At 43.8% G+C, this 129,245-nt stretch overlaps 1 protein-coding gene across 1 annotated transcript; it reads right to left on the bottom strand.

Annotated features, from left to right (window-relative positions):
- Positions 1-15,731: 15,731 nt before the first annotated feature.
- ABCA12 (ATP binding cassette subfamily A member 12) lies at positions 15,732-105,809 on the bottom strand. The gene is made up of 54 exons (XM_057412228.1): positions 105,741-105,809; positions 101,670-101,763; positions 85,948-86,095; positions 81,733-81,821; positions 80,228-80,337; positions 79,338-79,523; positions 78,377-78,555; positions 75,259-75,371; positions 74,126-74,216; positions 69,843-73,997; positions 69,098-69,213; positions 68,253-68,359; positions 66,589-66,842; positions 66,365-66,477; positions 65,793-65,917; positions 64,809-64,982; positions 63,746-63,910; positions 62,597-62,798; positions 61,884-62,023; positions 61,195-61,314; positions 59,935-60,025; positions 58,434-58,613; positions 56,676-56,991; positions 53,931-54,045; positions 52,249-52,578; positions 51,304-51,373; positions 51,069-51,203; positions 50,219-50,374; positions 49,226-49,403; positions 46,909-47,127; positions 46,078-46,274; positions 45,538-45,698; positions 43,736-43,960; positions 42,475-42,613; positions 40,872-41,124; positions 39,570-39,656; positions 38,393-38,486; positions 36,737-36,864; positions 35,764-35,851; positions 34,758-34,863; positions 31,620-31,674; positions 30,989-31,166; positions 29,010-29,125; positions 28,250-28,409; positions 26,469-26,737; positions 25,389-25,599; positions 20,834-20,943; positions 20,097-20,241; positions 19,817-19,951; positions 19,023-19,126; positions 18,686-18,778; positions 18,134-18,239; positions 17,321-17,458; positions 15,732-16,144 (listed from the first exon to the last, which is right to left on the bottom strand). Exons 1-54 carry the CDS (start codon positions 105,807-105,809, stop codon positions 16,025-16,027), a joined length of 11,958 nt encoding a protein of 3,985 aa, XP_057268211.1. The 3' UTR covers positions 15,732-16,024.
- Between the last annotated feature and the right edge of the window lie 23,436 nt (positions 105,810-129,245).

The following is a 129,245-nucleotide window of genomic DNA, read 5'->3' as shown; positions in this document are numbered from 1 at the left end:
TGTCCCAGAAAGGGCAGGTGGGCCCAGTGTTACGGTGCTGAGGGTCTTCTGTCCTCAGCCAGGCTGCCTGCCCCACACCAGTGCTGGTCCGCCCTAACTTTAAACACCTAATTTTCTTCCTTTCACCCATTTACCACCTTCAGCCTGGCAGAGGTTCTTCACCCATCACCATTCCTTTGAGTTTTGAGAGTGTTTCTTCCCTCAGCCAATTAGCACCTCAGGGTTCAGCCCAATCTCCAGCTCTTTACAGGTTGCTGTTTCTGAGGTGGTAACTCCACAGACACAGCCCTGCCATCCCTGCACAGTGTAATTACTGAAGTACATAAAGCAGTTATAGCAGGGATTTATCACTTTCAGGTAGAAGTACTCCTAGCCAAATAAAAGATAGAGCAGGAATGCCAAGAGCGATTTATAACAGGCTTACTGACATTTCATGTCAAGAAGTGAATAAACATCAAGCCATAAATCTCAGAGTAAACATGATTAAAGCGAGCGAGTTATTCTTTGAGGGAACTTCATCATAAAAGGACGTGGCAGTGTGGAGCTGCAGTTTGGTTGGCAGCAGTAGCAGAAAGCAGCCATCAGAGCAAGTCCCAGCCTCCCATCTGAAATGTTTTCTCATCCCGCCTATCCATCCGTTTGCTTCCTGTTGGTGGGTGGTTTCATCTTGCCCCTGCTCACGAGGCAAAGTGAAAGCAGCAAGATGCTGCCATGGCATCCTGAACAAGAGGGATTAATTCGACCACTGGTGACAACAGGGACATTTTCCACAGCTCTTACCTCATCTACAGAGAAGGACTTCTACTTAGATGGTGTTAAATAGGGGCTGAAAACATTTATTAACAAGTTATCCATGTCTTCCAAGGAGATTCTTCAGTTTTCAGGTTTCACACTCTTCTGCTTTGACAGTTGTTTCCCCAGATAGCCCTCAACACTGGACATGGTTTAAATTGGGATTTTTTCTTTTCTTTATGGAAAGTTAAATACTTTGCTACTAGTATTAGCCGGAGGTGCAAGGAGGTCAGCACTGCACAGGATGGGGAATTGTGCTCTGTTGATGTAGGAAAATTTGCTACTGTCACCTGGGGCAAGCCATCATGTCACAGGGTAAAACACTATCATGTAACTTGGATGGTGGCATATTCAGCCTTTGTTAAGTCAATGCTGTCATATCTCTTAACCTGCTTGACCTCAGCAAATGCCATCTTGGCATTCTCTGCATTCTTCATCACTCCAATGCTTATCTATGATAAACTGTGGAGCTGTGTGAAGGGTCAACCAACAGCCTGTCCTTTGCAGGTGACACTGTGCTTGCAGAATCAGAGGACAAGAATTTCCTTGCAGAATCTCCCTCCAGAGCCTGGAGGAAGAGGCATGGATATAGACATCCCCATCCACGCACATCTCATTTTCATCGGCGTGGAGAGGAGGGCTGTTTGTTGTCATCGACAGCACAGTAGCAGCATCTGTGCTCTCGGATCCAGCTGTGAAAAGTACAGTCGTATCTCTGTAATAGCCTGTTGTTTTCTAGCGCTCAGGAAACCCCCTGCTGTGTTAATATCACTAAGCAGTGTCCCCTTTGCTAACGGCCTGTTGTACCCAGTGGTGGGGATCAGCAGGCCTTCTCCCATGAAGGGAAGCAGCTCTGAGGAAAGAAACAACAGCCACGGAGGCGAGCACGGAAGTAAAACAAAACCAAATGCAAACTGCACCTTGTTAAGAGACATGTAGGTGTTGGATGCTCCCAGGCAGCAGGCGAACATCCTCCTTGCTTATCTTAGCGGAGGAAGCAGGCAGAGAGAGGTGCCCTAGGCCCTGTCCTGCCCCAAGGGCAGCTTGTCCCCACGCCCAGCAAGGTGGGGGCTGGACACATTCCACAGTGCCTTTTCCCATCATGTGTGAAAGCATCAAAAACATCTGGATGCAGGAGAGGGATGACAGCAAGGGACACAGCTGGACAGGGCACCATTGCTCCTTTTCTTGGGTTGCAGCAGATGGAGCTGGGATAAGGACAGGACCTGTTCCCTCACACTGCCAAAACAAGGATAAACTCACTAATAAGTTAAACACTAATTTTACCCTTAAAAAAGAACAGTTGCCAGATGCAACCTTCACATCCTACTCCCTCTTACTTAGCCATTGTGTAATCATCCTGTGCTCCAAAGAAGCAGCGCCTGGCGCACCAAAGATGGCAAAGGCCTTGCTGCCAAGATGAAACTTTAACACAATTTGAAGCGTTCAGCTCAGGTTACAAACAACACTTGATCCATAGATCTCTTGAGTCAACCTGGCATTTATGTTCACAAAATATGAGATGCCAATATATACTGTATAGGACAATAAAACAGATAAGTACCTCATCTTCCATCCCTCCCGCTGTAATATGTTTAGTGTCCCTCTCAATAAATCCATGTGTGTGCACGTAGTCTCCATTGTGCTGAGACATTACTTGCAAATTTACAAACATTTACAACTAAGTTAAACTGAGGCAAAGCACCACCCTGTGCTGGCAGCATCTAATACTTGTGTTCTAGAAAGATGTAAATGTCACAAGTGATTCATTCTCCCTAGTTTCATAAAGATTAAGGAATTGGCGTTCTTGGAAATCTAAGAAACGTCTTCCTTTGCAGTGAATTACTGCAACCAATTGGACAGTCAGAAGCAAAAAAAAAAAAAATGCAGAGAACAGAGGGAAGTGAGAAATACATCTCTAAATGTGGTCTCTGCAGTATTTAAAGTACAAGTAAAGCCATTCCAGGCAGTATAAGGCCCACACAGTTTAAAATAAATTTGTTGTCTGACAGAAAGCCAGTAAAGTGTTTGCAGCAGTGCTGTGATAGAGTGCGACAGTCGTATTTGGGACGTGCATAAGGCAGGCACTCCACACCCCACCGAGGCAGCGATCATCTTCCCCATGCTAAACTGATAATGTGGTTTTCAAACAATGCGGGGCTTCAGAGCTGAGCCCGTGCTGACAGATGGGGCTCAGCTTCTCAGCTGACGAGGGAGGTAGAAATTCTGTGTCTACCTCATGCTTCATTTCAAAGCATTGCCCATCTGGTAAAGACCCTTTTATGTAAATACACCGGTACCTGATACTTTATTCATAGGCAAAGCTCCCCAGCTGTTCTTCAATAAATTCACAATCGTTACGTGATTCACTGTGCAGAGGGATGGAGTGTGCAGGGGGAAGCAGTTCCCTCAGTTCTCACAAGTCAATTGTTTTCCTGTGGGTTAAAAGAGCCAAAGCATCTGTGAAGAGGGGGTCCCTGTCTTTTCATCCACCTGAATATGGAGCACCTTCCAAAACTACTGCCCCCTGCCGGGAAAGGGTGTCCTGCTCCAATGCGTGAAGCGCCCACAACAAGCAACAGGATGGATCTGCTTCTGTAGAAGAAAGAAAAAAAATGGGAGAAGGAGCAGCCTCACGCTTTGAATTCCCTCCTTGCCCAAATGTCTCAAACAAAGCCTTTAACAGGCTTACTTTGCTCCTTGCCCTCCCTTCTGGGTCTAGTTTTGCTGTGTGCCCAAAGCCCTGCAAGCTCACCATGGCCTTCAGAGGCATTGTGGGCTTTGGTGCTGACTTGAAAGACACGGGGCTGCTCTAATTATTTGGTGCAGTAGTTGGTTAGGGCCATTAGACTAGCAAGCTTTAAGATTTCAAATATTGAGGGATTTGAGCCCCAGTGGAAATAATAACAATTTTAAAAGTCTATTACACTTTCAGACTAAGCAGCAGAGTCAGCATTACATTACACGGCATTAAATTATTAGTCGAGTCTCGATAACAGGAACATCTGCTGGTGTTAGACATGGCATTTTTAATTAAAGGCAGCAGCAGAGAAGCCTGTGGTTCATCAGTTCTGCTTTCACCGTGTGAATTTCTAAATCCACGGGGCACATGTACAAAAGATTTGGTCAGAGCACAGGCTCTGGACCTGGCACTGAAGAAACACGAGCTGAAAAGCAGCCAAGGTGACAGATAATTCACACCTGCATCTGCTGGGCCCGTCACTCCCCAGGAGAATGAATCCCTGGCTGGGTCAAAAGAGCGGGGGATTTTACAAAATTGAGATTATCCTTCTGGTTTTTTTCAGAACAGGGAGAAGAGGGGTTTCTGACAGAAAGGCAAGTAGCAGAAGAGCAAAGTGGGAGGAAGTGTGGGGACCATGTGCACACTTGTGCTTCAGCTGCTGATACTCCCCAGCTCCCCAGAATGTGAGGTGCACAAATTGATGGCACAGACCCTCCATATCAAGCAGTGCCCCCCAGGATTTTTACCTTCCAAAGGAACAAAGGTTTGAACAGGGAATAATTTGCATTCCCCACCAGCTGTGCACCCAGACCCCTGGCTCTAAGCAGATCAAGCAGGACCAAGAATCACCATCAGACCCAGGCCAGGGATTTGAGCATGGCTGGAAGATGCTCAAAGATGCCCCTGGCAGTATGGATACGTCCAAGAAATACCTGTGTGTATAGAGCCAAAAAATAAAAAGCCTTCTTGCCCTCTTTGCCTACCACCACCTCAGGGCAGTCCCCCCACCCTGGGTCACTGCCAGGCAGTCTCCTTTGATGGGGCCCAGCATTTCTGTAACAAAAGCCAAAATTTAGATGTTTTTGCAAAATGCCAGGTCTTAACTTGGTGGGTGGGCAGAGATGAGGAGCAGAGAAAAGCTCTTGTCTCAGAGTATGGATGGCAGAACCGTCAGGCCCCATGGATGCACGTGGCTGCTTTCCCATCGGCGCAGAGCAGCCCAGGATTTCCCTTGACAAGCCCCACAGATGGTGTTTGTTTGCTCAGCCACGATCAAAAAGGAAAATATTTGGTACAATCTGCTAGCAGGCAGAGGCAGACATATGCTCGGTGTGATGCAAGCTCGGATGCTCAGGGAAATGCAGGCAAAGCTTTGCAGCAGCTTTTACATGTTGGATTGCCCTTGAGTTGAGTGGGATACATGTCCGAGGAAACCTTTGAAGAACCTGGGTGCAGGTTTATACAGTGGCTGCTGTTGCTTGAACACTCTTGCTATTTGAGCCACTCTAATTAGTCTTGCTATACTATCCTTATTGTACTACTAGAGTTATTACATCTAACCCAACTTCAATTAATGTGAGCCTCAGCTCTGCCTCAGTACTAGTAGAAATTCAGTGTCTGCTCTTCTGGCATGCACAAAACACAGGTTAAAAATTACACAGGCAAATAAAAGCAATTGCATGAGTCCTGGGTTCAGTAGTAGCAGTCAATTTTTCTCCTTTTTGGTAGCTGGTGCAGCGTTGTGTTTTGACTTTCAGCCTGGGAACAGAGCTGATAACACTGATGGTTTTAGTTGTTGCTCAGTAATGTTTACCCTGACCAAGGACTTTGTGAGCCTCATGCTCTGCCAGGGAGGAGGGGAAGCCGGGAGGAAGCAGAGACAGGACACCTGACCCAAACTGATCAAAGAGGTATTCCATACCACGGCACGTCATGGCTGGGCTGTAACTGGGAGTTACCTGGAAGGACACGGGGTCTTCTGGGTTGGACTCGTTTCTTGGCAGGTGGTACTGTATTCTCTTCCCTTGTTATTTTCTCTTACCATTGTTGTCGTTGGTGGTAGCGGTGGTGATTTGTGTTGTACATTGGTTGCTGGACTGTTCTTGTCTCAACCCGTAGGAGTTGCATTCTTTCGATTCTCCTCCCCATCCCTCTGGGAGTGGGGAAGGGAGGGGGGGGAAGGAAAGAAAGAGGGAGGAAAAGGGGGGGAGTAAGTGAACGAGCTGTCTGGTTGGGTTTAAACCACGACAGGATGCTTGGAGGCAGTGGAGTCAAGGTGCAGGTGCAGTATTGCTTTTGTTCAGTGACTTACAAGCCTGATTTTAAATGTACTGTTGCAGCATCAAACCTGTGGGAAATCTTTGAGCCATCCCAAAACATAAATTCCTTTTTATTTCCCTTTTAGTTAATTTTTTAAATCCCCAAATCCTAATTGTTCTGGTTTCTGTTTTCTAAATATCAGGGCCTGTTTCTTAATCTTAATCTTAACCTCCAGCTAAGGCACCACTGGTGACACTAAAGGTTGTGGTGTGGTTTCCTGACTGTGCCGAGGGGATAATGGGGGCAGTGGACCAGAGCTCAACAGCAGCAATGGCACTGTGACACACATGCTACAATGGGTCTGTGAAGGAGTTCAAAATCTCTGTGTCCATCTCATTCTAAGGGAAGATGCCAAGGGCAGCACATGCTCCACTATATACATTGCTTTTTTGGGGTGTTGAAGAATTCAAGTCATTTTGGGGAGGTTTGAGTAGACTCCTCAGCTACACACAAGTTCTCAAGAGCAGGGCAGATGCTGTGTCCAGACACCAAGATGGGGATCCCTGTGGGGTAAAGCTCCGTCCCCACTGAATTCAGAAATGCTCTCTGGGGAGGGATGGGACCACCTTTCCAGCCCTGGCAGGAGCTCTACACCTAAAACGCTGTATACAGTCAGACTGATGCCTCTGCTGGCCTTGCTGTGGTGTATGAGTGGTGTAACCCCATTTTAGCTTGAATAAAGTCAAACCAGGAAAAAAAAGGAATATTTACATATATGTGTGTGTATATATATATATATATATATCAGCAAGAAGTATATCTGGCCTTTCTGGAGAATATGAAATGTGTGGGTTATGGACCCTTAAGGTAAATCAAATTGCTCCTTCCCTATGATGTGCTGTGGCTTGGCCTGGACCATTGCACACACTCACATGCTGAGCTCCCAGAGGATTTTCCTGACTTGCTTCTGAGCAGGAGGAAACTAAGGAACAAAAAACCCACCACATCTTTATGTGTTTACAACTAAGGATATATGCATTTTAAATATGTAAGTATATTCTTTGTTCTATTCTAATCCATACTAAATCCAAATTAACACGGTAGCAGTTCCTGATGATTTATGTTGTTATAATAACTAACAGCAACTGCGTGCGACTTAGCTGATGATTAATGATCCTTATTTACAGTGTTTTGAGCTCAGGTCTGCAGTGTACACTTGCAAACATCAAAGGAGAGTTCAACTTTCCTTTTCTCGTGTATTTTGAGGCCAATGTCGTAAATCCTGTACAAGCAGCCTTGACGGCTGCATTTTAATCCACAAATAGGATGGCTATAAACTGCCAGGAGAAATGCTAGTGTGACCCTAGAGCTGCAGAGGCTGGTTCCCCTTGGTCTGCAGGGCAGATCTGGCTTCACAGCCTCCACAGGGAAGAGTGCCAGAACTATGATGGCAGCCGACACCATGGCACCCTCCCCTCTGAGTTGTCAGGGTCTGCCACTCTGATGGACCATGCCATAAGCACCAACCCCTGGTTATGTGCTTTGTTTTTCCTATAATCTCCTCTCAGTTCACTTCTGAGGCAAGTGAGATAGTTTGTGAGCACCATCGCAGAAAACCTCCCATCCAGAGCCAGTGCACATCCCCTGCACTTAACACTGCTCCATCCTGCTGTCAGGACCTCCTCTCGTCCTGGCCTTGAACCATTCAAGCCCAAAAGGTCCCCTTTTCCTGATCCACCCTGCAAACAGGCCCTTGGGGACAGGAAAGTGCTCCTGTTTTCATGAAATCAGTGCTGAGCACCTTCGAATGTCATAGCCTGGGTAGGTGGAAAAACAGCTTCCCATCTTTTAAGATGATTTCAGGGAATTGTATAACCCCATAGGCTGGCCTCCCGTCTTACATGAGTCAAGCCATCTCACCCCATAATTTCTGCTTGAACCAGAGCTCAAAAATGGGAGTGGAAGGGAGATAAAACACAGCAGCTTTGATTTGTCAGGATGAGACTGATGAGTAACACAGAAACTTAGCAGTCCTGGGATGACACCTATCTCTGTCATTTAACTAAGCGTGAGAAGTGGTAGTGTATTGTTCAATAGGGCACTATATTAGTGTTATATACAAGCTGAGTTCAGGCACTGAAATCACCCCATTATTCATTGTGGAAACCTAACCTCTATAACATCAAGACTCTCCCAGGGAGCTGTGCAGGTTTTTTGCTCTCACAGGGCAGGGCTGAAGCCCCACTAACAGTCACCCAGTAACTTCACATGGGATTATGTTGGTACATGGGATTTCTGTAACAGTGCAAAATATGAACCCTGTCTGAAACTGCATCCTTGGGCTCTGCTGCCTCCATTGTCAGTGGATGCAGGATGGTAGGGACTAAGGACCTTTGAAGGTGTGAGTGCTTTTTCTTTGGGTTTAGGTTTTTGCTGTTGTCATTGCTGGTTTTTAAGGTGCTTTTCCCAATTTAAAACTGAGTGATGAGAGAACAGTTCCCAAGCATCCTCCCCAGGCACAGGCTTCTAGCTTAGGTGCATGTACACTGTCTAGTGTTCAGCTCCCAACCTCCCAGTGAAGGTCCCCATTGCTGCAACTCCCTAGTATTCCCTAATCCTGCCCAATTTCCCAAATCCCAGTTTATAACCCAACCCCGAGGAGCAGGAAGCTCCATTTAACCCAGCAACCCTCAGGCAGACACCCACGGTGGTTTATAACGAACATAAGCTTTGCCTTTGCTGCCATCCACCAATGTATGGCAAAAGCTGTTTTAGAGGGTTAAAATAAAGCTGCTGGCTGAGTCTATGATGAGGATGGTCAAGTGCTGAAGGTGCAGAAAGCAGTTTAAAGGAAGGGCCTCGCTGCCTACAGTCGGAAGCCCGTAGGGCCACTCTGACATGAGTAACCCTCACTGCATCAGCCCATGAACAAGATGCTCCCTTTGCAGTGCTGCATTTCTCAGAGAAGCTTTCATAATTTCTAGGGAGGCTCTGAAGGCTAATAACAAAATGAATAAAGAAGTCAGCCTGAGCAATTGCTCTCTTCCTTTTCTACAGCAAGCCTCGAGCTGCCCTTGTCTGGTTGATCAGGTGCAGCTCTGATTTCCCGGGTTCCTGAAGCAGAACGGATCTGGCAGCATCGCAGCTTGCTTTGTGGTGATGGATGGGAGTGATTATAATTGTTAATCTGATTAAGCCTATGGTCTCAACTTTTGCTTATCTTACTGACATTCAAAGTACTTAAAGAAACACTTCAGGAGGTGCATATGAAGATGCACCAAGCACGTGCTTCTGTGCACCTGTTATTATTGATCATGGGGCTTGATCTGCTGCAAGCTGATGGGATTTTGCATTAAAATTGGATCCCTGGGTTATCAACACACACCAGCCCTCAGGCTTGGTGGTACAGTAGGCAAAGAGTCTCTCTCCTTCAGCTTTGTTTTCTTTCTTTGACAGGATTTTAAAAAGGAATTTGGGGGAAGCAAGGTCCCACAGCCTGCTGCAGTCCAGAGCAGCCTGACTATGGGCTTCAGCTGGGAATTTGACTAAGGCTGCGAGCCAAGGACTGCACTTCTGACTTGCACCAGCATCATCTGGCTGCTTTGAGGATGTTATTATGCTCAAGATTAAAGACGGAAGGGTATTTTGACCTCACATAACTCCCCAAGATGGTTGAAGAGCACCTAGAAGTATGCCGGTGTTTCCAGCATTTCTTAATGTCTGCATTGTTGTTTTTTTTTAATTATTTTCTTAATCAAGTCAACTCCAGCGTTTTAGCTTCCAGAGTTCCTGGGACTAGGGTATGCTCAGTCACTGCCAGAGGGAAACCTTACATACAAAATTTATAAAATCTCTTACCTTTCAGAAGCCCCTAGATCTTAATTGCTTTCCAGCAATTATTTGTTAGATAGAAGTGCTCTTACAAAGCTGAAAGTGGCTACCATGTTTCTCCTCTGCCTTACTCCTAGAGCTGGCTGAAGATAAGTAAGAGGCAGCCCTTTGGGTTACGTTACCTAACTCAGGCAAGGGCCCCAGCTCAACCTGGGAGCTTCTCCAGGCTCCTGCAGCAGCCACCCAGCAAAGAAATGATCCTCGAGAAGGTGATTCAGGGCACCCCAGGAGCTCTTCCCCCACTAGAGGAGCAGACCACCACTTGGTGATACAAGCACCCTCTGGAGCCCTCATGGATATGGGTCAGCAGACAAGCTCTGTGCTGATGCTCCTCTCAGCATGTGTCTGTTTGAAAGTGCACTGGTGTAATTAAAGGTACTCTACTAATTGGATGTGCAAACCTAGGGGAACTCCTTTAATTGCATTTCAGTCTGGTTGGCATCATTTTAACTTAAATTCAATGCTGTCTTGCATGGGAATAACCCAGCTGGGTCTGGTTATGGAGAGGCATATCATCCTCCTTCCTCCTCCCCATTACATTCTGGATGTGCTTCAATTTGTTTGGCTCTGGCTGTGAAACAGCCACCGCATGTTAAAGCAAAGGCTGTGTAAAACCCCTTCAGCTAGTAACTAGGACATAGTAGAGGACTGAGAGTTCACCTTGACCTGCTAATGGAGGTAAAAACCTCAATTATTACCCTTGGATTACATTATATTGGATTATTACACTTGGATTATATCTCATATGTGTTACTATGCCCTGAAGTTACATTCTTTTGTTTCTTTCTTTGGGGTCAGTGAAGATCTGAGCTCTCTGTAAGCGATGCTTCATTTCTACTCAACATGCTTGTCTGTAGTGAAAGACCCACTGCTTAAAATTCAAGAACCTCCATTAAATTGGAGGCTGGGGTAGATCATGTTGCTTTGGGCCTCCCATCACAGGGCAGTTAGAATTGTTCTCCCTGGCAATGGCCTATTTCCAAAAGTCTCTTCTAGCCCCCATTAGCAAAGTAGGGGGCTGTACCTCCAGGAACCCAGCACATTGTGAAGGTGCCTGGCTTTAAGCTTTGCTCCGTAGGTTGCAAGCACAAACTGGACGTTTTCTTCACCCTGGGCTAAATATGGCCACTGTGACTCTGCCCTTGTGCCAACTTTCAAGTGCTGAATGATTGTACCCTGACATAGGTCAGGCCCCATATTAATGCCCCTTGGGGTGGCCTTGTGTCCCTACACTGCTCTGAGCACAGGCTGCACCCTAGTGCTGCAGAGCCCATCTCATTTACCAGCATTGTGTATGCAAGTAGCGTGAGGAGCAGAGCCAACAGTAAGTCAGCGCTGGCTGTGTCCCTTACTAATGTTGTTCTTACTATTTCCGTGCCATCTTCCTCATTTCCACCCTCTCCCTGAACAACTAAATTAATTAGAGTGTTGTGTTTTTTTTTTTTTTTTACATTTAAATACTGTCATGGAATAATAATTCTGATGAATTTTTTTTTTTGTCATTCCCCACTGCTTCTCTTCTCTGTTGTGCTCGCTGTTAATACACTGTTGATATTTTGTTATAGCTATGCAAGATCACAGCTGTTGTCTGCAAAAAAAAGAGTAAAATCATGCTATGTGCTGTTGCCATCCAACAACCATTTTTCTTCTTCCACCAGCTCACAAAAAAATCCTTCCCTTATTAAGAGCAGGAGTACACATTTTTCTTGGCTTGTAAAAAGCTTCAGTGAAGCTGCAGCAATGTAAGGAAGCCAAAGCCCTTATGACAGGCTGGGGCCTTATCCTGAGCCTGTTACAAGGTCACATCCTTCAAATTTCTGGATCCCAGGAGTGACCCCAGACAAGCAGCAGGTCTGTGGGCATCACCTGCTCCTTTGCTTTACTGCCTACTGGGTTATGTTTACCTGGACATGTTCATTTGACCTGGCACCATGTTTTCTGATCCGACCCAGTAACCAAACCACTCCTGTGGCTCTTACAAATAAAACCAAAAACAATCTGGTTAGACCTTGGATTTGTATTTGTGACAGTGGTCAGGGCTGAGAGAAAACACTGCTTAACACTAGACAGCTTTCCTGCCCCTGCCAGACCTTTTCTCACCCTGCGAAGCCAGCCCACAGTGGCCATTTGCATCAAGACCGGAGCTCAGCAAGGATCAGGCTGGAGAAGCACCATGCTTCCATCAGCAGCATAAAGTGATAAATGAAGGAGAGCCAGGATGGAGATTTGAATCATCGCCTCCAAGTCTACAGCTCCAAGTACAGAACAGATTTGAATCAGTCTCAAATCCACATAACCAATTCTGAAGTTCCTCCTTGACTCCCTAGCCCCAGACTTGTTTAGCAATTCTGTATACCTTGTGTCTGTGATATTTTAGAGTTGTTTTCAATGAAACTCAGCTGAGGCCCACACAGTTCCAATTAACAGATAGGGGCAGCATGATCATGCTGGCAGGGCTGTCCCTGGCACTGCTGCTTCCTGCTGCCTCCAACAAGGGTTATTAGGGTGGCTGTAGCATGACTGCATGAAAGAAGTGAGATGAAAAGCTTGTTTCCGCCCACCCCAGACTTCAGTATTCATCTCTCACTCCTGGAGAGGTGATGTGCAGTGGTATGCAAAGCACTTCTCCAGGCCTTCCAGGGGCACCAGGGTCAGTGTTTGCAATGATCTTCCCTCACTGCTCACACCAAAGAAAGGACCGGGCTTGTTGGCTGCCTGTTGTGGGAAACCAGAGTCATGGAAAGCAACAATTTCAGAGGGGATTCAGAGAGGGCTGACAATGGGGGGCACCTGCTATTACACCTGAACATCAGCAGGGTGAAGATCACCGCAAGCACCGTATGCAAATGAGTGCCTCCATCCTTTCCCTGGTGTGTACAACCTGCTCATTATTTTTGAGACAGACCAGTTCTTTCTGAGTCAGGGCTATGAATATTTGGCCACCTCTGGAACCAGAATGAATCCTTCTATGAGAGACAAAGGGGTGAGGAATATGTGCTCACAGTCCAGAAACCAACCATGTCCTGGGCTGCATCCCCAGCAGTGTAAACAGCAGGTTGAGGGAGGGGATTCTCCCCACCTGCAGTGCTCTGGGGAGACCCCTGTGTAGTCCTGTGTCCAGCTCTGGGGCAACAGCACAAGAGGGACATGGAGCTGTTGGAGCAAGTCCAGAGGACGCCATGGAGATGCTGCAAGGGCTGGATCAGCTCTGTTCTAGAGACAGGCTGAGAGAGCTGGGCTGGTTCAGCCTGCAGAAGAGAAGGCTCCAGGGAGACCTTAGAGCAGCTCCAGTGCCTAAAGGGGCTACAAGAAACCTGGAGAGGGGATTTGGACAGGGGACTGTAGGGACAGGGCAAGGGGAATGGCTTTAACCTGCCAGAACAGAGGAGATTGAGATGAGCAATTAAGCAGAAGCTCTTCCTTGTGAGGGTGCTGAGGTGCTGGCACAGGGTGCCCAGAGAAGCTGTGGCTGCCCCATCCCTGGCAGTGTTCAAGGCCAGGTTGGACACAGGGGCTTGGAGCAACCTGCTCTAGTGGAAGGTGTCCCTGCCCATGGCAGGGGTTGGAACTGGATGAGCTTTAAGGTCCCTTCCATCCCAAACCAGTCTGTGATTCTATGAACCCTGGAGCTGCTGTTCAGAGGCAGGACACTATTACTTCCACATTTTTTTGCCCTGGTGTTGAGCCTGTGGTGTGTCCTACTTCCAAAAGGGACAGGTTGAATCTGAGGCTCTGCAGGGAGTATGGATATTTGTAACATGGCACAAAAGGTAATTCAGCCCCTGGTGATGTTATATACAACATCCTTGCCAGATGCTTCAACCCCCTAAACAGTTGTAACTGCTTCTCCACAGGTTTCAGTTAAATTCCCTTAAGTCTGTAAAGTTTGACTTATTTGGACCAATACCTACAGACCTAATTGCAACAGCAGATGTTTTATTTTTACCTGCAAGTGAAAATGGGGAGCGTATATCATGGCCATGACACATTTTGCATGGAGCAGATGTTTCTATTAATGCCAGAATTGGGTGGAAACTCAAATGATGCTTTTTGCCTTTTTTTTTCCTCCTCCCAAACTCTATTTTACTCAATTAAACTGCAACTCACTGAAGTATTCCAATGAATCACTTCCTGGGTTTTTCTTTTTTGTTTGATTAGTAGGCTCTAAAGGGACAAAAGAATAGCTTTGTATCAGTCTCCCTCAATTAAATGGAAAGTACATCTGGACAGAGTCTGAAGATCCATCTTCCGCTGGCAGTTGCAAAGCCATCGACATAATAAAATAATACTCTGATTGGTATTACAAGGCTGCATTTAAATCATTGGCATTCATGCTCCGAGTCCTTTGCAGGGAGCACAAGCCCTCCATTAGAGAAAAGCGTAATTTTATACTCTGATCTCTATAAGATATGCAATGAAAATGAGAAAAAAAAAAAAAAAAGCTTTTGCAGAGCTGGAGACATAATAATAGAAGCTACAATGAATGTCTGGGCAGCTTTTTCAGTTACTTATAAACTGCAGGTGTCAAATGTGCTCTGGAAAGAAGATGAATTCCAGTTTTAATTACAGTCAGCAGGTTGAGGCATAATTCAAGGCTTGATAATACTTCCAATCCATAACAAAACTCCTCCTGCCTCCAGTAAGAAGCTTACACCAAGATCACGGAGAAGGCGCGACCTCCTTCCAGGAGCTAAACTCTGAACTTCAGTATCCTGTTGTAAAATCCCAGACACCCTCCATATTTAAAGTACCTCTTCCTTGTGTGACTCTCTCAGCAAGCCTCAGCATCAAATGAGAACTGAGCTAGTAAAACTGCTCCAAGGGTCAGGGTGAGAAAAATGTGTCATTGCAGCTCTCATCTAAAGTTTCCTTTAGCTTAAATTAGCTTCGGGGAAAGGAAAAAAAGGGGGAAAAAAGTAAGGAAGAATAAAGAAACCCTGTGGCTGGAGCTGTGTGTGAGAGCACCAAGCCGAGTGCCACATGGGCCTTTCCTGGGTCTTACAAGGCAGGTACGACCTGGCTTTAGCATCAATCTCTTTTTACCAGCAGCAGTAAGTTTATTGAGCTCAAAGAGTTTAAGTTCATTATGTGCTTGAATAGCCCCACATACATCAGTGCCTGACCCAAAACAGTCTGTGAGGCCTTATGCTGATAGATATAAGGAGTAATATTAAACTATTCTACCTATTAATGACTCTGAGGGAAAAAAGCAGGATGTGCATGCTGGTTCGCTGAACTCGGCTGCTGCTCAAAGATAGGCAGAGGTCTCATTTGTAGCCTTCAAAGGCAGAGCCTTTAAAGCAGAACCTGATTATCCCTTGTTATGTTGGAAAACCCAGCTCTAGAGTTGCAGGGGCAGCCACCGCTCAGGTGGTGAGGAGGAAGGTCACTGGAAAAAAGTCAGAGAGGCAGAGCCGCCTGGGAGATGGAGCTTTTCTGAGCAAGGGAGATGCCTGTTGCTTTTACTCTGCTCAGGGAAACACAGTCTTATGAAGAAAACTTCTTCATATGAGAGGATTCAGTGAACGTATTCACTCCTTGTGCCATTCTTCTGCTGTAATGGAGAAGCCATGGACACCAGCCAAAAGGAAAAAGGTGCTGGTTGGTGGCATGATCTGCCATTGGGTACCAAGAGCAAGGAACTGCCTGGGACTGCAGCACTTGCTTGAGGAGTTAACACAGAGCTGGAATAAACTACAGGACCAAAATAAAACCACTGGAAGTGCTGACTTTTAAAATAACTCTATTTGTATTGACATAACCCACACATACAGATAAGCTTTACGTCATTACCAAAGATGGCCCCCACCAACTGCACATGCAACTCAATACATAACACCTATGTCCTCACAACACCCCTGTGAGGTGGGGCAAGGCCGTGAACCCTGTTTCACCAGTGGGGAACCTGTCAAAACTTACCCACTTGCTCATGGTCACCAAGGAAGTATGTTGCTGAGCAACAAGTGGATTGTGGGCTTTCAGACATGGGGGCTGCTCTACTGTCAAACACCCCACAGTGCTGACAGCTTCCCTGCTCCATGCCATGAGCAGCAGGTGATGTCAACTAACTCCTCACAGGCATTGCAGTGATCATAAAACAGGAACTGGGAGAAGGGAGAAAGAACCAGTGGAAAGACCAATCTGATTTGTAACCAAATGCCAGTCTTAAATGCCTACCATGTTCCTAGTAACAAAATAAGTGCATATCAAAAAGAAGTAGTACTTTAAGAAAATGGGACTTTTTAACCCCACCATCCCAGAATCATAGAGAACAGGGCTGGAAGAACCACAAGTCAGGTCTTTTCCCCAGCTTCTATGATACCCTGTGGTTGGGTCCCTTCAGTAGATGGAGCTTATGGTGCTATTTTGGCTACTTGTGTCAGAGCTGCCCACTCTCACATCAGGACCTGCATCCACACTGTCAGGATCCGCTTGATCTTTAGCAAAGTTGATGAAAACCTACAAGTTTAAAGGAAAACATTCAGTATGTGACACCACAAAGAACTTATAGTAGGGATGAATATAAATTGGACTGTGAGCCAAGGGAGAGCATGGCCAGGAATGGATTCACACTGGATTTGAGGATTGCAAATGTTAGGCTTTTATGGGCTAATGTAAAGAAATGGCTGCATGCTCCTGTAGTGCCAAACAGACACCTGGGATGTGAAGGGAGACATTCCTGCACAAAAACTCTGTCCTGAAGCTCATGTTTCACCAGTACGAGTGAGGTAATACCTGTGAGGTGGCTCCTTTTGATCACAGTGTAATACAGCTACATTATTACTTTATAAAAGCATGTGTCTCTATATAATTGACATCCATGCAAGCACAACTGCATATGATATAGAAAGGTATGTATAATCACAACTAGCAGTCTTTGTTTGAACAGTATCTAATGAATACATAAAACACTCGCACTAGAACACTACCTGCCATCACATTTGCATATACCAGACTGTCCTCCCACAGAACATGACTGGGGCTTCCTGTGCTGTGCCTGCCTGTTTCTCATAGCCACTGCCCCTTACTAAAACAATACTGAGGATCTCTGTTTAACCATTTGTAGGATTATAGGGCTGCAGTTTTGCTCCTCTCTCTGGGACAGACCTAAAATATCAGGTGCTGATACTCAACAGGATGATTTATTCTGGATAGTCCTTACAGCATCCGTTGTTTCCTGCAAGATTTTTAGGCTAGTGGGAATGTTTTTGCAAGAGAAATTGGAAGGAACTTAACCACAAAGCTGTTTGGAGTAATGCTAAATGAACTTACAACCCAAATACAAGAAAGAGTGAAATCAAGCAAATTTCCAGGGCCGATGGAAAGCCTAGCACTGGACTCAGGAGTGGTCCCTAATCCTGCCTTTCATCCACACCCACAAGGATGTTGAAACCAGTAGTGACAGAGGGAAGAACAGATCCTGTATGCTGCAGGCAGCTTTTTATGTGTGTATTCGTAGTGCCAGCACAGGTATCTGGAGACAGTAGTACTGATTAAATATCCTCAGGAGCAATATAGATGGAAATCCCTTTCAAAATATAGTCTATTGTGTGCAGCAGTCCATTATGTGTAACCATCAGTCTGCTCCCCTGTTAACAGTTTTAAATGGATGGCCACACATCTTTAATTCCTTACCTCTTCTAATGTTGTTTGACTCACTGAGAAGTGCCTGATATTGAAGGCCTCTTTGCTGGCTTCCAGGAGATCAAATATATTAGCTACCCCTCCTGCAGAGACTGGAACGTGATACTCCACCATGTTGAAATGCCGATCCTGTGGGAACAGGAGCGGTCGGGTCAAGTTAAGAGGTTGCACCCAAACAGATCTGATGGCTGGCTGGCTGATACAAGCAAAGAGGAGCTAACCATGGGAGAATGAAGGGGCAGAGGGTGTGTTCTCTCCTTCTGGCTCCCAAAGTTGAAGAATATTGTTGTCCAGTATTGACCAGTGTTTCTTCATTGGGAGTTTTTGTGTTGTTTGTGGCTGGAAGATGATAACTAAGCCCCAGCGCTGGAAGCCTGAGGGTAGCCATAGCATTTTCCAGCTAGAAGTCTGGGTTACGGACAACGGATGGGACTTGTGACTTGGTTACTCTGGTTTCACAGTTACCCAATTACTGGCAGCACTCAACAATCTCATTATCCACTGAATATGAAGTGGGTCTCCATGCAGACCAGGCTTCAGTGAGACCATTCCTGAGGCAGAGCTGCTTTATAGGATCACTGCAGCTGTATGGCTCAAGTTATTTAAGCCACCAAGGAACTTGGGTGCTCCAGCCCCTGAACAATGCTTCTGATAGCACTGGCAAGTGTGTGTATATGAGTATCTTACTCTTGAGAGCATGAATCTATGTGCACAGTATGTTACAAGATTACTATCTTGCAAGGTGCTCTTGGTTAATTTTAAGGGATGGAGAGGACCTCTCCTAAGAGCATTTGTCCTGTTTACCTTCAGGCAGGTATTTGGAAAGTGCGACTTCATGAACTCTGTCAACATCTCAGTGCAAACTGTGTTGCTGTTTAAGTGCATCTTCACAGTGAATCCTCTTCCAAACCTAGGGGAAAGAGAAAATCACAATTAACACAGTAGAAAAGAGAAACAGAAAATCCTTTGAGAGTGCTACACAGCCTCCTTAGGGGAATCAAATGCAGGCCGAGTGCAGCTTGAATGGGGCCAGGGTTGTTAACCTGGAGAGAAACATAGTAAGAAGCTGAGCTATTGTGATAACTAATAAAATTGAAGCTCAACCTTAACATGTATTTTACATTTTCAGGAGTGAACAGATTACTTTGGGGAGCACATGTCTGGGAAGAAAAGCTGTGAGTTAGTAGAAAGTGCATTAGTTAACACAGAATTTCTATGGTGTAGAAAGAAACTTTAACCAGAAAATTATGTTCTTTTGATGCCCTGTTAACAGAAGGCTCATGTTCTGAGCCTCAAAGCTGGCAGTCAGTAACTATTTGCTGTTCAGTGCAAGTGAAATAGGTGCATTTTGCTGACCTGCTCTTGATATGCTGCAGAGAGCCAATGCACTGAAAACTGCCATTCACCATAATAGCCAGCCTGGTACAGAGGGCTTCACATTCTTCCATGCTGGAAAAACAACCAAGAAATTCTAATCAGTCATTGAGAAGGTATAAAAACCAGTTATTTTAGTGACCAGAGAACATTACCCACTAAAGTGTTGTGGGTCTCTGTGGGCACCCACATTCAGCCACATCAAACCCCCAAACCTGTAAGATCTTGGTGCCCTGAAATCAGTGGGGAGCATGAAGGAGGGGTCTCTCCATACCTTCTGCAGACACTGAAACTGGAGGCAGAGCCAAACCAGCCCTACCTGTGGGATGTGAGTATCACAGAGCATTTGTTCTGCACTTCCTCACTGATGATTTTCCAAAGGTGGCGTTTAGCATTTGGATCCATTCCGGAGCTTGGTTCATCCTATTGGGAAAGACAGGGCTGAATATAAATTTGCACTCAAAATCTGATCTTCCTAACACTTGTGGTCTTCTGAGATTCATCATTAGGATTATGTTTGCTAGTACACTGGTACAGATCTGGGAGAAGGATTACCTTCAATTGCATTATGCATTTGACTGCGTCATAGAATCATAGAATGGTTTGGGTTGGAAGGGACCTTAAAGCTTATGAAGCTCCAACCCCCTGCCACAGGCAGGGACACCTTCCACTAGAGCAGGTTGCTCCAAGCCCCTGTGTCCAACCTGGCCTTGAACACTGCCAGGGATGGGGCAGCCACAGCTTCTTTGGGCACCCCGTGTCAGCACCTCAGCACCCTCACAGGGAAGAGCTTCTGCCTAAGAGCTCATCTGAATCTCCCCTGTTCTGGCAGGTTAAAGCCATTCCCCTTGTCCTGTCCCTACAGTCCCCTGTCCAAATCCCCTCTCCAGGTTTCTTGTAGCCCCTTTAGGCACTGGAGCTGCTCTAAGGTCTCCCTGGCGCCTTCTCTTCTGCAGGCTGAATCAGCCCAGCTCTCTCAGCCTGTCTGTAGAGCAGAGCTGAGCCAGCCCTTGCAGCATCTGTGCCCACGGAGGTTTTGCTAGACTGTCAAAGACTAGCCCTGCCAGCCCAAAAATCTGCTCATCCTTCCTTCAACAAGACCCAATTTCTCACCAGCAGCAAAATTGATGGATTCCCAATGAGAGCCAGAGCAGTTGACAATTTTCTGTTGGTGCCATAACTGCACATAGAGGTGACTCTGTCTTTGTAGGGCATCAGATTCAGCCGGTGGAGAAGCTGGAGTACAACCTATGGGAGCAAGAGTACTGCTTTCACACCAGTGTCCAGGCATAAATTACCACATTCATATCTGTTTACTGAAAGACTAATTAAATCAATGTAAAAGTTCTCAATAACTGGAAAATGCTTTAAGTCAATCCCCAGTGTTACTCACTCCTTTGATATCTCTCTCTGGGATGCCATGGAGCCTAGCATAGTAATACATGTGTTCTTCCACAGTCAGCAAGTCATCCAAGGCATCTTCTTGAGGACAGTAGCCAAAGAGTGACCAGTGTGCCTCACTAATGTCATTCAAGGACCTGTGTAAGAAAATAGGCAAGTCATTTTAAACACACTGAATGCACTCTAGAATCAGACAGGAGAGAGAAAACCTGTTTATTCTGCTTCCTAATCCCTTCCCTAACCCTTGAAGGAAAATGCTATGAATTTGCAGACCTTCAACTTTTAGGCCCTCACTTCCACAAAGGAAGAATTAGGCTTGTGATGTCTGTTAGACATGATTTCTAGTACGTAGCTCTCCAGTTACCAGCACTTCAGATGGCACAGCTACCACCAATTCTACTCCTGTTGAAGAGCATTTTGAGATGAAGTCCTACTGGTCTCCAGATACTAGCTCAGAAGTGGGATCACACTCAGCTGAGGATCTGAGTCGGATCCCATTTGCAATGGAATGAAGTGGAAGAAACACCACTGAGAACAGCAGAGGTACAACAGCCAAATGCAGACCCCGAGGGAAGCAACCACACCATCTTCAAAGAATGAAATTCCCTGCATTATTTATTTGTGCTCTGTTTTGAACGTTTTGTTTCAGACTTCTACATTTCTTTTCTTTCGCCATCCAGCCTTAAAAACTGGATCACACGCCTTCCCCAGAAACCACATCCTCCGTACCCAGAATGATCCTGGACCCGCAACCTTCCACTGGATGCTCCAATATCACCTGTCAGCATCTTAAAGATGGTTGTCTTGCCAGCTCCATTCACACCAAGCAAGCCAAAGCACTGGGATAAGGGAGAGAAAAGTAGAAATGAAACCACACTGTATTTATAATGCAGAAATACTGCTCTGAGATGAGTGCTCAGTGCATATTGTCTCTTCTTTACCCTGGACCCTGGAGCAAGATGAACTGCAGGAGAGGTAGAGGTACCCAGAGCGCATGAATGTTATAATGGAGATTGGTTGTGGTGCAGTATACTGCAGCTTACATTAGGACCGATTGTTTAATATGGTGAAGAATCACAGATGTATCTCTAAGAGAGTCATTCCTTTCACTGCAAGATACATTTCTGCAGCGAGCTCATCCAACAGGCCAATCCTCATCATCTCATTTGTGCAAAGCCTTCCATTGACAGGAACAGAGCTATTCATAGGAATGAGGTGAGTGAGGTTTGTGCTGACATTCATAAAACCTTAATGCAACACAAGATTTTTATCAAATAATCTCCCTAATGCACTACATTAATAAGATTAAGAACTAGCTTCCTGTAGTGCAGTTCAGTTTCTCATGTGAAAATCTATGTTTTATTGCTAAGGTTGGAGATATACAGTTGTGTGCTGCATAAGCAATCACCATTGTGCTGATAATTACTGTTATTTTCATGTCATTAGTACAGACCAGATGATAGGGTGAAATTGGTGTGCTCAGCTCGCTCCCTGGAATGTCTGTACACCAATGCGCGCAGCATGGGAAATAAGCAGGAGGAGTTGGAAACCTATGTTAAGTCAGGAGACTATGATCTGGTGGCAATTACAGAGACGTGGTGGGACAGCTCACATGACTGGAATATAGTCATGGAGGGCTATGTCCTTTTCAGAAAAGACAGGCCAGCCAGGTGGGGTGGTGGGGTTGCTCTTTATGTACGGGAGCAACTATAATGCACCGAGTTCTGTCCGGGGACAGATGACGAGCGAGTTGAGAGTCTGTGGGTGAGAATTAAGGGGCAGGCTGGCAGGGGGGACACTGTTGTAGGTGTCTGTTACAGACCACCAGATCGGGGTGAGGAAGTTGACGAGGCCTTCTACAGGCAGCTGAGAGCGGCCTCACAGTCACAGGCCGTGGTCGTCGTGGGGGATTTTAACTTCCCTGATGTTTGCTGGAAGGACCACTCAGCAACCCAGCCACGGTCCAGGAGGTTCCTCCAGTGTATGGATGATAACTTCCTCCTGCAAATGGTGGATGAGCCGACCAGGAGAGGAGCGCTGCTGGATCTCATCCTCACTAACAAGGAGGGTCTGGTTGAAGCAGTAAGGGTTGAGGGCTGCCTTGGTTGCAGAGACCACAAGATGGTGGAGTTCAGGATCTTGTGTGGTAGAACCAGTAGAATAGCAAGTAGAATTGCAACCCTGGACTTTAGCAGGGCAAACTTTGGCTTTTTCAAGCAATTGCTAGGGGAAATCCCATGGGCAAGGCTGTTTGAAGGTAAAGGGGCCCAAGATAGTTGGTTGACATTCAAGGATTGCTTTTTCCGTGCTCAAGATCGGAGCATCCCGACATGTAGGAAGTCAAGGAAGAGGGCCAAGAGACCTGCGTGGCTAAATAGGGAATGGCTGGGTATGCTCAAGTGGAAGAGGAGAGTTTACAGGTCATGGAAGGAGGGGCTGGCCACTTGGGAGGAATATAAGGCTGCTACTAGAGAATGTAGGAAGACAGCTAGGAGGACTAAGGCCTCCTTAGAATTAAACCTGGCGAGAAGGGTCAAGGACAGCAAAAAGAGCTTTTTCAAATACATGGCAGACAAAACTAACACCAGAGGCAATGTAGGCCCACTGATGAACGGGATGGGTGCCCTGGTGACAGAAGATACAGAGATGGCAGAGTTACTGGATGCCTTCTTTGTCTCTGTCTACTGTGCTGCAGGCAGTCCTGAAGAGCCCTGTACCCCTGAGACCTTAGATGAAGTCAGGTCGACGGAGCGGTTTGCCTTAGTCGATGAGGAATGGGTTAGAGATCAGTTGAGCAATCTGGACATCCATAAATCCATGGGTCCAGATGGGATGCACCCGCGGGTGCTGAGGGAACTGGCGGAAGTCATTGCTAGACCACTCTCCATCATCTTTACCAAGTCTTGGGAAACGGGAGAGGTGCCCGAGGACTGGAGGAAAGCAAATGTCACTCCAGTCTTCAAAAAGGGCAAGAAGGAGGACCTGGGTAACTATAGACCGGTCAGCCTCACCTCCATCCCTGGGAAAGTGATGGAACACCTTATCCTTGGTGCCATCTTAAGGCATATCAAGGATAAGAGGGTTATGAGGGGCAGTCAACATGGCTTCACCAAAGGGAAATCATGCTTGACCAATCTCTTAGCCTTTTATGAGGAAATAACACAGTGGATGGATGATGGCAGAGCGGTGGATGTGGTCTACCTTGACTTCAGCAAAGCATTTGACACAGTCTCCCAACAGCATCCTCACAGCTAAATTGAGGAAGTGTGGACTGGATGATCAGGTAGTGAGGTGGACTGCGAACTGGCTGAAGGAGAGAAGCCAGAGAGTTGTAGTCTGTGGGGCTGAGTCTAGTTGGAGGCCTGTAACTAGTGGAGTGCCTCAAGGGTCAGTACTGGGACCAGTATTATTTCATATATTCATCAACAATTTAGATGAGGGAATTGAGTGTACTATCAGCAAGTTTTCTGATGACACTAAGCTGGGAGGAGTGGCTGACACGCCAGAAGGCTGTGCTGCCATCCAGCGAGACCTGGACAGGCTGGAGAGTTGGGCAGGGAATAACTTGATGAAATATAACAAGGGAAAGTGTAGAGTCCTGCATCTGGGCAGGAACAACCCCAGGTTCCAGTATAGGTTGGGGAACGACCTGTTAGAGAGCAGTGTAGGGGAGAGGGACCTGGGGGTCCTAGTGGACGACAGGATGACCATGAGCCAACACTGTGCCCTTGTGGCTAAGAAGGCCAATGGCATCCTGGGGTGTATTAGAAGGGGGTGGTTAGTAGGTCGAGAGAGGTCCTCCTTCCCCTCTACTCTGCCCTGGTGAGATCCCATCTGGAATATTGTGTCCAGTTCTGGGCCCCTCAGTTCAAGAAGGACAGGGACCTGCTGGAGAGAGTCCAGCGCAGGGCAATGAAGGTGATGAAGGGAGTGGAGCATCTCCCTTATGAGGAAAGACTGAGGGAGCTGGGTCTCTATAGTTTAGAGAAGAGGAGACTGAGGGGTGACCTTATAAGTGTCTATAAATATATAAAGGGGGAGTGTCACGAGGATGGAGCCAGGCTCTACTCAGTGGCAAACAATGATAGGACAAGGGGTAATGGGTACAAACTGGAACACAAGAGGTTCCACTTAAACTTGAGAAGAAACTTCTTCTCAGTGAGGGTGACGGAACACTGGAACAGGCTGCCCAGGGAGGTTGTGGAGTCTCCTTCCCTGGAGACGTTCAAAACCTGCCTGGACACATTCCTGTGTAACATTATCTAGGTGTTCCTGCTCTGGCAGAGGGATTGGACTAGATGATCTTTAGAGGTCCCTTCCAATCTCTAACATACTGTGATACTGTGATATGAAAACCCTCATGTGCTGGGCTCACTGCAGATGCACAGCATCTATCCAAGGCTCTTCCCCACCTTGGGGTCCATGCAGGGACAGTATCTGTGCACAGTCTGCAGTGCAGGGCCGCAGCCTCTGATTGACACATGGGGATTGGCACCCTAAACCCCACCAGCATCAGGGTGACTTTTGCAAGAAAGAAAAAATCCTCTGCCAGAAAGATGAGCACCACAGTCTCTACGGCTGTCCTCCTGCCCAGCATCCTGTGTCCTTTCATCTCAGTGGGATCCATATAATTAAATGAAATCAGGTACCAAGGATTAATTCCAAGCTTCCCAACAACAGCCTGAGGTAGAATCTGGTCTCCACTTTCCTCTGGATCTCAAAAGTGCTCTGTGTGCTTCCTTCTTTTCTCATGAGTCGGAACTGCACTGACATGGCCAAAGAATGTTTTTTCCTTAAAGTCCTGATTCATGGAAATGGGTGTTCAGCTGAAGTGATTTGTCTTTCCCTGATGGGAAAATACAAGCAGATAACCCTGACTCACTGTCTCACATGCAGTTTAGATGAATAATTGCACCTGGACAAATTCTGCTGCCTTCATTTACTATATGCTAATTCCCAGTGACGCCCCAGGCTGTGTTAGGTGCTGTGCAAACAGCAAGCAGACACTTTCCTCTGAATACAGCTCTATCACTATCCCACCCATTTTTTTGTCTTTCTAGGGCCTTCATACTGTTACCCGTGTCCCAAAGTCACCAGGACCCTTTCAGCACTACAGTAACCCCAAGAATCCATGAAGAAGGAAGAGGTCAGAGCAGAACAAACCATTATAGTTGTGCTGGGACAGCAGCAAGGACAAGGTCAGAAGATGACTATGGGACTGTGGATGTGTTCCAGTTTCCCTCCCCAGGGTGGAAGATGCAAGCAGCCTTTTCCCCTTGCTTACCTCCCCAGCAGGAATGCCAAGGCTGATGTTTTTCACAGCCGTGATGCGCTTGTGAGGAAGGTGGTAGATCTTTGTGAGGTTCTGGAGCTGCACCACATCAAAGTCAGCTTTGCCAGACTCCACCCGGTTCCTCTCTGCCTGGACATCCCCGTCCTCTTCCGCTGCAGGTGGCAGAAGTGATGCTTTGCCATGTACTCTGTCAAACAGGAACCTATGGGAAGGGAAGAGATGGGACCTTACCCTCTGCAAGCAGACAGCAGTGGGCCTATGTGCCTGGGATAGATACTAAGGTCCTGTGAGATCCTAGAGCATGTAAAAAAATACTCAGACATGCAGGCAGTTTCTATTCTCTCTTGGTATGTGCTCCATCGAGGGGATTAAAACCACCAGAATTCATTTTCATCCCGCTTTTTTTCTCTTTCTCAGCAAATACTCTGGATGGAGCAGGCCCTGCCTCATGGACACACTCAATGCAGGTGACAAGACTGTTTTCACTCCTGCCTGTGTGCACCCAAGCCAGAGGGGACAGGGAGGTTCTAACAGAGCTGGTTGTCAATGGACTGACTGCTCCTACACAACTCCAGGTCTGAATCTGCTCCCACAAGTGCAGCTTGGCTTTCCTAAGGGAAACCAAATGCAGGAGGTGGTCTCAGTCCTCTTGAGGCTTTTGGGAATCTTGCAAAGGAATTCCCACAAAGCCACTTAGAACAGGCTAAGCCTCAACATTCAGGACTGTGGGTAGAAAGTGCCTAATGTTGAGCCAAGCCAGGGACATACCAAATGTTTGCCTCTCTTCCCCATCAGAACATCTGCCCACCAAAGCCAGAGCCCTGAAGCAAGGGCTGTAGTCTAAGCCAGGAAGGACTACCAAGAGACTCCAGTAACCTACACCTCTATTAGTTAATACACTAATTACTGTAGGTGATGGGACTGCTGCCAGAGAAAACTTGCTCCATGTTTGCAAAATGTCTTGGAAATTTATGGGCTTTGTAATTGACAATGATGGTGTGAGAGCCCAGAATTAAACCACTGAGCGCTGGCTTGGTCTGTTTTCATTTCAAGACTCCAGATGTTACTTACTCTAGTATGTTGTTCCAGAGCCTCTGAATCATCCTGTCATGGACTGTAAGACGAATGGCAAAAAACACAGTGCCCTGGATAAACATGGCAAACAGCTTGGATGTGGTCTTGTCCAGCTCAAAGGTTTTGTCAGGGTAGTCTACTCCATAGGCTTTTAAGAAGCCTAGCAGTGCCTGATCCTGTGACAGTTCAATCAAGCCATAGCCGAAACAAAATTGTGGGAACAGCAGGAACGCATGCCTCAAGTTTTCAGCAAGATCATGCAAGCCCTGAAAACAACAACAAAAAGCCGCACAGTCAGTCACTGCTTTTATTCTTGGAATAAATTCATAGGTTTTACCGTGGGATTGAAGTGTAACAATTACACTGGGATTTGCTTGTGTCTCAGAGCAGAGATAAATTGAGAGCAAAGAGCTCTGGAGACAGCTCGTTTCACAGGCACAAGGTCAGAAAAGTCAACAGGCAGCCCTGAGGTTGTGATCACCCATAGTAAACAGCAGCCAGTTCCCTGCAGACTCCCTCACTGCTGCTCCAGCTGCTCACCCTATGCATGCAGCAGCCCCATATCCACCCATTAACCAGAGATGAATCCTGCCACTGAGCTGCCCTGTGCCTCCAAAAACTAAACAGCTGCCGTAGCAGCCTACTCCCCTGGAGCACTGTCCTAGCTGCTTCCCTTGGACAAGCATCTCCATAAAACACAAGATCTGTGATTTGTCTTTCATAGACATAGAAGGGCTTTTCTAGCTGATTAATGGCAAAACAGCCCAGTGCACAGCCTCACACTTATGAACCCTCGTACACAGAGATTTGGTGTGTTTCTAGCAGAAGAAAGCATTAGCTCGCACAGCAAAGAGAAGAGGCAGTAAATTAGCATGGAAAGAAACTGACTCCCTGCCACTGAGGCACAGAGGGCTAAAAGATGAGCAGAATTGCACATGCCTGAAATCCAGAAGGTTGCTGAAGAAGCACTGTCCAGCTAGAGAGGAAAATCAACTCAGCTATTGTTTTATGAGGTGACTGCCCTTCATAAAAAAAAACTCTAAATGTAAGGTGTACATTGTATCACAGTGATTCCCAGGGGTATCTCAGTTTAAAAGAAGGCTTTACTTGAGGGAATCATCACTGCCTCAGAGTCATTTGTCATCCTTGCAGGGAGAAGATGATTGCATTACAGATCTAGATGACAGCTAGTGGTGGGCTTAATGCAGCATGTCAGACTCAGGGCCATGACATCTAGTTGTTACTCTCCACAGTTAGTGCTGCAAGAAGATCTTCCCTGTGAGGGTGCTGAGGTGCTGGCACAGGGTGCCCAGAGAAGCTGTGGCTGCCCCATCCCTGGCAGCATTCCAGGCCAGGTTGGACACAGGGGCTTGGAGCAACCTGCTCTAGTGGAAGGCGTCCCTGCCCATGGCAGGGGGTTGGAACTGGATGAGCTTTAAGGTCACTTCCAACCCAAAGTGTTCTCTGGTTATCAAACATTTACATGCACCTCCTGCTTTCCTCTGCACAGGCAGTTTTCTGCCTCTTTTTCTGTATTCTTCCCTCTGTCACCATCGTCTCCTTTGCAAGGAGTGCAGATTTATACACAAACAAGATTCATATTTGAGACATGTCCTGTCTTTAGGGAGCCCCATTAAGTCCTGCGACTAGTATCCTCTCTTTGGTCTACCTCAGATATCTGGAAACCAACTAGATACTACACACATGATCAAAGCCACCAAACTCAACAAGAGCCTCCTGTTGCTTTACCAAGGGTTGAGTATTAGTATGGCTCCTACCTGGTCCGTGGCCTTTTCCTGGGAGATCAGAAATACAACTGAGTGAGTGATAATGGTGTTGATGCCAAAGAACAAGTTGACGCAGACATAAACGATAAAGGCCATGCCCGTTTCTTTGAAAAACCCAGCCAGCAGGTACATCCATGAGAACGTTGAGTATCTATAAATTGCCAACAGTGCAGAGAATACTACAGTAATCGAAAGAAAACAACTAAATACATCAGACAGTGTACTAGTTCTGTTCTAGCACATGACTAACCTACATAACTTACAAAAGGAACTTAAAGAAGGGCAAATGGCTTTGTATCTGTTAGAATATGGAGAAGCTTATGATAGATACTTTGAACATGGAGCCCTGACTGAAAGCAGACTGGGCCTAGAGGACTCAAAGCCAGGGAGACAGCTTTGCCAGGTTTCCGCAAATTGTGGTGCTGATTTGATTTTCTCCCTCTGATTTTGAAATGCTTCTATTATCTTGAACTTTTCAAGAGTTCAGTAAGCATCTGCTTACAGCTTGGCCTGTCACTGTGACCCTGTATATTTACATACCTTCCCCTAGAGTTTGCTTTGAATAAAGCAGGCATGACAATAGTAGTTTAGCTCACTGCTCCTGAAAGGAGCAGCTAGTCACCATGTGTAAAGTGCACACTGAAGAAAAAAGCCCACATATTCCTCCCTTGGATCTAAAATTGCAGCAGCCTGCAATACCCAGTTCCTCACTCTGTGCAATGATATCAAAGTAACTAAGCTCCACACTCACCCAAACAGTAAGAGCAGCAGAAATACTGCCAGTAAGTTACTGTTGTTGCAGAAAGCTGGTATCTGGAAGGATGAAATAACTCCGATTGAGAGTCCAATAGGGATCATAAAAAGTACCTGCAAAATGATATTAAAAGGATGTTATCAGGATGACAGTTTTTAAACATTTTCTTAGAACTATGCAGAAGCAACAGTGCCAGGTCTGAACCTGCTCCCACAAGCGTGGCTTGTCTTTTCTGAGGGGGAAACCAAATGCAGGTGGGGTTTCAGTCCTCCTGAAGCTTTTGGGAGTCTTGCAAATGAATTCTCACAAAACTAGTTTGCACAGGCTGAGATTTAACAGTCAGGGCTGTGGGCAGAAAGTGCCTAAACAAAGGTTGCAAATGAAGAATACCCCTTTGGGGTTTCTGTTAGCCTTGCAGTCAGACCTCTTCACTGTGCCATTTAAATCTAGTCTTTCTAATGTTGAGTCAAGCCAGGGACCCACCAAACGTCTGCCTTGAGAGATTCCCCTGTTCCCCAGCCTTGGGATTTAACAGAATTTACTGGCAGGGATTCACCGCAAAATATCAAGCTGCCAAGAGCACTGGATTAGTTTCAGGCCACTGAATACTGATTGTGGTTGGGGCTCTGGGGATTCTTCCACAGGCTGATCTACAAATATGCAGTGCTGAGCACACACAGGCCTGCCTCATCCTCGTCCTTGCTCTGCAAAGCCAGGCTGCAGCCACACTGTCTTCAGACCCTTTTCAAGCCCTCTGTGCAAGGCAGGAGATATTTGTGCTGTTGCCTTATCAAAGCAGCTCCTATAAGCAGGCAGTTTAGGCTACTTAGTGGTGAGCACTGTATCTGCCTGCATTGTTAGTGTGCATCGGTATTACCATACACCTAGATGCTTAAGCTGTGCTCTGCAGAAAGATTCAAGGCTCATATTCCCCGAGGGATTTCAGCCCTTAGCCCTCACTGCATCAAAGGGGGCTGGTCACCCAAATGCCCCTGAAAATTTCATATTTTTAGGAACTGATGATATCACCAGGATTTTAGGCACTTGCAGAACTGCATCAATAGAAATGTGTCAGATATGTAGAGCTGATCACCATTACAGCATACCTGGCAATGCCAGAGCTCATGAGCAGAGATAGTCTATACTTGCAGATCCTTATGTGAGGCTTTAACATTGTGCACCGAAGGTAATTCATAAGACACAAAGCACTATAGTCTACAGACTATGCATATTTACCCTCTTAGCCCAGTGATGCTTTCCAGCAGTGCTATTAATGCTCTTTATCATAAAGAAACTTAACTTCAGGGAGAACAAGGGCATGCCTATGGATGTAATGCAGCACAGTGCTGGAAAGCTCAACTGTCTGTAGAAACAAGGTGGTAAATCTATGCAGCACAGTGCAGCACCATAGAAAGGAATTTGCTCAGGTCTTCAAAAGCATATAGCTGCATTGGTAGCTTTCCTTGACTTTAAACCCTTTAAATACATAATATTAAAGAGAGCATTCAACCCAGCAATGGATTTTTGCCCAACAGGAGAGTGTCAGCTGTGAAATGTCACACCCTGTACTCCCAGGGTTTCCAGAATGGCTGTAGCCTCAAGCCCCAAAGCCTTACTGGGATGTGTAAAGTCTGCATGACAACTAATCCAGCCCCGCCAGCTAACTGAAAAGCAGCTCGCTGCTTGCATGTTAAAATTGAAATCAAGCTCTGGCCTGTGGTGTGTTGCTCTCATATAAATGTGCTGAGTGTTTTGCATACACTCCAGAGAGAAGGAATGCCTTCACTTAGCAAAATCCAGTGTTGCGGTTCACATTTAATAGTCTTCAGTGCCTTGGAGAACAATTACTACATAACACTCTCGGTAGTAATAATATTAAGAAGTCTAGGCAACTAACTTTAAATAAAGCACTTTTTTTTCTTTTTCCCTGCTAAGTAATGCTACTCTTGGTGCATTTAGGAATGTGAATTATTTACCAGATCATAAACGAAGTTAGTCACCCAATAGCTTGTCATCCCAATGCCTGAAATATGCTGCAATTGTTTGGCTTTGGTTTGATGTTCTTTTACCATGTAGAGCACAAAGCTTGCCGTTGTGATAGAGTAACCAACCAAAACAGACATTGAAACTATGATGTCAAGTAAGCTGTTGAGCCTGAGGAGAAAGAGGAGAAAGATGTGAGTCCAAGTGGCAGATTTCTGTCATTGCAGAGGCATTGTTTAAAGCTCAGAAGCAAAGCTGATGTTAATTATGCCCAGCAAAAAGGACTGACAGCACTGAGTCAAAACAGTGTTCCAGAGCCTTGAGTGGAAAGGCCAAAAGGAAAATTATGTAATTATTAATATTGTGCCAAAGCACAAAAATGTGCGATGCCGTTATCCGTGACCTCCACATCCATGTGGGATCCTGCAGAGAAACCCTAGCAGGAATCAGCAGCTCTGATGGCAAACAGGATGATATTCATGCATAGAGGGAATGAAGACAAGGACGACAGCAGTTTCACCATTTAGAAAAAGATATTCAGTAGTTTAAGCTGGTTTTTAGTTTCTAAGAAGCTGGTTTGCTCCTTTAGAAGCTAAATAATTCAGGCCACATAAACCTTCTTACATTACTTGTTCTTGACTCTGTCCTCCAGGATATGGGTGAGCTGATAAGAAAATACCTACAAAAACAAAAAGAAAAGAAATCGAAGATGTGGGTACTTAAAGTTTCCTTCACCAGTTCCTGATAATATGGTAACACCTAAAACTGTGTAGAGAAGAAAAGCAGATCAAAAGTTGGGTTTTGCTCTGTCGTCTTGGTGTGATCTTGGGCAAAATTTTCAGCATAGTTCTTTTTTTCCTATGACTTCACTGCAGATCTAAAATTCAAGCCCTACGTCCTGTTTCTGCATCTATCTGGCTGATAGCTTCAGTAGAGCACTCCCACACCTGAAATCAGGCACTTGCTTGTAGGTCTGTGTATTTTAGGTTCGATTCTTCAACACTGACACATCCAAAACTGAGGAATATGTTTCATTTTAAAGTTGCTCTTTGGTGATCTCACTTCATTTGTTCTTTTATCATCAGAAAGAAATCATTCCTGTTGCCTTCCTCCACATCTACTACCTTCCTGTGACATACGTCTTTCTCAATACAGGCATCTGTTGAGATGTCCAAAGGAACTAGCAAAAAACTAGTTACTACATTTGGAAGCCCCATGTGATGTTTTCCAAAAGGATCCCTTAAAAATGGGTTTGTGCTATAGAAACAAAACATGGAACGTGGCGGGCTCTAAAGGGCCAGTTCCATCCTCCAGTGAAGATTTCTGCCTCGGTCTCTAGCACTTGAGAAAGGGTTTAGGCTAAGATGTTTATGTGCCTAAAACACAAGGTTCTCTATCCATATTTAGGCACCTAAGGAAACGCCGCAGTTCTCAGGGAGCGTGGGATGACCTCTAGCTGCTATTAAATCCAGAGGGATGTGCTTGAACATGCCATCTCTAAAACTTAAGATCCTACGGTCGTGTGCCTGACTTTCCACAGTTATATAGGGAAGAAATCCTCTGGAATATTTTCCCTAAGAATGAGCACTCTGACGTGGGGACCAAAAAGGAGGAGACTGAGGGTTTTGCTGCACAAATGGCATACTGAGGAAATGGATTTGAAGGGGAAGGTTTCACAGGAAATACATCTTGGAGGGGAAAAAAAACCCCAAACCTCAGTCTTGTCATCAGTGAGAGAAATGGAATTAAAATCTTGGGCTGCTGATAAAGCCACTCAAACAGCCAGGAAATGTTTCCCTTCTCTAAAAGAGAGAGAGAGAGAGAAAGACAAATACCATCTGTCTAATCTGTTAATACTTCACTATAAAGCCATTTTCCTTTACTGAAGCTTAGGCCAGAAGTCAAAATTTCCATTTCAATGCTTTCTCTTCTTTGTTGGTTGGGATTGAGAGAAGAGAAAGCACGATATACAAAAGTCAAAAGCTATTATGACTTGCTTAGTGACACGGTAAAAAGCTTTTTCTATTTTATCTTTTTAAATCTATGCAGTCTAAGTCAAACCTCTAAAGTGGGACTGGCACCTCTTTCAAACTGCTGAAATGACAACGTATTTTTATCTGGCCATTTCAATGGTTCTTAAACCGTCATTTATTTGTCACAACAACAAATAGATTTAGCTATCAGGAACACACCGCACAGAACGTCTGTTCAATTGTATTTCAGACTGGATTTACTCTACCCCAGGGGAGCTATCCTCATCCATGCATTTTATTTTTCCCATTCGATGGCTTCAATCATTAGTGGGAAGTGGGGAATTATCTGTCTGGTCATTTACTACTAAGCATTTCTTTTCAACAACACATAGGCAGTAGGACAGATGGAATAAAAACTGTTGCTATTCTTTCCCACTGAAAATTGTTATTTTGCTGATATAAAACTTTCCCTGTGAAAACTTGGACTGTTCATACAAACTTCTTGCCTTTCCTCTCACTACAGCATGTGTTGGGAATACAGAGACACAGCAAGAAGTTTCACTGCTTAGTAATTCAGGTGCTCTTGGATGTTCCTGCAGCTGGAAGTGCCTGGCTCAGGTCTTCTCACTCTGCACCTGGGCAGGGGCTGCAGCTTTGTGATATGCCCTTGCAGTGCACAGCAAAGAGCTCAAATCTTCTGACCCAGAGGGCATGATACAAATCAAAAAGGCATGAGCTAGTGGGCATTTTAGGATGGTGGCGAGGACAAGGCACTGGTTTCACTTGTTGTCAGCTGAGCTTGTTGCGAGGGGCGTTTGAGTGCATTAATATGTGGAGGTGGAAAGAGACATGCTGTTTTGACTTGTAATCAGCATTCTGCTGTTTCTTTAATTCATGGTATGACACTCAGCTTCAGACCAAGATGCCTTTTTCATTATAGTTCAATTCAGACACACCAGTGAGAAACAGTCTTATGAGCAAAGAGACACCATCACCTATTTCACTGTCACCTGGAACAGCAGGCCTCTGAGGTGAGGGGTGCTAGGCATGACCAGGACATGGCTGGGAGGGCACCATTTGTCAAAGAAAACTTTGCTGCTCTTGTCGGATCCCATAAATATCTGTATAAGGTTTCTCAAATTGGCATCAACATAAATCTTTCTCTTCTGCCTTCACCCCCCCATCTCTAGAGACAGGCATACATACATAGACTTATGTGCCCATGCTGCACCCTTAACATAGGCTAAACTCTTAAGTGGAAAGACAGGGTGTCCTGGTTTATCAGCAGGAATTTGGGTTGCTGCATTACATTACTGAGGAGAAGATAAGGAAACTGATAACCCCAAACACAAACATACACATGCCCACACATCCTGAGCTGCTCTCAGCAGAAGGGTGACATATTAAAATTCACTAACCTAAACCACCCCCAGAGATGACCTAAAGTAGCCTTTCCATGCATAACTAATGGCACCTTCCAAGAGACAAGCTATTTCAGTACCATGATGAGAGGCAATAAATCAAATAGCAACCACTGGCATTTTCTGGATGAAGGAAGTGTTTTACATAGGAGCTGGGGTCCTTCCCTGTCCAGCTCCCCTGAGCCTTTGACAAAGACAAATGAGATATGTGATTTATTCATTTTTTGAATTCTGTTTTTAAAGGAATTGCATAATTGGGAATAAAAAAATGGCCTCATAGTCAAGGAAAGTGCTGTCATCAATTTCAAAGAACCATGATATTCCCCCCAGAGGGGAGAAATTATCTGCTCATGTAAAGGGACACTTACCATATCTGGAAGTCTCATTTTTTGGCAAGTTAGCTCGAAGAATGAAGTTGTTCAAACTGTTGAGATAGGCTGGAAGGCTGTGATAGCCTTCGGGGTTGTACCACACCTGCACACATTGAGAAATTGAAACAATTTGGAAGATAAATTGTTACTGATAACCTTTTTGGGTTGTTCTGCTTACACTAATGAATCATTGCATGGTTGTTATCTAAAGTCATAAGCTCTACAGGTTAAAGTCCAATGATTAAACCACATCAAGTACTGAATGAGTATGAAAGCACATTTCACTTTCAGCACAAGCAGTCCCGCCAGCTTCATTTGCCTTCTGGGAGAGCAGAAAGAAGCACTAGCTGGATATTTGACATAAAGAGTACAGAAAATTGGCTTCTGCGCAGATCTGATGAAGATCAGCAGTGGGGACTTCCCTAAGAAATCTAAGCAAATGTCCGACATCCCTTGAAAGCCAGTGGGGAAAAGGTTGCCAGTCATCACCTTCTCATTCAGCAAGCCTTCTGATAACTTTTCTTACCTACTCTGCGACAAACCCTGAGGACTGAGGGGAAAATTCAGGATACAGGACATGCACTTTGGGGGGATTTACTGTCACCCACTTCAGGCACACCCAGGTTGGAGGTGTAAATTACCTGCCAAAGGACAGAGCCATTAAGGCTATTAAGGTTAGCGGCTTAAACATAGCTGACAGCATCCACCTTTGGATATCCCCAGGTCCTGCATGCTCAGCGATCTCATTCTGCTTGCCCTAGCAGAGCAAGGACTGGAGTCTGCCCTGCTTCCAACGCTATCAAGATTTCCAGGTATTAAATATGACATGTGATAAGCAAATATATAAGCTATAGCTTTCAGATCTAAGATGAAGCTGTAAGATATTGCAGAGGTGAAAACACCTGCTTATGAGCTCTATCTTCTGAAACATCCCTTAACCTGACATCACTTCTCCTGGGTCTCACACATCCCAAGCTAGGATGAGCAGATAGAAGTTAGTTACCTTAGTCAGTGTTCTGTTGGGAGGCACTGGCCTGATATCAAACTGGAGATCCGTTGTCAAAGGCAGTCCGAAGCTCCAGCCACCATACCTGAGTGAAAACCAGAAGGAAATGCGTTGCTACCCTCATTCAAAAGCTTTAATCCCTTTGGTTGGTGCATGCTAGCATGCCGCTGTCACCCCAGTTAATTCAAGCTTAACTGAAAAGAACTTAACCCAGTATGTAGTGTGTGGCCAAGCCAACACTGCTGCAACAGCCCTTTTTCTGGGAGGGGGGAAAAGGGAAAGAGAAACTCAACAGCACTATCACAAAATTATGCTGAAAGCCTCCATTTGAGAAACATTTTGGAGTTGTGTGGCCTCTTAACCCTAACTCATTGGAATAAGATGACAGCTGCCAGAAGACAAGCAGCTCAGTTTACATCAATGGCAGATGAACATATTCCTTGACAACCTTAACAACAGGCTATTTTTGCCCCAAGACATGCTGTGCAGCTGTGTTGCAGAGTCCAGACACACTAATAGCTCCCACAGCCCCATGGTGCAAGAAAATATTCAGCCTCTAATTTCACTGGAACGGATGCACTTGTTTAAGTGAAACACACACTGGGACTCTTCAGAGAATCAAACTTAGAGGAATGTCTCTCCCCAGGGTTTACTTCAAGACAGGCTGTGTCAGATTTTCCTTTTTAAGCATTTCTGAGTCAGACAAAGCCTTGTCTGCAGATTCAGCCATCAACATACCAGGTGATTGACACATTATCTCTAGGCTATCTCTTCTGTGATCGAGCAGACCACTTGCTTGAACCTTTTTAACTCCACGATTGCAGGACATTTTACCTCCTTTCACCAGATTCACAGAAACCATCAGCAGAGAGGCCCTTCTAAACCCCTACTGCACTGTCACCTCTTCAAGCACAGTGGATATGATACAAATGAGGCTGCTCCCAGTGCAGTTCAGAGATCTATGCTGTACCGTTTCTGTAGGAAGTCTTTGGTGGTTGCCAAAATGTAGGTCTCCACATTGTGTCCTGTGAGGTTATAAAGTGTCCGTGTGGAGAAGGTCCTTCTGTGAGGGGGAGTGTAGTTTGTTTGTGGACATGTCTGAGTGGAGACAAACGAACACAACAATTAATATCTGTTTTAACTGAAAACTAGTATACCAGGACAACATTGAGAGCAGGCAATGACAACACTGCAACCGATTCTTACAGAAGCTGATGAGTCACAAATCAGCGTGTAAAGACACACAGCATACAACCCTGCGCGCTGTCCTGAACATATTTAGTGCAGTGCTTAAAAATAACCTTTCCTTAAGTCTACGCTTCAGTTCTACTGACATCAGAGAAACCTTGAGATGTGCTTCATGCTATGTAGGAAGATTTTGCTGAATTAAGGCTGATCTTACTTAGCAGAGCATCAGTGACTGCACAGATAACTGCAGAGGGCAAAACAACTCACAGAGCAGGAAACTGTGGTGGCCTCAAACTCTCGTCTTGCATTTCACAGCAGTTACATTCCACATTTTTGCTTTACCGCCAGTCATTGGGAATGTTTTCCCAAGCTTCAGAGAAGCTTTGATTAGCCCTGAATATATAATTTAATAAGCTGAGGGTCAGCCACATCAACTGCTTCCTAAGGTTGAAGTGTCCTACCAGACAGCATTCTGGCTGCTTCTTTCAGCTCATCCATAACAAAAACCCTGGCCTTCCCCATTGTGTTTCTGTTCATAACTTTGCATCAGAACACAAAAAAATAGCTTCCTTCATGCTGAGGGACTCCTACACTGGCACAGCCTGCTAGAGGTGAGAATCAGCTTTGAACATTATCCTGACTTCCTGGACTAATGGTGCCAATACTTTTAATGATGTGAAAGTAAGTGTATGTCCTGAAAACCACATAAAATAGATGCATTTTAAGGAATGACAAGGAACATTCAGGTAAGTACATGCTTTATCTTACAAATGGCACCATGCTGCACTGTAAGTCTGATTTCTTACTGGAAAAAAAACCTGAAAATAGAGCACTGGAGGGAGGAGAGCTCAGCTTCAAACTGGACTGCAAAAGTGCAACATCCTTGGGGCAGAATCTGCCTTTTCCCCACATGCATGTGAAGATACTAAGCCCAGCAGTGCTCATATCTGGTTCTGTGTGTACCACCATAACACCAATATTAATCATCACTATTTATAATACGGAAAAGAGTAAAAGGTGATGGATCTAGACTTTGCATAAAGTTAAATTCTGAAGATCAAACGGCAGTAATAGCTGTGCTTTCATATAATGACAGTACTTGTATAAGATGAAATTTTCCCCTTGAATACATGTTCACCTCTGCTAAATGGGACAATCATACAACATTCAAAAGCATTAAACCTTTTCCCACCATGGGGAGCAAGACAGCTATATTGGCATGCAAATCTCTTGAAGATGCTCTTTCCTGTCCTGTCCCCAAACCAGTGCACACACTGGTTATCCGATGTACAAAATCAACAGGCCAAAAAAGATACAGGAGGAATTTGAACACCAAGTTCTCCTTAGTGTCATGCCTGCCTACAAAACCACTCCCAACTTATAAAGGCCTCACAAGTATACCCCCAAAACTCCTCAGTGTTGGGTTTATTGAAATTACCTGGGTGCCATCTGTGCAGTTGCAGGCAGAATACTCAGTTCTCTGGTCTCCACTGCTAATCCATGGGCCAAGCATGTCCTCCTTTAAACACTGCCTGAAAATGAACATATTTCCCTCTGAGATTCTCTATGCTCAGGTCTGCAAATTATGCTAATTGCTATCATGTTTAATGACAGCAAGGATGGCATTGAGTAGCTTCAGCAGAGAAGCAGACCTTCTTGTCAGCTCTGGGTGCTTCAGGGAACACCCATCCTCCTGCTGCCTTCAGTGCCCCTCAACAGAGAGACCTCACTACTGCTCTCCATGCCTGGATTTGTTCAGCTGATCAGAAGGAATCCAGACAGTATCTCATTTCCACAGTAGACAGTGTGAGGAGTTAGCATAGGCCACAATTATTTTACAGTGCAGAAATAAGGGATGTTGTTAGTGCAATAACGAGAGTCCTGCAATGGACTGTATTGACTAGGCAGTCATTGTAAACACTCAATATAAATATTTGCCTGCAGGTACATGGCACACATGAGCATGCAAGTCTGCCCAGGATTTTACTACCAGTTCCTTGAAAATTTATCTGCAGGCAAAACAGCCCTCATGGCACAGCTTTTAGACACAGATTACAAAAGCTACACAGAGAACTTTCTGGGTGTGCTCAGTGTTATAATTGGGATTACTGGGGAGGTAAGGACTACTTCCCAGATGCTGTTTCCTTACTGCTCCTAGTAATGAGTTCACTTGTGGTGGTGAACACTTCTTGACATAAGCAAAGAACACCAGCATCGCAGTCCTGGGACAGTGTTGGAAGTCCCAGTTTCAGCCTGAAAGCACAGCATAGTTTTCCTAGTTCTGTGCTGGCAGATGCAAGCCTTCGCTCCAAGCTGCATGGGAGACATGCAGGCTCTAAGCAGGGCTGAGGTCTGCTTCACAGCAATTGTGACTGCACAGCTTCCTGCTCAGAACTGACTTGCATCCCCGACAGCTCAAGTCTGCGAACAGCACAAGCTCGCTCCTGCTTGCAAAAGTCCAGTTAGGCATCTCCTAATGAGCTGAAAGAGTCTGCAATTCAATGTGAAGAGAGGCAGGAGATAGTTTTTTCTTTTCTCTGCATATGGCTAATAGTGTTATGTCAATTCTCTTGCAGATTCAAAACTCAAATGCAAGAAACCCAAGAACTACTTACGAATTGCTTTCATTCATGCATGTGTTATCCGTCCCAGGCAAAGCAAGCATGGAAGCAACTAAAGCGTCTGTGGTTTCATTAAAATTCCTAAGATTTAACAAAGATAAAAGAAAACAGCAAAATGTTCAAGCTACTTCCACTAGCACTGAGCAGAGAAAAACTGTCTGAATGAAAAAGGATTTAAGATGTTAAATAAATGATTACTTGTGGTGCCAGCTCTGCAAATCACTTAAGTACATGCAGTACATGAGGACTGTCACACAAGTTTAAAAAGACTACTCATTGCTTAGAGCCGCACAACTACTCTAATTATTTGCTGCCTCTAGGTTTAAGCAAGATATTGATGAACTTTTGGACAATCAAAATTCTGTTTCCAGGGGAAGAGCATCTATTGCAATTTTAAGTCACTGTCTCCAGTCTTGTCTCAATCAGCTCTTTCATCTGTGATGTCTATTTAGGATTTGGTCATTCAAGAAGATGCTTCTTGCTTTTGACCCAGCTCCATCAGCAGAAGCAGAGAACATGAGGAATAGAGGACTCAGATGTGCAGTTCTGGCTCATTCCCCCATCTAGAAGGACTAGAGTAGAACAGCATGAGCAGTTCTGGGAAAGAACACCTAAGAGCAGACATGACTGCTTTAGAGCTACGTTTTCTGTTTCTGACTTAAAGCTGGGAACTACTGGTGAAAGATAGCAGTTCACACCATGAAATCAGAATGAAACAAATTAAAATCATTTGGGATATGACATTTTTAAGCACAATGAAATAATTCAGTGGTGGCATCTTAATTGCACTGAAAAAGTGAATGTCCTTTAAATTGACTGTGTGCCTTAGACTACGGGGTCTGGACAGGAAAGCACGTTCTGTACCCACAGAGAGGAAGGCAATGCAGACAGTTCACAAGGTGGACACAATTTCATCCCAGAGTTGTAATACTGAAGGCAACTGATATGGAGACCTCTATTTCACATTGAGGGAAGAGTATATATATTAAGAAATCCCCATGGGACAGTATGGCTGTAACAAGGACAGAAGACTCCAGTGGGAAACACAAAGAAAGTTCCTCACATATTTCACAGTTAATTCCAAATAAGTTGTTTTTCTAAAGCTTTCTGATTGCTGAGCCAAGCTATCTCCTGCAGAGATCCCTTAGGAACAGGATTTCTGCATGTGCCTGCGTAACGTAATTACGCAGACCCATAGCTACATGTCATCTGGGTAACTGTTCTACTGGGTGCACTTATAAATAATCCTGATGGTGAAACTTGCTTTTTATAAGGATCACAAACACCACCACTCACCCAAAGAAGTCTGCCTGGTCGGATGTGCCATACAGAGAAGGGGAAAGCATCAGTTCGGGATATTCAGTCTCCTTAGTTCTCAGTGTCCCAAGCCCCATTGCAGCCATCACAAAGAGGACTGGGAGGATGACCTGAGCAATGAAGCCTTTGACATCCCGCCGGGTATGGTGGAATCTCTTAATGAACAATGCTGATGTCTTCTTAAGCAGCAATGGCAAACCCTGCAAGCTTTTGGATCTAATCAGGAGCTGATCTGGGTAGGAAAGAAGAAAGTCTTGTGTCATGGATCAGTATTTGTGAAATGCAGGGAGTTGATGGTTATAATACCCTGGGAGTACATTCAGCTTCCTGCACTCCATTACAGAGAGCAAATCAAAACTACTAAGTTGGAACATGCACAATGGTCAGGCTTGGGACAGGACTTAGATTTTGGCTCGAGTTCACGTAACATCATTGCTTTTGTTTTATTTCAAATGCGTACATGTAGTGACTTCATACTGAGTTCATACTGCAAGAGGAACACTGGTGTCCAGATGCAATGAGTTGTTTACATCCTGCCTACCCAGCTGCAACTTACAGGAAAAACATATTATTCTCCTATATTTGCAAACTGAAAATTGTCATCATTTAGAAAGAAGGTCCTTAGACAACTCAGTAAGAGAATTAATTATAAAATACGAAAGCAAGGCACATAAACCAGTTGATCTTTTGCATGGAAGGGCTGTGGCATACAAAAAGCAAAGCCTAATCCTGTGCAACCTATATTTCTTAATGAAATATTAACCTATACAATACAACACAAAGCATTTCCTTTTCAGTGCTCTTATTAGGGGTGACACAAAATACTTCTCTAGGCATATGAGTTACTGTTTACAGTAACATATACAGGGCAGGCCAGCTTTAAGAAGTGAGTGCAAAAATACCCCTGCATTGCCCCTTGGATGCCTTCCTAATTGTATATTTGTATATACAAAAAATGTTCCAGCTCTGAGAAAGCCTTTCAGACAGGTATTTTCATATTTGGGGGCTGTACAAGCTTCTGCAGCTCTCAACCCCTTAGAGATATTGGTCTCATTCTCTTCTGATCATGAATTTATCCCACTGCCTAGCCCTTTGAGCTGTTTTACCACACTGCAATGGCTGGGACACAGCAAAAAGTGGCAAAGGTGGACCCAGCTCAGAGCTGTGCTGCTTTTGCAACAGGCTAGGGGGGTTACAGAGAGTTTCTCTCCAACTCCACTAGTTAGTAGAAATAATCCTTCACATCAATTACAGCAATTACTTTCCGAGGTATACGTTTGCTCTTTCACCCACACACTGTATTTGATTAGATTAAAACCTGGCTCAATTTAAAGGAAGGTGGATGCAAACAAACCCCCTCTGTAATTTATTCTGTGATTCAGACTATTCTGAATGAGTGGATCTAAACAACTGTTAAGTGCTGTACTTCTAATGATTTATTTGTTCTGTGATTCCTTGGTTGGGGGAAATGTGGTTTATGTGGTTTTCAACAAAGAAAGAATGTGGGGAGCTCAAATCAGTCCATCTGTCATTGTTTGCATCTGCAACGAATCTGGAATAAAACCCGGACATAATTTAGTACCATCTCTTTCTGTGAAGATATCTGTGCTCATCGACATCTCATCACTGCCAATCTGACCACTGACTCCAGGCAGCTGTTGGGGCAGTGCAGCATCTTCTTTCTGGTCCTTCACTAGCTCTTTTGTCAGATTGAGAAACACCTATGGAGCAAGAAAATATGAAGGAAAATTGGTCCAAATGACTCCATTTACCAAAATAATAATCAGAATCCACTCTTCCACTTTGTAGCTGCAGTTGGTGCAGCAATTGTGAATTACACTCCTTTTTCTGTTCCCTTTGTGCTCTGTGAGGGAAATTCACTTTTTTTCAGTATAAAATCATTGTTGTGCAACTCCTTGTCACCTGCTGCAGCAGTGGAAACAAAACTTAGCAGCTGCCCTGGACTTACCTTGTCCTAGTACCACCTACTACATGACTACTCAGCAGGCATAAATGAAGCTGCACTTTAGCTCAAGGCCTACATAACTCTGCACCCTCCACATTCACACAGTGAGCAGCACACAGACTGCTCTCCCTGCGTGGCACCAGTGAGGAAACAAGGAGGGCTGTTTCCTGGGGTATTTTCCCCTCTAGCCTCTGACAGTGCCATCTTCCTCCATGCTGGGAATTTGCACAGTTCTGCTGTCCATGCTGCACATGCTGTATAACTCATTCTTGATGCCTTCAGAAAACACCTTAAAAGCAAGAAATGTAACAATGTCCCACCTTCCTTTCTGCAAGACAAAGGTCATCACTGCTATCATTTACTCTCTGTTTCTGATGCAACTAAATGTTTGTGTTTATTTGACCAGAGATTTCCCATGAGCAGAAAGGTGCCTGTGGTACTCCAAGATGCCTAAGGTGATTCATTTCTCCAATACAGCATCCATGCTGAAGTTTATTATTTAGATGAACTCCCTCCCTACTGACTGCATCTGTAGCAAACCCAGATTCACAGAGACAAAGAGATTAGTTCAAACAGAAACACATCACTGTCCTCTCTCCTTAGTTTAACTCCAGTATCTCATTTCCTAGGTAAAATGCTCGAAAAACTGTTAGCAAGTTGAGACAGTGGTACACTTTGTGCATCATTATACGTATAGATTTGTGAATACATCTACACACATATTTCTAAGTGTAACAGTGAACAACCAAACCACTTCTTCCCCTGCTGGCAACTCTCACATCCAAAACATGCCACCATCTAGCCCAGCAAGCAGAGCTACACAGGGCTGTGAAGTTAATTGCCATAACATTTCATTAAATCAAGCAGATCCTCATACCTCTTCTACTGTTGTGTTTGAAATCCCATAGCAGCCAAGGTGAAGATCACTCAGGCTGGTATCAAGAGCTCTGAGAAGTGCCTGGTAGGCCCCTGAGACTGTGGACTTGACGGGGGGAAGCACATACACGAGCTCTCCACCAATATCTTCCTTGAGATAAGCCTCTGGGAGGTGGGACTGGATCAAGGAGGTCACTGCTGTGGTGTCACACTCCTCTACCATGTTCTGAAAAGCAAGGAAAATACTGTGTTCACTGAGAGAGCTGTGAGGTCAAGCTTCCTACTGCAGGATTTAGCCCAAATGCTGTCCCAGAGCATAATCCACAGTGGTCTCAGTCCAGGTATGCAACATTTCAAGGTAAATATTAAAGGTAAATTAAAGTGGTTTTCTAGCCCTTGAAGAGGGAGGTGTGGCTCTGTGCCTGCCTTGGTCCAGAACAAACCTTGCTGGGCTCCCTCTGTCTATGGGGATACTAGGATTGGGTTGAATCAACCACTTTGCACCAGCTAGAGCATTTGTTGTACAGCAGAGAAGAAGCTGATACCTGAACTTGGCTGCCAGCACAAATACAGTCTTTTCCCATGAAAAATGGGGCTTTCACACAGATCTTTTTTCATTTTCTCTATCTATACTGCCAGCAATTTGGAAGGGGGGCTATCTCTTATGGTATCTGCACATTATTCTGTGTGCTGGGACTACCAACAGCACTGTAATAAATGCTGTATCAAGAGCAGATTTTCCCCTCCTTGCAAGCAGAACATTTTTCCTCAGGCTAGATGCTATAGATGGGCTCTTCCCATCTGCTTTCTTTCTTTGAACTTCAGAATTCATGCTCTGCACCCAGCCTTGCTTTTAACCCTCAGGAACTTCTTTTTCAACAAAGCAGAGCACTGACATTCCCGTTTTCCAAGGGCCACAGGGGCTGGTCCAGTGGTCCTGCTGGAGACTCTCCCTCTGCTTTGAGGAAAGTGTGGGGACACATGTTCTCTCCTGGAGAAGCAGCATGCTTACATCCAGATCCTCAATAGTTCTTTGGTACCCTACTGTCCTTGGACCTGTCACTCAGCTCCTGTCAATATGTGCCTGCATCCCTGAACAAGCCTTGATGGCTCCCCTCAGAGACAATGCTTCTGAGAACCCTAGCTCAGCTCCATGTAGGCTTGCAAACAGGAGCGGCTCTGCCTTTGCCCCTAGCAGTGTGTGCTGCAATGACCATGCTCATGCAACACAAAAGGGAACTAAGGCCCAGTGGGGAAAGGAGGGTAAAGAGGACTGCATTGTGCATGTGTAATACAGGAGACTCAAGTTCAGACCTCTGCCTTACCTATCAGAACTGCAAGGCTTTGTGTAGAGGGGCTGCACATTGCTGTGTTTTGGGGAACTCTCCATATAGGCTGTTTTTCTGAAGGGAAGTGTGCAAATTCTAGCAAGGGACAAACAGAGCGAGCTGGAGTAGAGTGCACTGTAACCCAAGTACCAGTGTTTGAAGCATATAGAAAATGATCTTACTGGCAGCCCATGGATACAGTACAGTGTATTTTTGAATCTGTGTGGCCAAAACAAAGGGCTTCAGACATTCCACTTTTACCCAGGCATAAAACAATTACATAAAGAAGTTATTCCACAAAAGGGAAATTATACTGGAACAACCATTCCACTGCAGACATCTAACACGGAGATGAACCTTTTGCAGCATGTTTCAATTCTGTGAGACACTATGACATGTTTCCTTCTTTCTTGTCATACAAGTGATTGTTTCCCACCCAAGACACTAAAAACTTAGGACCAGCTCATAAACAAACCTTCTTTTTTGTGAGTGTCAGGTGATATCCATCACCAAACATTTCCTTGAGGTAGAATGGTGAACCACAACATCTGAGCCCTCCACGCTCCAGGAAGGCAATTCGGTCACTCAGAACTTCTGCTTCATCTAAGTGATGTGTTGAGAGAACGATGGTTCTGCCTGGAAAACACAAAGCTGATGTCAGCCACCACAAACACATGTGATTACATCAGACTGATTGAGGGGATAGGGAGTATTAGGCAGAAATTGACTGGGCTCTTTTGTAATTAGTAGTGAAACTGGATGGAAGGCAACATTAGAGAGAAGCTGGAAGTTACTGTATTGTACACTGTGTATTATAGTAAAGTTACTTTTCATATGACATTCTGAATTTACAGAAACCAAGCAGGATGCACTCAGAAAGTCTGCAAAATCCCAGTCTCCCAGAATTTGTTCTCTGTGGTCTCAAACTCCACAGTTTAAAGCCACTGATATCATATATGCAAAAGTGACACGAATCACCTTTGCCCCTGGGCAGCATCTTGTCTCATGATGGTACCTTTTTTATTCTTGGAGATAATTTCCCAAATACTTCTCCGAGAGCATGGATCCACTCCTGTGGTCGGTTCATCTAGTATCACCACCCTTGATCCACCCAGGAGAGCAATAGCTATAGACAACTTCCTCTTCATCCCCCCAGACAGGGAGCCAGCTAGCTTGTGGCGATGGCTGTACAGGCCAGTCTCCTTCAAAGTCCTTTGAAACAAAGAAAAATCACCCCCCAAAAGTTGTCCTTCAGGCATCTTTTAAAAGCAGGGAATGTGAAAATACCCAAACCCCTCCCATAACTGCAAATGAAAAACTGCTCAAGTATGGAGTGTTCTCCTGAATGGTCACAGTGCAGGGAGATGATTCACCCTGTAAGCTCAGTTGCTGGGACTTTTATCTAAAACGTATTTTTTTTTTAGGATGCTTTCAAAGTTTTCATCTGACAAATCAAGGTTAAAGGCTCAACCTCATCATCTGAGAACACCAAGATCCAAACTCCCTGAGATGTTTCTGCTGCTTCACTTCTTCACAAAACCAATAAAATCGACATCATCTTTCTGACTGGTTGATTAAACCTCTTTCTGGGGAAAATTGTAAAGCAGCAAGGACTAGACCCTGAGGCCTATAAATGCATCTCCAAAGAATAGCCACAGAAGCCTGTAAACCCCCTGGAGAAGGGGCATTGTTTTCTTACAGCCACAGATATCTATATATTCCTGTAGGCAGACCAAGGCATTATTTGAACTCTGTTCTGGATCGGCAGCACTTCTCCAACATTCACTTGAGCTTTGCAGTGGGGATAGCACTACCACACAATAATTCTGACAGCCTATTTTTATACCTCTTCACTTCTTCATAGAGCTTCTGTTTACTCCAGTGAGGGACTTTGATGTACCCGTAGAGCAGCAGGTGTTCTTTTGTGGTGAGGTAGTTAAACAGCACGTTGTGCTGCATACACACCCCCATATTCTTCCTGATAACTTCCTGGTCAGTCCTGATGTCTTTGCCATACACAAAGATAGTACCTGATGATGTAGGGAACAACCCAGTCAAAATAGATCTGAAAGGGGAAAAAAAAAAAATGGAAAAGGAAGTCAGAAAAAGGAGAAAGCCATATTTAAGTTTTTCACACGATCCTGTATCTATCATCACTTTCAATATTTTCTTACATTACCATCACATTTCTTCCAGCCAGGGACCACTGATCGCTGCTTCTTCTGCTGTCTGACTATGTACTTGTCCATGTCTGACCATTGCACTTGTCAGAGCAGTGGTCAATTAACATCAAAGGACACCCTTGTATACCTCATAGGAACTCAAGAGCAAGTACCAAGCTCACATGCTGAACTCTGGCTACTTTTCATATGTACTTTTATCTTCTTCAGCTTTCCTCTTCCTAAGATCACTGCATAACGCATGCATCAATACTCATGAATGCCCTTGACTTCCAATTTAATCACTTGTTCCAGCGTTCGAGGATTCCGAGTTGAGAGAAATGAAACACAATAAAGAATCTCAACTAGTTTATTAATACGGGGAAAATACAGAGTAACAAAAGATACAGTAAAGGATATTTCTGATGTTTGGTTATCTTAACAACCCCAAAGACCATGTAATGACAATCAGGAAACCAGCTCTGAGAAACATCATCACAGTGTGAGGTGGCACGCTCAACCTTAGCGGGTGTCGCTGCAGAGGCAACGCTGACCTGGGTGGTATGAGGTTCTGCCTCCTCGTATTGCCTGAGGCTCCGGCTTTTATACTAGCAAAAATGCACACTCATTCTGATGTAGGAGGCCAGCCTACTTCGGAAGAAGTGGCCAGGTATATCGAGAAAGGTCTCCCAGGGTCAGGACTTTTCCAGGGATCAACCAAAGCAGGACCTTCCAGGGAGGAGCCACCAAAGACAAACAGTACTTTTCTGGTTTTGTGTGTTTCCCCACAGGCCATTATCCAGTGTCACTGACACATCACTGGACACTCATATAATGTAGTTAATCTCCATTCTTTGAGGTTTGTCTGCAGTATCCAGACAGCCTCATATTGCTAACCACAACAGGGATTGAAAACTGCATCTTCATCTTACTAATCACATCAGAGCATGGATGTGTGTAAGATTTCACTGCCATTATTAACTAGAAATGGGAGAGGACTTCCAGACAAGACACCTCACAGTGGGCAGTGCTTTAATCTAGTTCAAGCAAGTTACCTCCCTAGCAATACCCGATAGACGTGAGTCAAATAGGCCCTCTGCTCAGAATAACTACTTGCATATTATAGGTAATTTTTGGTGCTGTCCTGCAGGGACTAAAGGGAGAAGATATGTCTCAGACTGCTCTTCATCTTCCCAGAGTTTCTTTCTTTCTTGGGACTTTTAACTATCATTAAAAAGGGAAGAAGTAACTTGTGACCTTACTCAGGATTTGAAGCCTGCACTAGGTTTCAAGAAGCTATTATACTTTTCTGCATATCACCTTTGCCTACACTTTGCAAACAGGCTACGAAATGAACTGATAACAAGCTGAAATGAAGCACACACCTGTTTTATCAGGTTTGGCTCTTCTGAGTCTTCTATTTATCAGCTTAATGTTGCTTTCAGAGTGATGCACATAAATATCACTGGAGAAACCAAGTTCTACATGTCTGTTTTAGTGCTGTTATCTAGCAACACAAATAATAATTTACAAATGGCAAGGCTGGAAGGACTGAAAGGCCAATGTATTAACCCACTGCCATTCCAGCACAACCAATACATGAGTTTGTACAGCTCAAGTATATCTTTATTAAGCTGTCTTGCTAATACTGCTTCTGCTATGATGTGTTCACAAGCTACCCACAACTTTCAGAAAAGCCTAACCCCAGGCACCAAAGTGCAATGGAACAAAATGCTAGAACAGTTACTGTGCTGTGCATTACAGGTTCCTAACAGATAAAAAGCATGTTCCTAAGCAGAAAAGAACCTTTAATTCTAATAGATGAAGGGACTGATGAGGTCATCCATGAGTAAGATAGAACTACAGAGAAATTTGGCCTGATAAAGTCTCTTATTCAGTCTCCCAACACTGCTCAGCACCACTTGCTCACCAGTTGGGTGAATGAGAGTTCACCCAATCATGCCCCACAATATAAAAAAACCACCAGCTTTAAAGGATACTCACATGGTTGTAGTTTTCCCAGCTCCATTGTGTCCCAGCAGGGAAGTGATATTCCCTTCATAGAAGTTGATGCTGAGATTATCCACTGCAGCTTTGGATCCATAAACCTTCGTTATGCCACAGAGAGAGACTCCCAAGGTGAGATCAGTGGGCTCTGGTTCCACAGGAGGAGGGGATGCACCTTTGATACACCAAAGGGAATGGTCAGAGGAATGGTCAGTACTGCACTGCTGCAGATATTTGTGCTACTTTTTTTTCACCTTAGACACAAGCAGGGCTTTTAAAACCAAAATACAGCAAAAGTAGGTGCCTTTCAGCTAGGAATGTAGAGAACATTTCACAGGATCTATACCATTTTGAGCTCCCTAGGATTTCTCCTTTCTACCTCTGCAGCTTCTAATAACTCCTGACAATAGATATTTATCACTTTTGAAAAGGTCTCATGTCCAGATGTTTCACAGCACCTAACTAAGTTTTTACGAAGCACAGAAAATTAGAGGACATACAGCAAAACTACTGAGTTATTTTCAGTTAGATAGAATCAGGAAGCTTTTATGTGTGATCTCACAATATTTTACAGGCTAAATATTTAAAGAGATGAACAAAGAAGCACATATCCCCTTTATCAAGTGGAAACGTCTATCTGCTAGCACAAACAAAAGCGTATGACTGAGATATATGCCTGAGATACATGCATCTAAACTAACTGCTTAAGTACAACACACACAAATATGCATGTGAAAATCAGTATGGATTTCCAAACCAAACAGGAAGAAAAAATATAAATTAAAAGCCAAATCTCTATTCATGTAAGGAACAGCTTCCAGTTTTTCCTGTGCTACCACATAAGGGTCAATAGGGAAATGTGTTTTCTGAGTATGGTGACCTTTTATAAATTTGGCTTCATTTAAAAATGTGTTAGTATCACTACCTCATGTAGCTTGGCTTCATCTAAAATATGTGTTAGTATCACTACCCCATCTAGCATTCACATACATATCTTATTGTTGAGGGTAGCTTCTTTCCTTAACATCAGCTTGGTTAAGAGAAGGCCTCTTTGTTTCCCATTCCAGAAGGGGAGGTAACTGTTGTATTCAATCCAGTAAGATGGAAGCAATGGGAAATACCAGGGAGCAGCCATGCCATATCTACCTGCAAGAAGAGGAATCTCATTCATATATCTGTTTCCCAGGAAGTATCACTATCAGGGTACACTCAAAATAGCAAAAAGAAACTCCTCAGACATCTCTCCCCTCTTGATCTGTTCATGTACTACTGACACTTGGTAGAGAATTTGCGTGACTGACACAATAGGAAGCATTCGCTAATTTGTTATTCTGAGTAACTTCATAGCTAGAGAGCAGGAGTATTTTACATTTTCCACTGGGTAGGTTTCTGTATGCCACTAGACTGCTTCATTAGGTTGGGAAGAAAAGCAGAAGACAAATATACTGGCTCTTGCCCAAGGCAGGAATTACCTTTTGAAATCAAATGATATAAGTTACACAACACAAAATCACTCAACTGACAAATGCAGGCTAACGTGTTCTGTTCTCATTTTCACCCATCAGACTGCAAATACATCCTCCCATGTCCTTGGCTTCAGATTCTTCTGGAGACCCACTCACCCATGTGATAAGCAGGGGAGCCCAAATTCTCCCTTTCTCTGTCTCAGTTTCATTAATACTGTCAGACATCCACAAAGTCATACTCCCTTTGATCTAGAAACAGGGGTATCCTGTGTATGCAGACTGTCATACTGCCTGAACCATGGAATCAGCCAGTGTTGTCTTCATTGTTTTCCAAGAGATGGCACAGGACCAGCCTCAATGTTTTGTATCCTTACCTGGGAAAACATTCCTTATATACCATCCCAGGATGAAGTAAATGAAAGAGTCTATCAGAATGAGCCAGCACATCCAGCCAAAGGAAGTGTTGTCTCCAATCATTGGGGACTTATACATGTTGTCCCACTGCAGACCTGCAAATAGGAATTCAGAAATACAAACAGGCTCTACATAAGTTAATGAAATGTCACAACCATGGGAGTCAAAACCTAGTTTTGTCTATAATAAACATACCTATGCCCTGTGCCTCATATCGAGCGATGTATTGACTTGCATAACTGAATGCAGTTGGGGACAACAGACTCTGTGGAATAAACAAAATTGAAAACAGAGAACTAATGAATTAATCTCAAAGAGAAATTAAGTCAGTCAACAGCAGTCAGGTACCTCATTAGCTTGGTCCAGCAGCCAGAAAAACGAGCATTTCCCCCCCCCCCCCCCCCAACAGTCACAAAAAGCACTGGACCAGGCTTATGATGGGCATTACTTCTGATGCTGGGCTGTAATGTCTCCTTAGAGCCTGCTTTTCTTTTGCTTCACACCAGGACCCAACTTCCTCCCTCATAAAGGCCTTTATTTTAGGCTTTTGAAATACAGCAGTGCTTGAGAATTACCTGCCATGTGGTTAATAGTTTTACCACTAGCACTAATAATTGTTCTTTTCTGAATGGGGTGATTCAAAACAAGCCTGGCTTCTGGAACCTAATACCTACCCATTTCTACCCTTGGTAAGAAACAATACTTTACATCTATTTCCATAGCTAGGAATTTGAGATACATGAAACTAAAGGATGAGCAGAGACAGCCATGAGCGGAGCCAGACCTCTTTCACAGCCTGAACTCCTTAATGAGACAGCCTTGTTTTTCTTGTTGGTTGAAAGTAACTCAGTTTGGTTTGCAATTTGTAAGGGTGAGATACGTAGCTCAGACTACTCTACAGGTGGCAGGTAGGAACTCTCTGAATTTCAGTGCTTTCAGTCATGGGACACACCTAATTCCAGGTCTCCCTCAAACAGGTCATGGCCAACTCTCCTGTCATACCTGTCAACATTCACTGATGGAATTTAGAAAGACACCCAACCATGACAATTTGTGACACAAGCTATAATAAGAGCTGAAGTTTATTGAAGGTGTCTGCTTCCACGTACATGGTCCCTGTTACTGAAAAGCAGAGCTTACCAGCAGGCTCTTCACAGAGAAGCTCAAATGATTCTCAATGACAAGAAGCACGATGAAGGGGAAGAAGGTGAGGATGTATACGAGACTGCCCACCAAGGCTGCTATATTGGTGTTATTGAAGAACACGCTGATGAAGTAGCTCATTGCTGTGATGGACAGGCTGTAGTCCATAAGGTACAGGAACAGGAGTGCTGTATTTGTTTTGGGAAGGATGTCACCCACTTTTAGAACAATGATGAGGAAGGTGACAGTAATTAGAAGGAAGATGGCACACTCTATGAACCAGGCGATGAAATGGCTGCTGGCATTAACACCCATCATTTTCATGTACTACAGAGAGAAAGGTGAAAAAAAAATCACAAATGACAAGTGTTCATTGAGAGATCGTTCTGCTGATATTGAACTGCTGGTTTTTTTTCAGTTTCTAGACAAAATATCAACCAAACCATGCTCTTTCATACTCAAATGCATATTGATAACCAAGAAGAAACCGCACATATTTCCACAATGCCCTAGGTTTGCAAAGCAGTCTATTGCAGAGGAACGCTACAGACTGGATCTGCAAGTATGAAGCACTGTAGCCCAGAAGCACCAGAGCAACTTTTAGCTTTAGATTTGTAACTTTTCTAAAACATTTTTGTTATTCTTTAAAATAATGCTAATTGGTCCAGTGGCTTGAATGTAAAAGCTCTTAAATATCTTTGAAACCAATCCACTTCTCACACAACTCCAAGACAACACACAATAGGTAAACTACCATGGTTATAAGGAAGCATTTTTTGTTTTTTTGGTTTAAGGTTTAAGGAAGCTGATTTATACTAGCTGATGATCAAGTCCATAAGACTTGCATAAAACTGTCAATTTCTGTTTATAAATCCAAAAGAAACTACAGGTGCTGATGGCTTCTTGTAGATTATTGCACACCTAAAAAGATTACTGACACCCTGGGTCTTACAGACAGCGAAACTGAGTTCCCTAAATTAACAGGGCTGTCAGCTAGCCACTGGGGTTCACTCATTTTTAATCTCATCACAGTTCATAGACTGCCCTTTACTGGAAATGATTTTGGTGAATCAGTATTTGTCTCCATGGTACTGGATAAAAAACAAATCTGCTCAAGCTTCTGTTGCTTGCTGAAGCTTAGTTTTACAGAAGTTCTTTGCTGCTCATCTCTGTTGACAGTGTTTAGACCAAAAACCTGAGTTAATATAACAAATTCCCTAGGTCTCAATGTCATTTCTTTTCCAATAGACAGCTAGATGAAAAACTTCATTTCAGAGGAGCTGATGTAATATGTAACACCTTCTGAAATATTAAGTATAATAATTTCAAGGATAGGAAATAAGTCACTTTCCGTGTCTTTGCCCCAATAGGTACGACTCAAAGTCAAGTTTTAGAGAGCTTAAAATCTTCAGAAAACTTTGTGGAGTCCCCATATTTCCAGTGTTCAAAACTGCAAAGCAATATTCTCACCATTTGAAGGGCAAAGTCCCTGCATTTCTATTGTTTTGAGTTTGGTTACACTGTCAGAATTCAAACACTGCAGGTCAAACAATAGGTATTTGGAGTATTATTTCCTTAATGCATGTTTCGCTCCATTTAATATTGCACAGGAGACATGCTACCCACTAATAAGGAAAATCTGTTTATAATTCTGCACACCCCAGAAGGTTTCACCGTACCTCATAAAGCCTCAGATCTTTCTCTTGAACAAGTGTTTTAACAAAATCAGCTATAAACAGCACCCAGGCAGCCATCAGAGCAAATGGAAGAGAGTAGGTCACACTGGTTAAGAACCTGTAAAAGGCAAATGCAAGCTTTAGCTGAATACAAAATGTTCTGGGGATTAAGGCTTTATACAGAATATATTTGTCAGAATAATACTTTGGCACAGGAAAAGACATGCTTATGTTTCAAAATGGGGAGCATAATTAATAATTACAAAAATGGCTATTTTGCCCTTGCACTGGACTTTCCATTCACAAAATGCCTGACTGTTCAAATTCTTTTTTCTTTTTTTAAATTACAGAGGGATTTCCAGATGCATTGCGCAAGTTTTGCTGAGCAGCACAAGGAGCAGGTGCTACCATGGTCAGTGGCATCTCCTGGCTCCCTGATGGGGTGCATTCCAGTTGGAATGAGCAGCCAGCCATAATTCCCAGTTCTGTTACTAGACATAACGACCAAATGTTGTTATCAGGCCATACTTCCTGGTGCTGGAATTTGAATTCAGGCGCTTCCCCTCAAGAGTGTCTGTCCTATCACCCCACAGGACAGCTATTAGGGATCCAGGCCTACAGCATGGCTTCACAATTCTTGGCTCTTCACTTTAGTTGAAACTTTCTTCCTTGTGCCAGATGTGCACAGAAAAAAAGACAACAGTGGCAAACAGTAAATTTCTCCTTTTGTGAGGGAAAGCAAGTTTTTATAAGCAGGATATTCACTTCACTGTATCTACAGGGCTTACGCTTTCCTCCCTCACTTCTAAACCTGGCTTATAAAAAAGTAATCAGTGTTATTCCTGAGAAAAGTTTAATATACAACAATCACAGTGAGAAAATAATACGATTACATTTGTTTTTTCAATTTCTTTTTATCTGTAAAGCTGAAAATCTCCCATAAACCAGAGCTTTTGGAAATGCTTCCATGCAACTGAAGCCATATTGAGAAAGAACAACAAAGAAGCATTTCTACTAGTTCTTTGTTGTTTGGGGTCTTTTTGGCTGCCACCTTATACAGGATCTCTAGGCTACTAAAAATTCATAATTTCCCAACATCTTCTCTTTACTGGTGTATATATATTCCCTTCTTCTCCCTACAGGAGGGAAACCATGGAATAACAAGCAATAAAGTCATTTTATGACTACTACTGTATGCAAATCCAAAGCCTTTAGCTATTTTAATAATTGAGCAAACTTGTGTCCCTCTGTACCTGGGGTGTGGAGGGAAACCTGAAGGCAGTAATTTTTCTCAGCAGCCCAAGAACAAGAAAAGGAGCAGATAAGCACTGTAGTATGCCTCAAGCATACAGTTAATCATTGTCCAAAACTATCTCACAGCAATAATCCACATATTTGTTGCAAGAAGTTGACACTGTCTGAATGCTTACTGCCTGTGTACTTGCAGGCACTTTGCTCTTGAGAAGAGGTTATAGGTCCCCAGCTCTCTTAAGTGACAGGCTGACACAGAAGATTAATGGATCTGCTCTAGCTCCTATAGCTATAGCTCCCAGATAATCTTTTAGCTTATGCAGTAGACACACAGGCTTTTCAATAGGAAGAGCTCCTATGTCTGGTCTGTACCTTAGGTCCAAACAAGACACTCGTGTCAGGGTGGAGTGACCATCTAACCTATCAATACTATTTGCGGAAGATTCTTCAGTGCTTTCTGACAGACACTGAAATCCCTTCACTGGGTGCTTTCCGCTCAGCCTGGCCACCACCTGCTGCCAGGGTAATAACTCTGAGGAAGTACCATCTTGCCAGCTTTCCAACACAGACCAGAAACTGCCTTGCTAGAGGGGCAGGTCCTCATCTGTTAGAGATTCGCTTCTCTCTGTTGCATTTGACAGAGAAGCAGTTTATACTAGCTGCAGATCTGACTAAAAATGAATGGAAAGGAAGATAATCTAAAACTTTTCGATCTGTTCCACAGTTTAAAACTTATTCTGGCCCACACAAAGATAATGCTGCACTATTCTGTGTGACAGGCTGTTAACCTGGCAACTCAACACATCAAAAGATTCTCTGTCCTCCCTCATTATAGCAGAGATGAATGGTACAATTTTATCTTCCTTCTTGCGGCATCTGAGAGGCACCTGTATTGAGAACTATTCACTATGCACTAATCATTAGCTAGAATCACTGGAATGAATAACAAATATCACAGCTGGATAGCAATCTCCACGAACAAAGCACATAAACCTAGTGACTCTTTTTTGCCCAATAAATACATTTTCTAAGTTCTGCTGCATTGTCAGCATGCAAACACATGTAGAACAAGCCAATACTTCATATTTAACCCAAGTCCTGCCAAGCCAAGCCTTAGTTCTACCATGTGTAGTCAAACAGGGACAGCAAATTTTACTTGCCGTAAAACCTATAGTTACCATGACAATTCAGGTACATACAGAGCGCTGAAAACAAAAGACAGGCAAACTATATAGACCATATATATATAGATCATTTATGCTAGAGTCCAAACTTTCCTCTTTTGTTCAGATCCTTGGGAAAACAACAACAACAACAACAACAAAAAACAAAACCAAAAAAACCAACCAAAAAAAAAAAAAAGCCAAAAGAACAAAATGAAATTATTTCTATGTAATGTGAACATGGTATTAAGGAGACCAGTACAGCTGGTGAACTCCACCAGTCAGACAAGATGAGCTTAGACAAAGCATGAAAACAAAAGGCACATGAACTTACATATCCTTATTGTAGCAAGGGTAAGGCATGGCCTGGACTTGAACAGCTATTTCCTCTGGCTTCTTGCCAGTCTGTAATTCAATGATGGCTCTTTCAATGCTGTCCTGGATATAAATAAATGCTCGGCTGTAAATCTGGCTCTGGGAGGTGGAATTGTGAGGACCCACTGTCCAGATGCGCTCCCTGATTCTGTTGGTGGTTTGTGTGATCCTGCTGCTCATTCGGATGGTGTAGTTGAGCACAGGAGGGAGGGCCAAGTCCCCATAAACTGAGTGTCCAGGGCTGCTATGGCTTGAAGGCAGCTTGAAAATTATACCTTGGAACAGAAAGGGAAAAGGCTTTCCTTCAGAGCTGACACCATGGGAGCAGTACACAGGGATACATAGAAACTCCTCATTTTTATATGTCTTTTCTACATTACAGTCCATCACCTAATTTCTTTGCTGCACAAATAATGCTTAGATGGGCAGAGTGCTTATCAAGTGGAAACAATATATCACTGCAGCTACTCATACTTCCAAATGTGACCAGTGATTCTGGGTGTGAGATACAACTCCAAGAGCTTTTAAATATTTTCCCACTGAACATTCAAAAAACAGAGGTTCTCAGAATAACTGGCTGTATTTGGAAAAATCTTGCTGTTAACGTGGACTGTCAGATATCTGCTAGGTATGTCAGTACATGCACTTGTGAACGTGCTCAAAGTTACTCTATCAATAGAGGCCATGCAGTGATGCTGTGACATAAAAACCTATACACATATTTTTGTGCCCACACAAAGTCCTGCAGAGCTGAGATGTCCATATAGAAGACGTGAATATAGCAGCTTTGCAGGCTCCTGTTAGGAAATGGCATGCTGTAGATACAGTTTGACAGACAGGACTTTTTTCCATTTAATTGTTTGTTTAAATAAAGGTAACAGAAGTTCTTCCCTACAGAATGTTTTTCCTTAGTATTCCATATATAAAGCATATGATGGAATGGAGGACAATCATGGGAGAAAACTGCTTTCATGGGAATAGACAAGTATTATCAGGGTGTGAAGTCACAAGAAAAGAAAAAGTTTCTATCTACTCCTCAGTTATGAGGTATAAACCCAAACAGATCACAGGACTTATAAGTAAATCCTAATTGAGGCGAAATTGAGCATTCTTTAAAAATTAAGACACATTTGTGTCACTACATCAAATTAATGTAAGTTAATATAAATTAATATAAGTTCCTGTTCTCTGATCTGAAGCTGCAATCTGATCCCACAAATATGAAAAGTGTGACTGAGAAAACCCAATCTAATATTGCAGTGTTTGGCTGGAACATCTCAACAGCTTTATGACCTTCTGATAAATGGAATTGTCTCATATTTGGACTTGAGACCTTAAAGGTTTTTTCCAACCTAAATGATTCTACAATATCTTTCTTGATTAACGATCTTTTCCCATGGGGGCCTGAAAGAAGGTAGCTGTCATGAAGATCTCCTAAGGGCAGTGAAGTGTCATTCAAACTGAGAATTAACCAAAAGAAAACACCAGTTGACCAAAGGCTTTCTATACAGACAGTGGAGCTGTAAGAGAAGAGAAGGTATAAACAGGAGAGTGTAAAACACTGCCACAAGGAGATCTCAGTGTGCAAGTCCCATGCACACTGGCTCAGAATCAACTGCTGTGTGGTGAGAGCTGTTGATGAAAAGCCAAACTTCTTATGCTGGACTTTCATCCTATACCAAGCTAATTTACAGGAGGATTCAAGACTGTCGCATACTTGCAAAAAGCTCATTCTTCAGAAAGAGCTCTTTAGCAACCCTTTCCATTTCCTCTAAGTTTTTGACTGCCTGAATGCGGTTAAATGAGACACAGGAGGACACATTCACAGCGAGGGTAGCCAGTGTGTTCAGCTGCTCCACAATGTCAGAGTTGTTCTGCAATTCCAGCAAAATATCATCTGAAAAAAAACAAATCCACAAGCAAAACCAGTAGCATCATTACACCCAACAAAAAATCATCACATCATTCTGCTCTTTACGCTAACAATGACACCAGACAGGAAGGAAAAAACCCATTATACTGAACATTAAATGTAAAAAACATTTCTGCACTTAACAGTGCAATGAAGGCATGTTGTTGACCCAGATTTTATGTTAATCTTTTGTAATATGCTCGTGCGTTTGCCTTTGGGAGGATGCCAGCAATGGAATGTGACAGCCATCCCAAATCAGAAGATGCTACTAACCTGCTGAAGTTTTATACCCACATATGATGCTACCCATTCATCCCACATCTTACGGGTTTTGATGTAATCAACTTGTCTGTTGAGCTGTTCTGTCTCAGGGGAGCATGTGCTTTATGAAAGCACATCAAGGAAAAGTTATGTCTGTTCTGCTGATGTGTGTACTAAACCTGATAATACAGTTTAATAAAGACACTGCTGTTTCCTGGCTGTTTTAAAAGGTGACTGCATAATGCAGTGTAACTAATATGGAACAGCTGCTGCAACCATGATGATTTTACGGGCAGTTAAGACAGAAGCTGCTACTCATGAAATAACAAAGGGGTCATCACAAACAGTATGCAAATATCTTTCTGACTGCAAAAGACTACAAACACTCTTGGTTTATGCTGGGGTTTGCTAGCCTAACTCAGATTTATGTTGACATATATGGCTACTCATTGAAAAAGCAGGTAGGGGCACTAAGACCAACTAGGAAGGGACTGTGATCCCCATGCTGTGCTGGTATTCACTACTGCAAGTCGCTGATGATTCCCACAGCACAGATCAGCAACTCTCACCATGAAGGCCTGTGCAAGACCACCAGAGAACAGCAAATTCCAGCACAGTATCTCCTGCAATGACGCCTCTGGCTTTATGAGCCTGGGCACCTTTATCCGATTCCTTGCTTTTCTGCTCTGTAAAACTTTTAAGTTGAACCCTTATATGATGCAACTGAGCTCTCCACATTTCCAAACAGTGCCAGGTAACTCATTTGAAGTCATAATTATGGCTAAACAGTGTCCTCCAGTGGCCACACTCAGCTGCAGAGATTCCCATCCTACTATCCCTTCAACACTCACAGGAAACATCTCTTCATACAAGCCCTTTGGCTTTCTAAGGGTCTTTTCCAATAGCCTACAAATTTTTTGAATCACAGCTGAGATTGCCTCGCACCACAGCATCTGATACTGGCCAGAGAAGAGCTGTACCAGAGGATGGCTATAGCTTGGCGACTCTGGAGACCAGAGAAGGCAGCACATGCAGACCAACTTACCCAGTTTGTTTATTTGAGCCAGCAGTTCAGCTGCATCCAAATCCACCATCAGCTTGATGAAAACCTGGACAAAGGGATTCCTCAGGGTGTTCTATCAACAAGCAAAAAGAAAAAAAAAGCATCAGTTTGACCAGAAGCCCTTTGAGCTTATTCAGTGTATTTCTAAAATACAACAGACCAGCTTGCCCTCACTGAGCATTTGTACAATCCCCTCCTACTCCTTTCCTGACCTTTCCATATAATCACTCTGTGTATCAGGCCGGGGAAATGCTGGCAATGAAAATGTTAGTCCAAGTTACCAGTGTTTTTGGAGTCAAGAGATGTTGTCTATTGAGATGTTGTCTATTTTGGAGTCAAGAGATGTTGTCTATTGAGTCTTCATGAGTCTCATGGAAAAATCATGGATAATCTTTGTTATTCTAGAAGTGCAGTAAATTTCATTTGTGTCTGGTTTAAGTCCTGTTCACACAGGCAACAAATATTTAGCTTGGAGACCAGCAGACATATTCTTTTGGGGGCTGAACAGTTCATTATTTCACCAATAAGTGCAGTCAGGGAGAATATTTTATTTCACTTTTGCATAGTCCACTCTGGATTTTCTCTCGGTGCCATGAAAATGACAGTGAACTCCAGCCACTGAAATTAACTTCTAATGCTTTAGGGTTCCAGAGAGCAACTTTTCATCGTTTTTGTAAAAAAAGGAGACAAGTTTTACTGCAGAAAACAGGAAGCAAGTATGCAAAACATTACAGCATACCGCCTTCTGTATCCCAGCAAGGCTAGGCTCCTTAGGAGGGGGAAAAGGAATTTTATTTACAGTCACTGATGTACAAAGGCACCTTCTAGCTCTTATGTGTGTATCCAGACCTACATGCTTATTATAGATACTGTTTCATTTTCTGAAAAACTCATTTCTTGCCTAGTCTTGCCTGGCTGGATCACTCCATCAAGCAGAAAGTTAATTTACAAACTGAAGAGCATTCTCTGCTCATCTGAACCCTCCAGCAGGTCTCAGCATGGCCGTATTACAAACAGATCATTTTGGAAAGAGAGTCTGCATGGAAAGCTGTGTCAGGAGTATTTCTGTTGCAGGAACAGGCAGGCAGGCACAGAAACTGTGAAGTCCGGGTCAAAAGCCTGAGAAAGGTCTCCCCAGATGACCTACGATGTCCCTGAGGTCCCTGGAACCCCACTTTCAGTGAAGAAATTCATCTCCCCATTCACTCCTGTAAAAGAGATGGGGCAAGTGGGATATCATACCTTGATCATCGGAACTGTCTGGTTTAACTTAGTCAGTGAATTCATGATGCCAGAAGACTTGTCCAGCCACTCTTGGGACTTCAGGGCTAGATCAGCCATCTGCTCCAAGGTTGCATTAGACTACACAAAAGCCCACAACATACAAGGATTCATTTATTCATTACCTTACAGCTTTTAAATAATAAATAAGTCAACAAAACAGCTAAGACCAGATTTGGTTTCCTCAGGATTTTTCTTAGCATCCTATCTGTTTGGCAAAATGCCCCTATAGAAACTAAATTTGGATGCAAGTACTTAAAAATATGGCCTCATATGTGGCATTTGGAGCATGTCTTGGATATCAGCTCTTCTTCTGCCACTGGTCTGCTTGCAAACAATACTGGTTATAGCATTTGTCCCGGGACACATCTGTTATTGGCTGAAAACATGGGGGTGAAACTTCATAAACTGAAAGCCTTAAAAGAAAACAATTAAATATTAGACCAACAGCAATATTTTTGGAGGTAAGATTCATTCAAAGACAAAAGATGACTCATATGACCAGCAAGGCAACTCGGAAAAGATAATTTCACTAATACTCCAAACAGTCAGAGAACAGACTTGTGCCTCTCAGAGAAACAAGCCTGTGATAGATAAATTACAGTCTTTTTGAGTGGGCATATTCTGATATACTGTAAAAAGAGCCATACCTTTCCCATGATTGCTCGAGTTTCTACGGTATCTGGTGTGTAAAGGATCTTCCCCAAAATCATAGGTTTTAAAAAAGACCAAATTAAAGCTCCAGTTGGGGTCTTGACCAAATCCAGATAAAAGGATAAGCAAAATGGTGCTGCAAGGTAGCAAAAGCAAACAAATTGCACAGAGTACAAATAGACCAGACATGAGAAAGCTACCAGTGTTTTTTCCCATCTGCCCAGTTTGTGGCTGCGTCCAGTGAATGACTTCAGGGCCCTCTTCACTGGCTGATATAATGCCTTAAGAAAAGCACTCCACTCCTAAGATCTCCTGTTGCTGAACTCAAGACAACAAGAATCTCACTGTTTGAGCCAAGATTCTCTGCTTGAAGGTTAAATGGAGTTTTGTGAACTCAGAGGTCAGAGGAGCTAATAATGTCAGCAGGGTTGGAAAAACTACACATCAAGAAAAAGCAGTGACCTGTCAAGCCCTAAGACCAGATCATCAACAAACGGGAAACAGTGCAGTGTCAAGTACTGCCCTGCTACATAGGTTGTTTTCCTTTTAACATTAATGGAAATAAACCCCCAGATCTTCTGCTAGCATAAATAATGAGCACTTACAGCCCTCCAAAGACACACAGGGGAACAGCTCAGCACCGTATCTCTCTGGAAAGAGTAGAGTTTGGCTCTGAAATGTTTCTGACTTAAGGAAAAGCCAGACTTACTGGAGTCCTGTGGAATCCCATATTTCCTCATCATCTTTTGGACGTAGACATCCTCTACATAAGAACTGTTGCTTACAGGGTCTCCAAAATCTGGAAGCAAGGACTCAAAAAACAGGGGTGTGATCTCCTGGTTGCAGAGAACTTTTGACATTGACTTAAATGTGCCACGTGTTATTCCCAAGTTGTTTGGTTTAAATAATGCCTGCAAAAAAGACAAAATCCTGCACATGAAAAGCATCCCACTCTGAGAGAAAAAAGAATAACAGAATTAGAAAGCAAGGACTGACATTTTACACTGCTTTCTTGTTTGTCTCTACAAAAAAAAAAGGGGGGGGGGGGCTTTCTCATGGAAATCATGCTCTTTTTTTTATATTAACCTCTGCTATGACACAGGTGGTAAACTCATTTCCAGGTATGAGATCCAATGTAAATATTGTCTATAATATGTGTACAGGAATTGCCCGTAATGTGTGCCTGGTAGCACATATACACCCTGGGTTACAAGACAGAATTTGAGGCACAAATGTGAACATCCTCTATCCCCATGACTGCATGCGGTTCTACAATGCCCAGGCAAAGTGATTACCAGAAACAATTCCTGTGATCTGTGCTGTCATTGACTGGATGAAGTACTGGACTAAATTAGTGCAAGCTGATGTTACTGCAGCTGTCGGAGCAGGATGTGGGGTGTACCCAGTGTTCTGGGTAGTCTTGAGGCTTCGGGCGTGATCTAATGCACACTAAAGCCAGAGCAAAGTCTTGCTGTTGACTTGCGTGGTTTTGGATAGTCTTTAGCGGGCAGTTCTCCAGTTGTTTTCGCAAGCTGACCCCTGCCAGTATTTTGTTGGAACTCTACCTTTCTCTCAAGGCAGTTCTTCGTCTTCTGTATTTTTGTTCTTGCTGTCCCTCTCATGGCACATGTACCTAGTGTCCCTCCTGTGATGAACACATGGCAGTCCCACTGCTCCAAATCAAAGCTCTCCCAAGAAGGTAATGTATAAGTTTAAAAGAGATTCTTAGAACACCGCTACTTTAAAAGAGATTCAGTAATCTATGATTTAACACACCTTTGGCTTCTAAGGTAAGAAATTATTGTGGAAACTGTTCCAGTGGTGTTTTGCCTCCAAAGCACATGCAGTCTACACGTACCTTAGTCAGTGGCATGTTTCTAGACTGCCAGAGCTTTTTCAGTGAATGAATAGTTTGTAGCAGTGGATCAACATCAGATTCAACCTGGTTTCTGAAATATTTCACTTTTGTCAGAAGGCTTAACATCTTGTCCATGGGTTTCTGAAGTTCCTTAGGGAAAAACATCTACAAGAGGCAGGAAGGAAATCAGTTATGATTAGCAGGCATCTGTGAGCACATACGTGTATTGTGTTAATTCCAAGACAAAGATTGCAGGATTTACAAATCTGTAAGGAGGCTTAGGGAATGGATGTCCCATAGGAAATGAATGGGATTTGTATTCCTAAATCCCCAAGTGCTTTTGGAAACACTCCCCTGAATATTGCATATCCTGAACGGTGCATGTTTCCAAACACCTACAGTTGGGAAATGTGTACCACATATTGGCTGGAACATAATCCGAGTCTCTATGAAGTAGCATTTTGCACAACATAGATGTCAAACACTGTGAGTGACTTTTGGCCTGAGCCAAATTCATTCTCAGTTAATGAATCTTCTTCCCCAGGATCATTTCTGTAGCTTTTTTAAACACGGATTCAATGCACTTCTCTGTAAATAGTATTTTTACATGCTGTTTCTATGGTTGTGTGCATGGGATATTTGAATAATTTATTAACTTGGCAGTGCCAACTAGATTGAGAACATGTATTTTACAGGAAATTTTCCAGGGCTTCCCTTTCCAAGGAATAAAGCATTTAGCCCAGTGCCTTATTTTTTGGGAAGCCTGAACGCAGAGGGGAATGTTCAAGAGGTTGTGCAGCATATAAATGATAGACAATAGGGAGGCATTTAGAGTAGGTCCGGTGCCTTTCAATGAGGTTAGCTGGTTTACACCAGCTGGGATCCTCATTTATATCTGCACTGTCACAGCATGGATATGCAATAAAAATCACTGCATGAGCAAAGCCTGATCTTTGGCTTGTAAATCAGCATCGCTTCTGGCCACTGCAATGGTATTTTATGACCTTTCAGCCGCTACATGCAGCAAAGACTACAGAAAGCACTCTACAAATCCAGCACTAACCTTGTATAAGAAATTGTAAATGTCTAAGTGTCGCAACAGAGTGACCCCCAGGATGTACATCTCACGAGTCCTCTCTGAAAGAGAGAGATTGCAGAACTCCTTCACTAGTGTTTGCAGCTGTGGGTCAGCAGGATGGACGCTACAAGACTCCAGCTGGAGCATCTGAGAAATGAGCTGTGTTTGCACAAAGAAAGAAAAGATTTGTTAAGGGGTAGACTGCTCACTCTAGGATGCATAGATTAATCTTGCCTCGCTGTTGTTCTTTCCACAGGGTCATATTTCAACCCTGAGAACCAGAAAATGCCTACCCCATTACTCCTGCTCCAAGGGACAAATCCTAAAGATTGTGTTTTACTGCCCAGCTTGCACAGTAGTAAAAGCTTTTGTGGCTTCAATTTCCCATCGACTGATGCATGTGAAGTTTAGAAAAGAGTGTGCTCAGTCCAGACAAGATGGTTGGGAAGGGCAAAAGCATCTGGAGCTCTATTTGTGCAGGAGGCTGAGGAAGGCAAGCTCATCCCTTATTACGGGAGGCTATTTCTGGATCCTGAGTTCTCTCACATGGTTAGAAGTGTGGTTTTCCATCTGGACTGCAATGATTTCTCAGCACTGAAGACCCCACCAATGATCCCACTCAGTCCTCATTAGTCTGCTATAGTGAACTGGCCTCTTGCTGCAGATCAGAGCAATCACTCACCAGGCAGTGCCTGGCTGCGTACTAGCTGCTGGTGACAGCCAAAGAGACCATATGGCTATTGGTCTCCTATGGCTGGACTGATGACAATGACTGCTCTTATTGCACTTCTGATGGCCATTTTGATCCATAACATGCTATGCTGTCTATCCCTATGGGATCATCCACCTCTCTTTGCGTTGTCATGCATGCACTGATCTGCTTAGCTGTATTCACTAGCAAATTCTGGTTTTCATGGTCTGAGGGCAAGAAAGCAACAAGACCTCGTGCAAGGATGACCACAGACTTACCTGACTGCTGTTTTCTGGGAGAGATGCTTCCAGAAGAACATCAATACTGGCTGTGGGCATTCCTGTTGTGGTTTTGAGATCTTCTTTGAGCTGGTCCACATTTTTAAACACATCTCTTAACTTTTCTGTAAAGAACAATCACAGAACAATTAATGTAATTGCTTTCTCCAGACATACAGCTATCTTAAAGATACAGAAAGGACTTTAGGTTAAGTATGGAAGTGTGATACTAGCTGCTGATAAAAAACCCAAAACCTTTCAAAATACAGTCATATTTCCTAGGTTTTGAAGTCTGATTTGTGCTTGACAGGTCTAGTGATGGCAAAAGTTGCTCAAAGACAAAGATTTAGGACTTGCAGCACAAAGAACTATTTGGGCTGTGTGGGAAACAAAGGGTGGTATAGAACAGGCTTCAGAATTACCCTAGATAAAAGATCCCAAGGACTTGGTGTACAGTTATTTCATTAATATCTCTTCTCCCTGGCAGCTAAGGAAGCCTTGGTATTTTCAGCAGAAAGTATGGCACAAGTAATCGTGTTTGCCCACATTGTAAAGTAAATACAGAAAACTACCTTGTTTGTTAGAGTATGTTAAGTTCTCAGCGATGTTCAATATGGAATTCAAAGCAGTCATATATTGAGGAATCTCTTGAAAGAAAGCAATTTCTGGTACACTTTCTTGAAACCTAAATCGGAAAAAAACAAAACCACCAATAAAATTGGAATATGTAAAAAAGACAAGAAGCCATTTCATGAACAGAATACTAAAGCAGTTTAAGGTAGAGTGAGAGCCTCACCACTTCACTTGTGTCTGGATGTTCGTGGCATCCCCAATAAGTACATTTTGAAGCTCTTGGGAGATTCTTCTGTGATTCAGTACATTGGTCACAACTTGATCGCTCAGTTCAATAGTGTGAAGCAGCTGCACATAAGATTGACTCTGTTCACACAGTTCTCCAAAACTAACATTAGGGAGATGGCAGATGTCCTGTATTGACTTAAAGCTCTCATAGTCACAAAGAATTGTTGTCAAATCCCGGAGGTGAGATATCTTCAAAAGAAATTGTGAAAAGGAAAACAAACACCATTTAGGTGACAGAATTATAAAAGGCAGATTTTTAAAAGTCTAGATGTCCCTTTCCATTTTTCTTTAGAATTAAAAATACATATTAAATTTTTAGTTCATTTGAAACGTCTCGAGTTTATAACAGTCATTCTTACATGAGTTTGTAGAAGACGCAGCTATGCAACATTGCACAGGATCTATAAACCTTGCAAGCCTTAACATATCATTTTCCCTGCCCAAAATGCATACACAGCAATAGTTTATTTGGACTTACCTGCTGACCAATTAATCTTCCCAGAGACCAAATAAATCTACCTCATGAAACAGGTTTAACTTTTCAGATACCACCTGGTCAGCTGTACTACAGCATAGGAAATACAGATGGCTACAAGTCAGGACTTCCACAACTGCCAACCTGTGTAAAATTATGGTCCTTTTCCTACTCTGTTATTATGGGCTGCCCTCTTGTCTGACATCAGTATTTACATTATCAGTGTCTCATGGCAAGGACTGTTTTCTGGTTTGTGCCTATCAGTATCTGTCACACTGCAGCTTGTCATATTGTTACAGATATATTAACAGCATTGCATACTGTTATCTTGTTTGTTTTAAAAGAAAGAGTTCTAAATTCTATTTCTTACACAATAAAGTGCATGCATGTTATTACTGCAGTCATGGACATACGTATGGTGTAAGAAGCATTTTATTCAAATGAGGCATTGCCAAATCCCAGGCTGGTGAGGGAAATCCCTGAGTCACTATTGCTTAGGTGCTTAATCTCACAAACCATTATGGTGCTGTGAGACATCTAGGGATAAAGGAAGCATGTGGGGACTTGGACATGTGGTAACTAAACCATCTTTAAAACTACCAGTAGGGCATGAACAATTCCACTGATTTTTGGCAGGGCAGAGGTATCCAACTGCTATTTGTGCCTTCAAAAAAATCCTCCCTACACCTCAAATGAAGCTGAGGCATCCCAGAATGATCTCTGCTCTTCACGATGGTTTGCTAAACCTCAGTGTACTGAACTTTAAAACTACTGTTGTACTGAGTTATGAAGAATATGCTGCCACTGGCAACCTATGCAGTGCTCATCCTTTTGGGATGGCTGGTGAAAACCAGAAGCCATTCTAGCCAACAAAGTGGAAGGAGAGGAACACCTCTGCCTTCTCAGAAAAATGGGGGTACACTTGGAAGGGACAAGATCCTCAGCCCATTTTGATGGTGACCTTTAAATATAGGCAGCAGGCAGAAAAGAGAATTTCAGTTCTAGTTTTTATCAGCTATTCTTTTAAGAAACTTTTGTTCCATATGCTGTTTTTCAAAACCTCCATTGCACATTCATGTATCACTGCATGATGTCCTTCAAGTCAGCATTTTAAGCAGACTCACTTTTAGCTTGAGGAGCTCTGGTATGGATGAATGTTTCTCAGAGGTACTATTTTGCATAAAAGAGTTCTTTTTGAGATGAGTTTGCTTCAAAAGTAGTGTGATGTTTTCTGTGCAAGGAAGAAAACAAAAGTTACTAGAGACAAAACCACCAGACTTGCAGATACTTTGCAGATGGGAATATTAGCACTTTTATCCTGAGGCCTACTGATCATTGATATTTTCCACCAAATTGTCATGGCTCAAAATCATGTCATGGCCTCTGAAAAATCATTGTCATGGCCTCTGAAATCACAGACCAAGACCTAGGTTGTAATCTGGATTATAATGGATCCAGTCTGAGTAGGTGCTCTGGTCTGAAAGAAATCCACACCCCACTGATAACAGAACTTCTGACAGCGCCCTTCAGAGTACACTCTGTAGCTATATTCTGTGAGCAGATAAACCTCTCAGGTTCTACAATAAGCTCATACGATGAATATCTATGTGAAATACCATGTTAACTCTCAAAAATAACTCCTGTCATCTTACAGGTACATAAAGCTGTGAAGGGAATACAGGTTTCTTATTTGTAAGATTTCTTTATCTGAGTGTCAGCAGCCTGTCATCACATCACGAAGAGTAGACATGCCTTCTGGATAGAGTTGGATGGAAAACTTAAATTCACAATGTGACATAACTCAAACAAAAAAAGGAGTCTGTGTCCTGAAGTCTCACAGCTCCAGTTAATTGCCAGCAGGCAAAATAGTGCAGCACCATTCCTTCTCATAATTGGACAAAGCACTTTGGAAAGAGAGGCACAACATATTCCAGCTGAGGTCCCACAACATTAATGAAATCATGATTACCTGTCAATTTGCTGTCTTCAGCTTCAGTGGTATTTATTAAACACATCAGGTAGGGGTTATAGCTGTTATTCACTGTCACCTGTAAGATGGTGTTTTCAAATTCTAAAACCAGAAATCTGAAAAATAAGATAGGCTTTTAAACCAGCTTCTCTTTCAGAGACAAGGTGCAGTAGTAAGCAACCTGTCAGCTGTGTAGATGCTGTTCCTTGGCAGTGTAAATAAGAATTCCAGATGAAGCCATGTGTCTCCCATGGCACCTCCTAAGTGGGTATCCTCCCAATTACATTTCATCAACTCTTTTTACTTTAATCTCCCAAAGCTGTCATTCACTCTCAAACCATATGTATAAGAAAACACACTTGAAAAGTTCGCTGTGGATACAAGGAAAAGTTGGAAAGTAATGCCTAGGGGAGATTGAGAATCAAAAATTAGAGAGTTATGCTATAAGGAAGAGGTTTCCAAAGAGTTTACCACTGGTCGCAAACCTCCTACAGGATTCTGCTTTCACTGTGAACTGATACACCCTAAACCAGAAGATTTTTGAAAGTCCCACTTTTAGCTGTACTTTCAGTTCAAGGACAAATTTCTTCTTCAATTTAACCCACCTTATAGCTAGTATCCTAAATTATGGTGATTGCAGGCTTAAGGTGCTCCACTGGAAGAAAATTACATACGTGTCATGCTGGAATGAGGATGGTGGTCACTACCCATAAATGCTATTGCAATACCCAAAACCAAAACTTACTGTGTGATCAAACTGGTTGGTGACAGAGAACGGTCACTCTCAGTCCAAGGTATAGTCTTGTTGTAGAGGTTTTCTGCCATGACAATGAAGTGTTGAGTGACAATATCAATCACAGTGTCAAAACTAGCTTTGTTGGAGAGAAAAGCCGAACTGGAACTTGTATTGAATTCGTTTAGCAGATCAGAGAAGTTCAGCCTCTTGAGAATGTAGTGAATGGCTTCTGTGATTTCTAGAGTTGACACATCACTGGCAGAGTTATTTACCACTGCTTCCAACAACTTTGCAAAGACAGCTGCTTCAGTTAGATTTGTTTGGGTATTTAGGAAACTTTCAACCACATCCCAGAAGCTTGAGTAATAACTCCATTTGGTGAGGCTGAAGGTGCCTTGAAATCTCTGCAGCAGGTCGTTCATGTGGAGCTCATCCTGTGCCACACTTAAGAGTCTGGACAGGTTGTTCCAGCCTGCTAAGCTGTCAGAGAAATTTAGGGAGTTCCATACTGTTTCATTCAGCATGAGAGGAATGATCATGTCCAAAAGCTGAGATGGGAGCACATCACGCACATCCTGGACTGGGATAGGGCAGGAGGCATCACTCTGCAGCAGCCCCCCTGTGAAAGCAGCCAGAGCTCTCGCCTTCTCTTCTACCCAAGAGCCTTCCAGATTGGAGACGATGCTTAATTCAGAAAGAAAGCTCAGAGAAAACTGCAGAGACTGGATGATGCACGACAGCTCCTTGTTAAAGTGGCCACTGCTGTTCTTGTAGACACCAGCGAACTCGGGAGACAGTTTCAGGTTTGTTAAGGCCTGCCAGAACATGTCTGCAAAGGTGTCATTCTGCCCTGTTGCAGCCTCCATGACCACAGAATCAAAGAGGGCTTTGCAGGGGCTCCTGGCTAAGGACTCACTTAGAATGGTGTTTTCAAACAGCATCTCTAGCGTTATGTGGAGTATGTCTTGAGCAGAGCAGTTCTGGGATGGCCCATAACCATTGTTGCTGTTCTCAAGGAAAGGCCTCAAGGCTAAATGCAAAAACTGCCAAATGTTTGCCTCTAGTGCAGTATTGTGCTGTAAGGAAGACTTGCTGAACTCCTGCAGCAGCAAATGTGAGAAATTATAGACAACGTCCATTTTTTCTTCAAACGTTTTGTTCAAGTTGACATCATGAAGGACTTCCATTCCTGCTCTCCATATTTCTATCAGTCTCTGCGTATAGTTACTGTAAAAATCAAACAATAGGTTGATAGTTTCAAGCTCACTGAGGTTATAGCTTTTCTGCAAACCTTTTAAAATTAAGCTTCCCCTTTGCATGGCCTGCAAGTATGTGGAGATATTGGTTCCTCTGGAGTTGTCTTCACCATACAGCTCAAACATGGAGAATGCAAAGTTTATCAGCTGCTCCAGTTCCTTGCTGAAAGGAAGACTGGAGTAATCTTTCATAGTAGTGAACTGATCTTGCAGCATGTCTAGAAGTAACTGGGAAATGAGGTCATCTGTAGTATCCCAGTTCATGGACTGGAGTACTTCAGCAATATGCAAGAAAGCACGAAGTTCATTTGCCTGCCTTTCATGAGGGGAACTCTGGAGTTTCTCCATTAGCACAGATAAAGAAGAGACCAGCAGATAATGATCACTGGAATTCACATTTGCCAGGGTAGCAAGAAGCTGCTCAAGGGACAAGAGCTGTTCTGCAATATGTTCAGAAGTTACAGGGGTCAACAAGAAGTCAGAAAATAATGACAACACTTTTTCATTTGTGCTGAGATAATTTTCAATGTCTTCAAGTGAGATTTCATGAAGCACAATCATTTTGATAGCCTCCCATGCTTTCTCTGTATTAAAATGAGTTCCGTTTAGAATTATTCGATTCCAAATCACTGCAGCCATGGTTAGAATATCTTGATTTTCTTTTCCGTAGGGATCAGGGTAGAACAATCCTTCACCACCATCTTCATACAGTGGTAGTATTTCTGGAAATATTCTTTCTAGGTCCAGAGTGCTGTTTGTGGGAGAAGTGGAATTGAAAAAGAGGTTTAAGGAACTATACAAATGACCCAGATCTGAGGATTTAATTCCACCACTAGAATTGTGAAAGGTCTGATCTACTAACATTTTCCCAGGAGCTACCCCAAAGTCCACAAGAATCAGAGCTTTCCTCATAACTTCCAGGAGTTTCATGTATTCATCCACTTCTGTTAGGTTCCATTTGGTGGTCAACACATTGCCAGCGGCATGCCATAGCTTTGAGAAATATGCCCACTCTGACTGGTTGGAAGCTTTTCTGCCCACCTGTAGCAGTTCATATATACTGCTGTTCCTCATGGAAAGAGTCAACAACAGATGGGAAAATACAGGCAGCCTATGCCAGTCTGCTAAGCTGTCAGAGAAATTTAGGGAGTTCCATACTGTTTCATTCAGCATGAGAGGAATGATCATGTCCAAAAGCTGAGATGGGAGCACATCACGCACATCCTGGACTGGGATAGGGCAGGAGGCATCACTCTGCAGCAGCCCCCCTGTGAAAGCAGCCAGAGCTCTCGCCTTCTCTTCTACCCAAGAGCTTTCCAGATTGGAGACGATGCTTAATTCAGAAAGAAAGCTCAGAGAAAACTGCAGAGACTGGATGATGCACGACAGCTCCTTGTTAAAGTGGCCACTGCTGTTCTTGTAGACACCAGCGAACTCGGGAGACAGTTTCAGGTTTGTTAAGGCCTGCCAGAACATGTCTGCAAAGGTGTCATTCTGCCCTGTTGCAGCCTCCATGACCACAGAATCAAAGAGGGCTTTGCAGGGGCTCCTGGCTAAGGACTCACTTAGAATGGTGTTTTCAAACAGCATCTCTAGCGTTATGTGGAGTATGTCTTGAGCAGAGCAGTTCTGGGATGGCCCATAACCATTGTTGCTGTTCTCAAGGAAAGGCCTCAAGGCTAAATGCAAAAACTGCCAAATGTTTGCCTCTAGTGCAGTATTGTGCTGTAAGGAAGACTTGCTGAACTCCTGTAGTAGAAGACGTGTTAGCTTATAGACAGTGTTCATTATTTCTTCACTGGAAGCTTCCCTGGCACTTGCATAACGAAGGATTTTCATTGCTGTCCTCAGAAGTCCAGACAACCTTTCAAAGGTTTTATTGTCAAAATTAAAGAAAAGATCTATAGATTTTAATTTGCTGACATTATAATTCAGTTGTAAGTCTTTTAATATGTACAAGGTCTTTTGTATGGCTTGAGTGATTAGTGAGATATTGGCTACTTCAGAGTTTTCCCCAAGCTCTCTAAACACAGCTGTTATAAATTCTGACAGTTGATCCACTTGCTCACTGAAAACACTATTTGAATTATTATTGAGCTTTTGAAAATGGCTATTTAGTACATCTAAAAACTGCCCATAGGCTCTGATGCCTGTGTTATTCCACTTCATTGATCTCAGTTTCTCCCCAAAGCGCCAATAGGCATTCAACTCATCCCACCAGGCCTCACCCATGGAGCTTTCTACTTTCTGCATCAGCTCAAACACAGGCATCAGTAGGTATTGATAACCTATGGTTTTGTCTGTCATTATAAAAAACAGCTTCTGGAGAGCTAGGAGTTGGTCTGGAAAGTTTCTGTAAGACACAGGCTTTAGGAGATCACCAGAAAACAGAGATGACACTTCTTGCATTCTATTTAAATTGTCTCTGAAGTCTTCCAGAGAGGATGGCACGCTAGTGGAGAGCAAAAATTTGAGAGCATCCTTAGTGTGCACTGCACTAGAATTAGAAGTATTTAGCAGAACTGGATTCCAAATCCTTGTAGCTAATTTTAAAGCACTCTGAATTTCTTTCCACTGGGTCATTATATTGAAAATGGAAGTCCCGTTAAAGTCACTCTGTAATTGCATTGATGTGAAGTTATAGATTTCATCAATTATTTCCTTATTATATGGTTCCTTTAATTTATAATCATGATTTGGATTCATTCCCAGTTCAAGAATTGCATACAATTTCTGTAATGTTTCATTCTTCAAATTTCTGAATAGATTTAAGCTTTTTAATTCACTTCTATTCATTTTTTTCTCAAAGCCTTTTAAAGGATGTAGAGACTTTTGTATGGCTTCTAACTCATTCAAATTAATGGACATCTTGAAGTATTTTCCACCAATCTCTGGTGACTTCATTTTTCTGGAGGGGAACAAAAAAGCATTTTAGTGAATATGAAATCAATGCAAGTGGAAATGAAAGGTGATTTAGAGTAAAGATCATAGATATGAATTATACTGTTAGTAATATCCCTTTAGATGATATCTTACCTCAGAACTTCCTCCAATTCAGATACTAAAGTCCAATTGTCTTTCCAGTTAACAAAGGGATCACAAATATATCTGGTCACCAAATCTTTATCTAGAACAAATATGTAAAGAGTAAAGATCACATTACTTTGGAAACTGAGAAAAGCTGCATTGCAAATCTGTCAAGGGTAACACGCATGTATGAAGTTAGGCTCCTATAACAAGACACAAGATGCTGGTTAGAAATTTGGGTGTTCTTTTGGGGTGTAACTCTTATGGGCCTTCCGAACAAAGTCAGGATGCTATCTACCATTGTAGAAATGATTTTCCATCTCAGGAACAGCAAAATGCCCCTGTGATCTGGGTGCTAATGGAGCTCTCTTCCTGCTTTAGAACCATTTCGCCATCAGTTATGCAGCTTGTTTCTTTCCCTTCATCTGGGAATCACTTTTTACGACTCACATGTAGTCTTTGTCTGCAGCATCATTTACGTCTCTCATATCCTTTTACATTCATCTTGATATCCCCAAGTGTCCAGTCCTCTCACAAGACACATCTCCATGTCCTCCTTACTTGAATTGCATTAATCTTTCTTCTTATTCCCCTCAATTGCCACAACCTCCATGAAATAAGTAGAGAATGGATAGCATTTACCTATCTGACCCTTGTAGCATCTAGATGCTGTACCATTCCCTTGCCTATTCACATAACCTCAGTTAGAGGTGGACATCAAGATTCTGCCTCTGCTATAAGCTGAAAGGGGTTTAGAGGAATGGCTAATCCTGATGAATACTGCTTGTTACACATTCCAGCCCCAGCCCCTACCTTGATGTACTGAGGTGAAATTGACAAAGCCCACAACTACAGGCAGATTTTGACAGCCTCTCACCCCCAAAAAATCAAGATAAAAAATGACCACTCCCCATGTCCACTGAGACTGCAAACTCATGTTCATACAGTGTATTAACAAAGCTTTTTTGCTTCTCCATTTGAAATGAGGTATTTTACTCAATTTGTAAAAAGCTGAAAGAATATTTCATTATGTTAAGCCCTGAACAGTATGCAATCTATATGGTTATGTACTAGCCTAGAGTTTGCTTCTCCTCAGCACCACAGGTTTTCAGCACAGATATGACTATATGGAGGAGTCTTACCTTGCTCCAAGCAGCTCAGGGAATATGGAAGATCTCTAACCCCATTCTGATTAGTTTTGAATCTGTCATCAGTCACAAGTGATGCAGAGACATTCTCAGCTGCCAGCAGAATGCTAAAGGAAAAACAAACACACACCCAGGTTTATGAAAAGAAATAAAACAAGTATTCAAGCTGGAGTACAGCCTAGCATTCTTAAGATGCCTGACACACAAGACTTTTAACTATTTGTTTGATCATGCACAAAATACAAATACAATGGGCTTTGATGGGAAAGCATGGTAGTATAGTAGCACAAACAGATGTGTGGTACTCATTAGGAGTACTTTTTCAAAAGGTTATGTAAAATCTATAGATTTTAACCACTTAAATCCTCACAAAAGGTCTTAGAAAACACCCAGGTAATACGCCAGCCCAGTGATTCACTGCTGCTGTGAATCTCTTCCTAAGAGAAACCAAGAGGCAAGCAGACAAAACTCCAGGTTGAGCAGGGATCCCTAGGGAACAACATCTGTGGAAATAAGAAGCAATCACAAATAACTGTTATCATTTCCTGTTCTCCTTCTTTCCTCTTTTATACTGTAATAATCAGTCTGACAGTGAAGCAAGGAATGTTTTTCAGTCTTAGGAAAGAATAAGCTGATAATCAGGCATATTGTATCACAGAGGAAGTAATTTAAAAGTCTGCTCACTGTGTGCAGGTTACTGAAAACTTCATGGTGATTATTAGTCTCTTTTGCTTCTCCTGTATAAAGAGCAGCTTTTCACCGCAGGCACAGGGTCACTGTGAAATGCATGATCTCTCCCCTGCCTGAGGTTCTGCAGCTGACACACAAAGAAGGTAGCTGAGCTGATTTCAGTGGCAACTTACAGAGCACCAGGGAACTCTTTTCTCCTCATTTAACATAATGTTTCCATGCAGGTATCATGGACTTGGTGCTCACCATTTCCATTCTGCAGCTGTGCTTGTTAGTAAGAGTTTTAGAGGGGGAAGAAACTGCAGTTATAAATGACATGTTTAGTTGAGTAATGGCAGAATCAAGGAGGAGAGAGGCATAGGCTTGCCAAAATTGGATGCATATCATGCAGATCAGAAGGTAGCAGACATGGCCGAAGAGGTGGCGGGTGCACCATCCCTGGAGACATTCAAGACCAGGCTGGATGTGGTTCTGGGCAACCTGATCTAATTGAAGGTGCCCCTGCTCATGCAGGAGGGTTGGACTAGATGACCTCTGTCAGTCCCTTCTAACCCAAACCATTATATGATCCTATGGAAGCAAGTGGTGGTGTTGGCCTTTTTTTTCAGTCTTGCAGGGCTTTTACAGACATTTGCTTTAGAGAAAAAGTTCAACTTACTTGCTTATCTGAAAAACTATCTTAAAGCAACAAACAGGAGCATTTGTGAATTCAGTCTGTAAACCAGGTTTGTGTGTGCAACAAAATGTGCTCCTAAACTTTCTATAGAATTCATGACTCTGAAGTCACTGTTTCACAGCAGTTGGTGCTCATCACACGGTTAATTCAGATGCTACAATAAGCAAAAGTTCTTTTCTTCTGAATCTTCACATCTATACTACAAAAAAAATTCCCTGGACAGCATTTTCTTTTAGGAGATCAGTACTACATTAGTAACAGACATGGCCAGACTTGCTAAGATACGCTTTTGTAAGCATCATTAAACATATTATTTGTGCAATCTCGTTGCAGTAACTCTTTACTCATGCACTTAACACTACCAGATGCTAGGCATAAAAGCACTGCACACTTCCGGTGGTGAAATTCTGTGTGCCTCTTTGTTGTGCCTATGATAACTGTAGAGCAAAGCAGAGCAGCACAGTAAATACTAATTCTTGCTGGGCACTCAGACAGTGCTGGTTCTTCAGGTTTGATCTGAAAGCCAGTAAATGCAAACAAATGCAATGATCCTGTGACTGAAACAACAGCATGGACAAAACATCTCTGAATAAAATCAAAATTCTTGCCACACAGGTACTGACTTTTTCAAGGATAAAGACATTAAAACTTACAAATAGTTCCCACAATGCAGTATGGCAAATTACCTAAGTATTAAATGCATGGGGCTTTAAGTGCCTTGGCAATATGCCAGTGATGAAAAGTGAGTCCCTCTGTGCCTGGGCATAATCAAAGTGGCAAAGTATCTACAACCTCTACTGGCATCTTTACCCAACTGCTCATGCATTCAAGGAAAAGAAAAGTCTGAAGACAGGTGCTTGCTGTAACAAGTCGTCTATTCAGAATAATTTATAGCAGTGTCAATAACACAGCCAGTAGATGATTTGAGACAGAGACCCCTAATCTCTTGAGTAACTCAGGTCTTCAAGAGATCAGTGAGAGTTTAGCCCAGCTACAGACCAGAAAAGGTATTTAAAGGCTAAGCCCATTTTAGAAGAGTTTTTATTGATCTAGCTGCATACAGCGTCAAATATTTCAGCACAGTTAATTAATAGAGTTAAGATAGATCTGCTTTGTATAACCATTGAGAAAGAACATAACTGGTACTTTCTTCTTAAAGTCAAACATATTCAAATCCCTTTAAGCTAAAAACCAGGCTCCCTCTTTTCTCTGCTTTCTTGGGACCAATCTTGAAAGCTCAAATATCAATAAATCAGGTAATCAATTTAAAAAGAATACAACCAACCAAAAAAGAACTTATGACTTCCCTACAAATGCTTGAGGTGTTCCAAAGCAATCTGAATTTGGCTCTATGCTTTGCTGGAAAGAAACGGACAGTTGCTTGCTTTAGCAGAACAACTATCCAGACAGAAGGGCTTTTCTTCAACCAAAGGCAGTGGCTGTTACTCACCACCTTTTCTATCTGCACATGGGCATGACAGTGTCTCTAAGCAGTCTGGAAGAAACTAAGAGTTCATAGCAAGCTCTCATTTTAAAAAGCGACACAACAGTCATTGACAATCAAAACACTGCTTACTGTCCATAGAGACCATTAGAGATGCATTAATATGGAACTTTATCATCCCCCAAATAAAGGATGCTTTCAAGCCAACACCCTTTCTTCAAGATGAGAGGGGGTGTCCTTACAGGTCAATACACAAACCTTCCAACTTCCAGTGCCTCACCTGGCATTTTCTGTATTTTTACCTGCTTGGATTCTGAAGAAAATCAATTATGTCTTGCAGTTGCATGCTGCCCTGAAACACATCGGGGGCCAGCAAAAGAAGGTGCCACAGGGAGGCGTCATTCTGCACTTGGGAGATGAGGTTTAGAAACGAGACCATTTCATTGACAAATGCTGCCTGGTACTGTGGGTTGTGTTGCACCTTAACAAATAACAATGCAAGGAATTATTTAAAAACAAGAACCCTTTCTGCCAGTGGGTCTTTTTATACTTTTCAGCTTGCACTGCACTTGTATGCAACTCTACAAAACAATACATTCAAAGGGCTGTAGTGACAGGCAACAACTGAGTGACTGTGCTTTACCTTCACATTCCTGATTGTACAATAAATTCTCTGTTTAGACAAGCCCTACAATGCGCAATGTTCCAAACAGCCCGAAGACTAGGAATACAAGAAAAATTAATATCAATCCTCACCCTGGCAAAAAAGAAGGTATTACCTTTAAAGGATTCATTTGCTTTTAATTATATAACTTTCCCAAAGACAAGCACTACTTCAGTCATGAATTGTTGGATTAGCTGCAGGGGTTACTGGATGAAGTTCTACAGCTGAGGTAATACACAAATTAAATTTAATGCCTCCCCTAGCTTTAAATATTCTTATTTACTCCACATCTTCACTGTGTTCTATCTACCTATTGCTGCAGCAGGGCAAATAAGGAGAAACACCACCTAGTCATGGTGAGAACCTTTAATGGCCACTAGCTGACAACTAGGTGTCCTCGCCTGTCTGAGCTGTGTACTCAATTCCAAGGTCTTTGGGCTAATTCCATTGGCAAGATTTAGCTCAGCCTCATCATGCACTTTGGTATAGAGATGAGCAACTCCTACCAGCTGGGGTCACATTCTATCTCCAAACACTGCAATAATGTGTGTGAACTAACAAAGCTACTAGCGGCAGATATTAGGAAAGGACCCACTTACCTCGGAGAGCTGATTTCTGAACTCTTGGGTAAATGACTCTAAAAGTGATAGGTCAGTAAAGCAGAATGTCTGGTGGATATTGGCTACCATCTTCTCTTCAGCAAGATCAGGATGTGTTACATATCGTGAAAACACCTCACACAGAATGACTTTGAGATTTGCTGCAGTTGAATATTGGGTCTGGCTCTAAAAATAAGATGTCATGTTAAAGGTAGTTTTAAAGCAATACTCTGTTTGGGACAGTTTTAAGCACAGTGATGAGACTTTAAGTAGTAGTGCTGACATACAAAAAGCATTGTCATTACAAGCACACACACACAGAGAATACTAAGAGGTGAAGAGAGAAATGTGTGCATAAATGTTCATAAGCCTTAATACAAAAACATAAGCATGCTAGTGCCCATTAAATGGTACCAAGTTTCTGTTAAAAAGTAGTTGTTCCTATAGACAGTCAACACCTACATAGTAAACACACACTGCCTCTGATGCCACTGCAGAAGTATTGTGGGTAAATAACAAATTGAATGTCAAAGCCTGTAACATCGTATCTTTAATTTTATGTGAAAGAAAACACACTCAAAACACCCTAACTCACACAACTTTTGAGCAAAATATCTCAGGGTATTGTGTGTGACTGTTTGGTAATTCATGCTATTATGTCCCACGGTGTCTGGTTTATCTGGTTTCTGCTTAGAGGTTAATAAATTTACTACAAAGCTTAAAATCCACCCACAATAACTGTCTTCCTTTTCCCAAAATAAATAAGTTAATTCATATAATAGGGGAGATCTGAAAGCGATGAAGGCTGTATGTTGGTACTTTGAGCTTCTAACTCTTTAAATATGATACATAAATGTTCACACTCAGCATTTATGCAAATACAGACTTACCTTCCCAAAATTGAGAATTTTGTTGAACATGTTGATGCCGGAAGTCAAGTTGGATGGTAATGAAGTATTCTGAAGGGCTTTTTCTCCATGAGATACCAAATCCCTAAACGCTGCAATAACAATTTGAAACACTATATTTTACTTAATGTCTTTTAATCTCTTTGCCACATCAAACCATGAGACAAGATAGCCAACAACAGCTTTGGGCAGGCCATCATTATTAATCTGTTCCCAATGGTACAGCCAATGGCATCCTGTAATTACTTACTTAAGGTTTTTTTCCTGACATAATTGAACCCTGGATTACACTATTTTCTTATGGAACTTCTAAAAATTAAATGCATTTAACTATGTGCTTACAGTTCAACATTAATTCCCACCTTTTTTCTCCAGTTCTGCAGCTCCCCTGTGCAGGAAGAGACATGGGTAAGCCTTCCAAGGAAGCTCAAGCAAATAGCCCTGTAAGGAAGAACTCTCCAGGTGCCTTTGGCACCTGCGTGTGGTACTGGTTATTCAGAAACAGCTCTGACACAGATTTGTAGCACTGCTGCCCACTCTACACAGAGGCACACTGCCAGGTCTCCAGCTTGTACAGAGCTGCACTCTCAAAACTACACAGCTCACAGAAATGAAAGGAGCTATGCCATTTTACACCAGCAAAGGCTATCACCTGTGATCTTTATTTTATTTTTCAAAAGTAAGATGTAGAACTGAGCACCTCCCTGACCATCTGTGGCCATCAAAATGAGCTGCTAGTTCTCATCACTGTTCTTTGATCATTGTTTTTCCCCCCACACTTCTGCATTCAGTGCCCTTTCTGTTCTGCTTCTTTCTGCCTGTACACCAAAGAGCAAATGCACTGGCAGGAATGCTAATTGGAACTGTGAATGGCTGGGGCAGAACAGTCACAGAATGCAAAGCTGTAATCATTCCTTTGGTTGTGAGTTCCCTAGAGAAAAGACTATCCATCATGGTGGCTTGTGGACAGTAGTAGCCATTACCATCAATAAATAATAATTGTAATGATTTTATGGAAAATTTAAGTCTGAGAGTTCCTTCAAGGAAGAAAATCACATCAGAGGAGTGCATCACCAGCAATAAATATCTGCTGGGGCACAGAAGACAACTTATTTGCTGGGTAAGTGTGAATAAGAAATGCATTTAAAAACAAATCGTAGGCTGTTTATGGACAATTTGTGGGCAGTAAAAGGGCAATATTCCATAAACAGCCAGGTCTTTCAGTAATGTCCAAACAGTCTGTGAGCTCACATTGCTCCTGGGAAGTGCAGAAATTTAACCCTGGTTTCTTAGGCAAATTCTGAAGGTTTTCTAGTTACTTGCACTTATTCCCAAGAATTTACACTAATGTCATGGCCATGGTCATGTTCCTGTAGAGAACACATAAATCATTTTAGCAGTGCTCTAAGAATTGCATCTCTGTCCACAGACCTTCAAAAGATAAACCTTAAAAAGACCAGAACTTTTCAGAGCAGCAAATAACCTACCCAGTGAAGCGTTATTGCTTTTAGGAACCTCTGCTCTCCATGGTGATGAATGGTTGTTCTTGGCTGCACTGGATGAGCTCCTTCGCTTACTGCGGAGGAAGAAAAGAAAATAAGACACCTGTAACAACTCACAGAGTTTCTTATGATCAAGCTTACACTTAACTACTGCATGACTTAGAATGGGTCTATAGCTGGATTTCATGGGAGGTGTGTTGAAATCTGGGTTGTCCAAAAGCCTGGCTCCTTCTAGAAGCATGGCATGTATGTTGGTGAACGCTCTCAGACACGAAACAGGAGGGGACCACATTCATGCCTACTCTGCAGGAACACCAAGGACATACAAGGCTTAACATATGCATTTGGTCTCATCTTAAATTCCCACTTCTGGAAAGAAGGCTTCCTTGTATCAAGTCCTGTTCTGCCCTCCACCAACATACAGCCAGTCATTCACAGTCTAGGAGGTTCCTTCAGTGCATTGATGATAACTTTAATGCAAATGGTGGACGAACCAACTAGGAGAGGAGCGCTGCTGGATCTGGTACTCACCAACAAGGAGGGTCTGGTTGAAGTAGTGACGGTCAGTGGCAGCCTGGGCTGCAGTGACCATGAGATGGTGGAGTTTAGGATCTTGTGTGGGAGGAATAGAATACCTAGCAAGGACACATTTCTGGATTTCCGAAGGGCAGACTTTGGCCTCTTCAATCAATTGCTAAGGGAAGTACCATGGCAAAGGGTACTAGGTGGTAAAGGGGCTCAAGATAGTTGGTCAGCATTCAAGAACCACTTCTTCAAAGCTCAGGATCAGAGTGTCCCAATGAGTAGGAAGTCAAGTAAGGGAGCCAGGAGACAAGCATGGTTAAACAAGGAACTGCTGGGTAAACTCGCACGGAAAAAGAGAATCTACGGATTATGGAAGGAGGGGCTGGCCACTTGGGAGGAATATAGGATAGCTGTTAGAGGATGTAGGGAAGCAATTAGGACAGCTAAGACCTCCTTGGAACTTAATCTGGCAAGTCAGGTCAAGGACAATAGAAAGGGCTTCTTCAAATACATAGCAAATAAAACTAACACAAGAAGCAGTATAGGCCCACTGCTGAACGAGGTGGGTGCCCTGGAGACAGAGGATATAAAGGAGGCAGAGGTATTGAATGCCTTCTTTGCCTCTGTCTTTACTCCTGCAGACTCTCCCCGGGGGACCCAGATTCCTATAGCCCCGGAAGGAGTCAGGATAAAGGAGGAGTTTGCTTTGGTAGATGAGGATTGGGTCAGGGATCAGTTAAGTAATCTGGACATCTATAAATCGATGGGTCCGGATGGAATACACCCGCAGGTGCTGAGGGAGCTGGCGGAGGTCATTGCCGAGCCACTCTCCATCATCTTTGGTAAGTTGTGGGAAACAGGTGAGGTGCCTGAGGATTGGAGGATGGCAAATGTCACGCCGGTCTATAAGAAGGGAAAGAAGGAAGACCCGGGTAATTATAGACCGGTCAGCCTTACCTCCATCCCTGGAAAGGTGATGGAACAACTTATTCTTGACACCATCTCTAGGCATATCAAGGATGAGGGGGTCATTAAGAGCAGACAACATGGCTTTACCAAGGGGAAGTCATGTTTGACCAACCTTATAGCCTTCTATGAGCAAGTAACTAGGTGGATGGATGATGGTAGAGCGGTAGATGTGGTTTTTCTTGATTTCAGTAAGGCATTTGATACTGTCTCCCACAGCATCCTCATACATAAGCTAAGGAAGTGTGGGCTTGATGATCAGGTAGTGAGGTGGATCAAGAACTGGTTAGAAGGAAGAAGGCAGAGAGTTGTGGTCAATGGGGCAGAATCTAGCTGGAGGTCTGTGACTAGTGGAGTCCCTCAGGGGTCGGTGCTGGGACCAGTGCTGTTTAATATTTTCATCAACGACCTGGATGAGGGAACTGAATGTACCCTCAGCAAGTCTGCTGATGATACTAAACTGGGAGGAGTGGCTGACACACCAGAGGGCTGTGTTGCCATTCAGCGAGACCTGGACAGGCTGGAGAGTTGGGCGGAGAGGAATGTGATGAAATTCAACAAGGGCAAGTGTAGAGTCTTGCATCTGGGGAAGAACAACCCCATGTACCAGTACAGGTTGGGAGCTGACCTGCTGGACAGTAGTGAAGGGGAAAGGGACCTGGGGGTCCTGGTGGATAGGAGGATGACCATGAGCCACCAATGTGCCCTTGTGGCCAAGAAGGCCAATGGCATCCTAGGGTGCATTAGAAAGGGTGTGGTTAGTAGGTCAAGAGAGGTTCTCCTCCCCCTCTAGTCTGCCTTGGTGAGGCCACATCTAGAATATTGTGTCCAGTTCTGGGCCCCACAGTTCAAGAAGGACAGGGACTTGCTTGAAAGAGTCCAGCGCAGAGCTACAAAGATTATTAGGGCAAAGTATAAAACAGTTTAATACGAGCTTCAGTGTGAGCGGATAAAAAAGTCTGGATTAGCTGAATATTACAAACTAGAATATTACATAATACAACAACCAGACAGTGAAGGATCGCTGCTCAAATAGTTTGCCTTTGTGACAAACTCACCCACGGTTTTATATTCAAAGCTATACCTTCTGACCTGCTAGTTTTGCTATAGCTACTTAATAGTTGATGATTTTTTCTTGTAGAATACAGTGTATTTATAAGGCTAACAGGTATACACACACAGCTGTATGACACTTCACAAAGCCAACTACTAGCATCAATAGTGGTCAAGATGCTTATTAATGACTCATGTGACTTGAACTACAGTTTAGCCAAATCCTTTGATTTTCAGTTGGCAGGAAAAAACAGTTATTTCCTAAACAGCTATACAGAAACCAAACCCAGAAAGTTTATAGCTATTGAAACCCATGGAAAATCTCAAGCTTTGGCACTAGAAGTTCCCATTTCTTCATTTCAATACCCCAAATTAACCATTGTTTAACATGCCCAGGAAAAAACAATTGCAATGAGGAAATGAGGGAAGAGCTGTGAATCCAGGCATCCAGTCTCTATGTGGCTCTGTGCTCCTCTGCTGTGTGACCTTGAATTTGATTAGGATTCACCTCCAGTCATCCATATATTTAGTCATCCAGATTCTTTCTAACCAATGGAGACATTCTGACCATTTACTTGTCCCAGGAAATGCCAGTCCTCTGCACTAAAGAGGACGCTTAAGAAGCAACCCACCCCAAGATCCCTCACCCTTTTTAATGGGCTGTCTAGTGGAAACTATGGGACCTACTTTAGCTCTTCAGACTCTCAAGCTCTGGCCAAGGGAGGTTTTGAGGCTCTGACATAGCCACTATTGAACAGCCTCTCACCTGAAAGCAAAGATGAGCAACCAGGGACCTTGTGTGCAAAATGCCCAGATTGTCAGCTCTGGATGAACAACCAGGACTCAGAGTGACATTTTCCCCAGGCGTGTCCCAGAACCAGGCAGCAAAGACATACAAACAACCGTGGCTGGCATGTATCAAAGCATATGCTACTTGGCTTCAACTGAAATATCAATGAAATCAAAATGCCTCCACTGAACACTTCAACAAACTGACATTCCAACAAAGTATGGCCAGCCAGCTCCATGCTGCAAATCTACATGCTTTCGTGGGCAAAAACTTCTTCATTTCCATCTGTTTCCCAATAGGTTTGATGGCTTCCAGAGAGGACACCAGACTGAGTCTGGCTGGCACCTGGGGGACCTACTGAAAGAGCAGTCTCTCCAGAACAAATGTACCTCGAACTAGAGCTGTTTGGAAACATTTGCCATTTCCAGTCAAAGCATCCTGAGCTGATGGACACAGTGGCAGACCAGCAGGCTGGGCTGCTCTTGGTGCAGATCTTACCCACTCACACCCTGAAGGACCTGAGCCACAATCATGCCAAAAAAAAACAAAAGTGCATTTGCTCTAGTCTGGGTGACCAGAAGCATTTTTCCTCTCAGGGACTAAAATTCTACTACCAAGCCTGGATCAATTGACACATTACTGATAGCTGTCCCCAGTATGAAGATTTTTAAAGTGCCCCATGTTGAAGCCTATATTCTCATTTCTAAGTGTTCAGATATCTGAGACTATATCTGTGTTATAACAGGTATCTGAGATCTCTGTTACAGACACACCAGTACATACAGACATCGATGGCTGCTCCCTCCACCTCAAAGCAAGTTTTGCTTTACAGCTTGAAACACCCAGATATATTTAGATCCCCTTACAGTCTGAGAGATGATATGTCATTAAGTCTTGGCAGTAGATCTTCTGGTATGTATGGTGTGCCTTTACATCTGGCATCTGAATCACACAGCACGGTTTGCAGGAATGGGAAGAAGCCTGCACTAGGAAGGTTTCGAGGTGCAAGATAACCTAGAAGAAGGAGGATAAAGAAAATGTCATTATTATGATGAGGACATGCATGGTTTTTTTTTGCCATGTGTTTCTATTAGTATGTGTTATTTTCTCTTCCCAAACCACAGACTGATTCTCAGTTTCAGTGAGGCTCTTTCACTCCACCCTGGCAGCACTATCTGCCAAATCCCAATAGAAACACTTTCTCAACACTGCCAAAGCCATGAAAGGCTCTTTTTTTAATAAGAAAAAGAGTCAAGCTATTTGTAAGATACCTGTTGGCCCTGAAGCAACTGCAGATTTCCCCCCTCCACTCCAAAAATGCAAGAAACAGGCCAGAAATGACAGAAGCACCCTATTTATTATATCCTAATTCTACCTTTAAAAACTAAAATAAAAGTAGGCATACATCCAAAGTAACCTGAAGCACTCATAAGAGCATGTTCTCCAAGTCCTTGTTGGATCAGTTTCAAGCCAGGTTGCTAAGAGGGCTCTGTCTCAGCTTTTACCACAGGAAGGGGCAATGGATATAGCACCAGAAAGCCTCCTTTGCTCTTTGTGCAGACACGTCCAGGGAAGGAAGAGGAGCAATCTATCACCATCACCCCTTCTGTGACTCCTGCCGTCTCAGAGCAGCTACTGAACCATCTGCTTGGTGACCTGTGCTGCTGGCAGCCAGCACTGTGGGGCGAGATGTATGTCCCTGTCTCCCATTTCTGCAAGCACAGAGTGGACCTGAGTAATTAGCGACTTCAGTAGTTTATGTGCCACTTGCCCCATGCTGCTCACTGCCAGCCCGCAGAGTTCACCAGCTGCTTCTCCTCTCAGTGACAAACATCCTAATAAATCTCAAACCTCTTCTGCTGGATCACAGCAACATATTCTTTAAAATAATCATTTGGAAAATTACCTGGCAAAGGACATTGCTATTATTTCTACTATGGAAAGGAGCCAGATATACAAAAGGCCCACAGGCAGGCTTGTGGTAATAGATTACCTTACTCTTTAGTCTTGAAAGATGACCTGTGACTCTCACCCTGGCACAGCTTTGTCTCTAACCCCTCCAACAAAGACACCATACTGCATTTGTACTGCATCTATTAATTATAGCAGTGCTCAAACAAGAAATGTTCCCAAAGGGAATGGCAGTGCCAGATGAGGATATGACTGTTGGTCTCCCTGAAGGAGACTTGCCTTTCCTGAGCTTTCCTCAGCACAGCTGGTTACAGCCCATGAGTGTGCATTGCATTTTTCGATCAGAATGTGAAAGCTCATGGTTTAGCACGAGTTCCCACTACTTCAGGCCAGAGAGTGTTGGGCACAGAGCTCTGCTGAGACCTGCAGAGTCAAAGGCACCCATTTTGAGTGGTGCTGCGATTCTCTTGGATGCCTCAACAGAGAACTGCTCTGGAAAATGAAAGGAGATACCCTGCCAGAGGAGAAAGCTGCCTGCTGTAGGAAGCTCCCCCAACACTCACTGCATCCCCCAGGCCACCAGAAGTTATACAGCAGGCTGAGCCAGCTCCTGGTAATCACAGAGCACCAAGGAGAGCAAAAGATCTTTCTTATCCCTACAGGCAGGCAGTCCTTCAGGTGTTGGGGCCAAAGGACAAAACACACCACTATACAGGTTTTGAAGTGTAATTAATCAGCTGTCCACAAGCAAAACCTTAGAGTAGGGCACTTTAATCTGGAAGCATCCTTGTGGGAACATCCCTGTCTGGGATGTTTTGCCCTTTGAGATTACCAATTGCAACCCCGCAAAATGGCCTTTTTCCCTCTCATCTTCCTTCTGATCTCCCGCACCCTCACTCCCATGCAGGAAATGGACTTACTTGCCAGTCGAAAAATGCACAACAGACCTCACTTTATCAGTGTCCCTACCAAAATGAAGCTTCAAAGGCCTGGGAAGCCATGAGGTTCAGGATAGAGAACATAACCATAATGAGACAGGTAGGAGCCCGGAAGGAAACAGCTATACCCTCCACTGCCATCCACACAGAATCATAGAATCATAGAATGGCTTGGGTTGGAAAGGACCTTAAGATCATTCACTTCCAACCCCCTGCCAAGGGCAGGGATGCCTCACACTACAGTATGTCGCCCAAGGCTCTGTCCAACCTGGCCTTCAACACTGGAGCATTTACCACTTCTTTGGGCAGCCTATGCCAGTGCCTCACCACCCTCACAGTAAAGAACATCTACAAATGATGACCAGGGCCAGGATCTAAGCCCATGTCTCTTAGTAGACCTGGAGCAGCTAAAGCTGTGTAACTCCTAGCAGGATGGCAGAGTGGGGAATGAAAGGATGAGGCTGGGAGCTTGGGGAGCACTGGTCTTCTCTGGAGCAATGTGAGATGTGTAGAGGCAATTACAAAAGAGATCCTGACAAATCCAGAGGAAGACACTTTCTTGAGATATATGTAGTAATAAAAAAAAATATAAAATTGGACCTAAAGGTGGAACACTTTGACCAAAATGGACAATTAAACAATCAGTTGCTGTACCACAAGCAACTGATGCTCGCAATATGCTTGTTCTTACGTACAGCATAAGAACACAGTGATGGTATCAGTTCTTTCTTAGCTTTTTATTTTGGAACAGCAGCCTGAAAAATAAAGAGACAGGAATTCATGACCTATAATTTGGAAGTGCTGCTACTCATGGTGGTGGCACGATGCCTGTGAAGACCCCATTGGCCTGATGTGATTGAAGTATTCAAGGAGGCTTTGCAAACTCACATCAGATGTTGAGCAGTTTGCTGGAACCTGGGTACAACCATGGGGCCTGATCCATCACTGAATCACTGCAGGCATGAACCGATGTAACCTCATGATGTTCTTGGCAATGAAGAGGGGAGTTTTCTGGAAGAGGCCTGGACTCTGACTGAAGTTAGAGAATTAAGGAGGTTCTTCAAGACAGACCATGACGCAGAAAAATCTGAAATGTCTGAGTTGAACTCCCATTTGCTGTAAGTTAGTCCTATGCTGGTTCTTAACCCTGAGTATCAGCATAACCATCCTCTGTGTCAAGCACTTAAATAACACACAGGATGCATCGTGATGAAATTGATTGATGTTACATTAGCTCTGCTGCCTACATGGAGGAAATCTCCACTGACTCCAAATAAAGTTTAAACACCTGGTTCAGATGCAGGCACCCCTTCCACAGACACACTCCACTGGGAGATGAATTCCACCCCTGCTTTCTCATGTGACAGCTGATTATGCTGAAGGGGACATACTGTGCACACTGCGTTCTTCACACACGGGCTGCACAGAACCAAGAACAGGGTGGCCAGACTGGTGTAACAGGTCTGTCACTCCCAGGTGACAAGCAGTCAACCTCACCACCATTAGAGCCACCAAATACTTGTCTCCCTGTTCATACTGCTTTGAAAATCATAGAATTATAGAAACAAAGAGGTTGGAAATGGCCTTTAAGATCATCAAGTCCAACCTTTACCCCAGCACTACCAAGGCCACCACTAAATCATGTCACTATGGGCCTCGTCTGCATGGTTTGTGAACACTTCCAGGGACGATGACTCCACCACTGCCCTGGGCAGCCTGTTCCAATGCGTAAATACCGATTCAGGGAATAAATTATTCAGAATGCCCAGTCTAAACCTCCCCTGGTGCAGCTTGAGGTTGTTTCCTCTTGTCCTATCACTCGATACTTAGAAGAAGAGACCAGCCACCTCCTGGCTCCATCCTCCTTTCAGGCAGTTGTAGAAAGCAATAAGGTCCCTCCTGAACTTCTCCAGACTAAACAACCCCAGTTCCCTCAGTCATTGCTTATAGAATTGTGCTCTAAGCCCTTCCTGTCCTTCAAGGGCCACAGAGGCCAACGACTTTAATAGAAGCTGAGCAGCACAGTCACAGCAAGCTCAGCTTCTGACCATGCTGCCTTTGTCCAGCATGCCTAAGATCAGAGCAGCCATAGCATAAGGCACTGTGCAGGAAGCATGGCTGATTCAGGAGCCCGAGGCCCAGACTAACATGGTGTAGCCCCAGAGTTCTTTCTTGTAACTCCTTCTCATCCTGCAGAGGAAGGAATCTACTGATGAGAAGGTGAGTCAAGAGATTAACGCCCTCCCTGCTCCATCTTTCCATCCTCCATCCCCTTGCTTGTGGAAAGGAGATGTGACTCCCCAAAGCCACACAGGCTGCTCTGCCCACACATGTAAATTCATTACCTGTGCCAGCCTCATACACCATTGTGTAGACAGCCAGGGAGGAAGTTGGCTCCTGACTCCCTGCAGTGCTTTAGGAAACACTTGCAAGTACCTGTCCCTCCCTTGGCTGGGATTTATCCAGCGCGTCAGCTGCATTAGTACACAACATAAGCACTAGCTATGAAACATTACTGAAGGGAATTTGCAAAAGCTCCTCAAATTTTAAAGGACAGGATTTGATGGAGATAGTTTCACAATCTGAAACAGAACATCACCATTACTGACTTTTGTGATATTTCTACTGGTGGGAATCCCTTCAGCCTCCTACATGCTGCAGAAGATAGGAAGATAGGATTCCTATCCAAGGAATAGGGATCTACATAGACCTATAGTCCCCATCGTTATGATCCTACATCACACGCTAGAGCAGATTCACAACACAGCATAATTTGTCATTCTCCCCACTGCCTTTAGCTTTAAACCTCTGAATTTCCTAAAACTACAATTACCTTCGGAGGGTCCCACTACACTGCTTATGAGCCCAGAGGGAGACATCAGTGCACCGACAGCTGCCCCATATCTGAGAGGTCACCCCAGCGTATTTCTGGTCAAACTGACTTGTCTGCAAACAAAATCTGAGCCCAGATCTGTATTCTGTTAGTAAAGACTGACTCCTGGGTTTGCCAGCAGCAGAATCCCAAGTGCAGAGGCTTTTGCTGTCCCCTCTCACTGAGACCTTTGATTTTCTATCACCATGGAAAGAAGGACACTGAACCTAAAGAAAACAAGACAGGAATCCCAAAGGGCAGAAGAGGCCAAGGGCTTAGAGCTGCCAAGTGCTGGTTCTCCATGCTCAAGTATCATCTAGCCAGGCCAACCACATCTCCAAGAGCTGAGAAGAGGAAAGGCATGCAGAGTAGTCTTAATAAATACAAGATACTTATAATACATGCATGCCACTGGAAATCCTGGCATTTTCACATTTGCTTCCAAATAAAATGAAGAAAACTATCTTACTTTCCTGAATATTGTAAATTACAACATACTTTCCTTCAACATGAGCAAAACATCTTTCCTTCAAGTAAAGGTGCTTGGTAGAATAACAATGAAAAACGTCAGGGTAATAATAAATGTCACATAAGAAATATTAAAAGTACTATTTCACTACAATCAATAAGATTAATTGAAATTGACTGAAGTGTTTCCATCTACCTGGACAATGTTCGATGTTGCCACATTGATTTTGCTGCTTTCATTGCAGAGGTGTCAGGCACTGACTTCAAGGAACTGCTTTTTTTAACAGAATACAGGCACAGCACCATGAACCCCAGTGTTACTCCCTTCAACCTGAGGCTGCCTGAGCCAAAGGACATCAGTGCTGTGAGGACAGCAGCTATTATTATCCACATCAGAACAAAGAAAAGGAAACAGGTAGTATTTTCTAGTGGTCTCCTGTGTAAACTACCAACCAGCTCACCCAGTGTGCTGCTAAGCATCTTCATTTCCCTCAATTCCCCAGTCCCAGCTCTGCTACTAAGAGAGATATTTTGCAGCCCCATCATTTGAACATACATATCCCCTTAAATAAAAAGGAGCTACTCCAACCATTTCTTTTGCTTTCGAAAGATCACCCATGCATTCCTTCTCCCTTTTCTGCCCACACTGTATATCTGGTTTCAGGGCTTCCTGCCTTGCTCTGCCCTCTATCCTGCAAAACCAGACAAAATCTATATTCCATTTATTCCTTATCAAAGATGTGGGATTTCCATTATGAATGGCTTTCTTAAATAAAAGTAGGTACATTAATTGTATTTTCTTCCTCCTTCACGATTAATTTAAAACGGCATAGTGAGTTATTCTGTTTTCTATCCTCCCATAGTTCAGTATCATATCATTACAACTTCTTGGCCATGAAAAGATTCTCTTGGCTTCAGATCTCACACACTCTGATACTGCATATACCTTATGCATTAAGTCCTTCCATAGTTCTTAAAAAATCCATACAAATCTCAGCTCCCTCACCGGTGAATTAGAGGCACTAATGAGCAAATGGCTTCATTAGGAAGCATTGTGTTTAAGTGAAAATGCATTCAATCATTGCTCAATCATACAAAGAGACTTAACAACTGTGACTCTTCAGCAAAGAAAAAGATGGCCAAAGAGTGGTTTGATACAGAAATAAATAAAACCATAATCAGCAATGAAAAGGGTGAGTAAATGACCATCCCTTGCAACACAAGGACAAAGAAACACATTATGATCATGAGGTAGCAGGCAAAAGGGAGAGAAAGTGACTTTTAAAAAACAAATAAATAAATAAATAAAATACCAAAATGTTGTGGAACTCACTGCCATGGGGTGCGGTATGCTGAAAAATAGACATTCCTTTATAAAAGAATTGGACACATTCACAAAAATATACTTGGCAGTGGCTACCAAATATAATTAACATAAGGAGGACATGGAGCTGTTGGAGCAAGTGCAGAGGAGGCCGCAAGGATGATCGGGGCTGGGGCACCTCCCATACAAAGACAGGCTGAGAAAGCTGGGGCTGTTCAGCCTGGAGAAGAGAAGGCTGCGTGGAGACCTCATAGCAGCCTTCCAGTATCTGAAGGGGGCCTATAGGGATGCTGGGGAGGGACTCTTCATCAGGGACTGCAGCGACAGGACAAGGGACGATGGGTTTTAACTGAAACAGAGGAAGTTCAGGTTAGATATAAGGAAGAAGTTCTTTACTGTAAGGGTGGTGAGGTGCTGTCACAGGTTGCCCAGAGAAGTAGTGAATGCTCCACCCCTGGCAGTGTTCAAGGCCAGGCTGGACAGACCCTTGGTTTACACGGACTTGTGTGAGACATCCCTGCCCATAGCAAGGGGTTGGAACTAAATGATCTTTAGGTCCTTTCCAACCCAAGCCATTTTATGATTCTATGATCCCTTGGATTCAATCCCTTCAGATTCTAGCTGAAGAAACCTTTAACCTTTGAAGATTTGAGTGTTGGAAGGAACACTGTGCTTTGTGGTCCGACACACTCGCTCAGTCATCACCAAGCAGCAGCAGGGAGTCTAACCCAGAGTGAGTTTATCGGATGTGATTTATATTTGTCTAAGAAGTCACAACACAGAATGAAAATATTTACTGCTACTTTCTAAGCAAAATGTTTAACTATATTGTGTACACACAACCTTCTCACCTCCTTTCTCATCTTTCCCGTACTCACACAGCATTACTTTAAACTTCATGCCTTTGATGTGTTAAACAGCCAAAGACAAACATGCCTGTGTCATGACATGATGACGATACTGTTCCTCTTCAACTACGTGCATCTGCCCATTTCCAGCTTGGTTCACATCTGTTTATCAGTAACAAATTAAGCTGCCTATTTTTTGTAGAAAATCTTTATGATAATGCTAGGACTTTTGATCTCTCTGCAAACACTAAACCCCGCCATCAAATCTATGGGATAAGATCAATTTTGAAGCAGGGTATTTTTTACACACATGAGGAATGGTCCTAATAGAATCATAGGATAGTTTGGGTTGGAAGCAACCTTAAAGCTCATCTAATTCCAAACATCCTGCCATGGGCAAAGACACCTTCTGCTAGACCAGGTTAAAGCCCCAAATAGATGACTGGCCTATCCCTTATCTGTGATTAGAGAATATTTAATTGCCATGGCACTTGAATTGCTGTGACACTGTAACATTCATGTGTACTGAAACTCACATGTGACCTTGGAGAAAGGGACCTCCATAGCTACGTGGGAATGAGGGAGCAGGGCCAGGAGGAAAATGCCAGCTGAGACTTTCCTCTACCCTTTTCACACCTGCAAGATCAATGCCCATGCTAGCCCCACACTTGTTGCAACAAACAGGTGAGGACAGTAAGTGTTACAGTTCCTGGCAGTACAGCCCCAATCTTGAGGAGTGTCTCCAAAGCCCACAGGAGTAATTAGTCCTATTGATTTTAACGGGATTACTCAGACATGCTCCAGACATTAGTGCTGGAGCAGAACTAATGGTTCAGTGTTGCACTCCCTATTCCACTGTTGCCTTTCATATCATAAAAGCCATTTTTAAACCCATTCCAGAGAGAGCAGGCAGTCTCTTTCACCCTCTTTTTAGCCAGCCAGCAGAACTGCCACTGACTTCTTCAATTTCACCTGTTGAGCAGTCAGCACTCAAAGAAGAGGTTCCCTGCGCTTACCCCCAAGTTGCAAGACACCAAAAGGCCTCAGTATCTATTGGATCAGAGTCACACCGGCACACAGCACAGTGAAACCAGCCACTACACACGCTAGTAATGGCAATCTGGTGTTAGGCCAAGTCTCAGTGTCCCTGGAGAATGCACATTCCCCCTCTGCCTTCCTATTATGCTTTAAGCAGTCTCACCCTTAGCCATCTTCCTTCCCTCATATGAATTATGAGGGATTTTCTTATTTCCCCTGTATAAATTGTGTAACAAAAATGTTGCATCTCTTGCACATATATCAGTTTCCCTGTGTACCTCACAGCCTACTCTGATTTAGAAATCATATGCCAGTTCCAACATCCTGTTTCTCAAAATGAAAGTTCAGCAGGACCCCAGATAAATCCATTCCCCCCAAGATGCCCAGTGTGGCTGGGGGAGATTCAAGAGCTTGCATTTTCCATCTTTACAGCGACAGCATCCTTGTTTCCCCTAGTGTCTCAATAACACGATGTCCTCAGCTGTCTGCCTACAACAGTGAGATCAAAACAGCAGAAAACTCACTGCGAGACTCCTCTGTATTGATGGCCTCAATGGTGGAAGCATTTCGTTGCCTAATTCTTCCCTTGAGCAATTCAGGCTCTTTAAATAAGACCAGCCCAGGGCAGACAGCATCTGCTTCCATGCTTATTAAGACCAGGAAAGCTACTTCTGCTCTCCCACAGACCTTCACCTCCCACCCCCTGATTTAATAAATTCAAAATCAGCACTTGAATGTGATTGTGTTGGTTTCATGTACTGATCAGGGATATCAGAAAGATCAGAGAGCATAAAAATTGCAAAGGAGTGGGAGAAGTAAAGGGAGGAGAAAGAACCCCCAAACCAAGCAAAAGAACAAAGGAGGGAGAAGGAAACCTCCTAAGAGGTATTGCAAATTTGGGTTGAGATGGTGAAATGACAAAGCTGATGAGCAGGGACGGCACTGGAGGTTGACTGTATTGTGGAGGGATGCTACACTGCCTGAAGCACAAACACACCAAGAGAGAGAGAAGAGAAACTGCGCACTAGTCCTTTTCCTACGGGGCTTTTACAAGCAGTATTTAATGCAGAAAAGGCTAATTTGGTCTTGTTGCAATAGAGCCAACTTGCTCTTGTCTAAATAAGCAGCAGGGCACTACACAAACAGGACCTGAGAAGAGATTCAGGATATTCCCAGCAAGAACCTGGAACCTAAAAACTTAAATCCATATCTAGACTCTTGAAAAAAAAGCCCCAAACGGCACAAAAGCTGTGTTTACTAAACCAACGTGTCAATAGTGAGTGCCTCCGCGTAGTCTCCAGAGTCCAGGTTTAGATTCTTTAAACAAAAGTGAACTTTCCAGAAACACACACATCAACAACTTCTCACTTCAGCCCAAGCTCAACTGTTCAGCATGTTTGGAAAATAAGTTTGCATTTCTAGGTCCCACCATTGGTATTCAACTGCCTCAGGGAGTCAGAATTAAGTGACTGCCCCAATGCCCTGTTGTAATTCAGTAAGGAGGAAAAAAGCCCCAACAGTGGCAACTCAGGAGCTCCAACTCTAAACGTCCTTCAGTCACCCCTCACAAGGTGGAAGAGTCTGTAGAAAGCATCAGGGATGTGGAGATGTGTGTGTTTGGAAAAGGGGAGAAAATTGACAGAAAAGAAGGGGAGGAAAATGAAGCAAAGTAAAGGAAAATGAGGACTGGGGCTGCTCCACCACAGACAAATGGTGAAGGAGATCTGGAAGTCTGATGTACTTGTAAAGAGTAGGTTGAACCCTTGGGATGGATTATGCCTTGCATAAATGCCTATGACTTCTCCAAATGAATGGAGTGGCCTATGTAGCTGAGCCACCAACTCAACTCCCTGTAATTAGCATGGTAACCTATTCATTTTTCCATACTATTAGGAAAAGAAATTATTTCAGGTCCCTCCAACTGTGAAAAAAAAATCCTTTAAAGTGCAAGCATCTTTTCAGAGCTTTCTCATCTCCAGGATGGTATCTCAGAGGAAGAACAGTGCTGTGGTCAGCTTGCTTCATGCCATCTACCCTCACATATGTACTAGCAGACACAGCCATCACTCACGTTGAGAATTAACCCAGCTCAAGATCTTTCTCTGTTCCTGGAAGAAACTGTGGACAAAGTCAATGTAGGGGTTTCTGCATCAGAGCAACATGCTGGGATTGAGGCAGGGAATTGTCAGAGCTGAAAGTGGTTTGACATCCTTAGTTATGCAGACCCCCAGGGCAGGACCCCCTGAACTCATCTACCACCACATTGCTGCAACAGCCAAAGGGGCATGGGTGACGGAGAGTGACAGGCACTGCCTGTCATGTGCTTGGCAGAACCTTGCACCCATCACAACCAGCTGCCTTACCTGCTTCCTCAGTGCTATGGGAAAGCGGATGCTATCTGCATTTATCCTTTTAAGCAATATAGAGTATCCTCCTTTTTTTGACACTGCTCTAACCAAGGCAATTTATGCCTCAGTTACTTCTAACATGGCAACAGTCCTCAGCAAAGAAGTCATAGAAAAGGTGTGTCTGCAGGTACCACAAGCCACAGCCTCTCTCCTAAGGATTCTCAGATCTCCACTGTGATTCATACTAATTTTCCCAGCCAATTCTGGACCTGTTCAAATCCTAGCTACCTATCACAGTAACACTGGATGAAGTGTAGTTCAGAGACTCCCCTCTCCTGGGCCCTCTCCCAGGAGCACTGGAGTCAAGAATGAGAGCAGAGTATTTGCTCCTACGTAGTTATGTAGAAGCTGCTCCTACATAATTGTGCATGCAGCTCTGGCTCTAAACTAGACCACAGCAGCTATGCTGGTACTGGCCAACATTCTAGTGCTCAACTATTAGGATATTCCCCACAAATATTAGCTGCAAAGAGCAGCCTTGTGGAGCACTGCTACTAGGTCCATCACAAATACCTTTGAATGAATGCAATACACCCTGCAGGCGTATCCACAATGGTGATGAAATCCAGGTGGAAATTGTGGGAGGAGTTGTTTCACTGAGAAACACTGAGAACATTTTTCACTGAAAATGTTCAGGGAACAAATTCCCTGGCAGAACTGATGGATTTAAGGCCAGAGTCAAGAGCACAGTTTCTTTCTATGCAGAATGAGGTATGGCTTTAAGAGCCTACTGGCTGTCCCTTGGAAAGCCAAAGGAGCAGAGCCGACTGGTGTCTAGCACTGAAGAGCAGGGTTTCTGAGTGAGTGGACTGCTAATCACATCCAGAAGAGCTTCTGTGGAGGATAACGACGAGGACAAACTGACAAGACGGGAAAGAAGGGGAACAGAAAAGGAAGAAAGCAGGCAGGGAGGGTGTAACAGTGCTAGTTAAAGCCAGAGTGTAATTGGGCTTCTCTGTAGACTGAGTGGGTTGAGACCTGAGGAACAGATTGTATTTCATATACAGCTCCCATACCTTGCAAAAACCAGTAGTGATGGAAAGGGACTTTTATCCCTACTCACTGCAGAGAACAGGTGATAGAGGCACAGAAGACTGGAAGATACCATCAAACCCAGTTCAGTGGCTTTCACACTGCAGGCTTCCAGTCCAGAGCTTATTCTACATGTATGTGACAAAACACATCCCAATACCTCCTAGCAAATACAGATGCTGTAACAGCAAGGTCAAAAAGCCACAGCTGTGATGTGCATAGTAAGTTGGATAGGGATTTTGTCTGGTTAGACTCTCAGATCATCACAGGAACTGGGTATGCAGAGAGAAATCTTTCCAATTTCTCCTGACAACAATCTCTGCTGACCTGGGTATATATCATCAGACAGATGCCTGGGAGAAAGGAGAGAGGTGTTTTTTTTCCTCTAGATGCTTTAGTTGTGAAGAAAATTACATAACAGATGGATTTCAGCTCCTTGTTTTCTTCAGCTCTGAGTTTTTCTTTGAGCATCCTCTTGATGGGTGACATTTAGTTGACATGGCATTTCCCTTCGGACTTTAGTCTGGCACAAGCTCCCCTTGCACTAGGTACTACACATCATTCAAAGCAACTTGCTCTTGTGGGAAGCTCTTGCCACTTGCTCGTTCTTGATTGATATTTGCTTGGTAATTTCTCTATATATCGAATGTGTATTAGACATCCTTCAGAAGACCTTACTGTCTTCAATTTGAGCTATTTTAACTGAGCAAGTAATAGATTTCATGATATTTCTGTGGCACTCAATACATGAGAGAAACTTACAGACTCTGATTTTCTGTGGGGTTATCACTAAGGTCCCAAAACTTAGCATTTGAGTAGTTCCTTCTATCTCCGTGTCATTGATTCTGGGCTTCTTGACTTTTTTGGTCCACCTACAGTAATTTCATGACAGCAGAACTGAAACAGCTTCTTATCACTACTTAATGGTTGTGTTTTTTAAGGCAGGTGTTGGAACTCAGCATAAAGTGGATTTTATTCCTGTTCAAGATGAACAGAAAACCCCCTCCTGTAATAGTTTTCCTAGATGTGTCCAAAGTTCTAATAGAAAAGAATGTTCACAAATACTTTCTCTATTGCTTTACAAGCAAAAAGTTGATACATTTTTTCCAAGTGTCAAAAAAAAATTAATTTATTAATAGTCAAGAGGCTATCCTTATTTAACTAGAAAAGCAGCATAAACTGGTTGTTTGATGCTCTGGTTAACGTTCTTCTCCATCCCCTTGGGATTCTTAGGTGGTATCTGAATATCTGGATCACAAGAATACATCACAATCATTATTTTCCAGCATCTCTTTCAATAGAGAGTTACTATTATCCACTTCTAAGGTAGACAGACTTGCGTACTTTGTGATACTTGTCTCAAAATAGAATCTACCTATGGAAGAAAAGGGGATGAGTTCAAAGATCCTGCCCAATCTCCCCCTTTCCTGCAAAGCACAACTGACAGAGCTACTTGCTCTTCCTAAGAACATTCCTTCTAATCCATTAATTCAAAGATGCAATCATCCAGAGCCAAAGTGCTCCAAATAAATATAAATTCAAACTAATAGCCATGTAGAGTAAAAAAAATCATATTTTACCATTCAGCTGGCTCTCTTGACATTCTTCTTACTTGATTTATCTGGGGCAGAAAGCACAACCAATGGAGCAGCGTGGGAGGACTGCCATTTCCACACTTGGCAAGACCTGGGGCTTTCACAAAGTACCTCGTCCTGTCTTTCCTGCTTCAACTGGTTCAAGGGAATTGCATAGAACCACAGAATGGTTTGAGTTGGAAGGGTCCTTAAAGCTCATCCAGTTCAAACCCCCTGCCACAGGCACAGAAACCTTCCATTAGACCAGTTGTTCCAAGCCCCATCCAACCTGGCCTTGAACACTGCTGGGGATGGGGCAGCCACAGTTTCTCTGGGCACCCTCTTCCAGGGCCTTAGCACCCTCAAGTCTGGGAGAACTTACAAAGGATATAACTGGCCTTTTACTAACAGAGATGGGCTTTGAGTCAAAAGACCACCCTAAGACACCAAGGATATTTCTCCATTAAATATTTCCTATGACACTTTTGATAGTTATTTATGCAGCCTTCCCATCCCTGATTACAACCTGAGGTACACAAACTTTTAGTCAGATTAGGCTGCAAGCTCTCTGGGACAAGGGCTATCCTAAATGCATATCTAGTATTTTTCACAGTGGCCGTTTCTCACAAATTATACAGAAGCAATGACTTTAATCAGAGTATAACATGTCACTGAGGTGAGTATTTCCAGCATGTTATACATGCTATGAGGAATCAAGAGCAGATTCCTCATAGCCGTATTTTACACACCTGATGGCTACAAAGACTGGAAGCAGATTCCTCACAGCCGTATTTTACACGCTTGATGGCTACAAAGACTGGAAGCCAACTGCTTGCCCTCACTGCTGCCAGACACTGCCTCTTCTCCCCCTGCAGCAGTCTCCCTGCCCTAAATATACAAATCCAAAGTTGCCCATGTCAGGGCTTTATTCTTATCAAGTTGACAACAGCCTGATGTAGGTTGTCCCTGTTGGTGTCTCTCCTGTCAACCAGCTGGTGCATGGTAATTTTTGAGGTCCTGTTCCTACCCTGTGCTGGGAAACTGTGGCTCTCAATAATATCTCTTCACAGCTTTGTGTTGCAGCACAAGGATGTGATTCAGCAGGCTAGCTGTGCAACATGAAGCAAGAATCTTGCATACCTTTTAGGGTGTCTGCAACAAGGAACCCCTCTATTGAGCAGAAGGGGTGTATGAATGAAGAGTGTAGCTCAGTGATTGATTCCTCCCAACACAAAGGCAGGCTACCACTGGAAAGAGGGTCTCAGCCCTTTTACTCACTCCTCTCCCCTTCCTTCAGGCTGCACTTCTGAGGCCACAGACAGCAGAATCAGAGATTTCACCCAATTCAAAATTAACACTGTGAAAAGGAAAGAGGCTTCCATTTGGATAAGCTCTTTGCTCTGTTTTACTATATCGCTTCATGAACAAATGTGCCCAGGGCTGGGACATGCTGCTTCTGATGACGGTGACCACTCACTAAATCAGTGTGTTTTAGAGCAGATCAAGGTGCACCCATGCTCTGAAATGCAGACGTGTTCTCTTGACCCAGGAAGTAAGGCTTGCAAGCACAAAACAGTTTGTGCAAACTCTTCACTCATTTAACCACCAACAGATATTCACCCACCCAAAAAGCTGTTCTTTGACTTGCTAGAAAGTGCTCACAGAGTTACATCATCAGGTCCCAGGAGCCAAAAAAGGTACCACTCTTCAGCTGAGCCTTAGTAGCAAGCTGCCTAAATTGGTACTTCTTGCCAGTAACACACACAAGGTAAAATCCTTCATGTTGACCAATCTCATGTTTGTTACCTTACCTTCATAATCACACCTGAAGCCTATGCCCTTACTCATTTTACTGAAGATCTCCACCAACTGCCCTCTTGTCCATCAATTTATTATGTAAATTCATACTGCTGTCAGCAACAGCACTGAGTGCCTCTCAGGGAGACAGTGCTTTAAAGTTGTTTTCTAATAATAAAGCTAATTGGAAAAAATAAAATAGAAACAACCTCAGAGGAACACACACATTTTATTTACAGCATTCTGCATTCCAGGAAATCTCCACTGGAAACTATAAAGAACCCAATTTGTAAAAGTAACAAAACACATCAAATTAACACATCAGTCATTGAAATGAGACCGAAATCCCAAAGACATAAAAACAAACCAGTTACTTACAGTTTGGCTGTGGTTCTGGAGGGAATTTGAGACGGATAATGGCCAAGATTATGAAAACAACCACAGGCCAGGAAATTAAAATGAACGACCATACCTATAAAACAGCAATGAAAATAGATTGGTTATGTTTGTCACATGGATGTGTCACAGAACTTGGCTGGAATGTGCAAGTGCTGCCCTAAATGAGTAATGAGATGCTCTGTAAATCACTCCTGTCTTGGTATACATACAATTAAACCCAAGTATTATCTATGCAGGAAGAAAAGACTATGTAAGATTTTAAGAACAAATAACAAGTCTGAAAGAAACACAAGCCTTTCTGGGCTTCAGTTTGGCTGATGATTATAAGAGGACAACATTACAGCTTTAAGACGCTGCTATGTAATAACAAAAGCACACTGAGATGTATAAGACTTTTGGAAGCACTGGTCACAAGATAAAAGAGCTGAAGTGTGAAAGGTTGTTTTCACTTTCAGTGACTGTCGCTGCTCAAACAATGGGTAAAAATGACTTTGATTGAATATACCCCAAAATGTAAGGTTTTGACAAGTAAATTGGCAACTCTACAGCACTTTTTTCCCCCAAAAGTTTCACTGTTCTTCACAAACAGTAGTTGAGTCTCACAGCGGGGCTGAAAGAAAGGATGTTTTCATAGTATTCATCAAAAAGAAGTGCAACTCAAAGCAGAGGGAAGGAAGGTATTTGTGGAATTGTGTAATGAGTCAACTGGAGAAGTCACATTTGAGCACCAATCACTCACCAGGATCCTTCATATGAGCTTCTGACCCCAGCAGCCAAAATCCCTGGCACCATTCTATTTAGAGCTGAGATGGAAGAGATGCTATAAAATTGGCCTAGCATTTTGGAAAACCCATGAACATTTATAGAGGTCTTGCCTCTGACACAGGGTTGACTGTCTCAGTGGATGAGAATGAAGAAAATATAGCTTGTTAATCATCTACTATAGTAAACCAACCTAGGCAGAAGCTCCAAAGTCAGTCTTAAAAGTGCATGCCTTGGAGTTTTGTAAGCTAAGAAAATGCAATTATTTAAATCAGCAACTGCTTTTGCACTAGCTGGCTACTGCATAGAGCTTTCCATCCACCAGTAGTTAAGCTCAAACTACCATGTGCTGCAAAATTGCTGTGCTATTTTCATGCCAATTTTGGAAGCTGCAAAGATGTCTTTCTTCAAAATCATCCCATTTTTCACTGTTGCATTGCTAATTTTTTTCCAGATCAGCACATATTACCCCAAACTGGTTTTCCAATGTAATTCCAAGCCCATAAGTGTTTTCATTTCCTGAAACACTCACTGGAACATAAAAACAGACAGACAAACAAACAAATCCGGGAGAGCAATTCAGCTTAAAGATGGTTGTTTCACAGCAACTCCATCCCTATCATCCCTGATGAGATGACACAGCCTTTGAATTAGGAGTAAGATTAATGCCTCAAAAGCACACAACTGAAAAACATCAAACCACAAGGCACCTCCCCACACATCCCTTCAGAGAGGATGCTCCTCTACATGATCCAGCTTGCACTCTACCTCTGGGTCCGTGCCTCCATCCTCACACTCTACCTTCAACATTCAGCAACATTTTAGCTTTCACAGACAGTACTTTTACTGTTTTTATATATACAACTTCTAACAAGACTGACCACAGAAACTAATATATTTTCATTTTTCTTATATCATATGATTTCTCTATAATCAGTCCCAAACATGCTGTTTAGCTCTGATTAATTCACAAGCAAACAGGATTATTAACACATCCTCCTTGTTTAGTACCATGTAGGCTAAAGTAAAATTATAGGGTAACAGCACAGAATCTGATATTAGTCAGAAGATGCCTAAAGGAAGGGCAAGAGATCTGTCATATTCTTGGGGCAAGAAATGATGCCGATTGTTTCTACTCGGGGAAATCTTTGTACCTCCCAATTTTTAGCTAAAACAGGGTTTATGCTCCCCACTTTCCACACAGCTCTTCCCTTAGTACCTCTGTCCTTTGATTCATTTGGAATTAGTAGCTGGGCACACGAGTTGCAACATAACAGCATTCCCATTGACAGGCACCTCTAGTTCACAAAACCCAAGACAATCACTTTGGCCAAACTGCTTGCAGGTGGAACATGTTGACTTGAATGGAGCCATAACCAATCTCAGTTTGGCTCTTGGGACATCAAGCTCTGTGAGGTAGGTTGCATAATCCTTTGGTTGCTGGATTATTCTGCTGCTAAAAGTAGATTTAATTTCTCAGACCATACTTAGCATTTCTGGATGCAGGCACACACTCTCCCTCCTCCTTCTGTTTAAACAACCACACTGCATAGAAGTGGCAGAGATGCAAGAGGCATTGATTTCCCCAGTTCCCCTTGGTACACAGGCCAAACCTTGCTCCTGAGAAGGCTGCCACCTAAGCTCATGACTGTTCCTGTCTCAGCAGGAGTAACCTCTATTGAGGCACTCCCTGGCCATGGATGCAGACCTGTAGCTGATTTCAACATATTGACAGCCAAGCAAGCTGTAGCTCTCCCCATGGCGCACAGATAGAGGCACTCTCTCCAGGGGATCTGCAGAAAGCTCACAGAGGAAATAAAGTGTAAGGCAAAAGGCAGAAGCAAATGTGTTTGCCAGCTCTGGAAAGGCTGACAAGCAGAGACGAAAAGCACATGAGTCTGCAGGGGGGAGCTGACTGGTGTCAGCCACACCCATCAGACCAGTGAGGGCAGCCAACACCACTGCAGCAGCAGGAGCAACCTTCACTCCTAATCAGAAACTGAGCAGCACAACAGAACATTTTCTCACAAAACAAGCATGCTAAAATAAAGAAAAAAGCTTTCTAAAAGCCTGGTCTGTAAATGAAGGCAGACTACACATGTGAAAACAAGAAACACAAGCAGGAGAATAGAGAGATCAGGATGTTTGGGAGCAGAGATCTGGGTTTACCTCCTCACACCCTCTCCAGTGTAAGCAAGCTCCCTAACTTGGAGCAAGAGAAGGAAATGAAGGAGGGTTGCAGGGAATGCTTCCATAAAATAATCAGTACTTTGCCAGATTTTAATTGGCATTTCAATTCTATAGAATTGATATTTCAGCTCCTCAGGAAAACAGAATTAAAGCAAGTGAGACTATGAGGTCAGAAGTACAGGTAGGGCTTAGGTTACCATCGACTCTGGGGACAAAAGAGCTGAAAGAGATGCAATTTTTCTGCTTTTAACAAGGCTGTTAGGATTTCTCTTGAGAACTTAGAGGTAACTTGATGGGATTCCTCTGCATCCCAGAAAAAGTCTTCTGTATCCTTGACAGCAGTGAAAGATATTCTGAGGTGCACAGCACATCCACAGCTCCTACGGAGGATGATAAGGAGTCAGGTCAACTCAGCACCTAACTAGATCGGGCTCCAAAACCAAGAGGCAGGACAGGACTGGTAAGAATGCACCTTGCAGAAGCATGTGGTGATAGGAAGCCTTTCACTCCATCCTCAGATCACACCTTTCATGGCCATTTTTCTCTTGTCAGCATTTTCTGCACCCACCAAGGTTTCCATTCAGCAAAGCAAGTTTAAAACCCACCTCATTTGGATTACTACCAAGAGGACTTGTCGCAATGCAAGTCCGTAAGCTGCAGCATTGTTTAGGATGGCATCACAGTGCAGCTGTATTGAAATCAGACTGGAGCAAAACTACTGGCCAGGCTTTGTCTGGACATACAATGCCACCCAAAGGAACATATTCCTCCCTGGTGCTGCTGCAGTTCAGATTGATCTCTGGACATTTCTGTAAATGGTCTGCCCCTGAGTTGGGCATAGTTTTGTTTGCAGGGACTGCTGCCCAAGAGATCAACAGTGACATCTGTAATACTTAATCCAGACTCCTGAGCCCTCATGCAAGACCTAATCACTTTGGCTTAAAAAGGCTCATCTTCACTTCCATGCCGTTCCCTTCCTTCCCTCTGCATCTATCACCTTCAAAGTATTTCTGTTTTAAAACTGTGACCTTCCTCTCCTGCAGTGCCCCCCTTGCTCCTCAATTCCTGTGATTTCCAGGCTCCCCCTGTCACACTCACCGGCTGCCTCTTGACACTGAGCCAGTTCTTCCAGAGCAGAATCCTCAAGTGCTGAGAGAGTGCAGCCATCCTTAGCTGAGCTGACCAAAAGCAAAGGGGCTGCGTGTTCTTCCTCCCCAGACTTAGGAAGCAAAAGCAGAGGCTCTAACCCAAATGGGCATCCAGTGTCCAATATCCAAGCCTCTTCCTCTTCCCCACAGCATAGCTCTAAAGCAGCTACTTCATCCACTTGTGGCTGCTGTACTCCCAGGAAACGTAGCTCTTGTCCTCACAGCAATAGCTTCTAGCAAATTCAACAGGTTCTTCTTCTCCAGGCAGGCAGGCAGGCGCAGCAGCCTGTCTCCACTTGTGTTAATTACAATATCCAGCCTCTCCTGGATGCTCCTTGTTCAAGCCCTAACCGATAAAATGGATAGCATTCCAAAAAGATGCTTCTGCTTAAACAAAAGGTGATGCATGCCTCCTCCCTCCCCATGATGAAACTGCTTGCCTGCCCACACACCGCTTCTGCTGGAGAGGTGTCATCAACAGCAAAGAGTTAGGCCACTTGCCAGGCCAGTTCGACTTCCCCAGTTTCACAGGGAATAGCTGGGAAGAAGAAAGTATCCATGGCTGCAGCACGCACCTTCCTGGCATTGCTGATTGGGAATCAGGGCTTTTTAATACTTCTGAATGTCTCAAACCTACCTGGCCAGGTAAATTAACTGAAAGAGTTAAAAAATATATTCAAGTGAAACTCCTGGACTGATCTAATTGCTCACGTTCCTGCATCTTCCCTTTCCTCTGGGAGATGAGTCCTGGGATTTTTCACTAATGGAATTTAATACAACACATCAAATCCATTGGGAATGGGATTGCAGGATCAGAGCTCACAAAAATTTCACAGCAGTGGTGTGGCTTGTACACTGGTATTATTCAACTGATCATGGAACTTTTCCAACTAGTGGTAATATACCTAAAAAAAGCCCAAACAAAACAAAAGCTAGAGATGAAAGAGTAAACTGCAAGTACAGGGGGAAGCAATGATGGCAGAGGGGACTGCTCATTGCACAAAGGTCTGTAACAAATCCAAGATACAGACTTGTTTGATGAGTTCTGGTCATCCAGCAGAGCTCTGGTCCCCTCAGGAGAGGAGCATGTACTCTCAAGTACCCCATCTGATAACACTGAGATTGTGCTTAGGTAAGCTATGAAAGACTTCACTGCTCCAGCATATTTCATAAAAGAGATCAAAAAAGATTCTCCTCCATGGCATTTCTTCCAGCCACAAACAAAGTTTGTGCCTCAGAAACGAAAAACATCTTGAATAAGTCCTTGTCAAACTTCACCCAGGGACAAAGGCGGAAGCAGTAGCCCTGCCATCCAGGGTGATCTTGGAGCAGAAAAGCTTTGATCTAAGGGTTGCTAGAAGCAATAAGTGAGAGTAAGAGAGAGGAAGAAAGATATGGTACTCAGTCAAGAGAAACAGCTTCTCTGGCTTGGTTAGGAACTACTTCAAAGATGGGAATAGCAACAGAGATGGAGTAGTCCCTACCCCACATACCTTCAGTCTAAATAGATTGAACATTCCAATGGTGGGAGTGGAGCTGGAGCTAAAATGAGTGTAAAAGGCTTCCCTGGTGTAGTTTTCATAGCAATGGAAAGAACCCAAACATCTGACCTCCCAGATCTACATTCACATTTTTCTACCAAAGTCCTTAGCAGAGTGAGGGATCTCATTTGGGTCTGACTTGAGAACAAGCACAACTCCTCACGACACTGTTTCAGTTCAGCTACACGTAAGAGGCACAGCCAGATTCATTGCATTTGGTTCAAACACCATTTGTAAACTTGATTCAATTCTTCTCTGGAGCTGAAAAAAGAAATCCAAATATAGATAATTCTGCTTTGAGGGGGTAAGAGAGAAAAATCTATCATTTCACCATTTACTGGTTTGCCAAGATCTTTAAGGCAAATGTCTGATTGCTTCTCTTTGGTATTCACTCAAACAACTGCTTCAAAAGAACACTATGATTTGGATAATAATTTTCCCAAGCAAATGCACATCCTTACTTCCTTTGTGAACTGACTCAACAAACATTCCTCTTGGGAAGTACCCAAAGAGTAATTTGTTCAAGTTCACCACTGTAAAACCAGAATAACTCAGTGCCAGCTGGCTTTAGAGCACCTGCACTCAAATCCCTAAACACCATAGCACTCCAGTTTGAGAACACAAGAACTGTATTAAGCCATTATATTCTTTTGCTTTTTAATTCCTCATTAGATAACTCCAGCAGATGTCACAGGAGGCTGTGCAGCAACATTGTCACTCCTGGACAAAGTGACCAGAGCAGACATGTCCCTGTGAAAATGTAAATGTGCCTATAGGCAGGAGGGGAGAAGAGGGAAAGGCCAAATTCTTCCTTTTCCCAGTAAATCCTCAGCTGGTTTCTTCTTCTGGGCTATACGGCAAATCAATGGTTCAGATCACAGGGAAGAAAAGCAGAATCTGCTTCTGTGACTGTGAAGCTGAGGAAACTCTCAAGGAAGCTCTGAACTGTGATTTCATCCAATGCAGGTTGATAGAGACACAACAAATCCCATGTAATGCAGTGGTGGCTATGGCTTACAGGAACATGCAGGGGCTGTAGCTGCCATGTCAAGAAGACCAAGAGCACCAGGAATTCACAAACTCTGAGGCATTCTTTCAAGTAGAGGAGTTTTTACTTCACTAAAAATGAATGCACTCATGCTTCCCAAGTGTGCTGGATGACCTCTACAAGAAATGAAAACATGGGGAAGTGATGCATGACAGAATTCGTGGAAGAAGAGGATAAAGTCCATGAGTGAATAGTCTGCAAGAGTGCTGGAAACATGCTTGCAGGAGGACATGCCCTTATGGGTCCTGCTATATCAGGGCCAGCAGCAATGTACAACATAACAGAGGGATCCATGAATAGAGAACACTGTCCTGCTGCACAGGGCTAAAACAGGGATGTGGGGGGCTCTCTACAGATCAAATGCACTGGGATGATGAGAAGAAATGGCCAGCATTGTAGTTAATGTTTCACTAGCTACTTGGCCAAAACAAGCCTGAATACAGCAGAAAGCTCACACCACCATAAAATGTAAACAGCTATCTGATCATTAACACTCTTTGCTTGGCTTTTAAACACAGAGGTACCTGCAGCAAATCTGACAGGGCAGAATATCTACCCCCTTGAAGTCAGTGCCAGGCAAGAAAGGGAAAACCTCTTCTGCTGGCTATCAGAAAAAAAACAAACCAAACACAACACTAATCTTGCAGTGACTGTGCATGCTACAACTAACCCGCAGCAGAGGCTTCCAGAGCACACAGGTGAACAGTGGTTAGGTGCCCTCAGGGGCCTGGAGGAGGAGAGATCACACCAGCAGTGGGTGAAGCAGCATAACCAGATGAACTACCATGCCAGAGAAAAGCCTGCAAAGCAGAATGAACTGAAGGAGATCTGTAAGGGGAGCGACGGGATAATGCTGTGACTCATAAAGAGGCAGGACTCTGAACACAGTACTTTCCTTACACAGGGTTTGCAGTGTATTTAGTTACTGTACTTAGCTCAGGAGCAAGTCCAGACTGTGCAACAGATGAGCTTTCCCCATGGCTTGTGTAAGCTAATATTGACCAAATTTTTGACATGCTGTCCTTAGAGACCTGAGATGCTGTGCATAGGCTTCAGCTGTGATCTCTTATCCACAAACCAAGCCATGGACTGCTGAGTGAGCAGCCTTAGGTCCCACACTCCTGTCCAGTGTGTAGGGCACTCACAGACTTACCCACTCTAAGGTAAGTGCATTTTTACATGTCCTGTTAGACAGCATTTTGCTAAGGCTTCATGCACTAGCAAGGCACAACAAAATACAAGTGTCACTATTTCTACCAGAACAGAGACTGGTGAAGAACAGAGTAAGAAAAGCCTTCATGCAAAGTGTAGAATTATCCTTCAGCTCAAAGCCCATGGCTGCTCATTTTCATGCCATCCATCAAAGAACAGGCCTTCAAACCAAATCCAGGGTTTAGGATGCTCTGAAGTCAGAATGAGTAGGAATCAAAGAACACCACATGCACTCGCAGCACCAAGGAAGGTAAAAGTTAAAAGTCTAGGGCCAACTTAAAACGCTGCCTTCCTCACAACTAGAGAAGCAGTTGCCTAAGGACTTGACAGCATTAGGCAACACAGTGCAGTGCCGAGTGATGCTGAAATGGCGCATGACTAGTGTGTTAACTGGAACATCATTTGCTAAAGGATAAAAATGACTTTTGTTGAGCAGCCCACGGCATTTCCCAGTGAGAGGCTGCATATACTCTCTGGGTAGCTCTAAATTCCTTCCAAAGGCATGGCAGGAGTCTAGAAATGTAAATTCCTCCAGATTTCCTGGGTGCTAATTCCAGCCACCTGAATGGGATATGGTTTTTAGAAATGCTGCCTCAGCATTTTGAAAAGAATCAGAACCCTCTAAACAGGCAGCAGTATTTTTAGCCACTGTGATAATACGGCATCACCACAGGACCACTCTGCCACCAGCAAACACATTCCCACAATTTATTACTGATTTTCCTCCTCTCCATTACAATGCATTTGCAAAACAGCTCCTCCTGATGACTGCGGATGACTTTTCCCTCCGGTGGTCCACAGTCATCAATTAGCTTGGGAATGCAAGGATGTTTTTCTCACAGGGTCCACTCCAAAGAGCTCAAGAACTGTGTTGCTGATATTTGGCTCAAAGCCCTTGGATATTAACTGCTTATTTTTACAGGGCAGCCTTGTTTCCAGGAATAAGTCCCCAAACTAAGTATGAGTTTTGTAATACTCTGATAGCAGCTAAACACCAATTCCAAAATGTCAGAGCTTCTTGGAAGGGAATTAAAAGGCACCATAACATTTGGGACATGATTTTCAGATGAGCTCATCACTGGGATTTTTCCTCTTATGTCAACAACATTCTGCAGGAGCAGATTTAGGGAAGGATAAGGAAATACAACTTTTTGTTGTAAAGCCATTGTGCCTATGTTCAGAAGTGCAGTGTTACCAGCCAGCCTTTCACCCTACTCATTTGCTCCTAAGGTCACTTTCATCTTGTCCTAGCAAACCTACAAGTCCATGAATCATTTCCCACCACACCCAGCAACTGAGGACTTCATTTGTGAGGCTTCCATGTGCATCCCTACCTTGCCACAGATTGTTTGCAAGCTTCACTCTGCCCCTTCTCCACCAGTTACAATCTCCCTGGTAATACTCACAGCACTGAATCAGGATTAAAAGTTAGTCAGAAAAGAGTTGTGGGCACAAGTAACCGTTGAGTGAGAAGCAGCTGCTACTGATAGTACCCCCAGTTTAGTCTCTCCCTAGTATAGCAGAAACTCACCAGCAGAGCTATACACCCCCTTGTTTATCAAATAAGCCCAGCAACGTATAGTTCTTCAGAGTGTGTTCAAGCCCACTAACTTGGGGTCTCTTGTGCTCAGTTATGTGTAGTGCCTCCTTAACTAAAACCCCTTCTCAAAACCCTTATTCCTCAGGCAATGGTACAACTTTCAATCTCCACAAACCCACTGAATCCCAAGGCTTGCAAATGGGCGTTACCTAACTCAACAACAGGCATGCCCCATTCAAAGCAAACTTTGCTCAAGCAGGTTACATCACAAGTTTCATTAGCATATCAGGTTAAATATAAGGAAGAAGTTCTTTACTGTGAGGGTGATAAGGCACTGGAACAGGGTGACCAAAGAAACTGTGGCTGCCCCATCCCTGGCAGTGTTTGAGGCCAGGTTGGACAGAACCTTGGGTGACATGGTCTAGTGTGAGGCATCCCTGCCCATGGCATGGGGGCTGGAACTGGATGATCTTAAGGTCCTTTCCAAACCAAATCATTCTATGATTCTATGTCCTTTAACCCTTTGTCCAGGTTAACAGCAGTGGTAACACCGGATCTTATGCCAAGGGTTGCAACAAGACATTAGACAGCTATCAGCATCCAAATCTTCTGCTATTTCTCATTCTTTGTGCATTCAGCTCACTTCCAATCTGCACAGCAACGCTCATGTCCTGTTATGTGAACCTGGACACCTCACAGATGGGACTACCTAGGGATCACACTATTTATGATGAGACTGATAAGGTCAAAGCAAGGTCATTGTGAAAAATGGCTTTGACTTTGCAAAGAACAATGGGTATTGCCAAGGCTGGGACAACTGTGCTTTCCAAATGAGAGTGTCAGCGAAGCTATCAAAAAACCTCCAACAAACCGACTTCCAAATTAAAAGACCTAAAGACAGATTGCAAGGATAAGGAAACAGCAGAGGCAAGATGCACTTGTGAAAACAGCTGTTTGAGTCTGCTGCTCTGCATGAAACAGAAACATCTATTTCCTGAAAGATTAGTTTTATTAAGTTAAAAATTAACTATAGTCATCTGCACATAATGGGCAAATAAACCCTCAGTCACGTGGATTCAGAAAAGGATTTTTTTCTTTCATAATAAATGGAAGATTGGCTTCACACCTGGTTGACTTGAAAAAGTAGGAAGAAATAACTTTAAGAACATATATTCTGATAGATACTGCAACACACAACATGAAGCCAGTATGGACAGATCAGTGGTCACCAGCACTCAAAAAGAATGCTCATCTTTCTTCTCCCACATAAAAATGGGACCAGCCAGCAAGTACGCTCCCATGGGGACGAACAGACACCCTTCCACTGGACCTGAAATAGTGGGCTGAAAGACCCAAATACATATTTGGGCAAAGTACTGATGAATGCAGATGAACAAACATTCCTAAGAATGTCATAGAATCACAGACTAGTTTGGGTTGGAAAGGACCTTAAGATCATCCACTTCCAACCCCCTGCCATGGCAGGGATGCCTCACACTAGACCATGTCACCCTCTGTCCAACATGGCCTTGAACACTGCCAGGGATGGACATTTACCACTTCTCTGGGCAACCTGCGCCAGTGCCTCACCACCCTTACAGTAAAGAACTTATTCTTTATATCTAACCTGAACTTCCCCAGTTTCAGTTTGAATGCATTCTCCCTTGTGCTATTGCGACATTCCCTGATGAAGAGTCCCTCTTCGGCATCCTTGTAGGACTGAAAGGCTGCTATGGGGTCTCCACGCAGCTTCTCTTCTCCAGGCTGAAGAGCCCTAATTATTTCAGCCTGTCTTCAAGACATTCTTAGGAAAGTATTTAACGGCCTTGACTGCAAAAGGCGAAAAAATAGCTTGAAATTTCAGATCTAAGGATATCACCGAAAAGCAAGTCTGATTAAACATCAACAAAACGGAGATAAAGCAAAAGTTCAAGATTTACAGAGGGCGCCACTAGATGTGGTTGTTCAAAAGGCAACCAGCTAGACCAAAAACCTGTTTAGTGAAAAAAGATTTGTTTGGCTCCAAACAGTATCGAGACTTTGGATCTATAAGACTGGCTTTATCTGATAACAGATATTAAGAAGTCCTTGGCCAAGCACATACCTTGATGGCAGACCACTTCAAAGCCCCAAGCAGCTTCAGCAAAGCTTATGAAACTTGGTTGACACATGCTGAAGAAAATAGAAGCCTAGTAAAATGGAAGACATCACTAAGCTGCTGAGATAAGAGGACTTAAAAGTAGCAACAGGAAAGAAACATTAACTAGGGTTATTATAGGATCATAAGACACCTACTTAGAGTAGGTTTGCTCAGATTTAGTAACCGAGTTCTGAGCAATGTTTTCCCCCCATAATCGGGGCGTTCATACATGTTCCTTTCCACATGGCTTTTCTGTTACCTGAGAAAAGCACAGCATTCTCAGTCTAGGCACTTAACATATTCTTTCTTTTCTACCTAGTACATTTCTGTAAAATACCCATAAGTCTGACCCTTTCTGTGGCATTTATCCACCAGCATAACCTGGCTGAATTCAAGCAAGAGGTTTGGAAGCTGCAGGGATGAATGGACAAGCAACCCCACAGACTCAATTTCTAGAAGCAAACAGCAACCCGAGAATACTCTAAGGATATAAAGTCACGACACTCTTATTTAATAGGTTTCTGGGGTGCCGCTCCCTCCCCAAGTCACCTGGGTGCTATTACAAAATCACCTAATTAACACCACACCCTGAGATCTAAATGAGTGTAGGGAGTGCTGGTGACAAGTTACACAAGGCCTGTCAGGCTCCTGCAGCTGGAAACTTGCTCACTGAAGAAGAAAAATACATGTTGTAATATTCTCATACAAGCACCACAGTGATGAAGGAGCACAGACTTGAAGCAGAGAAGGGCTTGCTCACCTACAGACTGTTTCTGAAAGCTCCTTAATTCATAGCAAAGGAAAACTTAAAAAACCCTTTTACCTCTCAGGTCGTTGATAAGAGGTACATGCCCCAAAAGAGGGTTTGATTCTCTGGTTTGTGCAATGGAGATAGGCAATCTTCACTGAATGGGCTGGGGAGGGTGGCTCAACCTGAGGCTCAGTCATCAGCCTGGGACAGAGTGCTCACCCCTCCTTTCCCACAGCACGTTTCCAAAAGGAAAACAGCCTGGTCCTTCACGAAGGCTCCTGATTCACTGAAGGTGGCACAATGCAGATGAGAAGGGCATATTAAAAGGCACGCTCTGAGTTTATGGTCTGTATTTCAAAATGTGTGTGTGCCTGAGCACAAGGTACACCATTTGTACTGTGGAGGGCTGGGCAGCAGTGTGGTTGATGTGCAAGGCAGCATCTTCCTGGCGATTGCTGTCAAGACGTGCTGCCATGTATCTGGGCCTTAACTGCAGGCCTAGGGTTTGCAATTACACACCTGCCTGCCACCAGTATGCCCTCATCACTAGTGGTTGCATGATGTTCCCTTGGCTTGGGAGCTGCCCTTGGCTTGGGAGCTGCCCTTGATACACACAGAGCTCTTTAGCTAGGATATGCTCATCCCTGGATGACCAAATGGGCAAGACCCCACTCTAGATATATACCTGAGAGAGCTGTCACTGCTGGACTTACCTAACAGCTTGCTGCAGTTTTATTTTTCACAAAGAAATGGCAGCAAGACAAAGTCTAGAGTTGATACTGGAGGAGGACCATGAGGATGATCAAGGATGGAGCACCTTCCATACAAAGGAAAGCTGAGAAAATTGGGGCTGCTCAGCCTGGAGAAGAGAAGCTGGTGGAGACCCCATAACAGCCTTCCAGTTTCTGAAGGGGTCCTACAAGGATGCTGGAGAGTGACTATTCATCAGGGACTGTAGCGACAGCACAAGGGAAAATGGGCTTTAACTGAAACAGGGGAAGTTTATGTTAGACATAAGGAAGAAGTTCTTTACTGTGAGGGTGGTGAGGCACTGGAACAGGTTGCCCAGAGAAGTGACAAATGCTCCATCCCTGGCAGTGTTCAAGGCCAGTTGGACAGAGATTTGGGTGACATGGTAGAGTGGAAGGTGTCCCTGTCCACAGCAGCAGGTTGGAACTAGATGAGCTTTTAGGTCCTTTCCAACCCAAACCAGTCTCTGATTCTATGATTCTATTGTAACTTTGCCATCACATAGAAGCTTTCTTGGCTATGGAACAGAGAAAAACAAGTTAAACCAAGTACTGTTGGACCATTTTTTATTAAGGGACAGCAAGCCCAGCACCTTCTGGATAGCCACAGATAGTCAATCACACCCAAAACACCCCATGTTTGGTGGGCATAGAGCAAACCACCATGCAGGACCTCCTCAGCAGGTCAGACAGGTCCTGGTTGTATTGGTCCTACTATGTGAACTATGTCCTACTGTGCACTGCAAAGCTGAGAAGCAAGTTGTCTAGAGCCATTAGTCCAGGAGCTCTGGATGCCTGGCAGGCCTGGCAGACCTCCCTGACTGTTAGCAAGGTTGTTTGGTGACTATACTCAGGGCTCCCTGGTCGAAAGCCCAAGACATCCTAAATGACTTGCTGGGTTTTGCAGCTACCAAACTAAATTTCTATCTGGAAAACACTTTTAAGTTATAAAAATCCCCCACTCATCCCTCATATGTGTGTCTTTTTGGATGCCATTACAACTACCACCATAAGAAATATGTTCTCTAAGGAATTTATAGCCATGCAGTGTAGCTGCTCAAGTGGTAAGACAGGAGCACAGGACATGTGCAGGTGCATGAAGATGAATACCTTTATGGGAGAACTTAGTCTGTCTACAGGGGCCTTGAAGAGCTTTATTACTTATGGATAGTATCATTATTTAGAGTCCAAAGGTCTGCCCTTTTCCCTCAGCTTGTTTCAACAGACATCAAAGGAGGATTCATCAATGTCTTCCTCTCCATTGCTGGAAGGTAGTGGTAACAATATTAACTGGGGCTTTTTATAGTCAAAATGCTTATAAAACCCATTCTCTAATAATGAGACATTTGATAATGCACTGGAAGCAACATTCATTGCCTTCAAGAAAACGGAAGTAGCATCAGATGTCTGCTTGAGAAAAGAATTACCATGTCTCTGTAGACGCTAACCTACATAACCCCTTGAAAGGAACTAACCGATGCCTTGTTTTCCAAAATGAATTCCAAGATAGACTATAATATACATATATATACATGTATCTCACTAGAAATGGGTGAGCAAACCTCAGTTTGTGCCATTCTGATAATTCAAAGATTTCTGGGATTTCTGAGAGCAAATGGGACTGTGGCATTTATCTTGGATATAACTTCTTCCTAGAAGTTAAATCAGAGGATAAATGTGGCGATAATATCCAGTGTCGGTCAGATGACATAGCAAGGCATTAACCTTCTCACCAGTGCAGGCTGTTTAACTTGTAGGAAGAAACCTAGAGTGCACAAATTACATGTAATAGAAATCATCAAACAAAAGATCAGCCATCTCCCATAGGAAATAATTCTCCTCTCAGCACAAGAACATCCACATTGAGCAGTCTGTGATATCTAGACACTGGCTTGTATGACTACTCCTGCTATTGCAGAGCCAACAATTTTTCTCCTGCCTTTACAAGAAGCAAGTTCTGGCAAACTCACATCTGCCTGCAAAATCCTCAGAAGAAACCACCTTAAAATTTATAGCCCTTAAATAACCCAAAGCCCCTTTTACAATCATTTACACACATGCTTAACTCTGCAAACAACTGTAAAGTGAAACAGCTACCTACATATGGGAGGAAAAACCTGTGATGCTTCCCTTCAGGACTGGGGCATCAGACTGTGGAGGCCAGAGGCTTCTCCTTAATGGCAGGAAGGTACATAGCATGATGTGGAAGCAATGTAAACTACCCCAGAAGTCAAACCTTAATATAAACATTAGTGAGAACTATTTCATTATTCAAATCTCAGGAAAGCTGTGGAGTCAGGCATCTTCTCCTTTTTCCATGAAAAAATGTGAAAACCCTGCACTGCCTCCCTCCTTTGGAAGCTGGGGACTTCCAGACAACATTCTGTATCTTGCATTCACATTGAACCTTGTTTTTCCCCCTCATTTTCCATGACACACAAGCATCACTTGCAGGTTTTTTTTCCCCGCAGACAACAATCAAGAGCTATAAAACCATTCCAAAGGCAGCTTGCATCAAGTTTCAAAAAGCCTTCATGTTTTCTGCGTATGTGTGTGTGCACAATTTAATTTACTGTGGCTACAGAACTGCATTTGTAGGCCTGCATTTAATGTTTTCTATTTTAATCTCCAAGGCAGTTATCTATGGCAGTGAGGGTGTCACAGGACAACATCACCTGCAGCGATTGCACAAATTAGCTTCAAGCCTCTTGCCTTAACAAGCAATACAACCCAGTGATCTTCAGTATGACACTCCTTGCTTTACTGCTGGCTGGAAAGATTTGGTTGGAGTCTCTTTCAGTGTCAGAAGTCTTTATTGCTAAATAGCCCTGGCTGTTGAGTAACGTGAACTTAATGTACCCATACTAGAATGCCTGCTTGGAAGGTAGTGGGAATTCAGCTTAAAACTGCTATCAGCACTCTTCTTTGTCATTCTGTCCCTGAGTTTTCTCTTTGCTGTTTGTAAACTACTTCTGTGCTGGTTTCGCTGCAATAGAGCTAATTTCTTCATTATAGCTAGTAGGGGACTATGTTTTGGTTTTGGGCTGGAAACAGTGAAACTCAGCAGTAAGGAAAACATCTCTGGATGTGCTTACACAAGGTAAAGGCCTTTTCTGCCTCTCACCCCACCAGCAAGTAGTCTGTGTGTGCACAAGAAGATGGGAAGGGACACAGCCAGGACAGCTGATCCCAGCTGACCAAGGTGATATTCCAGACCATACGGCATCATGCTCAGCATATAAAGCTGGGGGAAGAAGAAGGAAGGGGGACACACTTGGAATGATGGCATTTGTCTCCCCAAGTAACAATTACATGTGATGGAGCCCTGGAGATCGAACACCTCTCTGCTGGTTGGAAGTGCTGAATGAATTCCTTGTTTTGCTTTCCTTGTGTGGCTTTTGCTTTATATACTACACTGTTTTTGTCTCAACTGAGAAGTTTTCTCACTCTTCCAATTCTCTCCCCCATCCCATGAGGGGGAGTGAGCAAGTGGCTGCATGAGGCTTGTTTGCTGGCTGGTGTTAAACCATGACACTTCCTGAGCTGTTTCCCATGCTGTTGCAGCATTTTATGGAGCTCAAGCTTATGAAAGAGGTGATCTAGAGAAGGGAGGGGTAGTGGCAAGTCTCATAAAAGCAGCATCCTACTTGTGCTGCTTTGACAAGATGTGAAATAGTTCCATTCTTCCTGACCATCTTATTAATAATAATTGAATCCCAGACTGGTCTGGGTTGGAAGGAACCTTAAAGCTCATACAGTTCCATCCCCCTGCCACAGGCAGGGACACCTTCCACTAGAGCAGGTTGCTCCAAGCCCCATCCAACTTGGACATGAACACTGCCAGGGATGGGGCAGCCACAGCTTCTCTGGGCACCCTGTGCCAGCGCCTCAGCACCCTCACAGGGAAGAACTTCTGCCTCAGAGCTCATCTCAATCTCCTCTCTGTTAGCTTAAAGCAATTAATAACCCAAATCCACCCACAGAAGAAAGCATTGATAGTAATATTTCAGCTGTCTGTTTGGCAAGATGCAGGAGGGGAGGACATGAAGAATCTTATGAAGAAGAGCACCAAAGCTCATGCAGGACTGTTTCATACATGGAAGATGTCAAGGAAGGTTTCTAGGGGCCAGGCTTTGGAAAGGGAATACAAATAATGCTTTTGAACATTCTTCATCAAAGCTCTCTTGAACATACCACTGGTGCCTCTGGTACTTTTCGCCAGGAAACAAAAAGCTTCTGTGACACTACCAGCAGTTACAAGAGTAGAGCTGTCTTACTACTGGGGAAAAAGTTCCAAGTCTGTAAATGTGTATCTGAACTTTTAAACAAGCGTGCTGCTTTTCACAGAGCTTTTCAGCAAGCACTCCATGCTTCCTGCAGGAACACTGACACTTTACTGGGAGCAAATCCTGTGTGTTATTCTGAAACAACATTTGCAGTTTTGTGCTCTCAGCTATTTCACTTTTCCCCTATATAAGTGAGAGTATTGTGTTCCCTTAAAGCAAAATATCCCTTTTTGGCTCTCACAGTTGAAAAGAAATGCTGAAAACCATAAACTCTAAAGGGACATGGACATCCGAAAGACCACCTAATGCAAAAATGTCACAAGTTTTTAATTTTTGGGGGTAGTGAAACTGAACTTATTGTTGTGTCTCTGCCTATTGCACATGAAAAAATGGATTCTGAGAGTTACACTCCTAGGGTGAGTGAAGAGAAGCACACTAAGTAGATATCTATCCAGCTAACACTCCCAATTTGACCACCAAATACTGCAAGAAGCTGCTCTCAAATGAGTTACAGATTCAGTATTATTTGCAGAAATCACAACCAGCAATTTTGCATCCTCTGAGAAAACTGTTATTTTCTAATAGGCTGTTCATGGTGACCTCAACTAGGCAAAATTAACCTACTACAGTATTCATTATGTATCGTTTACCAGCCTGTGCAAGTGTCAGTCCAAAACACAAGACAACATCTGACCTTTTAATAGACACATTTTTCTAACAGCCAATTTCTCTCAGGATGTATTGGAAAGCAGCTTAGTGTTTATCCCAGTGACTGATCAAAATATCCCTCCTCCCCTCTAGCACTGAGCATCCTGCTCTGTTAATGCTCCACAACTCTTATCACACCTCTTAAATCCTGTTCCTGAGCTGAAGGGCAGAAGCTGCATTGTGTTTTCTGGGGTGTCTCAGAACATATCTATTGTAGTTGAAGGCTACTAGAAAAGGGAAAAAAAAAAGAGAAGCCTACTATTGCAAGGTGAAGATAGGAGATGGTATCTCTGACAGGTCAGAGTTTGTTGGGATCATGAGTCGAGCCATAGAATGGTTTGTGTTGGAAGGGAACTTAAAGCTCATCCAGTTCCAATCCCCTGCCACAGGCAGGTACACCTACTACAGCAGGTTGCTCCAAGGCCCATCCAACCTGGTCTTGAGCACTGTCCAGGGATAAGGCAGCCACAGCTTCTCTGGGCAAACCGTGCCACTGCCTCAGCACCCTCACAGGGAAGAACTTTTTCCTCAGATCTCATCTCAATCTCCTCTGTCAGGTTAAAGCCATTCCCCCTTGTTCTGTCCCTACAGGTCCTTGTAAAAAGCCCCTCCGGATTTCTTGTTGGCCCCTTTAAGCACTGGAAGACTGTTAGATGGAAGACTGTGCAGTGTTCAAGACCATGCTGGACGAGGCCTTGGGTGATATGATTTAGCGTAAGGTGTCCCTGCCCACGGCAGGGGGGTTGGAACTAGATGATCTTACGGTCCTTTCCAACCCTAATTATTCTATGATTCTATGATATCACACTTATTATTGAGGTGAGCCTGCACTACGTCAAAGCCCATGGATCAATGTGGAAATGGGACATTCTTCAGGTCAGTGCCCCAACTCTCATACACTGACGCAAACAGCCGTAGCTGTTAAATATTACTGCCTGGCCTGCCCTTGTGCTGCAAGTGACTGTCTTTAGCAGGTCACAGCAGAAGCAAGAAGCCTCTGTGCCAGTGCTGCAGCATACTCGTGGCACCCACCTCTGCTGGCAGCCACAAACACCATCCACCTCATCTGCAAATGAGGAGCCAGGGGTACTAGGAAGTGTTCTCTGCTGCAAGGCTAGTCACCCTTGGAAACTGGTCTTGTCAACAAGCTAAGACCACTGCAGTCTGATCTGCCAGGGCTTCTGCCTAGAAGAAATTTGGAGAGGAGCTTTTGACAAGGGCCTGTAGTGACAGGGCATGGGGGAATGGCTTTAACCTGACAGAGGGGAGACTGAGATGAGATCTGAGGAAAAAGTTCTTTACTGTGAGAATGGTGGTGAGGCGCTGGCAGAGGTTCCCCAGAGAAACTATGGCTGCTCCATCCCTGGCAGTGTTCAAGACCAGGTTGGCCAGGGCTTGGAGCAACCTGGTCTAGTGGAAGGTATCCCTGCCCGTGGCAGGGGGTTGGAACTGGATGAGCTTTAAGGTCCCTTCCAACCCAAACCAGTCTGTGGCTTTAGGATTCTATGGTTCTGTGGTGCAGTTAATTCAAGATTTATCCATCAGCATGAAGACCATTAAAGCTAGCGTCAACAGGAAAAAGGGGTCTGCAAATGGAGAGTGGCAAACCAGTTGCCCATGAAAGAAGTGTCATCATACTGCATCAAACACTGACTTGTCATGAAGCCATGAACTAAGTCTGCAACTACTCAGCAGCCCTGAAAATATCAGGGCCTATTCTCAGCTACCATGAGTGCCTTGAGAATTTCCTTTTTTATGGCTTTGATGTGGGGCTCCAAGCATCTTCCCCACTATGGGGGAAAAGTCAGCTCTCTTGGAACCCAGGGGAAAAGTATCACCAGACATCTGAAGTGATGCTATGAGGTGTTCCCATTACCTGTATTGAACCCTATCAGCTCCTGCATCCACTTTCTGAGGTCTTCTTTGTCCCTGTGTGTATGCCTTTAACTTGGCTGCTCTGTGAGGTAAGGAGGACCCAGGCAACTAACTTCTAAGTCCTGTTAACCAACATAGATGCATACAGCAAAGAGCAGAGATGAGGCACCTTCAGATCTGCCTTGGGAAAAATGTGTCCAGGTGCCTGCTACGGGATGCAGTTAAGGCTTTTGGTTTTAAGTCTATAAGACATACCTGTGCAAGAAGGAAAGACAGAGATGTTGCAGAGATTCTTCTCCCATTTTCTAAAGTGGCTGAAACAACCAACAGACTGGCGCCACTGTGGTGTGGCTGAGTGAAACCCTTTTTCAGTTGCTGGGGAATTAAAGGAAGAAAATTATGAGCATGGAGACTGGTTTTGTTTTACAACAAACAGCAGGCACAGACAGCTCAGCTGTGCCAAGCACAGACAAGCAGGGCTCTAAGCAACCTTTCTGCAGATATTGAAGTGTCTCAGTCCAAGAGGGACTCTCTAAATCTCCATAGGAACACTGTCAGTGTTCTAGCCAAGCCACAGACTGTTCCATGGCTGTTGAAGAAGAACCCAAGGGTGCTTTACACAGAGTGACAGGTTAGATAGCAAAATGCAGGCAAAGGGTTCCCAGTGAATGGGAACTAGCTCTATATGTGGCACATTAAAGACTAACACAGGCTGGGGAATTTTTTATATGGAAGACCCTCTCTGGGGTAATGCTTCCTCTCACCTGAATAAGTGATCATTTGTTACATGAATTCAGAGACAGAAGACAGCTACACTGCATTCATACTCTTTATTTGTCCAGCTGCAGAAATCAATGCTCTTATTGAATTAGCCAGTTGCCACAGCAAGTTTGCTTGTATTTCTAAGGCTCCCATGAATCAACAGGAGTCTGTCATTGCCCCTAAGGGGAGCAAAGTCAGACTGCAAGTCACACTGGTGGATGAAAACACAAACAATTCCTGTAGAATCCTCTGCATTAGGTAGACAAAGGACTCCACCCCACCCTGCCCTCAGATTATAACTCCAGCCCTGATTTATCAATTCTCATCCCTCACACCTGGCACTTTCTTTTTTCCTGCTTCCTTATCAGCTTTTTCTGTGCCGCAGGCAAGACACTGCTGCTGCTGTCTCCATGTTGTCTTAGGTGCATGTGTCCACGCCAGAAATATTTTCCCCTACACAGGCCTGCATCTGATAAACCTAAATGTCTCTTTGGGCCCTCCTTTCCTGTGCTGTGTACAATAAGCCATCTTTAATCAAAGTACTGGTCTAAATACTTTGGCTTTTTGTTTTTCCCCCACAACGGTAATTTTGTTGTTGCTGTTTCCCAGCCTTCCCATGATATTGACCATTTTTTATCAGCACAGCTGGCTGGGAAAGCATGACTCAGACATAAATTACCACTTTTACTGCATTCCTTCCCTTTGTCAGCCCTTCTGCTGTCAGCTAGTGGGACAGGACCATCATTCTTCAGTGTTTAGCAAACACTCTTCACATAATGGGTGATAATGTAAATAAATGAAAACAGGACCTGAAATCACATGCAAGCTGACTGACAGGACTTTTGTGAGCTTTGCAGGGTTTTAATCAGGTGTGCTGTTACATGGCACTTACAATGGCTCTGCCTTACTTCGGTAGTGTCAGACAGGATGGCAAGGGAGATGTTAATGGAAATCAGGTTTTTAGCTCCTCTACCTGTGGCTCACTGCAGTTGGTTAAGAACAATGTATGCTTTACAGGCTGAGAAGCACCATGTAACTTGTGACTGGCATCACACGATGGACAGCCCAGCAGTTTCTTCCTAATCAGAATTTCTTCCTGGAAAATCAGGAGAAGTGACAGAAATTAAAGTTAAGGAATGGCAAGCTGCAGGAGATGTTGAAGTGGAAAACTTCAAAAGTCAAGTTGGCCCATTGTCAGTGAGTGCAGAAGTTCATAAAAATCCTGTGCAAACAACTGTTGATCGTGTCTGAGATAACAAGGGGGAAAGACAAGTATTGCAAAGACACTAAGCTGAGTGGTGTAGATGACAGCCTGAAAGATGGGATGCCATCCAGAGGCACTTGGACAGTCTCAAGAAGTGGGCTCATGTGAACTTCATGAGGTTCAATGGGGCCAAGTGCAGGGTCCTGTACCTGGGTCAGGGCAACCACAGTATCAATAGAGGCTGGGGGATGAAGGGATTGAGAGTACCCCTAAGGAGAAGAACTTGGGGATACTGGTGGATGAAAGACTGGATGTGAACTGGCAATGTGCACTTGCATCCCAGGCAACCAGTTCTACACTGGGCTGCATGCAAAGGAGCATGGCCAGCAGGTCAATGTAGGTGGTTCTGCTCCTCTGCTCTGCCATGGTGAGACCTCACCTGCAGTCCTGAGTGCAGCTCTGGAGTCTTCAGTACAGGAAAGACATGGCAGGGTCCAGAGAAGGGCCGCAGAAATCTTCGGAGGGCTGGAGCACCTCTGCTATGGAGACAGGCTTAAGAGTTGGGGTTGGCCAGCCTGAAGAAGAGAAGACTCCAGGGAGACCTTGTTGTAGCCTTTCTGTTCTCAAAAGGGCCTATAAGAAAGATGGGAAAGACTTTTCACTAGGGCCTGTTGTGACAGGACAAGAGGTGATGGTTTTAAACTAAAAGAGGGGAGATTCAGGCTGGACGTGAGGAAAAAATTCTTTATGATGAGATAAGAGGGGCATAAAATTACAAAATGGAATATATAAACCTTTAGAATCAGTTTTAAGTAATGTTAAGTTTGATGGCTTTGTAACAGTAAAAATGGAAAATTACTGAAGTGCATGATACACAGAAAAAAAGAAGCAGAGTACAGCTAGAGAACATACTGAGAATTCTTGCACAAGATAAACCGTTATAGTTGACACAGTTTTAGGCCCTATGACCTTAGTACAAAATGAATGTAAGAAAAACAGGCTAGAAGAACAGGATGCAAGGATAAGGAGTATTTAGGAATGGCAGGTGTCCAGGATGGGCTGCAATTAAACCAACTGATAAGTAGGAGGACAGGAGGATTATTATGTCTCTGGTGCTAACGAACCAATCAAGCTGGTATAAGCATCTACTGCAGGTGCTTCAAAGGCTGCCAGAAGTGATGAAGATTGTTGGAAGAAGTAAACGACCCTCAGAGACCACCACCACAAATCTGTACGCATGCGGGGAACTTTCTGGAAAATGATCTAACCCATATGTAGCCTCATGAATATGTATGTATGCCCAGGGACTATATAAGGATGGCTTGTGTAGCAATACGGGGACCCACATTAGAAGGAGCTATCCCCCGTGTCTCCCAGCACTGCAATAAAGAATACCTGCTTGTCAACTTGAAAACTTTGTTGGCAAGTTTGTTCCTGCAGTTTTCTCCGAATCAACGATGAGGTTGGTAAAACACTGGCACAGGTTGCCCAGAGAGGTGGTGGATGTTCCATCCATGGAGACATTCAAGGCCAGGCTGGATGTGGTTCTGGGCAACCTGATCTAGTTGAAGATTTCCCTGTTTATTGTAGGGGGGTTGGAACTAGATGAGCTTTGAAAGTCCTTCCAACCCTAACCATTCTATGATTCTGTGATTCTATGACTAAGGGTTCATCTGAACACAACTAAAAACCAGGGGAAAATAAAGCAAGCTCAAACTGGGGCATCAAACTAGTATGGATAATATTACATGGTATTATTTGCAGGAGAAATAGCAAGATTTTCACAGTGCCAACAATGACAGGCTTGTGGATGCACATGTATCTGAAATGTATATTGTTTGCATAGTATTGCCTACCACAAACACTCAAAGCTTTCATGTCAGGCTTGGAAACTGAAACTGGCTTTTTCGTCAATTGCTGAGGTGAGTAGATTGAGAGAGGACGCCTGCAACACCGGAGTGGAGTGGGGAGAGATCAGCGTCCAAGAGCCTCAACTCAGAGCGACAAAAGCCATTGAGGAGGGAGCCTCAAGTCCTCAACAGGACTTGCCCAGGAGCCGGCAGCTCAGCTCTCGTGAGCAGCTGACTCACCGGGGGCAGAGCCAGGGGTCTCGGCGGCAGCTGTGAATGGTTAAAAACCTGCCCAGGGAGCGCGAGCGACCAAGAGCGCGGCGAAGAGAGCGGGTCGAGGCAGTTTGCACAGGCAGGCGAGTGGAGTGACCGCCTGATCAAGAGGACTCGACTGGATCGCAGGAGAAGGAAGGACTGCTTGCTTGTGCAGAGAGACGTAGACGGACCGATCGACCAGATAGATCATGGTCACCACTCAATCAAAACCTGTAGTTAGGAATAACGTGGGTACCCAGACTGAGCCTTCCCGCAGACATGCGGCTGTGCAGGTCTCTGGCTGTAGTGAATGCCTGAGCCTGGCACTTGTATTGGAGAGAGCCAGCAACACCACTTGTGTGCGGCGTCAGCGAATAGATGACCTGCTAAAGCAGGTGGTTGAACTGAGGGAGGATGTTGAAAGGTTGAGAGCTATCAGAGAGTGTGAAAGTGAAATTGATTGGTGGAGCCACACCCTAAGGCAAGGGCAGAGGGAAGTGGCTGAACAAGTGATAGATCCCCTTCCCTCCTACCATCAGATAGAAGAGTAAACTTAAGGGACAAGGAAGTATGGAGGGAGGTCCCTCCTCGGAGAGGTAAGCGAAAACCCTCGCAATCTCTTCCTTCCTCTCAGTTGCCCTTGAGTAACAGGTATGAGGTCTTGGAACTACAGGGCCAGGTAAATGGTGATGGAGGGGTTGATCCATCTAGTAAGTCACCTAGGGCTTGTCACTCACCCCCATGCCTTAGAACTTCCTCAACAAAGAAGAAAAGAAGAGTAATTGTGGTGGGTGGCTCCCTTCTGAGGGGAACAGAAGGGCCCATTTGTCGACCTGATCCATCCCACAGGGAAGTCTGCTGCCTACCTGGGGCTCAGATTGGAGATGTTAAAAGGAAACTCTCTGATCTGGTGCAGCCCTCTGACTACTACCTGCTGCTGTTTTTTCAGGTTGGCAGTGATGAAATTATTACAAGCAGGGCAAGGGCAATGAAGAGAGACTTCAGGGCCCTGGGACAGCTGGTTAGAGGGTCTGGAGCACAAGTGGTGTTTGCCTCCATACCTGTTACAAGCAAAGGTGAAGAGATAAATAGAAAGAGACTGCAGATCAATATATGGCTATGGGACTGGTGCCAAAGGCAGGGGTTTGGGTTTTTCAATCACAGGCTGCTATATGAGACACCTGGTTTGCTGGTGGCAGGTGGGATACATCGGTCCCAGAGGAGGAGAAGGTTTCTGGGGCAGGAGTTAGCAGGGCTCATTGACAGGGCTTTAAACTAGGTAGGAAGGGGGAAGGGGAGATAACTGGGCCTGTTGGGGACAAGCCCAAGAGAAACATGTTAGGGCTTGAAGAATGGCAGACTAGGGAGAACTCTCAATCTATTGTTTCATTTGAGGGAAAGTGTAGTTGTTTAAACTCTGTCCTGCAGGGAAAAAAGGGTACCTGGGCAAGAGTTAATAGAGCTCACTCACAGAGCTCTAGGTTAGATTCGAAGTGCGAGGGGGTTGTAGCTGGGTTTGAACTACTGGGCAATGTTCTAGTATGAATGAAGACCAGAAGGCCTCCCGCCTTCCAAGGCTGCCACTAGCGTGCTCTGCTTGCTCCCTGAAATGCCTGTACACCAATGCACGGAGCATGGGGAATAAACAGGAGGAGTTAGAAGTCTGTGTGCGGTCTAAAGGTTATGACCTGGTGGCAATTACAGAGACATGGTGGGACAGCTCACATGACTGGAATGTGGTTATGGATGGCTATGTCCTTTTTAGGAAAGATAGATCAGCAAAGCGAGGTGGTGGAGTCGCTCTTTATGTGAAAGAGTGACTAGAATGTATTGAGTTCTGTCCAGGGGCAGGTGAGGACCAAGTGGAAAGTCTGTGGGTGCGAATTAAGGGACAGGCTGGTATGGGTGGCACAGTTGTGGGGGTCTATTATAGACCTCCTGATGAGGACGAAGGAGTTGATGAGGCTTTCTACAGACAATTGAAAGCAGCCTCACGACTACATGCCTTGGTCCTTATGGGGTATCTTAACTACCCCAATATTTGCTGGAAGACTTACACAGCCAGTCATTCACAGTCTAGGAGGTTCCTCCAGTGCATTGATGATAACTTCTTAATGCAAATGGTGGACGAACCAACTAGGAGAGGAGCGCTGCTGGATCTGGTACTCACCAACAAGGAGGGTCTGGTTGAAGTAGTGACGGTCAGTGGCAGCCTGGGCTGCAGTGACCATGAGATGGTGGAGTTTAGGATCTTGTGTGGGAGGAATAGAATACCTAGCAAGGACACATTTCTGCATTTCCGAAGGGCAGACTTTGGCCTCTTCAATCAATTGCTAAGGGAAGTACCATGGCAAAGGGTACTAGGTGGTAAAGGGGCTCAAGATAGTTGGTCAGCATTCAAGAACCACTTCTTCAAAGCTCAGGATCAGAGTGTCCCAATGAGTAGGAAGTCAAGTAAGGGAGCCAGGAGACAAGCATGGTTAAACAAGGAACTGCTGGGTAAACTCGCACGGAAAAAGAGAATCTACGGATTATGGAAGGAGGGGCTGGCCACTTGGGAGGAATATAGGATAGCTGTTAGAGGATGTAGGGAAGCAATTAGGACAGCTAAGGCCTCCTTGGAACTTAATCTGGCAAGTCAGGTCAAGGACAATAGAAAGGGCTTCTTCAAATACATAGCAAATAAAACTAACACAAGAAGCAGTATAGGCCCACTGCTGAACGAGGTGGGTGCCCTGGAGACAGAGGATATAAAGGAGGCAGAGGTATTGAATGCCTTCTTTGCCTCTGTCTTTACTCCTGCAGACTCTCCCCGGGGGACCCAGATTCCTATAGCCCCGGAAGGAGTCAGGATAAAGGAGGAGTTTGCTTTGGTAGATGAGGATTGGGTCAGGGATCAGTTAAGTAATCTGGACATCTATAAATCGATGGGTCCGGATGGAATACACCCGCAGGTGCTGAGGGAGCTGGTGGAGGTCATTGCTGAGCCACTCTCCATCATCTTTGGTAAGTCGTGGGAAACAGGTGAGGTGCCTGAGGATTGGAGGATGGCAAATGTCACGCCGGTCTATAAGAAGGGAAAGAAGGAAGACCCGGGTAATTATAGACCGGTCAGCCTTACCTCCATCCCTGGAAAGGTGATGGAACAACTTATTCTTGACACCATCTCTAGGCATATCAAGGATGAGGGGGTCATTAAGAGCAGACAACATGGCTTTACCAAGGGGAAGTCATGTTTGACCAATCTTATAGCCTTCTATGAGCAAGTAACTAGGTGGATGGATGATGGTAGAGCGGTAGATGTGGGTTTTCTTGATTTCAGTAAGGCATTTGATACTGTCTCCCACAGCATCCTCATACATAAGCTAAGGAAGTGTGGGCTTGATGATCAGGTAGTGAGGTGGATCAAGAACTGGTTAGAAGGAAGAAGGCAGAGAGTTGTGGTCAATGGGGCAGAATCTAGCTGGAGGTCTGTGACTAGTGGAGTCCCTCAGGGGTCGGTGCTGGGACCAGTGCTGTTTAATATTTTCATCA

The sequence above is a fragment of the Pezoporus wallicus genome, unplaced genomic scaffold (genome assembly GCF_028554395.1).
Source record: "Pezoporus wallicus isolate ANWC-B61680 ecotype Strahan unplaced genomic scaffold, APGP_CSIRO_Pwel_v1 contig_6566, whole genome shotgun sequence".
In the NCBI taxonomy this organism is placed as follows: Eukaryota; Metazoa; Chordata; class Aves; order Psittaciformes; family Psittacidae; genus Pezoporus; species Pezoporus wallicus.
Note: the sequence above shows the minus strand (reverse complement) of the source record. Positions and strands in the feature narration are given on the sequence as shown.

What these genes read in the sequence shown, in the direction of transcription:
- ABCA12 (XM_057412228.1), bottom strand. Translation starts at nt 105,809, where the DNA reads ATGGCTGCACTCTCTCAGCACTTGAGGATTCTGCTCTGGAAGAACTGG. An exon ending in TGGGATTCCACAGGACTCCA is followed by an intron (nt 62,024 to 62,596) that starts GTAAGTCTGGCT and finishes GCTACCTTGCAG; the next exon opens with CACCATTTTGCTTATCCTTT. An exon ending in GACCAGGCAGACTTCTTTGG is followed by an intron (nt 39,657 to 40,871) that starts GTGAGTGGTGGT and finishes GTTAAATCTTAG; the next exon opens with GAATTTTAATGAAACCACAG.